The sequence below is a fragment of the Amphiura filiformis genome, chromosome 1 (genome assembly GCF_039555335.1).
Source record: "Amphiura filiformis chromosome 1, Afil_fr2py, whole genome shotgun sequence".
Taxonomy (NCBI): domain Eukaryota; kingdom Metazoa; phylum Echinodermata; class Ophiuroidea; order Amphilepidida; family Amphiuridae; genus Amphiura; species Amphiura filiformis.
The window spans coordinates 42,231,653-42,349,929 of NC_092628.1; the positions used below are offsets into that span (position 1 = coordinate 42,231,653).

Genomic DNA, 118,277 nt, shown 5'->3' on the forward strand with positions numbered 1-118,277 from the left:
AACAATTAAGAAATAAGAGAACGTGGTGAGATAAACAGACAAAATTCTCTGCAGTCACGAACCAATCCTTTATATTATTAGCGCCATATTTGTTATTAATATTGACGTTCCGCCCAATGGATCATCTAGATGGTGTGTTTTTTGTAATATTCTTAAATTCACTTATATATGCCAAGACGATGATGATGATCGACTGAGTAATATTATATTATAGTGTTATAGTATCAGTGATCATAGGGTTGTTGGTTCGAGGCAAGGATCTCTAGTGGAAATATGAAATTAAATTAAAAATGTACGATTCATGTCAGTTCCATCCAAACTTAGAGACTGTTGTCTGTTCAGAAGGTCAATGTTTTAACTGGATGCACCTTTTATGCCCAATCCCGTGTTTTTAAGTCCTTCCACCCGGTGGTGTGTAATACAAACATATCAAGCTTATAAGAAGATTGCCTGACCTTTCTCAAGAACCATTGAGTCAATTCCAGGCATGTCTGTAATCGTTTCGCCTAATGTTTTGCTAATCTCAAATATGGACGCGAAAATGTGAGATTCTTATCCTATGTTTCTTTTAAAATGTTTAATTAGGTGACTACGCATATCCTCTCGTGTAGATGGCTAAATATGCCATAGCTTGTGAGTATCCAAAGAGACCACTCAGCCCTCTCCGTGAATCAGCAAAGTGTGTTTATATTTTCTCTGACATGTTATTTTTGCATGCACAGGATAATGGATATAATTATCACTTGGAGAAACCCCGATTCATCTCATAAATATCTAGATGGTATTTTTATTTTTATTGCGCATATTAATGCGTATACAGAGTTTGTCTCGGTCCCAGCCGGTTTGTGTTCCTCCGCGGTTTGTTTAGTGACAAAGGATTACAAATCGGCAGTGACCGAGACTAATACAGAGTTCTATTACAAAAACTTCTACATGCAAATGTAAAAAAATTTCTTTACACATACTAATTCTCCTGTAGATTATTAAAAAAAATTCTAAAGAATCCCCGGGAAAGAATTAAAAATGATAAAGTTTAATGATTTCATAAATAGATGAGTTTTTATCTCTCTCGAAACACGCTTAGAAGAGACTTAGACGTGTAGTGAAGCACCCCTCTAACCAAATAACACGATAATTAGAATGGGCGACTAGCTGAGTGGCTAGCTAACGTGAAGGTGAAGAAATACAGTAGTATGCTTGAAGGGCTGAGTGGATCAAAAGCATAAAAGAATAATTATGTTATCTTATGAGGATGTTCACCTTATTATTATGGGGAAGGGCGAGTGTGTTCCTTATCCAAAGGAGGTCAAAATGAATGTCGATTTCTCAGTAGATATGAAACTTTCGTGCATTCCATACCCTACCTGGGAAATATATTTTTATGTTAACATTTGTGCTAAATGAATGCAATCAAGTAACATTTTACGAGGACAAAATTTTGAACATTTTAGGCACACTGGTCAAAACATAATAGAGAGATTGCGAAATTTACGTGAAACGTGATACGGGAACGCCAACCGCATACTACATTAGTCGAAAATCAGCTAGTATGCCCTCTAGAGGGTGAAATCTATTGTGAATTGGTCAATCGTGGAATTTCCGTAAGGCGGTTACGTTGCGGTTGGTAGCCAAAAAATGACGTTCCAAAATGACAAAAAAAAAGCCATTACAAAATGCAGAAAAATGTTATGTTTGTCTTGTTATGAAGCAAATCAAAGTATCCAAATTGAACAAGTAGAGTCCGACATGTAATAAAATCCATTTTAGGGGTTACAATTTGACCTAGTATAGATATTCGGACGGGCAGATTGCCTATTAATTTGTGTGTTTAGAATGCCGTCCAAAAATCATCTTTCGAAAAGGCGTAATACGGCATAATGCGGTATGAATTGTCTGTTTTGGACGGGCAACAGAAGTTCGTGCAACGTCATTTTTCGCCATTGCTATTTCGTTGCGTTAAAAAGTTGTAAACAGTTGTCAAAGTGTTTTTGCTTATGGATACTATTCAGCAAACACCAAACTGTTTTTAAACATGAGAATGCATGTGTTTTTGGTTTATATAAAAATCATGAAAACTCTTTATTTAAACGTGTTATACTGAAAACAAATAATACAACAAACTTTTATACCAAAATTCGAAATTCTATAGTAAAATATCATTTGGCAAACATTTTGCGTACTTAAGTCTATTATGTTTTGCACAAAATGTTTTTGAATGTTATTAAAACCTTTTATACCTCACATACCCTTTAACCCGACATTTAACGTTTTCTGTATTGTGTTTGCTGGGTAGTAATCGAACTAGGCATATTAAATTATCTATTTTCATTTTGCTTTAAAAAGTAAACAGGGTACTATTTATATGATACTGGGGTTTGTTTCTTGTTGTTCTAATAATATACAAAATGGCGACTTCCAAGACATCCAACACCAAACTCTGTTTAGGTTATTTAGACAAATATCATACACGTGTGAACAATAGGCTTACTCGTTGAAAATCTATTCTCATCTTCTCTGGTTCGATGCACCCGAGGTGAATCAATGGGCGCTTCCTATATCTTTAGATATATTTGTCTCAGCATAGCGCCAGCATGAGCTTATTGCAATTGCGTTTAGATGTAGTCTCGGGTCAGACTGTATGCGGCTATCACGAACATACTAGGAACGACGAGCGTTAGTCCCGACACGAACTGGCTGTGTAGGAGACTAGTTTGGATGTGAACGGCACTATAATGTTTTACCGCACAATGTCGTAATACGTAATCCGTATGGCGTTAACAGTGAACGCCTCTTCGCAATCTCTCTAATGTTCGTCCGATTCCCCGATTCGCAAGGCTCTTTCTTGATGACATTTTGAAACCATGGCCCGGAAGTGAAATTCAAAAAGAAATATCATCATATATATTCAGAAAAGTATATAGGTCTCCACACATATTAAAGTCTGAATCGGTTTACCTTTATTTTCCTTTGTATTCATGTTTCCCCCCTCAAACGTTGCAAGGTTGGTTTTTACAAGCTAGTGGTCAAAGTCATCTTCCATTTTTCTTAAATGAAAACCTACTCAAATGAGAAATATGACCAGTATTGCTTCAAAGTTGAGTCTTGTAATTGTTGCTAAAGTCTTCCAAGTTTGGCAAATTAAGTTCATCCTCGCATATTAAAGCCTGTTGGGTGTCATCTTAGAGAGAAAAGATACAGCACTATACCATATGTTACATGAGCATGATGAGACAGGATTCATCAAATTTCGGTATTCTATATACCCCTTAGGCTTAACGTAGATTAACGTGTGATGAAGAAAATCCCAAAATACCAACACCTGGTTTTCTTTTTGAATATTTTTTTGGTGCTAGCGGGAAACCAAAGATGGCCGACCAAATCCTGACCATGACTTGGCTCGTTGGATTCGTCTATAAAGCAATATTATGTGAGAGTTAATGAAAGATGACTGGATGTGGCTCACCTTTGGCTGCCTGTGATAACTTTAAGTATGATTACTTATATTCAGTTCACCAAGTTATCTTGTATACACTCTCGAGAAAAATTATTGAAAACACGGGGATGTACTTTTTGCCCCCCCCTATGATTTTCAAAAAAGAGGTAAAAGGAAGGAAAAAGAGAAAGAGAAGAAGGAGAGAAAAGGGAGGGGAGAAAAAGAGGAGAGAGAAGAAGAAAAGGAGCCATTCCCCTCCCTGGCCATGGTTAGAAGGAGGAAACTCCCCCTTCGGACATCTTGCCCCTTGTGAAATGCTGACCTACGCGGTTTTAAAGTTGTTGGTTTTTATATTTTAGGCCCATTTTCGGCAAATTTTTCCCCATAAAAGTCACATGGCTTCTCTTGCCTTTTCTCCCAACTCATAAAGAACCTATTTTTTTCGCTCGCTACACTCGCGAATGGGCAAATTTTGTTCTTTTCTAAACTGAAAAAGCATAAAAAACAGGGTTTTTTTCCCTCGCTACGCTCGCAAAGTGGAATTTTGGGCTTTTAGTGATCATAGGGGGGCGACTATACCTCCTGTCTACGCTCCTGATTACGGCTTTCAGTTTGAAATATTTCCAACCTTAAGACCCCCCCTTCATATATTTTATCGTGCCAATTTATAATAAAAAAACCGGCATATCACATACAATGCAACTGACTTAACATACACCGCGTTGCGACCAGAGGCGTAGAGATCCGACCCGGGTGTGGGGCATAAATCCCCCCAATATTTTGATAGGGTAGATGGTCCATACAATCATTCCCTAATGTTGATGCCTGTATGTGGGTTTCTGACCAAAGTAACCTCATATTTGGCCATTTTAGCCTAAAAAGTGCGACTTTGTTTAACATTTCCACCATATTTCACTTCGTGCACATTTGTACAATGAACTTATTTTGTTGCCAAAAGGTGCTGGATTTACTAATTGAGTAGGTCCATGCCTAAAACCAGCGGACTGAAAGTCGGGCCCGTGAATGAAATCCATAAAATATGCGGTTGGAAAAGAAATAAAAACCCGCAAAAGGTGCATCAAATGGCTTCATTTGTGCTTTCATTTTAAAATTTTCCAAATTCTGAGGGGGGCACATCCCCCCTCAGACACCCCCTGCGTCGCGCAAGCGCGACGGCCGGCGCTGTCGCGCCGCATAACAAATTTCTAAAAATGTTTTGCCCCCCCTATCAAAATACCCTGGCGCCGCCCCTGTGTGAAGTGTCTATGACCTGATGAATCCCCGCGATGAAATTTTACACATCTGAAAGATAGCATAGATTGAATCAGGTCTCTAAAATGAATAAGACTTTTTAACCCTAGCTGGTAATTGCACAGAGGATGTTTAAAGGCATTCCCATAACCCAATGGGGTTTCTGACCTTGATATGTCTGGCTTTTGTACACATTGGCACAGTTGACCATACCTTGCATTGGGATTGTGTGCAAATATCTGGCGTTTTCATCCTTTTATTTAACATTCAAATCATTGAGACTTGTGAATAAAATTAATGCAGTGGGACAATATGAATGTTTCCTGTAAGAAATTCAAATATGAGTTATAAGTCTCAACTATTAGCTTGTTGACTGCAGTTTTAAAAGTACCATTTTGTGTGTGTGGCAATGGGGACTTTGCCTTTAAAATTAAGTTATATTGATCAAATTTCCCAATCATAGTGCATTGTAGGAATGCCTTTAAGCCTCCTCTGGTAATTGCATTCAATCATTCATTTATTTTCTTTACTAAAGCTGGAGATAAATTTAATTGACTGGAAATGCGACAGTTTCTTAATAGTTTGAAATACAATCAAAACTAGCATAAGTGTGATAAAAAATACATACACTCACACACTCACACAATGAAATAACACTTTTAGCATAATTATAATGCAAGCTTGAGTTCCCTCGGTAACAACACCATAATAGTTCCTTTAGCTAAACATTCAAATAAATCTTCCCGTTTCAAGTATTCAGTAAGTAAGAGTTTGCTTTGAAGATGAACAATTCAGAAGTTTAAGATTAAAACACCACAATACATTGCCTCGCTGCCGTTTTCACTTTTCAATAACATAAAAACATTGAATCTAAATTTGGCAACACCTTCATTGAAATTGGTAGAGAAGAATCGTGAAGAGTTTCAGTAGCCACATGGATCTGTTAGGAAAGCCTCTCAGATTTTAATAAACATCCCGTTATGGAGATGGCTGTTCCACTCGAGCGTTTTGTATGATAGACAATAACCTGGGGGACAGAAAGAAAAAGAGGAGAGGAGAAGTAAAATTGAAATGCAATCTAATACAATACGATTGCTGGCACATACTTATGTTCTGTTAGAAACTCAATATATTTTGCTCTACGCTGATAAGAGGTCAAATATTACATGGAGACATCAATCGGCCTCTTGTTATATTTTTCACAATATTCTTACTATTGGTATTGTATGGATATGTGTAAAGCAATCTATCTTTCACTGAAAGCGCTTTACTATTGGTACCTTATGAATACCTACAACAGATATTCCTGAAAACATATTCAGGATAGAAACACAATTCGATAGAATGTAATGAAAAGGTTACGAAATTGTAGATGTAAAGGGAAAGTAGTGGCATCTTGTATCTATATAAGCTCTCATTACTTCTGTATTTTGTGTGATCATTCATCAGTCCTTTTTCTTTTTTATTTTCCTTAAATAGAATTACCGTAATTATTATTTGCAAAGAGAAACGGGTACAAATAGCATCCTGGGTCTAGTAGACAATTATTTACTGCATATATTATTATGAATATCTAGATTACTCAATTAGACTATTTCAATGCTTTAAAAATAAGCTGCAACTTTTTTGGAAAGAACAGAAAAATGAGGGAAGGGAACTGTAAACAGACTCAGACTTACTTGTTTTAAACATGCGATGATGTGATGTCTTGTATTTCATTTCCCCGCCATGCTTTTAAAAAGAGACGTGCGAATCGGACTGACGCATAATTAACAACACAAAATACGTCTTTAAACTTTGAAATAAACAGCGGGCTAGACTGAACAGGCGAGTAATGACAGGAGATACCGAAAAAGCAGTGCTCTTAAGCATCACACTGGCGATCCCATCAACGTCGGTGGCAGATTGAGATTGTAACCAAAATTTTCGATCACTGTGGCTACAATGGGGAAATTAACATAACATACCAAATAGCTGAATAAGTACATCCCCGTGTTTTCAATAATTTTTCTCGAGAGTGTATACAAGATAACTTGGTGAACTGAATATAAGTAATCATACTTAAAGTTATCACAGGCAGCCAAAGGTGAGCCACATCCAGTCATCTTTCATTAACTCTCACATAATATTGCTTTATAGACGAATCCAACGAGCCAAGTCATGGTCAGGATTTGGTCGGCCATCTTTGGTTTCCCGCTAGCACCAACCTGGGGTTTTGAGCACCCGATTGTGCAAATAAAAGCCGCCTAACACCTAGAGAAGATGCAAAGACGAGGAGGGTTAATATAATAATAATATACAATAGAGGTAATCCTGTCGCATCTATTCATATACATAGTCCTTTTGTTCATCCATTTGTACATCTATGAATAGATGTGACGGGATTACCTGCGGAATTATCTCTATTGTATTACCGTAAACGTTCGCCTAATGGCGCTTTTGGATTCTTAGAAATGTGAGAGCGCCATCCTTGTAAAATCTCAACAGCATTAAGGATACGTGTATGTTAAATTGAGCAACCTGGACATAATGCCTCAGAAAAAAATATCGTGACATGACCCAATACTTTAGGTCACTATAAGTTAGTTGCTAGAGCAGCAAATGTTTTGGGGTTTCTTCAGGTATTCTTTCTCAAAGTGCCATTGGACTTAATTTGTAAATCGATTAATACGTTATACCTAACTTATTTTGGTAAATCTTTTATAACATTGTAATTTCTTCATATTTTTTAATATTCTTCTGTCCAAAATTACACCCTTCTATTGTCTGACCCGTTAGCTCAGTCGGTAGAGGTGCGCCTTGAATGGTGAATGGTACTTGTTCGAATCTTGATTTCTGCCCCCACTTTTATGTGAAGAAGGGTCAAGAAATGTTTTTGGATTTTGTCCCCATTTTACGAACGAGTATTGTGAAATTTTTTTAATTTAATTTTTATTTTCTTATTTTTTTTAGATAAATAGGCACTGCGAACAAACAGCAACAAAAACCGCTGACAAAATTTGCTCCACCTGCTACCTGTCAATGCGTGATATATTCCACTACATTTAACAGTTAAATGACCTTTTAATTGTGTAACTACATTACTTTATTCATTTATGCATTATAAATGATCAGCTATTTTTTCTTTTCTTAAAAGGATCGAACCCAAGTAGATCAGACCATTGATCATATAACTATCAGACCACGAGGTAGTTACGTAACTCCGTGATGATATCGGAACCAAGCACTGTTTGTATGGCGATCATTACGATCACGCTATTTTGGTACGCCTTTTTTGTGTACTGATTCTTTCGATCGTGGTTCATTACTAAAGCGCGTGATCCCGTTGACATAGTAACATTACGTAACTTCGATACCGGGCTTCCATACTGAATAGTTGTTGAGTGCACATAATATGGAAAGCCATTAGGGTATTGTGTGCCTTCCAAAGCGCCTTATCGTGTTGTGGAATCCTAGCCAGTATTCAATGATAGCCTTGCGTTTATCGATTGGCTCCAAACAAAGGATTTGACCCGGTTTACAGGGATAGCCCCCATAGTGCAGTCCATTCAATCAAATGTTGTCATCAACCTATTTGATCGTAGTGCATTTTGTTATGTGTGTGAGACGAACTGTCGCGGTAGATGCAATCATGCTTTTGTTGAATGCATTTGAGTAGTCCGCCATATTTACGGGGTAATACGTCATATGCACAGCCTCTATCCAGTTGGTCGTTGTATGATTTTGTTCGTTCACTCATTCAAATTTTATTTATATCATTTGAAGACTGAGCCTATTATGATACATCCTCCGTAAAATAGTTTCAAACAAATATACCTAGGGATTATTGGGGCAGCGGTTATCTTTTGAATCCTCTTAGAGGGCTATCATTTTTTTTCGAAAGGGGGTCCCAAATTTACAAAAAGTCTGCGTCAATAAAATTGCGCACCCCTATTTCGGCAACAAAATTTTATGATCCCAAACCCCAAAATTGTATTGAAATCAGTCTTTTGAATAAAGTAACACACTTTCTGTGGTCATCATGTGACTCCCTACATTTTGGTCATAAAACATTTGATGACCCCATCCTATTATTCTTTCCAAGACTTTATGACCCCCGTATATTTGGGACCCCTCCCTTTCGAATAAAATGATATACCTCTTATGACCACTGATGCATAGGCAAGGACACTCGCGCGAATTGAAAGACTTGTTAATACCTACCATGGTCTCACACACATAACAAATGCCTATACAATCAGGGACCGTGTATAAAGGGACTGGAAACGGGATTATTGATAGCTATTGTCAAGCTATTGTTATCAGATTATCTTTCACGACCTTCGATTGTATGCGAGTTGCGCCGAGGGCGCGATGTTTGAATTTTATTATTTACTCATGTTGCTCTACAAATTATCAAAAAAAAACATCAAAGTATTCCAATATCTTTTTAAGTTATGACAAATTGTGTAAAATGTCTATCCTTTGTCGAAAATAATTTCTGTTTAGCATCGAGAATCATTTACATAGGATTTTGGAGACAAAATGTGATAATTTTGTGGAGATACAGAATGCTAGAACAAACAAAATTATATTATTTCTGGAATGTGTACACCGTACGCTTGGTATTCCTACTGATTTCGATACTGAAATAATTCTTAAGATGATGTTCTTTGAAGATTTATGTTGGCATTTCTAGAGTCTGTCATTATACTAGCAAACATGTAGGCTCATTTCGCAATGTACAAGACAAGCCAAGCGCAGTGTTGTAACTGTGCGTGGATTCGTACTAGGGTCTATTGATCAACGTATTATTCATGCTTGCTCAACTGAGGATAATTTGTAAACCAGCAACTCGCATGGTACAATGGATGGAAGACGTTTCCAGTCCCTCCATACAGGGTCCCTGATACAATCAAATAGGTTCATTACAACATTTGATTGAATGGATTGAGTTACTGTAAAATGAACCGATAAAAGCAAAGAATCATGAAAAAAGACACATACAAGATAAAATAATAAAATTATATAAACAATGTTAAAGATAAAATCAAGAAAATAGAGAATAAATTTTCCTCAAATCAGAAAAAAAAACATTGACAGACATCATAATCTGTCAGAAATTACTGCATGAGATTCGAACCATCAATCTTCTCCACAAGTTATCTTTATCCTCGCACTATTCAGTATCGAAGTTACGTAATGTTACTATGTCAACGGGATCACGCGCTAGAGTAATGAACCACGATCGAAATGATCACCACATAAAGTATATGGCACTCGAAGGCATACCAAAGTAGCGTGATCCGGTAACCAAGAGAATTACGTAACCACTTCGATGCTGAATAGTCTAATGCTCTGCTCGCTGGGCCACAACGTATCAGTTGAATGATTACCGCATTATCATGAACAAGTTTGTTCGATCTTGTTCATTATTGTATGTGTCGATAGGTTTCACCCTTATCTACACGTACCCTTAATGCTCAGTGATAATAGTCGGCTTTTACAGGGATGGCGCTCTCTCATTTCCATGAATTCCAGAGCGCCATTAGGCGAACGTTTACGGTATTCTATTAACCCTCCTCGACCTTCTCTAGGTGTAAGGCGGCTTTTATAGTGTTGTAAACTTCTTTTGTCTACCTGTGTTTTCGCGGAAGGTGTAAAACGGGTGATGGAATGCAGTTTAAAATTTCCGCCAAGGCCGAATCATTTCACATTTTGGATGCATTGTAGCCGACGGGGACCCAACTAAAGGCTGCTAGTCAGGTGTAGGGGTGCGTGTATTTGGATTCGTCTATAGCAGTACAAAGGTTGATTCATTTTAGACTTATACTGTTTTTTTAAATGAATATCGCTATTACCACAAAACTGAAGGCTATCGTTTACAAATTGTAAGAGACGGGCGACCACTATATAGTTTTACTAAAATTTGAATCGCGCGGGAAAATCTCAAATTGGATCAACTTCACAGCCCTGTCCTTAATTGTCACTAACACCTCTTTAACAATACTTACACACACCACTTAATACTGTAGGCCTACGTTTTTGCCGTTCATACTGCAGTTACTGTACACAATATGGCCCTGATTTGGTAAAACGATCTAACTTGAAATTTGGACATTTTGAGATAAATCCATATCATGGGTAATATAAGGGCTCTCTTTCCATTGGTGACATCCTGAAATCACCACCATGCCACCAAATAAGGAGATTTTTATATTTTCTAAGACATTAGATCTGTTTAATAATTTATTTTATTCAAAAAGAAAAACGTCAAGTGTTCAAACTTTAAAGCCCTTTTTCTCGAAACAGCGATTTTAATTTCAAGTTAGATCATTTTACCAAATCAGGGCCGAATACACAGTGCTCTTTCCCATTGACGCGTGACCTTTACAAATAGCCCTACGTTAACAGTATGGGGATATGACTAGTTAACGTCGCTGTGTGAAAAATAACCGGCCAATATTAAAAGTACTCTTCTAAAGTTCTAGAAAATATAGTTTTTAACATGTCCTAAATTTTAGCTAATTTAGATGTTTGGAAATATTCGTACTTTGGTGTTTTAGTTAATGTTATAGGTAATAGTACATTGCCTAGTTAACGTCGCTGTGTGAAAAATAACCGGCCAATATTAAAAGTACTCTTCTAAAATTCTAGACAATATAGTTTTGTAACATGTCCTAAATTTTAGCTAATTTAGGTGTTTGGAGAGGTCGTACTTTTGTGTTTTAGGAAGGACATGTAAACGACAGATAACACCAAAAATATGAAGAAATTATTTCCAAACCGTGTTAAGTCAAAAATCACTATGTTGCTCATTTTCAAGAATGCTGGTTTACAAAAAGCACGCCATTGTCTGATTTCGTGAACAAAGCCACACATAACATTGTTTCCTTTCGTTTCCTTTATAATCGGTTACCCAACTGAAGCTATGAATACCAGCTTTATAGCGATATCGCACATGAAAACAGTCACTTGTGCACAACCAGAGAAGATCCGATTTAATCAGTTGAGCTGTTTCAATGAGTGTTATCTTGGTTTAATAGCTTTTAAAGGTCGAGATGAATTCTACTGTAGACATGACTGCATCATGTGTAACTGCCGATTTCTTATCAGGACTTTGGCATTTTAACCAGCTGTAACTAATACTTTAAATACGGTAACATTTTATTTTACAACGATAAATGAATCTTGTAACCAAAGCATGCAAAAGGACGAAATATTCTCATTGAGTCCCGACCAAACGCCGCCCCTATGTATTTCAATTAAATGGACTCCGACTTCTGACAGAAATGTAAAACACTCTGACAAATTGATTTATGATTGAGAAGATTTTACAAGAGATACAACCCTTTAGCCAAATAGGATGACATTTGGTTGTTATCATGCACTGTTATATGACTGCGTGCGTGGAATATTTAGTTTGTCTTACAAATCGGGCGTAAGTTTTGCGCTGAGGGCATTGCATTGTCAAAAGTGCAATGAAATCACGAATGAGCGGCAAATCTGTTTGGAATGTTTTTGTTTTGGGCATTCATATATTTGACCGGTTGTACTCTTTTGCGATGAGCTCAATACGTCTTCTCATATTTTCTCACGAAGCTTTTCTGAAAAAATCACTTTCATAGTTTCTCGTTCTATAAACACCATTTTGTTTTGGACTATAATAGCTAAATATGTCGCCATGCATAGACCTATACAATTAATGGTATTTAATGGGATGGATGTATATTTAATTTATCAAAAGAATATCAATAACGTTTTCATTCGTGTCCTTATAATATAGTGACACTGATTAAATAGTTCATTACCATAACGACGAAGATAGTTAATTGACGTGGTTGATTTTATTCTTGTTTTTTAAAATGCACAAACATATGAAGAGCGTTCAATTTACTATTTTAATCATTCAATAGGCTATGATATAATGCTTTGGCATCCACTTTTTAATATGATATGTTATAGTTATTGGTATGACAAAATAAAATTATTCATTGATATTTGTTTTGAGGATTGATTCTAATAATTATCAAACTGATCATCTGGAGATACTGTTTTGAATTGGCTACATGTACAGTATCACGTCTCATCCGAGACGCATCGTCAGGCCTAATGGGCTGGCGCTAAAGTGTTGACCCGTGACTCGGTTGGAGTGACGTCACGGGAGAGTCGTCGAGGAACCCGTCTGATGGCTACATCGTAGGCCCTCTGGCGTAGTCCCCCTCCTCGGTTGAGTGTAGCCAACTCAAAACAGTAAGTCCAGATGACCAGTTTAATATTTAATTTTTAATTTATCTATCAACCTGGATGATCATCATGCAGTTATTGTTAACTACATGTATGCACACAACACAGGGGCACTCACATAGGTAATTGACCCGTACTAGAAGCGCTGTGCTGTGGGCATAGGAGATGAACTAGTTAGCGTCATATATCAAAAAAGTATAAAAGCTCTGATTTTAGTACTTGCTCTATGTTTCAATTATTTATTCTTTTCAAATTATATGAATTTTTAATCCGGTACAAGCTTTAATAACGGGGGAGCATGCATTTGTATGAGAAAGGAAATCTACCATCTTATTCAAACTCCCGTGTTACTCCAATGCACATTTTGCTTCACCGGGCCGCCCTGACTTGGTCGCGTTTGGAAGAGGAGTGTCACCAAACCGTAATAGGTACAAATTTAGTACTTTCTGTCAATCAAGTATGGTTGATTTTCTACATGTCAATCTTTAAATTATTAGCATAGTCCTTATAATACCGGAGCGCCTTGATGAGTAAATTATAGCAAACCAGTGAAAAATCCCAAAAATTCAGTCAGTGGAGCTGACATGTCAATAGCGTCATTATCGATTGGATTAGTCGACCGTAGCGGAGGGACAATTCGATCGCTCATTGGATTAATATTATCACGTGGTAAGAAATGTGCATTGGACAATCGATTACTATAATGGTTTAGTACTGCATATTTCGGTTTAATCTTCAATAAGCGGGTTTATGGCTGAAAAGGTCACGGTGAATTTGCCGTGGACAAAACTGCACTATGTTCAGAATATTCACAAATATATGAGCATTTTGCCATAAAATATTAATAATGTTGGAAAAAGGTTGGGTTGCGGTGTTATTGAGATATTGTTTATTTATCACGATACAGATTCATGCATTTCACGTTAATTTCTGCAAATCTTATCTAGCCGTACTATGGGTTACTTAAACATTTTGATAACAAGATATTAAAAACACGCCGTAAAACAATAGCGATCACACAAAAATATTGTTAGATTTGAATACCCACCAAACTTAAGGACTCGGATAGCGACGTTTTCACGTATTTTTTGTGGGACCTGAGAGCACATCACACATAACAAATTGCATTTTTAAAATGAGGAATGTCCTCCTGATATCAAATAATTTAGATTTTTTGAAATTCGCGATATAATACACATTTTATAGCAAATGATTCAAAATTGATGTTTTTGAAATTCAACAGTCCAATAGTAAATTGTATAAATGAGTAAATAAGTGATATATACTTTAAGTGTATGTAGCTGGGATGAAAAGCCGACGATCAATTAAAAATGTGATCTTTTATGTTGAAGATACAGATTTTTTTCTCAAAAACCTGACAAAAATTAGGTCTTTTTTTGGCTGATATCAGAAGGACATTCCTCGTTTTCAAAATGCATTTTCGTACATCTGATGTGCTCTTAGGTCACACAAAGAATACGTGAAAACGTCGCTATCCGAATCCTTAAACTATAAATAATTTTGGTTAGGATTTCTGCTTGACAAATCCAAAAAATTACTCACTGTTTTACACTTTCGCCATCTTGGTTGATGTCTGTTTCAGAATGACAATTGGGATCCACTTTTCCCGCGGGTTTGACCATTGCTTCCGGTGATTTTCGCATCCCTCGGTAGCTTAGTTCTTGCAAGTCGATCATATACATCAGTCTAAAACAATGAGTAATTTGTCAAGCAGAAAACCTAACCAATTTTAATCTACAATCCTACAATCTATTTCATCTATTTGTAGCCCCCGATAGACCACAGGGCCTGAAGAATGAGGGAAATTAAGGGGTAAATGTTAAAAGGTAAACTTTCTATGATAGTATGATATGGGTGACGGGCACCCAGCCCTAATGCAATTGTAAGGCTTAAAAACTAGGTTGACTTGTCCTTATCAAAAGTCTTAGTTTTACGTAAATAAGAATCGCATTAACCAGATATGGTAGTGACAGTTTGCTTTCTGGCCGTATGTGGCGAAGTTCTCCATTTGAAAACTTGCAGTACAGCGTGTCTGAATGACGCGTTACGAAAATAATAAATCAAAGAGTTTAGCAAAGCGTTTATCATTGAGCATGTGATTGAAAAGAAATACATCCATTCACTACTCTCTTGTCCCGTAACGGCAACCCACATGTAAGTAGCTACCACAGGACACGTTGAGAAGAAGAAAGCAAGAGTTATGATCATAAATGTTGTGGTTTTCCTTTCATCATGTCGTATTGATCGAAGTTCAGTCATTTCTCGTCTGCGAACATTTTGCTTACGAATAAGGCAAAATATACGAAGGTATATTACAGTAAATGCAACGCAAGGTCCAAAGATGAAAATCATTACAGATATTTGAATGAAGAAGTTAGTCAAGTCGCCATCAACCGATAAACTCCAACATTGGTCTGTTAGTGGGTGAAAATAGACATGGAACTTGTTAAGTCCACTGATTAGAAGTTCATAACTGTGAGAAGCTACCCAAATAGAAATTACAACACGTCTTGCTCGTGACAAGTTGAATATAACCGGGTATTTGAAAGGTCTCGAAACAGCAATATACCTTTCCACTGCCATGGCAAGCAAGGTCCAATTGCTGGTGTAATACGGTGCTCCTCCAATGACTACTGCAATGAAGCATCCCCAGTAGCCGAAGATCCAAGCATTTATAAAAGAAGACACCGCTGTCGGGAATATACGAAATATGCCATCACAAAGATCAGCGGCATTCAAGGAATACATGAGGACCCGTGTTGCAGGCTTTACCTGAGTGTGTCGAAGTGCAAGTAAGCATATGATGTTGATGGTTATCGCCAGAACTGTTATTATGGATGTCAGTGTTCCTTTGATGATATCATGAGTTGTCCACACATATGAATATCGTGTTGAATTAGATATTTCTTCCATATCTGGTGTGGAGGTGGAAGACCAATTGACTGTCATGTCGTCTGCCACACTAGACAGGGTAAATAAGTCTGTCCTGTTCATGATTTGTTTTGAATGGATTTCTATGCATTTATGAAAACAATTGTCTCCGTCAGAGCTCTTTATGGTAAGATATTAAATTGGAGTATATTTTAAGTGCACGGAGAAGAATAGTAATTAAGAGTGGCCAAGCATGTCTTGAGCACGGTAAATTTAAAAAGTAAGTACATGGTAATTGAACGAAAGAATAATAACGCTGCGAATCATTAGCAGTGATGAGGTACAAAGAGGAAAGTGAGTGGACTTGTTTCACTGCGGTATTCGTTAATGGGTATTGAATTTCTTCTTCATATTATCCTCTCCGAAGGACGGAGTGGTGTATGGGGGTGGGGGCGTGTGGGTGTGGATCTGGGTCTCGAGATGTATGGGTTAAACATGTTAAATGTAATATTAAATTGTATGAGTGCCTGGTGTAACGATTTATTTTATTGGACGACTAGCAATGGAAGTGGACCAAGTATGTGCAATGAGATATTGAATAGTTTGTATGTTTTGATACAGGATTAATGCATCATTTACTTTGTATTATTGAATTAGCATGGTCGACCGCGTCTATCGTGAGCCTATTAATGAAAACATTGCCCTTCTCAAAGTTGTTAGTGTGTAGCAAATTACCATTTATTTAGCATCATGATAATTTTATCATGACAAAGGATCATTATAGATGTTTTCAAATTAGCTTTACAGACTTTCATCCGGTAGCCATGGATATCAAACATACAATATTCATGTAAATGTGAACCTTGCCTGTAATGAATTTCAACAGTCTGTCGTCAAATGATGTCGGGCATTAGAAGCTTCTAGAAAAAGGGGGTCATTGGATATCTGAACTTTAAAAAAAGAGGTCTTTTTTTCTAATAAAACATATTGTTTACTGAGAGAAAAATTATACTAAATATCATTCTTACATAATATTATTTGCGACTCGATTTTACCTCGCGGAAGAATTTAATTTCCTGGTCATTTGAGTGTGTTGAAAATTAAACGGCATAGAAATATTTTAAGCACGGATTTTTAATTCTCACTGCACGGATTTTTAATCTCACTGCACAAACATACCACGAGGCACGTTAAAATAGCTCCTGCTTTGGAGACCAGATGCTCACCAAAATAACCATATCCTCAACCAAATATGTATTTCATCTGTATTGCCCAGCATAACACAACTGAACGATACATTACTAAATGAAGCTATTACATTATTATGTGTGAGTTATGTGCGATGTGTAATCAAATGTCGAAATGTCAAAAGTGAAATGTATGGCATTGTGCAAGTCAGTCCGAATCAGTTACGTCAATCACAGTCTAGAAATATGGTCGGAACTTAAAGAGACATTCACGGCTTTTTGGTCTAAATATTTGTTCACATTATCTTCAATTTTAGTGAGGATTGTAATTTAAATGAAATATATTTGTTTTGCGAAGAGTACACTTGGTATACTCTTCGACTATCCAAACTCGTTCTAAAAATACGCGAGGTCAGATGTGGTCCCCGGGCCGGTACTCGCTGAAAGGGACCTCAAAATCAAATCACAAAAGCATCTCCCCAAAGGGCTGATAATAAGGTATCAAATTCAATCAGTGAGACTCCGATCATTTTTCCACAATAGAAGTTATGTGTTTTTCTCAAAAGTGAAACGGAAATTGGGAGAAATAATCAAGGGATTAATGAGAAAAAGAATGTTATTGGTTTCGGTAGCGGTATCTTTGCACATGATTTTTTTTAAATAAAGGTGGTCACATATGCGGTATTTTTTACGCGTTTCTTCTGGTTTCGTATGAGATCACCCTCGGAACTCGGGATTGGTTAACCAGGCACTGTATAAGTCCCCCCACCCCGTGGTTCCAATAGGATGTACGTTATTAAGATTTTTTTTAAATGATGATATTCTAAGAAACTTTGCTAACCTTGCCCATAAATCTGAAAATGGGAGACCGGGTTGGCGCAGCGGTAGTTCCCTCGCCTTGAATCACTGAGGTCCCGGGTTCACAGCCCCGGCCGTGCCCAAGGGCTGTATGTGCACTTGGTTTTATCCTGATTCCATGCTCGCTCTCGCAGGTTTTCTCCGGGATTTCCGGTTTCCTCCTGCTTTACTTCCTTCACCCAATTGAATTTGGGGAGGTGCACAGAAAATGGATGTTACAATCCAAGTGCGGATAGGTTTGCGCTGCAACCGGCCGCGGATTAGTTGCTGCGAATGCTATCTGATTGTGATGATTCACCATAGCAGCGAAATTGCAGCGCTTTGAATCCTCTAAGATTTGGAAAAAACGCTATATAAATCCAAAATTTATTTATTAATTTAGTTATTAATAATGTCCCTTTAATTGCGGTACATTGCCTTTGCTTTTCAAAGTGTGATATTACATTACACTGTATTAAGGCTACATATAATGTAGGTCAGACGCGAACGTATGTATCATTATTTTGTCCCGAATTTAAATCCCAATGAGGTGTTACCTGAATGACGAAGTGTCAATTTTCGAACTCAAGTGTCTGATGCCCGATTTGTTAACAGTAATAAAAATAGGTTAAATGTGAATAATGTTTTAGTTGGACGGCTTCTTTAATATGGATAGGCCACTAACTGATATTTCGTGTAGCTCTACAGGAGTTATGTATAGTGGTATGCAAAGAAAGTCAGATGATTTGGCAACCCATTGTGTAAAGTGAGTGTGTGGAGGTTGGTGTGTGCTTGCCTTTGCTTGTAAATTGTGAAACGTTTTTGTTTTTGTTTTCTTCAAAAATTGGGCTCAATTGTTATCCTGAGAGCAATCGGCGGATTCCGATTAGAGAAGTCGTCCTAAGCAAAGGTATCCTGATTTACACATACGACGGCGTAGAGTAGCGTATGAAGTAAATATGTGGCCGTACACTACGAATGAGCTGTAAAATCGGCAAATTGTATTCTGAGTTACAGTGTAAAATGTGCGTGAAGGTCCTATTCATAGATACCTCAACTTGGTGCGACATGTTTCTCATTTGATAGCGGCATAGCGCCAGTCGAACACCGGTCTACACCAATCAATAGTCCTGTTTGCTGAAGAGGATAATAGTCACCCATAGTGGGTAGGAGAACATGAAAACTAATATGAGATACTGTATTAGGATCACATATTAAGTATCATGTGAGAGTATACCCTTGTACTCTGGGTTGTGAATGAGAAAAAGCGCCCTCTGTTGTTATTAATCGTATTTAATGCGTATTTACAACGTTGTGAATAAATATTTGACACCATAGAATATAAAAACTAGTAATTTGATAAGTTAAAATAAGATTTTTAACGGAATAAATCTAAATAATATGATTATGCAGTTTATTCCGTTAAATATTTACCCCATAATTTCCCTCATTCTTCAGGCCCTGCCCTCTATCGGGTGCTAATTTAAAGTTTAAGCTTGATTGCTATTGTTTCTTTGTAAGCCTGCGGCGCAACCTTGAACAATATTGTCTCTTTGTAAGCCTGCGGCGCAACCTTGAACAATATTGTCCTTGAGATAACTTGGGGATGATATAAAATTATTACTGTTTGATATTTATTACCAGCAACAGACACTTGAAGGAACAGAGTTCAACAAACCATAACCCCGCTTCTGGATTCGTGGTGTACTGTCACTTTTGTCCTTAGTATAATATAACGTCATAATAACGTTTGTCACAACGTCTTTTATATAACTCATACGCTAAGCAAGAACCTGGCTGAGTAGTTCTAAATCTTGCAACACTAGATAATGTAACAAGCTCACAGTATGTCAAGTAGGATCATTACTCGGTTGAACTAAGTAATCACATTAGGAAATGCCGACACAGAGAAATACTCAATGCAGATTAGTTTCAATGGACGACCTAAGAGAAAAACTTTGTTATGGGAAGTAGGTCGATGGTAATGCACCGATATATTAGCCTATCTATTAATATTATTAATGGTATGGCAGAGGTCGTTAACTGCCATGGTATCGAGAGAAAGGACTTCAGGGAAGACCTCCTTTTCTCGGGGTCAATAAAACGCTTTTATCAACATTACTTAATGTTATATATAAACTGAAGTGTGCACCAGAAACTATGTATCATTTTTTGACGGAGAACATCCCAGGTTCTCTGTTGATGTTCATTAATACATATAGAGCGTGACCTTCAACACGTAGAATTGGGAGGGCTATTTGTATAAGAAAAGGTTAGTTCTTGATAAATAGTTCTGCGTGGCATGTAAATTTGTTATTTGCATAGTAAACATGATATATAAACTATCATTTAAAAATCCTGACGCGTTTTGTGTTATAAATAACATGTCATGAGCTAATTATTTACACTTCAAGGGTCGTAGAGAAGGGGCGCATGGGGGCACATCCTCCTCCCTAAAATTTTCTAAGAGGGGACGATCCTCCCTTAAAATCCTAAGAAAACCAAATGCTCCATCTCATGAGAAGAATCGACCAGAATTGCCCTGTGTATGACTATCTGCCCTTTTAGACACATAAACACCAATTTTGGAGCCAAAAGTGTAACATTTTGCGCGCTTTACGCTGGCCCAGCAAATAACAATATTAACCTTCATTTGGGTGCTAACAAAGTCTGATATTGAAAGTCCCAGTAAATCCAGCCAAAATCTGCTCCCCATCTTTAATTCAAATGTTAATTATATGTATATTTCAGAATAGAAGGATAAAATTAGGAAATGTGGAGATATCTTACGTATGCTTAAAGTCATACTCGAAGATATTAGCATAATCCCTCCCGCGAATCTATTTATTGTACTTTGTGGTATGCTATGATGATACTATATCTTACTCGTAAAATGGTTTTAACGAGATGGCTCAGCTAATGTTGAACTTGTCTTGAGATTTCGGTAACTTCCAGCAGTCCTGTTTCGATGCAATATGGAACACTTTGGAATCCTATGAGTATCCCTTAATCATAAAATGACTTTTTGCTCGGTTAATTTATTTGCTGTATGATGTCTGCACGTCATCGGCAATACCCGACGGTATGCTTTGGCGATTCCTGCTATTGTTTTTCAAACTGTCAAACCAATATTCTTTTTGCCAAAGGTCTATTCAAGCTTATTACCTCATAAACAAGGTTTATTAAAAACTCAAGGCTTGCCATGCAATCTCCCCAAAGCTAACCGTGAAAAGACTTTTCAACATTGCTTTTCTTTCATTGTAGTTGGGGCAGATGTTATAGCATATTAATCCAATATTTTGCCTTTGTCTTCGTTTTCCGTTTGCCCAATGTGAATATTAGTGTTCTAGATAACTATGATCTACCAGATTGGTTATGCAATACACATGATGTAAAATATTCTGAGGGCAAGACGAACAACCCAAATATTTGTCTGGTCTTAACTATATGGCATGGTACTAGATATGTTAACTTCAGTTTGGTTTACTTTTAAACTTCGTATTACTTGCTCGATTTCGTATGCTTTGGTAAGAAGAGGATAGCAATGTTCCAAACCCGCTCGTACTTGCGCATCTGCTGACATTATCATTAGGAAACGAATTTGGAGAAAACCTTCTGTTAATAAAATACTATGCTGAGCCACCAGCCTGGGTGGCTCACGCTCCAGTAATTTCAGATGATTGAGCTCAGTAATACATCAAAGAATGTCTTCCAATTCATGAAAACAAATAGATAATCAGCTTATCGGATTAAAAGCTTAGAGGGAAGGTCTTGCTGCTCAGCGAGTGTTTGTAATTATCAGAAGGTTTTCTCCAAATTCATTCTCTAATGATCGTCGGACAGCATATGTGTAACACATGAAATTAATGGAATGGCGTAAAAAATGTTTATAATTTCTAAATGCTATGCGAATATTGCGGGATTATAAAACTTTAATCATACCTAAAAGGCACTCAATTAAACAAAACATTAATTGTAAAATAAAAATATCGGACCAATTGAAATGCTGGGGAAGTTGTCATGGTTGTGCCTCAAAGTAATTGGTCAAACTTAATCTCGACTAAATGAGCCCTGATCTACATACGCATTCACCAGCTCATTATGGTTGTCATTATTAAAAACATAATAATTTCTTTATAAGAGTAGCTATTTAAAATGTCAAAATGATTCTACTTTTCACCTTTGTAACGGCTTTACCAAGGTTGATACTGTAAGCAATACACATTCCACTTTACGAAGTCACTCAATGCTTAATCACTTAACGTAAATATCAACTTCATATTGCAAATTGTAGCTGAGAATATATGGCTATTGTGTAAATAGCTTTTAATCTGAGACAATCCCTATATTGGAGATCCATTAAGCATCATCTTGACAATAGAGACCAGTTTTAAGTGCGTGTATAGCATTATTGCAATATCAACTTAACCTTTGGATGAAGCAATGTTAATTAACCTGAATGAATATAGTACATTCCCTCATTTCAAATATATAGTTTTGGTTTCTCTATTGTTCAGAAACCAAAAATCAAGGGATTAAAATGTGGAGATGAACTGGTATGCAATCATAACACTATTGTGCTGAGAGGACACAAGAGGGTATATATAATCAAAAGTATAATGGCCTATAACCATACGTATATAATAGCCTATTGTGCTAACATTTTCATTATCGATATCTATCAACGCGGACGACTTTTGATGTTCTCTGCCGTAGCTGGCACACTTCCATGACACCATAAAATTACACCCGAGTTTGATAAGTTATGCATAGACATCATGTGCATATATTGAGGGGTGGGGGGGGGGTGTTTTGTTTATTTGTCTGAAATATAAACGATGCATGATGATGTAGATGATTTGATTATGAATTAGTATATTCCCGGAAAGCACAACCCATACATCTTACCTATGTTCCCTCCGCCACCTATATATAACCTCCTCCCTCCCCCCTCCCCACACTCGATATCGACTCTTCCCTATTATTCCACTCCACTCTTGAGCCCCCTCTCCCCCTCCTTCCCTTCCCACTTCCAATGCGCTCTCCCTCTGTTTCTCTTTCTCCCTTACCCTTACCCCCCCCCCCTCACACACACATACCATCTTTCCCTGGCGATCTCTTCTATCTCTCTCTCTCTCTCTCTATTCTCTAATAAATAAATTGAATAAAAGTTAGTTTAAACCAGCTTTCTATGATATTGATCTTCCGTCATGCGACATGCACATAAATAGAATTGTGTATAAAAGTGTTTATATCACTGAAGTCATAATCTGTCAAGTGCCTATTGTAATGTCTGTGGAAATATTTCGATGGTCTATATATTTTCACAGTGAAATCAGCTTAGGCTAATTCGTAGTCTCAAGTCAATGCTTTCAAACTAAATCAATGCTTTCAAATGTAGACTGCTTTGTTCGACTTCTCTGCTCGTGAATATTGCACTGCGAAATTTAAACATTTCTTTTGTATACTTAGAGTAGGTAACTTCAAATCAAATAATTTTACGATCCACACCACTTATAAGAAACTGAAACCAAAACCGAAACTGACTGACACAAATGTTCGGTTTTAAACAAAAGGTAGAAACAATGAGTTCGATATCTTATGATTCAAGTGGTTAGGCAGGACAATAGGAAACCACGTGACCAAAACCAAAACCAAAACTAAAACTATATATTTGAAATGAGGCATTGGGAACGATTGAGATCATGCAGAATGCATTGCACAATGATGTACTTTATAATAATTGCTTACTAAGATGCTTTTGATTATCGATTGACTAATTTGTTGAAGGATTGAATCAAGAGACTTCTTTAGCGTTCTTTTATTTTTTAATCTGATTCCAGTACTTAAGATTATGACTAATTGTTGCTTTTCATGTGACTTCAGAAAAGGGGATTACCTTTAGCGTCAGCCTTGTTTAAGTCATGGTCATTTCAAAGAATATCAGTTTTGTAAGGACTATAAGTTCATCAATACTAAGTCGCAATACAGACGACCGACAACGGCTTAATGGCGTATACGACGTACCGAGAACGAAACAATCTCACGGTTCTAAAACCCAATATCAAATGTAACCAATTACTTTGGCCTCTTTATAAATCAATACTCCAGCAAGTCTCCACCGTCAGGGATGTGCCTTATTAGTCTTTAGTTTATGTGTGATTTGACATAGATAAAATTGCAATAGATATCTGTTTTGCAAGTATTTATAAAATATTCCTGAACAAGAAAGAGAAAAAAGGAAGTTGGATAAATGTTGCTAATTTGCATAAAACAAAAATGGCCGCTTATGTGGAACTAAAATTTCACAGTTGGTCGAATCTGCTTTCAAAGAAACCATTGCACAATATGTCAAAGCTGACATGATTCAATGGGATTTGACATTTTAGCACTACAGTATTACATAGTTAACATAACATCTGAGATTGCGCTTTTTTTTTCTAAGTGGGACGATTTTAGGCAATTTTTGCCAAAATAATTTTAACCAATGTCGATACTATTCAAAATTTGACAAGTTGAAAGCTTAAGCGGCTATTCTTTTTTCATACAAATAGCAATTTCCTTCAACTTTCTTTTGTCTCCTTTTTTGATATATTGCTCAAGAGAAGTTTTAAAAATATTTACTCCAAGATATCTTCGTGTTGCAATTTTGTAAAATGCAGGTATAATATTCATTCATTGTTTTCTAAGATTGACTTGACGATACCGTGTGTGTATGCCAAAAGTGTCATCTCATGATAGCACAATACCAGTCAGTCCCTTAATTTTTGAATACCTACAATTATCACATTCTGCCTGACTGTCATCGTGATGACTTATTTTATATAAAGAATTGGAAATATAGTTCACACTTAATAATTTAATTACTATTTATAACATCACCATATAATATTAAAATGTCTCTGAATTGTGACACGAGATTACAATAATGAGCATGCAATCAAATAAAGCTTGACTCTAATTCAACAGTTTGTCAATTCCTTGTTAACTATTTATAAGACGTATCGTAGAGCAATAATGCAAGTTTAATGAACACTTATTAACTATACATCTTATCACGAAGTGCAGTTCAAGTGCTGGATAATTGACAGATACTGATCTAGTTTCGCGCCCGTGCGATTTCTTTCCGTGAAAACGACACTTAGAGAATAAGTGACATTTGTATATTTCCATATCTGTTGATATTTTTCAAATCTATACTACGATTCATTAAAACATTTAACAAGTAATATGCAACGTATTTTCTTGAAAGAGACATTTATTAAAATTATAGGGTGACGTTTGTGTCGTTCACTTTTGAATATGGCCTAGATACACGTAACACTATGCTAACCTTTAAAACCAAACATTAAATTGTTTCATTGAAAAATTAACGGTACAAATACGCGCTTATATTGCTATCAAAACATGTCATTGATGGTAAATTTGATGACATTTGGCAGAAGTCATATTCGAAACAAACCACGAAATGATTGATTACGTATTCCTAATGAAAATTCATATCTGTCTTATAAATTCAGAATTTGAAAACTAGCTAGGAGGTTGTTTTGACATGGTTTGTAACTGCGTGGCTATTATGGTAATGCACTTCATGTATGAATTTATCCTCTAGATATTTTTATTTCTTTCGGAGGAAAATTGAACGTGGCAATGATGGTTAGACATACTAGATGGTTGTGAAATAGTGGTGATGCGTCATAGCGCCACCATAGTTGATACAAACGTACTTTCTATGAATGTCGAGTACGGATGGAACACCAGGTAAAACAAATCTGGTGCAGTGTATTTTACGTTCTTTCTTTCTTACCTATACAAAAGAATATTGTAATTTATATAATTTGTCATTGACCCTGATTGTGCTTTAAATTGTTACGTCACTGTGATATGTATCATAACTTTTAAGACTTCGAAATTAGCACAATTATTGCCATATTAATAAAGAAATGAGCATATGATGTGTGAATAATTCAATTCAATCATAATTTATTAATCTTACCATGCTAACTAGAGAAGAACTGATATACTAACCCAGATTTAATCGATGAATAAGTAATAAGCCACATAGATTAATAACCTACCAGATTAAGTATGTTTAACCAGTTCGTTTAATAATTTCAGTGTTAGTGGATGAATTTAAATAGGTTGATTAAAGACGCGCTTTACATGTCTTTGGAAGAAACTATGATGTCTTTCCTGGAATAGCTCACAAAGGTCACTGTCACTCAAGCAGTTATAAAAATGTGGCAAGTCTCAGGATTGGCGCCAGCATAAATTTCCTGAAAATGTCTTTCCTCAAAAGATTCTTGTCATTTGATTGGCCAATTACTATTGATCATTTTTTTGCTATTTTAGCTTCAGCTGCAAAAAAAAGAAGAAACTATTGACTTCCGTGTGAGTGTAGCAGTGAATTTTCAATTGCACTGATGCGAGCTACCTTAAAGGATGACTCCGGCAATCACAACATTATGCCTTATATCTTATAAAAACAATTATCAAGTACGTGGTTTTATTTGAAACAAACTCATATCAACCATAAAAACAACCGGCTCTCAACACGCGATATTCAAAATTCCCGCGCCGAAATTGTCTAGTGCAATGACGTCATGGTTGCTTGTGCTCAGTTGTTGTCAGCCTTCATTGTATTACTAGGACGTCATTGCACTGGACAATTTTGGCACCCAGGAATTTTGAATATCGCGTGTTGAGAGACGACTGTATTAATTCGTTTTTATGGTCAATATGAGTTTGTTTCAAATAAAACCACGCGATTCGTGCTTGATAATTAATTTTATATCATATAAGGCATAATGTTGTGATTGCCGGAGACATCTTTTAAGCTTGGCAACGCTGACAAATGCGAGCGAATGGCGAGCTGTAATCAACGTCGACTCGCCATGCGACTCACCAATTATAGGTGTGGGTGTTGCTTGTAAAATAAATATAGTTTAGATATTTTTAAATCAATTTTTTGTTTTCCTGCTCCCAATAAAATATTTAGCGTCTGCTAAGAGTGAGACTTTACCAAACTGAAAGTGAAAGTAAAAATTTAAACCACATACCGCATTCACTGTTCAATTTTATAAGATCAACTAAGATTAACTTCAACACTACACTATTTTTCGCTCACCTGGAACGTTTTTACTAGTTCGACTAGCGTCTTCAGCAGATGCTGATGCTGTGATGATGACGTCATATGATTGACAGAATAACGTCATAGGATGTTACGATGTAGTGCCCCCAGGACATCAGCACGTTGTCCCAGATAGGGTCTATTTCGAACCCTTTGTCACGATTCAGTCTCGGCTTCTGAGTTCTTATGTGTATCATCAGTGGAGGATATCCCGATTGTAGGCAAGATATCATCACAACATCACCATCTGCTGAAGAGGCTAGTCGAAAAATAATGTAGTGTTGAATTTAAACTCTTTAATTATTTTATCTACCACTACGTATGAATTTCCACTCGTATAATCTGTTTGTTGCTTTTGCCTTATGTGCTATGTACACGTTTCTTTCCCACACCACAAAGAATGTTGTCAATTGTATACAGATGACAACAACAAGTCTTAAGGGGGTACTACACCCCTGGCCAATTTTGTGCCTGTTTTTGCATTTTTCACAAAAATTATAGTGCATTGGTGACAAGTAAGATATTATAGGGGCAAGGACTTCAACTACTGCACTGAAATTTCAGCAACTTAAGGCAAGCAGTTATTGATTTATTGATCTTCCTATCTTCTTATTGGTTTTCCCTCATTTTTGACTGTAACTCCACAACTATCGTCTGTGTTGAAATAAAATTTCCAGTGCAGTAGTTGTAGTCCTTGAAGAATATATTCATTACAATCAAGAAAAAGCAGTAATTCGTGAAAAATTCCGGGCATCGCTGTAAGTAAATCACTTTACTTTAATTGTTATTTTGTACCATTTTCTATATTTCTGCGTGACCACGACGTTTCTTCTTTTCTTCTTCTTGTTTCTTCTTCTTCTTGCCCTTCGCTTTCTTTTTCTTGTGTTCTTCAGAGTCAGACCCAACCTTTTTCTTGTGCTTCTTTTTCTTTTTGTTTACTTCTTTTTCTGCATCAGCTTCTGTTCTCTTAGTGGTCTTTGCTTGTGCCTTTTTACCGGTACCTTTTTTATGTTTCTTTTTGTGTACTTCTTTTTCTGCACCAGCTTCTGTTCTCTTAGTGGTCTTTGCTTGTGCCCTTTTACCGGTACCTTTTTTATGTTTCTTTTTGTGTACTTCTTTTTCTGCACCAGCTTCTGTTCTCTTAGTGGTCTTTGCTTGTGCCTTTTTACCGGTACCTTTTTTATGTTTCTTTTTGTGTACTTCTTTTTCTGCACCGGCTTCTGTTCTCTTAGTGGTCTTTGTTTGTGCCTTTTTACCGGTACCTTTTTTATGTTTCTTTTTGTGTACTTCTTTTCTGCACCAGCTTCTGTTCTCTTAGTGGTCTCATCGGCATTTGCTGATGACTCTTTATTGATATCTTGTTCTGGTGATGATTTCACATCGTCCTGACTTGTTGGTGGGGCCACCGGCTTCTTCTGTTTTTCAGTTTTCTTATGTTTCATGTGATGATGATGCTTCCTACATGGACATGAACCGTCACATTTTTTATGTAGTTTAGGTTTTAAACAAGCCTTTCTACAAAGGAAGCATTCATTGTGGTATGGTACTCCATCAGTGCCGCATACTCTATTTAGATGCGTAGGACATTCAAAATTACACTCATGAGCGTGAGGGATACCTGGAAAGGAAAATAAACAAAGAAGTAAATTTGAGTATGTAAAAAATAGACAATTACATTCCGACTGACCAGCAGTTTTAAAACATGTCATTCACACGTGTCAAAATTTATCATTATTACCAGGGGTGATTTCACTCAACTTCATAAGTCAAGTAACTAAAGCCTCCACAAGTTACAAATTACCTTTTTTACTATTCGCTCTTTTACGACGGGTCAATGTAGTAAATCCTTATTTACTTACAAAGGGTATTGATCGTAAACCATTTTAATGAAATGTGTTCTACGATACGTGGAATGTTACGATAAATTTGAGACTTACGAAGCGTTGTAAATGTTAGTGAAATGGACCTCAGAGTCGATTGTTGTTGGTTTCGACTCTTTATTGCAGATGATTCGCCTTTTGGCAGGGTTTCTACTTTATAGAACTAAATATTTGGGTTACATATTTTTACCCGTTTCATTAAAGAAAAAATAATTGAGCTCTCACAACTAAGTATGTAGTTTTTGTTTATCCAATTGCAATTTTCTATATAAACGCCAACGTTATAAGCTGTTATATCATATAATGATGTATATTCATACGTAGCGGTAAACGTAAATAGGAAGCAATTTTAGACTTCTACGCTACTCAATTTTAGTACACTCACCGGAGCGCTTTCACCGGGTCAACCGGCGTCTTCAGCGGATGTTATTGCTCTGAAGATCTGTTGTTGCTAGTGATGTTGTTGGAACACCTCCGATGACGTCATAGATGTAGATGACGTATGTGACATACCCAAATTTTATGGCTTGATCAAGGTTCATAAAGCCGGTGCTCCCTTGAGACCTATCGTTTCTAGCATAGGATCTTTGACATATGAATTAGCACGATTTGTCGCTGACATAATTTCACATCTTATCGGCCAAACAGTGCATCATATAAAGAACACTCAGACTTTTGTTGATCAGGTTAGGGATCTTGTTGTACATGCGGATGAGTCCCTGATATCCTTTGATGTCACTGCGCTGTTTACATCTATCCCAAGGATACCCTGAATGTGATCAAACATTTGCTGGAAAATGATAACAGTTGGCAAGTAGACAGTGCTGAAAACCTTAGTGTTGACAATATTATCCAATTGTTGAGATTCTGCCTTAATACAACATATTTTGTGTTTAGGGGCCAAAATTATCAGCAAAAAGATGGGTGTGCCATGGGCAGCCCTTGTAGCCCGTTGGCAGCGAACGCTTACATGGAACACTTTGAACGCATTGCTTTAGCGTCTGCTCCCCACCCACCGCGTACATGGTATCGTTATGTGGATGACACATTCTGCGTAATTAAATCGTCGCATGTGGAGGAGTTTACGAACCACATAAACAGTCAGGACACTAATATCAAATTCACGCGCGAGGAAGAGCGAGACGGGCAACTCGCTTTCCTCGATACGCTCATCTCTCGGAAACAAGACGGATCTGTGAAAATCCAAGTTTACCGCAAACCTACTCACACGGATCAGTATCTGAACTTTAGCTCACACCATCCGCTGGAGCATAAACTGAGCGTCGTGAGAACACTTTTATACAGAGCGGAGACGGTTGTCACTGATCCTGACGACAAATCGGAGGAGATAAGGCGTGTGAAGGAGGTGCTACACGAGAGTGGCTACAAAGCCTGGACATTGTTCAGGGCGCGTCCTAAACCAAAAGAACAAAATAAGGACAGCGACGACGATAGCTGCAAAAAGGGCATCTTTGTCACCTTGCCGTACGTGGAAGGCCTCTCGGAACGGTTACGCAGGGCTTTTAATTCTGCTGGTGTCAGCACATCCTTTAAACCGCAGAATACCCTACGTAGGTCCCTTGTCTCCCCAAAGGACAAAACTGAACAAGAGAAACAATCTGGTGTTGTGCATAGCATCCCTTGCAAAGACTGTGACTCCTTATACATTGGTGAATCTGGACGCAAGCTCGAAAAGAGGCTAACAGAACATAAATCCAAAGCGGCCAGTTCTAAGTCAGCAATCAAGGAACATATTGACAGGAGCAAAGGGCACCAGATTGACTGGGAAAACGTGAAAGTGTTAGAGAGGGAGTCTAAGGACTTCCCTCGTAGGGTCTTGGAAGCCATCCATATCAGAACCAAAAGACCCAGACTGAACCGTGACAAAGGGTTAGACATCGACCCTGTTTGGGAACCAAGGGGGCGCCACCACATCTTCAAGCTTGACGTCATAGATGTAGATGTTCGGAGGTGTTCCAACAACATCACTAGCAACAACAGATCTTCATAGCAATAACATCCGCTGAAGACGCCGGTTGACCCGGTGAAAGCGCTCCGGTGAGTGTCTAAAATCTAAAGTCTAAAATTGCTTCCTATCTGTTATATCATGTTTATCAATGTTCTACAAAGCAAGGATCAAGATCTACTAACAGTATACTTTGGTTATATTTATAAATACGCTTTTATAAATACGAACGTGACTACCTCCGCGCTGCCATAACAGCTTGTAGACAGTAAGTCTCGAAGTGACCTTCTACAAAGCGGGTGGTCTTCCTATATATTTGAATGTAAAGGCGGACAACATGACACTACTGTGCACCAAAATTGTAAATTTTGTTCAACTTTGTGATTATATTGTAAACGTTTCCGTCGTTGACTATTTTTTCCGTCGTCAAATACTTTAATAACATATTACAATTCGGAATCCTCCCATGTGTAACAATTTTGCTATTCAATTAATATTTAAATTTGATGATATTTATCTACAGAGTTCCTATCCTTTTCTGTAGTGGTCAATGCATGAGAATTTGGTCGCGCTTGCTGGTCTTGGCATGTCGTGCCCATGGGTCACGTGCGTATTTATAAAAGCGCATTTATAAATATAACCGAAGTACCAGAGCGGGAGATTTAATATCACTGTTGTGTACAATTCCCGGGTACAATTCTGTATAGCATACAATAAATAATGGATGGAACCCCCGACCTCCTCGGGACACCACAGTTTTACATCGGGGACACCGCAGTAATGGCGAGGTCGGCTAGGTGTATAGTATATCGGTTGTTATACCACTGATGAGGCATATAATAAAAAAATCGTCAGACGTTCGACAGAAATTTATTAGAACATAGACCATGCGTTACAATGAACAAAATGGCCATGGTGGTACCTCATCTCTTCCCACACACGTGACCTGAGTCCCCGACATTTTCATTATGAACTCTCACCCTCCTGAAAATACTTACGTCTACCACCAGTTTTCTCAAAACACGCAGGATAATGCGGGTCTTGTTTGGTCTTTCTTGCTTGCACGTAGGAAGCCAGTGACAAAAATGTGACTAGTGATAAAACAATGACTGGCCATATGAGTTTACTTCTTGGATCCATTGTCTACCTGGAAAAGTCATCAACATAACAATAACAATTTAACAAAGTATGTCTTATTTTAGTTGAACTTGTACTGCTCAGGAATATCGACTTGCTCAGTGCCAGCAGCGTGCAATAGCTGTCCTGTGAACATTTGGAAGTTTACACACAGTATATTGTGCTTATCTACACATAACAGCTACACATGGCAGCTATTGCACTACCCACTCCTGGCACTTAGCCGTCGATATGTGTTAGTACGGGCATTGTATTCCACAAGTAGGTAGCGGTAAAACTACAAGTCCTAACGTAAATGTAGAAACTAGCCTCTAGTATGAAATTTGCCCAGATCGTTCAATCTATGGTCTTAAGGGGTCGGTCACTCAGAATTTGCACAGTATTTTTCTTAGAGCCTGAGAGCACATCTGACACATCAAATTGCATTCTAAATACGAGGAATGTCCTTCTGATATCAAATAAATTGGACTTTTTGAAATTCGCAATATAATGTTATTAAAAATTGGTATATTTTATAATTTTGATATATTTAAAGCCATATTATAACATTTGCTGAGGAAGACGCCCTCACTGAATTTTTAAAATTTCTTTTTTTACACGATTAAATTGTACTTTATTAAACCAATATACCCTGCAAAAATCAAGACTCTAGGTGCTGTAGTTTTGTCAAAATTTTGAATAAAACACCGGAACCGGCGCTTTATTATTACGATGGAATTATTAGTCGAACGCATGCACGATGTTCATAACAGGCGGCGGATGACATGATCGAGCCGGCAACTCGTGAAACCGCCCGGCCGTATGGCATTTTCCATATACTCGGTTAGTTTTGTGGGGTTCATTATCGAACCCCAACGGTTTTAGCTTGTATTTATATTATTCATCAACATAGGCCTATTTGTTTGTGATATTTCAAGCGTTTTAAAATTTCAAAATAATCCCATTCAATTACACGGTTGACGATGAAAATTTACTAAATTTAGGGACTGCACGTCATACACCACCTGGTTCATAACACACAATACGTACACGGCGTGCGGGACGGTGATATACACAACAAAGGGTCGTACCACAACATGACTAAAGGACGGTACGTATTGGCGACATGTGTGCTGGTAATAAATTCCATTCAATTTTCTTTGCTTTGCCGTAGTTGTTCGGCTCAAAAATAAAAGGGGATATATCTGACAGTAAAAGCTAATATTTTATGGCAAAGAAATGCTAATCTATTTTGTTTGAAAATGTTATAATATGGCTTCAACACTCCTCGAAGGAAACTTATATAACTTCAGAAAAACATGCATGTATTATATTCTGTACGAAATGACATTTTTATATAATGGAAGCTACATAAGCTTTAAGAATATATGATTATTAGATTTATAAAATTTACTTCGAAGACTGTTAAATGTCAAAAATATAAATTTTTAATAATTTGTGTAATATATCGCGAATTTCAAAAAATTTCAATTATTTAACATCAGAAGTATATTCCCCGCATACACTTTGGTGTGTCTGCTGTGCTCTTAGATCGCTCAAAAATACTGTGCAAATGTCACTATCCGAGCCCCTAAGAAAGTCCCCTTTTAACTGCGAATTCTGGGCGTGATGATGTTATAAAAGGTCCCTTAGCATACCAACAGAAAATTATAAAATGCCCAATACAAGATCAAATGAATAAAGATTGCATCGAAGTCCGTCATTGGTTTTATCTGAATGCTAAAACTATTATAATCACTAATATAGAGTTACTTACCTTATTTCAGCCAGCCTGGTAGTCATGTCACGAATAGTTAGACACAGGGACACATCACAAATTTGCAAAAGCCTACTAAACTATTTACGATTATTCCAATCAGAGTTTGATATCCAATGGTACTATTGCACGTGTTAACACACTCCGACAAGGGTACAAAAGACGGATCGAAATATCATTGAATTGTGTGCTACCGACACATGTACAAGATTGATTTTTACTTCGTTTAAACACACGACTAATTAAACCACTGAATGGTAATTGATTTGTTCTTTTGTTTCAGGTAGATCAAGGTCAATTTCCCACGTTTTAATTGTGAATGAATTTGAACGTACTTAGATATGAACACATGGTATACGGAATTGTGTAAAAATTAATTTCTACCGCTATATTATTCATTTATATCAATTGGCGTAATTAATTAAGCAGATTATATGCTTACCGAATTTGCATGTTGTGAATATATTATTTCAGTTTTTCAGTTGAACAAAACTTTATTAATAATAAGAGCTTCATATAAGAAGATAATTATATTGGGTTATTGGTATCTTTCGCCCCCCACCCCCACTCAACACAAAAGTTGGTAACCATCAGAATTACCAATTCATTCAAAATAACCCTTTCAATGATTTTTCATCAAATTTACCCCCCTTTTTTTTTATGCAAAATATTGAGGACAAAATTTGGCCAAAAACAACCCTTTTTGTGGTTTTCAATGACCAGAATTTCAAACACCCCTTTCAATTACACTAAATATTGACATTATTATTATTATTATTATTATTATTATTATTATTATTATTATTATTATTATTATTATTATGCTTATTATTATTATTATTATTATTATTATTATTATTATTATTATTATACAACATAGAAAAATCCTAATCCTTAGTTATTTATAACTTGCAATAAAAGTAATATTTTAATATTTCTGCAATTTGAGGGAAAATTGGCCAGATATAAAAGTGTTTTCCAATGTTACAAGTATTTGGGCTTGACGTCAAAGTATACGTATATATATGTTTTTGGCCTTTTTTCCCAAAAATTTGTGAATATTTAAATTCAACTTTTATTGCCAGTTAGATTTAACTTAAAGATTTAGCTATGTTTCATAAATTATAGCAAAACAGGATAATATATTTTCAATCCCCGAATATAGTGTCATATTTTTCTGGAATAGGGAGTAGTGCAATGAATTTGGATTATTTTGCACCATGAGAATTTTTTACGCATAAAAAAATAACACATTTTATCTTATTGTTCCTTACAGCCTGCTTTTATTAACAACACTTTGAATGAGCTAAAAGATACAAAAGAGATGTTTTCATAATAATCAGGATGTTTATTTCCCCTTATGTTTAAGACAAGAAAGTCTAAAATGGATACTGAATTGACATATTCTGCCATTGATTTACACTGTGTTACAGCATTAATGTCCATGTATATTACCGAATAGTGTTTAACAGGCGATCAAACGTCAAATTGATAAGTACTCATGATATTTCACTCTGATAAAAAGAGGGTCACCAAAGTACAACCCTTATCCTGGAGCAGAAATCCATTAGACGCACCACTTCACCAAGCCCTTCAATCCCAACAGCAGATTATGCAAATCTCTGAACTAAACGTAATAGCCATATTCAGCACAAAGAAATCAAAAAACGAAATTCTCATTACGCTTGCGACAGTGACATGACACCAGCCATTAAGGAATTTGACCGAGTAGGTTGGGTATTCAGATGGTATCTTTTCAGTGTCAAAATGTGTAGGATATTTTGTTTGACTAATTGTTGGAATTGGACATTACTGATTGCTTTGTTAATTTTCAACGATATAAAGAGCCACTGAGCTAATGACAAGCATGTATTACCCGCATAAACAGTATGATTCGACTATATTTATAAATACGTTTTTATAAATACGCATGTGACCCATGGGCACGTCATACCAAGACCAGCAAGCGTGACCAAATCCTCATGCATTGACCACTATACAGAAAAGGATAGGAACTATGTAGATAAATATCATCAAATTTAAGTATTAATTAAATAGCAATATTATTACACATGTGGGGATTCCGAATTTGTAATATGTTATCAAATACCACGACGGTAAAAAAATATTCAATGACGGAAACGTTTGCAATATAATCACAAAGTTGAACAATTTTGCTGCACAGTAGTCTCATGTTGTTCTGCCTTTGCATTCAAATGTATAGGAAGACCTCCCGATATGTAGAAGAGGTCCCCTTCGAGACTTACTGTCTACAAGCTGTTGCGGTAGCGCGGAGGTGGTCACTTGCGTATTTATAAAAATATAGTCAAAGCATACTGATAAATGTAATTGATTTTGATAACTAGTTGCAACATTAATTAGTAACATTCTTTTGCCAGAAAACCACCTAATTTAAATTAAGGTAGTTTTTGTGTGTAATGTTCGGAACATACTTGTAATTATATCAGCAAAATGCATTATTGATCTTTCGCAAAGCATTCAGCCTTTGTCTCAGATGAGATATATAATGGAACTGTTCAGATCTAAGACTGTGCTATCAGACATGTCACCCTTGCCCATCAGCTGGCGAGCTGTTACCTTGAAACACGAACCTTTATTGAAATAAACAATGGGCTACCCAGTTGAAATCCATACACCCCCTATGGAAGACATTACCTTAATATTCCACGGACATGACAGAGAGAGTGTAACTTTCAAATGGGGGGGGTACCTGAATGAGTGACTCCATTTGAAATCTACACCCCCTTTGTGGGAGATTAAGGCCATGTCTTCTATAGGAGGTGTATGGACTTCAACTGGAATAGCCCTTTGCAATACTTGCAATACTAACATCTTTGCTGCTAAATGATGCATTATTATTTTATCAACGGTGCAATAGCATACAATGGGTAAAAATGAGTAACCCAGCAAACACAAAACGTTTTCGACATCATTCGCAAAAGGTTATAAAAGGTTGTCAGAAAACGTTTAAATGTCGGGTTATTTAAAGGGTACATTAAAGGTATAAAACGTTTTCATAACATTAAATAACATTTGTTGGTAATTTACTGCACAGCAAACATTTAAATGTCGGGTTATATAAAGGGTATAAAAACGTTTTAATAACATTCCAAAAATATTTTTGAAAACTTGGTACAAATCATTCTAAACAGAATGTTATTTTGGGGTTGAAAAATATTTTGAAAAAAGTTTGCCCAAAATATTTACAATAACGTTTTTAAAATGTTTTCACGACCTTTATATAACCCGACATTTAAATGTTATTAAAACGTTTTGTAAAAAACATTTTAAGAACATTTCTGTGTTTGCTGGGTGCAAATATTTTAACATAATGTTATTTAAGTGTTGACAAAATATTTGGCCAAAAATGTTTGCAAAAATAGTTTACAGTGACATTTCGAAAACATTTAAAAATGTTGTTGTAGTGTGTTTTCATACAAAATGTTTTAAACGCTTTCATGACCATTATATAACCCGACATTTTAATGTTATTAAAACGTTTTTACCGTAACCAAAACCCAAAATATAACTTATTTAAAACGTTTTAAAAACGTTTTGGTGTTTGCTGGGAATATATAGCAAGGAAATTTTCAAACTACTTTGTATCATGAAATGAAAGGAATAACTTATATTATATATCGGGCTAAATTAAATTTAAAATATATGTAAATAGCGCCCTCGATTTACACACAAATATACAGTTAAAATAAAAATGACCCCCAAAAGGCAGAAAATTTGACAAATTTGATTTTAAAAAAAAAAGAAAACCTAAGTTACAAATAGCTAAAAAAAATATATGTGTATGTTAGTGTGATAGATGTTGGTATTGTAAAGGTCTAGATTTAAATGACCACATCAAATAACCGTGCTTTACCTAGAGTTTTGAGGCGGATGAAAAGCTGTAAAATCAGTAAAGAACTACAAATAGATTAATACACTTTGAAATAAAAAATTGTAGGTCCTTTTGGAAACTTTATGTATAGCTTCAATACGAAAGGTCAAAATGTTCATATGATGGTCGGCTTTTCCTGCCAGATACATCCACTTTTTAAGTGCATTGCATTATATTTATAAAGTTTACCTAGTTAACTTCGAGGACTGTTAAATGTCAAAAATATCACTTTTTAATAATTTGCCGTAAAGTTTGTATTATATCGCGAATTTCAAAAAATCTAACTTATTTGATATCAGAAAGACATTCCTCGTATGCAGAATGCAATTTCTGATTTGCTCTCAGGTCCCACTAAAAAATACTGTGCAAAGGTGAGTGACCGAACCCTTAATACAAGATAATTTATTTTCAACAACAATAAGTTGTATAGTTTATTTTTTATCCTTTCCTTCCATCCCGATCTTTCCCACGCTCCCATCCGCTTTCCCATCCACCAACAAGAATCACACATAACAAACATACATATGCGCACACATACACACATATTGTACATCATAGTTCATCATGATCTTCATCTTCGTCCTCGTCCTCATCCTCCTCCTCATCCTCCTCCTCTTCCTCCTTCTCCTCCTCGTCATCATCAAATTGTTCCTGTTCATCTTCATCATGAATAAATTCATCTTCACCGTTGTCGTAAAGTTCTTCATCTAATTCATAATTAGGCGTACCGTCGCATGGACATCTACCATCACATCTGAAAACGAAATAACATAAATGTTTTGACATGTTTGTCAATGTAAAATTACTGAAGGAGATTACAAAAATAAAGATTTTGCGACTCTAATAACATTCAAATGAAACATTCACACATCCGATCTGAGGTCGTCCAAACTTTTTAGTAAGACGAGTCGGAGCCTTCAAGCCATACTTTTCCAGTTTGGTATAAATTTTCCTTAAATAATGCAGTTTATTTTTGCAGGGTAATACATTTATCTTAGTGGAAATGAGTCTTATTTTCTCACTTTTCCCAAAACGTGGCGACGTGAAACCATATTTTTATTATTATTATTTTATGTAGCCTAAAACAATTGGTAAAGTTAACAGTGTACTTCGGTTACATATATAAATGCGCTTTTATAAATACGCACGTGACCACCTCCACGCTGCCATAACAGCTTGTAAACAGTAAGTCTCGAAGTGACCTTCTACATAGCGGGTGGTCTTCCTACACATTTGAATGCAAATGCGGACAATATGAGACGACTGTGCAGCAAAATTGTCTATTTTGTTTAACTTTGTGATTATATTGTAAACTTTTCCGTCGTTGAATATTTTTTCCGTCGTCAAATACCTTCAAAATGTTGTTTTCAATAACATATTACAAAATCGGAATCCCACCATGTGTAATAATTTTGCTCTTCAATTAATACTTAAATTTGACGATATGTATCTACAGAGTTCCTATCCTTTTCTGTAGTGGTCAATGCGTAAGGATTTGCTCACGCTTGCTGGTCTTGGCATGTTGTACCCATGGGTCACGTGCGTATTTATAAAAGCGCATTTATAAAGACCATCACTTTACTTACTCTTTTAACAAAACAATTTTACTGTTTTGGCGTTTATGTAGACACGCAGCACGACAAAGATAACAAGCGTTTATATATTCATTACCGTCGCTTCCACACACAGGTTCGTTGTCATGTGGACATGAAATCGAGCAAGTGGTTAATCCTGAACGACCATAAATTACTGTAAACAAGATCAAAATTGAAAACAATTGACTTTAATTCAAATAATGATTATTTGATTGACGTAAGATGTACACAAATATAATTATTGAACAAGATAGTTGTGTGTATCGGTTTAAAATGCTACCAATAAATAAAATTACAGTTTACGGAGGAATTCTCAAACTGAGGGCGTAACCAGTTGGTCCCCATGAATAAATATTGTCGCGTGAGTTTGGGATGAAAAGAATGAACTAGTTAAATTTGCCCGCTTTTAGTGTTTCCCATCCAAATGGGTCCAACTAAAAGAATAGGCTTCCCCTTCGGAACGATCAAACTGGTTGCGCCTGGCAAATACCAACTGTACTGAACCAAGTTACAGATATTTACAAACGTTGGATATATACTGTTTATTGTTGCAGCTATACAGTATGAAGGTAAATCGTAAGCACCGTTTTTCCAATAAAAGATCGTATTGCATTTAACAATCCTTGACAAATATTAAGATTTTCTAAGTTGACTTACAGTCAGCTTGAATTTCTACATCGTCTACGCATTGTGGGAAGAATTCCATAACAGGCATGGATTCTGCGGTACTGCTACATAAGTTGAATAATGAGATAATGAACAAACAATGTACTGTCCAGATCTGTATTGAGTCCGGTCGAAGTTGCATTTTTAATTCTGGTGAGCTATGAAATGAAAACAATTATACTGATGAAATTAGTCCTTAATTTAGTATTTCAAATCTTCGATCTCAACACAATCAAACTTTGACATTCATCGGGAGACTGGCAACCCAAGTTAGGGATCAGTGACCTTTAGGAAAAAAACCCAAAACTGAATCATACATGTTTGGTTACTTTTTTGGTATCGTGACCACTGCGCTGTCACCATTGAGTGCCAATTGGTTGACTATGATACTGATATACAGCACATTAATATACCTGGTACCATCCCCACCCCATAATAAAAAAATAAAAAAACATCAACAACCACTATACTATCACCGCCATGACCATGAATGAATCATAATAATTAATATGGTTTTCATTATGATTGAATAGAAATTAATAGCTGAATTATTTTGTTGTCGTGATTTGCTTACCTGTAATTCAAAATTCAGACTGCAGTAATCACTGGTGTTAATTGACAACCAAATGGCAAACGTTTTCCGACTAACAAAAATTAAAACATCAGAGACAGTGTGATCATAAAACAGTCACAAATTTGGCCGGTTCGATTTATGAATATCAATGGAAATTGATATAACAACCAGCCGTCCGTCATCTGTTCAATTACTAAAATCAATATTTTTATTATTCATGTAAATGCGCATCATCATCGTCATTATTATCATTTTTGTCATCACAACCATCGTTATTATTATTATTATTATTATTATTATTATTATTATTATTATTATTATTATTATTATTATTATTATTATTATTATCATTTATTATTATTATTATTATTATTATTATTATTATTATTATTATTATTATTATTATTATTATTATTATTATTATTATGGCGCTATTGACATGTACGAGCGGAGCTCCACTGACCGAGTTTTGGGGTATTTTTCACTGGTTTGCTGTCATTTACTCATCCCCCGTTATTATAAGAACTATACTAATTATTAAACCCTACTTGATTGGCAGAAAGTACTAAATTTGTACCTATTACGGTTTCGTGACACCAATCTTCCAAATACGACCAAGCCAGGGCTGCCCGGTGAAGCAAAATGTTCATTGGAATAACCCCGGAGTTTGGATAGATGGTAGGATTTCTTTCTCATAAAAATGTATGGTCCCCCGTTATTAAAGCTTGTACCGGGTTGAAAATTCAGATATTTTGAAAAGAATAAGTAATTGAAACATAGAGCAAGTACTAAAATCATAGCTTTTATACTTTTTGATATATGACGCTAACTAGTTCATCTCCTATATCTACAACACAGCGCTACCAGTAGGGTTCAATTGCCTATTGTGAGTGCCCCTGTGTTGGTGCATACATGTAGTTAACAATAACTGCATGATGCGGCTTTTATGTAATTATTAGACCACCCTTTGTGGCCGGTCTTACAGTCATTTTCTTACGTAGCGCTAAAGGCTAAGCAAATGACCAACTTGTTTTATATATCATTGTTAGATCAGCCATTACGGACCTGCAGTCAATTTCCTCCGTAGCTAAACACTTACCAAGTGACCAACGACTTTTATGTAATTGTTAGACCACAATTTGCCGCCGCTCTTGCAGTAATTTTCTTACGTAGCGCTAAATGCTAATCAAGTGACCAACGGGTTTTATGTCATTGTTTGATCAGTTATTTTTCTCTGTGGTTAAACAGTTAACAAAGTGACAAACATTGCCAACGGGTCTAAGTTATTGTTAGATGGTCTTACAGTCATTTAAACAATAAATAGAGAAAATAGAGAACGCTTTCTACCTTAAGGGAGGTGCAATGAGCGTGAACCTGGTTTGGATGCAGAGGGAGTGTGCCTGTAACAGACACAGCCACCAGAAAAGGACCAGCTCAGATCGCGCGCCAAATAAGTTTGCAGTCCAGAAATTTCATTTTTTTCTCAGCCTTGCAAAAAGTAGGCAGAGGTGGGAATCGAACCCGGGACCTCCGTGTTGTAAAACCTACTGCGTTACCACTGAGCCAACTGACAATTAGCTATGAGAAGTTTGATAGTAATCCTTGATATTGCTGAATAGAATAAATCAATACTGATAGGTCTATTTATCTAATGTACGATGCTATTCAAATTGGCCTATAAACTAGGAATATAATGTGAAATGACTATCAATCGATCAATCAATCAAGTTGTCAAGTTATCAACAATCAATAATAAACCGACGTAGGCCTATCATGGAATATTACTAACTAGGCCTACTAACTAATATACCAAATAAATAAAATAAATAAATAAGTCAGTAAATAAATAAATAGGCATAGGCCTAAATAAATAAATAAATACATAATGCAGAATGCAGTTAGTATTTTAGTTGCAAAATTCCAAACATTCAATTCACACATTCTATTATAATTTTCTGCTATACACGCAAAGGACCTGTGCCTTTAATATGTCCGCGCCTAATCAATAATGAGTCTTTCACCATGCTCACACACCTTGTTAAACTATTGTATCCCTGGAGTATTATCTACTGACCAAGTCCTAACAAGTCAATGAAATGGATGCTATAACGTACCCAATCAAGCGAACATATCAAGGTCATATCAGGGCGTTATACAAAGAATGGTCAAAGGTCAACGTTTCCAAAGAAGTATAGTAATAGATGTAGACACAAGCTTTCGTGCGGGATTTGATACGGCGCTGAAGTCTAATGGCTGTCCCAAAATCAGTACCAGACCCGGTTTCCAGACGGCAATGTGTGTGTTGTTACAAGGAATGCAAACTCATGTTATCAATAAGTGAACCACATAGAGGAATACGACATCTATCGTGAGCCAATCTGCATTCTGTTGCCTGCAAAAGCCGACGATCAGGTAAAAATTCTAAAAGTAGCGTGACTAGATATTTGCGTTAATTTCATGATACGTGTAAAATGCATTGAAAACGCCAAATTGCAGTCATAAAATATATAATATTAGTAAATCACCCAATCGAATGTTAACGTAGGTATGTGGAAAAGAACTGCAATAACAATAATAAACTATGTGCCCAAAGAGTTGTCTTTGGCATGTCGCTTTTTTGAAATATCACCAAAAATATCAAATTTTGGAAAAACGCCCCAAAATTTAAAACAAACACGCACCTTCCAAAATAATTATATATTAACACTCGGCGGCCCAGTCACTACCTGCCGCTGTGATTTGGGGTAACTCATTGCTTCCCCTCTCCAGATACCGGTACTTCAATGTCGCTCATACCCCAGCCCTTAAATTATCTTACATTGCTAACAAAACCTGATCATGTCACTGATGGTATTTGATCACATTTGATAAATCGTATCTTCAAAATGATTAATTGCATATTCGTGATTTTTTATCTCCCTGATATTTCCTGTTAATTTTGTGCGGGAAATTTAAATTATTGATTATTCTAAATGTGGTGAAACAACAACAACCTTTCATAATAGCGCCATCACACAGAAATGTCGAGAGCTTTATATACCGGGTGTTATAAAAATCTGTTGTAATATCGAACTTTTCTTCCTTTCTTTTTCTTTCAATCGTTCGATCTCGTTCGTTCGTTGATTGATTCATTCCTTAATTCATTCAGTCATTCGTTCATTCATTCATTCATTCATTCATTCATTCATTCATTCATTCATTTATTTACTCTTTCTTTCATTCATTCTTTCAATCAGTCAGTCACTTTCTTTTCTTATTTCTTCCTCTCCTTTCTCTCTGTCTGTCTTTTTTTCTTGGAACCACAGTGTAAAACACAAGGACAGTGGCGTAGCTAGGGGTAAGGGAGGACACGTGTCCTGTGCGCTGTCTTAGGGGGTGCCGAATCTAGCCCCCCCCCCAGATCGGGTATATTAGGCATACACCTATATAGTTAATAGGGAACTCTCTTTTGGAGTCGTCTTGAGGACAAACTATTGACACCTAGGAGATCATTTACAGATCATGTGTCCCATTTAAAATACTCATTCTACTGGTACGAAATCAGCGTAACTTCAGAGTAAGTTATGTCTAGAAAGTAAACGGATCGTTCGTCATTTTCACATACGTACAAACCGTACCGTATCTTAACCCCCTCTGAAAATGGCGATAATGTTGAATAATCCCTTTACCTATTAGACTAGTGACTTACTCGGGAGTTACGTTGATTCTATGCACCTAGCGGCTACAATTTTACAAGTTTAGATGATTTCGTTACTTTTATTATTGTTTCCTTTTCCTACATTTCTGCAAGACCACCTTGTTCTGTTTTTCTTGTTTTCTGTTTTCTGCCTTTGTTCAATTTTGACTCTTCATGACATTTTTACTTCTTCAACTGTGTTTCGCCTCCACTTTTCATTTTCTTCTGTCTTTGATTTTTGTTATTTAATTTATGGCAGTTTGTTTTCGTCTTTTGTTATTCTATTATTTAGTTTGTTTTTCTCTTTGCTATTTGGTTTTCTTTTTTGAGTTTTGATTTTTTTTTCATAAGCTATTTTGGTTTTATTCTTTTATGGTGACGATTTTGTAGCGTTTCCTTTTGGCGCTGTCGTTTTGATGTCCTATTTTGGACATACTATTCTGCGCTTAATGCCTTGTTGTTGGTTGTCTTTGTTTGGAGATAATGGTGTCCTCTTTCAAAGATATATAGATTTTCAGGGTCCTGTTCTGGTGATTCTTTACTTAAGTGTATCATTTTGATGTCGATAATTAGTTCTTGGTGTCCTGCTTTATCGCCGATGCTGTTTTTTCTTGCTGACGTCACGTCTTACAGTTCATCCATATTTATTTCGGGTTGGTGAAGTTTGGTGTCCTTTTTATACACAAACAATAACCGTCACATGCTTTAGCTATAGTAGATGAAACCATCCGTACAACATACTGTGCTTATGACTTGTTATTGGGTGTCTTGGTTTGGAGATAGTGGTGTCCTCTTTCGAAGATAGAGTTTTAGTTGGTATTTCTTTACTATAGTGTATTATTTTAAAGGTAAAACAAAGGTAAAGGAGGCGAACCTGTATATAAACAGTGAACGGAGTGCCTGTCTCTCTTTCACTGGCGATTCCTCCATGTAATGTTGCTGTAAGCGGATCGGTAAACCTCCTCCAAAGCGAGTCTGCTACCTTCCCATCATTAAAGAATGCCGGTACACATTTATACACCTGGGTAGAGGGATAGTTGAAGTGAAGTAGCTTACTCAAGGGCACAACACGCATGGCCACGGCGGGGCTCGAACCCACAATCTCACGATCGTGAGGCCTATGCTCTACAGCTAGACCACACATGCCCTCAAATATTTTTAATATCGATAATAATTTCATCGTGTCCTGCTTTATCGCCAATGTTGTATTTTATTGCTGACGTCACGTCTTACATTTCATCCCTATTTATTTCGGATTGATGAAGTTTGGTGTCCTTCTTACCCGGACAAAAAACTGTAACGTGCTTTAGCTATATCAGGTACTAAACAAGCTTTTCTACAAAGAAAGCATTCGTTTTAGTAGATGAATGAAGCCATCCGTACCACATACTGTACTTATGCCTTGTTATTGGGTGTCTTGGTTTTAAGATTGTGGTGTCCTCTTGCCACGATATACAGAGTTTTAGTGTTCTGTTCTGGTGTTTCTTTACTATAGTGTATCATTTTGATATCGAAAATAAGTTCTTGGTGTCGTGCTTTATAGTAGTCTACTGTAGTAGACCAGTTTAATTTATCATTCCCTAAATTAATCTCTCTGACCTGACCATGGAAAACTCATCATTCCTGTTCTGATTCAACAGCTCAGATATCCATGAGAAAACTGGTCTACTGTATTTCGAATATACAATGAACTATGCACTCTATAGTGGGTATGATGTTACCTCATTAAAAATGCAGTCTTGGCTGTTTATGCACATTTCCTGTGGTTTTTACCAATTAAGCCGTTTGAATAGCCGTCCAGCGCGTATTATTTGCACAAGGTCCAATACAATGTATAGTACGCTTGACGTCGCGCACGTATACGCGTTGGTTAAGCTGTCAAATGAAATCTGAAGAGCTACCCCACGTGGGTTGGGTTCAGTGAACACAGTGGGTTGGGCTAATGCATAAACATGTATGCTTGCCTATCTGTTATTGGTTAAGATTTACCACCCACATTGATTTTTACTTCATTAACATTCATCTCAGATTCGAGATGAAAGAGGTTGAGTCTATGTGTTAAGATATGGTGGGTCACACAGGTCATATCCAACTACCGCAGTCCTTTTTTCTCTGGGCAGGGCAGTCACTGGAGATGTGATGTGTTTCGTCATAGATTTTAAATGGTTTCATGCATGGGAACGTATGAATTGTTTATCAAAAAAAAAAAAAAAAAAGGAATGCAGCGCAGTCTAGCTTTAGAGTCGATGCAGTTTTTCTTGCTGACGTCACGTCTTATAGTTCATCATGTTCATCCCTATTTGTTTCGGGTTGGTCACGTTTGATGTCCTTCTTACACGGACAATAACCGTCACATGCTTTAGCTATTTGAGGTACTACACAAGCTTTTCTACAAAGAAAGCATTCATTATAGTAGATATAGCCATCTGTACCGCATACTGTCTTCTCGGCGTCAGGACAACGGAAAATGCATTCAGGGGTGCCCTCAATAGCTGCGAAAGAAAATAATATTTACATTATATTGAGTATTAATAGTATGTCCATTGTTATTCACTATTAGTCCTGCTGTGACAATGTTGACTGCGAGAACAAAATGTATAAACATTTCACAGCTGTTGTAGGCCTATACACTGGCGAAGTTATTACTACCATAGCAATAGGTGAAAACAATTTTCGAATATGCCGCGCTGAGCTGGTACGTTCAGACGGTACCGCTGCATTGAACCATATCATGCTGCTCACTCGCACCTGCAAGATTAGTATCTTTGAAAAGACCGGTATTGTATTCAATCTATGATTGCAGACATACACAAATGATGAGTGCAACCTGCTTGTAGTGCAGCGCGATATATTCAAAATTGTTTCACCTATTGCTATGGTAGTTAATCCGATTTATTATGTCACTTCGCCAGCGTATTACAAGTTAATCCACGAGAAGATCCCAATAAGCTCGCAATCCAGAGTAACTATTTAAATTTTAGACATTCTTAATGAAGATTTATTACGACATTCTACATAGGATGTTATGTGGTAGTCATTTTGATTCTTGAATATACTTACATGAAGCTTCTGCCACAGCCAAACATGCAGGGTAATACGGATCTCCTTGTATGTAGGGAACCAATAACAGAAGTGTGGATACAGATATGAAAATGACAGGCCATAGGTATTTCCTGCTAGGATCCATTGTCTGCCTGGAAAAGCCATCAATATGTAAATATTTAAAAAGTGTGTCTTCACATGGGTGGATTGGGTTTGGATTATGTTGGGGTATGCGTATGCGCTTGTATAGGTGTTATTAATACAGAGTGTATCAAAATAAAGTATACTGTTTGAAAAATGCCACTAGATTAAAAAATGTGAAGCATTTGGTCAAAATGCTGAATCAGCATCTTGTCCTTCTTCAACTGTAAAATCACCATTATAAAGGACTCGGTGGCTATTTTTGTGAGCCGAGTAAAAAATGCAGTTGCGCGAATTCAATTAAAATCAAAGCAACATGGAATTCACATGTCTGACCACTTTGGCAGTGTCTATTGATTTGAAACATAATGTGGTTTGAAAGGTTTGAAAGGTATATTCTTTATGTGATCATAAAGAAATATCATCAAAATATTTTAATATATGCGGTCAAAGGTCAACTTTCATTACATGCTGACCGACCTTCGTAGTGAACCTAGTGAGGCCGGTCGAGCGCAGATCCATCGGAACACGCTTTTCAATACGCGGATTTCTCTACCGGAAGTCAATTTGTGCCGAAATTCCTTCCCACATTGCAATATGCGTATTGCATAACAAAGAATATTGATTAACCTCCAAACTGTATCTCTTGTTATGCACAACGGTTATTGCATTGTGGGAAGGAATTTCGGCACAAATTGACTTCCGGTAGAGAAACCCTAGATCCGCGTATACGGAATAAATGCTAACCTCATCGTCACATCATCCAAGCAGCAAAGTTCATTTCCCATCGAAAAAGCGTTATCCGACGGATCTGCAGTCGACCATTCTGTAGTATAGATGTAGGATTAAGAGTCCCATAGTACGTTCAATTTTGCAAAAGTTATCTAGCCCGAAAATTGCTCAGACTGCTCACTCAAAAAACTTTGAACAAACAAATGATGAAGCCAACAGACGAGAACACAAAAACATCAAGGATCAATAATTGATATAAATTAGTACCTTAAATGCATCTTGAACTGAGAGCAGGGTGCACCAACTTGATGTGAGGAAACAAGTAAAACACACAACAGTATGAAGAGTAGGGTGGAGTGAAAAAACAAAAAATCAAGATAATTTTTTTGGATAGTTATAAAAACTTGCTTACATATGAAATAAGTAACCTGGCAAAAAATTGGAAAATTTGAAGCATATCTTGAGGTTCCACAAAGCACCTGAAAAACGTGGAAAAATGACCGAAATTACCCAAATTTACGCATCCCGGCACGAAAGCGCATGTTGAGATGTTAATATATTCGTAAGTACACCCCCTAGAACTATGAAATTTGGTATATATGGCTACCTTTAACTGCTTAATCCATTGCTGTAATCAGAGGCACTGTAGCATGTACCAATTGTAACTGATAAGTGTCCAAAAATGGATGAAAACCCTGCCTGAACCATTATGTGGGTGGTTCGCGGCACGAAAGTGCATGTTGAGATGCTATTATATTCATAAGTACATCCCCTAGAACTTTGAAATTTGGTATATATGGCCACCTTGCACTGCTATTCTAAAGATGTAATCACAGGCAGTTGACCATGTACCAATTATAAGGGAGTAGTGTCCGAAAATGGATAAAAACGCAGTAACACTGCCTGGACCATTCTTTGGAAGGGTGATATGGGTTGTACCGCAAATAGTAATATATACTTTTTGATTTGTTATTGCAGATGAAATTGAGCAATCATATTTTTCTTTTGTTGTATCTAGTGCAAATAAACTAATAATGATGGAAACAGACATGCTATGTTAGTGTGTCTGCTTCAATGTGCATTAAGCATGTTAAGTTGATTGTCAGGAGTGTAACACCATTTTAAAGTTACGCCTACATTCCTGACAACATAACAACACCAATGGGTTGTACAACAAATAGTAATATATACTTTTTGACATTAAAAAATAATTAAACTAAATGTTTACAACATTAAATAGTCTATAGTAGTAACATGTATGACAAAAAGAAGCATGCCTTAAAAACTATGATGTTGGGATTTAGTGTCACATTCCAGGCATTTTCGATCTTGATTCCAAGCGTGCTCAAATGAATTCATCGCGACTTTCGGGACCGCACACCGATGCTGAAGCTTCTGTAACTGGTTTGATATGTCTCTCAACCGCCTGGGTGTAGCATGGATAATGAGCAAATTCCAGTATCTGTGTCTAATCTTCCAGGATCATAGTTAACAGAGTCTTGTCATCAATATCGAATGTTACAGGAGGAGGTTCTGTGATTGGTATGTTCTACCACTCGATCATCTCTATATGGTAGCTTCAAAGTTGAGCAATGGCACACTGAATGATCTCACTGTGTTGGTACTTGGCTGCTTTCTTGTTTTAATGATGCGTCGCATAGCTAACCTGCGTATAACTGCTCTTTTTCTGGATGGCTAAAGAAATTAGTGTTGCGTTGAATTACAGGATCCACAACTTTCTTCAGCTCGTCTGTGAGGTAGTGTGAATTCTGAATTACACTGTAGATATGTCGAGAACCATCCTTACACAACGGAGCATTCTTTCGCAACATACAAACGTAAGATACGAATTTGGTCATTATCTATGCCACACCCAGGTGGTTGAGAGACATACATGTATCAAACTAGTTACAGAAGTTTCAGCATCGAGCACTTTTGGAATAGAAAATGCCGAAATTTGACAATAAATCCCAACATTATCTGTGGTTTTTAAGGCATGCTTCTTTTAGTCATACATGTTACTACTATAGACTATTTAATGTTATAAACATTTAGTTTTATTATTTTCTAATGTCAAAAAGTATATATTACTATTTGTTGTACAACCCATTGGTGTTGTTATGTTGTCAGGAATTTAGGCTTAACTTTAACACTCCTGACAATCAACTTAATGCACACTGAATCAGACACATGTAACATAGCATGTCTGTTTACATCATTATTAGTTTATTTGCACTAGATACAACAAAAGAAAAATATGATTGCTCAATTTCATCTGCAATAACAAATCAAAAAGTATATATTACTATTTGCGGTACAACCCATATCACCCTTCCAAAGAATGGTCCAGGCAGTGTTACTGCGTTTTATCCATTTTCGGACACTACTCCCTTATAATTGGTACATGGTCAACTGCCTGTGATTACATCTTTAGAATTGGCAGTGCAAGGTGGCCATATATACCAAATTTCAAAGTTCTAGGGGATGTACTTATGAATATAATAGCATCTCAACATGCACTTTCGTGCCGCGAACCACCCACATAATGGTTCAGGCAGGGTTTTCATCCATTTTTGGGCACTTATCAGTTACAATTGGTACACGCTACAGTGCCTCTGATTACAACAATGGATTAAGCAGTTAAAGGTAGCCATATATACCAAATATCATAGTTCTAGGGGGTGTACTTACGAATATATTAACATCTCAACATGCGATTTCGTGCCGGGATGTGTAAATTTGGGTAATTTCGGTCATTTTCCCACATTTTTCAGGTGCTTTGTGGAACGTCAAGATATGCTTCAAATTTTCCAATTTTTTGGCAGGTTACTTATTTCATATGTAAGCAAGTTTTTATAACTATCCAAAAAAATTATCTCAATTTTTTGTTTTTTCACTCCACCCTAATGAAGAGGGGAAGAGCGAACAAAAAACAACAAACATGACCAATTTAGGCACAGATTTATGCATATAGGCAGACAAACTTAGCCAAAAATGGCAAGGAATAACAAATGTAGGTACAGAAGTTCGATGGCCAAAAATGACCAATTCCAGAGCCCACAGAGGTATAAACAAAACAGACAAAAAAATACTTAAATCCCAATATTTCAAAATTAACTTTACTATTACTGAAATTATATATCTTACATAACTACAAAATAATCGAATTACTTTGCTTACCTTGTATTACATAGGCAACTTTGAAGTGACGTCATGATACTAATGATTAAACAAATTACGCATGTTTGTTACTAAACTTAGAAAACTACTCACGGCAAATTCAATTTATATTTCAAATCCAATACTACTATTACACGTGTAAATACAATCTTTGTTCGAGTACAGAGATGGTTTGCAATACCGTTAATTGTGTACAGTTAACGCATGCATTTCATTGATTTTTGCTGTTTCAACGCGTGTTAATTAAACAAAAGATTGGCAATAGATTTGTTCTCTGTTTCGGGTCGATCAAGGGCAATTTAACACTTGTATACTGTGAGTGAAAATACGATATGAATATGTATTTTCAGATATGAACACGTGCCGGTATATAGGGAATTCCATATTTCGATTTCTGATAAAATCATGGGAAACGATATACTCAATCAAAGCAGACTGTTTTTGTACTGTAGTTGTATTTTATCGCGTTACTTTCTAAAACCAGCTTGTATTATGAGTTTCCATTTTAATCATTATATAGTTAACACATCCAGCCTGAAAATAATGTGTCAAGATAAATTTATAATTTTAATCTAACACTTGAGTCACTAATATTATTACTCAATATGAGAACGGAATAGCAAAGGAAAACTGATTTGATATTACAATCTATAAGTTCCCGTCTCTCTTCATGTTACACTTGACTGTAACGTTTGCATTAACCATAATTACATTAAGGTTATTAATTATTTTAAACTGTTGTGATTTGGTAGTTCACAGCATCTTACGAATGGTAGTGAGCTTTGGCAAAGAGTGTATTGCTCAATTCATAGCGATTGTGTAGAAGAATGAAAATATCACAGATATACTTTTATAGGTGCTGCGGTTCTTTCGTTACGTTGTAAAGAGGGCTAAAACAACAACACTTTTGTAAAACGTACATAACTCATTAACAATAATAAATTAAGCAAGTTTGCAAAGTATACGATTTGTAGAATGAACTTTTGCAAAACATCAAGGTGTTGTTTTTCAATAATATATTTGTCTAGATAATGAAAATCAATTTTTAGGTTGCTTCGACCAACAATACCTCGTCTACCCTTAAGCATATAATTACATTAACCGTAATTATATCAACCATAATTACAAATCAGAACCTTATCTATATCATGACGATGTCATTTGTTTGTAGGTACATCTTCTATTGGTTGCAAATGGGTAAAAACAATGAAGATATCATCGACTGCTCAGTGCCAGAAGTGGGTAAGTGCAATTGCTGCCCTGAGAACAATTGACAATTTACACACAGTTTATTATGCTCATCTACACATGGCAGATACACATGGCCGCTATTGCACTTGCCCACCTCTGGCACTGATAAATTGTTGAATTTTTAAGGTCTTTTGAGTTTTCTAGTAAAATAATATTCTTTTTGTATCGTTTCAAGTGTTGACCTACCAATCTTGTTTGGCTCTGAGGTCAACAAAAAGTTGAAAAGGATCAAATCAAACACTGGTCAACCTTCATTCATTTTGAGGGTAACACTCCGATGTAGTTATAAGTTTCACGAGGCTATGATTACAGAATAGAAGTTATTAGGGTTAGGGAAAACAGTTTGACAGACCCTTTCAGAACGGTAGTATGGAAAGGTTGTACGCAAGCATATCCAGGGCCGTGACTCCAGAACGTGGTAAACTTTGTTTATAATTGTACTCTGGGATGTGGAAACCTATGGATGTCTTTAATCTTAATAATTATCGATTTCGCTAAGTACTTTTAATGCCACATTTACTGGTTTATAGAATAATAACATATGAAATGCGCAACTTTTGCTGTAAAAGACGCATAGCAGAAATATTTACTTGAAGAGGTGTGGTCAGATTTTTCATGTTCTCTTTTCTATCTTAGATTGAGGACTACCATTAAAGTAATAAGTTTCCCAATTTTGAGTTGTATTGGTAATATGGTTGTGAGAAGCAAAAAACGTGGATAACTATGCCCCATAGGATAGTACATACACTTTAGGTTCTTGGTTGTGGTATTCTTTCATGCGCAGCATGAAAATCAGAGATAGCAAATTGTGTTTTACTAGAAGCTATTTTGCTATAAATTATGTTTAAAGGGGGTAACCCTATCGGTTTAGGCAATGATTTGTCTTCAAACTTACATAATTACAATTTCAAATATCGTCCCCTTTATTCATCTATGTGAGAAAACGAGAACATTTTCAGCGTAAACTGGATAATTAGCTCAATTAGCAAGCCAATACGTTGATACACGTGAACTGCATTGTGGTCCGGCATCCAGAAACAACACTCCCGTCGAGTGCTTCGCCATACCACTACTTAACTACGCCCATCATTCTTGTGACAAAATATCTCATTCTTTTTATTTTAACTAGACCCTGATATAGGCCCTATTTCCATTTAATTTTTCTTTAATTTTATGATTTGTTTCAATGAAAAAAATGTTGTTGTTGTTTTTTCTAATTAATTAATTAATTAATTAATTAATTTATTTATTTATTTATTTATTTATTTATTTATTTATTTATTTATTTATTTATTTATTTATTTATTTATTTATTTATTTATTAGTGGAGTATGCTCTCTTTTATTTTTTCCATGTTCCTCGTATCATGCTTGACAAGATAAGTTCTTGCTTTTTATTTATTTCGCCCCTTGTGTATTTCTTTATTTTTTCTTTTAAGAGTATATTATTATAGCGCCTTCATTATTTTGGACCTATTTCAGTTCGCGCGAAATGGGAGTAAAACGGCTCTTATTCACGGATTCATTCTTTCTTATCCAGAATGTCGAAGGTGGTTTTTCATGATTTCTCTGGAAATACATCGAATTGGATCGTCAAATTATAGGAAATCTATTAAATGATACCAAAAACTCTTCAACAACGAGAAAAATTGGGGGGTGATGCTATCGATCGGGTTTCGGACATTTAATGGACCCAAATAAATCAAACATCTAAGGAGAATTTCGAGCTTCTGTTCATTAAAAAGTTCAACAAATTCGCTAACAAAAAAGGGTGACCATATACAAGATGACACCATTTTATTTTTTACAAATAACATGTATGTAAGTCTATGTCTAACAATATACATAAACACACACTAGAATATAATATCATAATCATGCTTTATAAAACTTCACAAATAGAATAATTCCACTTTCGTGTGTTTAAAAAAAAGTAGATAGTAAAGTTCAAATTACATAACTACAAAGTCCCATTGATATTATTATAGCTTATTATATTGTATTTTCTCATCTTCTCTTCATACCATGAAACCCCGTCTACAAGTATAGATGAGGTGACATGTGTTTACATTTGATACGCCCTCTGTTGGTCTGTGATCAAAATTGTTAGGCAAAAAACACTATAGTTTACATGGAAGAAGTTGATTTTTATTCATTAACTTTGGTTTCAAAGCAAATAATACAAAAAATGGTATCAATCTTGTTTATAAATGCATCAAGCTATAAACATAATATCACACAAAACTTCAAAGGTTTTTAAAAGTTGAGTTTTAAGGAGATTTATGTAGTCTATCATAGACACTTCTGTGTTATTTTGCCTGCTTTGAAACAACAGAGGGCGGTCTGAATGTAAACATGTGACATCATAGGTCACCTCATCTATAGAGAGTGCTTCTGATGAAAGCTAAATTAATCCAGGCGCCATTGTGGAGTTGAGCAAATAAATAACAGATCCAAGAATATACAAACAAGTATTATTGTAAGACCAATCTATTGTATTGGCATCTTTACGCTTGTTTCGTATTAATTTAGCTTTCATCAAAAACACTATATATGCTTGTAAACGAGGTCTTACGGTATTTGACGTCGTAGTGCGACGTCAACATCGATTGTTGCCAGGTCAATTCGTTGCCATAGTGTACGTTAGTAACCATTGGTTACTGGTTCAAGCCTGGGCTCATACACCTGTCCCGAATTTTGATATGCAATATACTTTGTGGTGTGATCATTTTGATCCAGAGGATGATTTAAGGAAGCCCCATCATGCACTGTAAAAGTGTTATCACTAGAGTTTCAACTGCCACTTTACTTTTCAAATCCCATTGAACTCTGTGCAAAAGATGTTGTTTTAGAATTGCCCGTGTGTCATTATTACTTGGTCGATTTCAGATCTAAAGTGATGTATGCATGAAGGATAATTCACACCTTCTGTAGATAACATAAAATGTGAAATCGACCAATTGAAGGTGTTTTTATTGTAAATATATCTGTCCAAATTCAAATTAACCATGCACGTGTGTATGCAGTGGGCGGGCAATGGTGTCATGTTCACTCACACAGCTGTGCTAACCGCAAGACGTGCTGGGAAGTGCTTAAATCATCCTCTGATTTTGATTAGTGGTAACAAAGAAAGCGTGAGCCAGTTGACCTAGAAAAAGGTCATATTCTAACATGCACTACGACAGCGAATTAGTTCACGCTCTCTGTGTCTGGAACCACGATCATAATGATCACAATATAAAGTCAATTGCTTCCTAACAGGTATGCAAACCAAGTGTGAACCAGTTACTAAGGTATGACGTATGACGTGTTAACTATTACGGTGGTGAAGATGGCAATAGATACCATTGATATACTGTAGTTAACGTATACAGTGATTAATTATCCTGACAAGTTACACGCAACCTTGCATTCAAAATAGACTAGTTGTCTGAGAGTGTTTTAATTTGTTTTAAGTATTTTTCCTAAATGTTCGATCTAAAATAATGAATGAATGTTTTAATATAACTGATATTTCCGAAGTATATAACGTATAATGTACTCGTGCAAATGCATTCGTCAAGATAACCGTTCATTATCCGTTCATTATCCTTATCATGCCTACTTACTATATCGCTATGGAAAAGTAGGAAAAATAGATTTATGTAATTTAGTGGAGGAAAATAGCATGCATTGGTTTGATAATAGTGAGGCAGCGATTTGTTACATGTTGCTTTCGCCCGTTGAACTACATGTATTCAAAATCACTCTCTGACACGTTATTTTGAATAATTAGACGAGCGTTGGCGTAAGCACCGAGACGTACGAAATCGCACCCTCTGATTATCTATGTAGCCCTAGTCACTCATTAGCTGATTTTAAAGTATGATGTATTTACATTACGAAAAGTAAACGATATATTCTACAGCTCGCCGTGTCTTTTATTTGTTGCCTTTGTCCTGTTCTTAAAGTCCTTAAATGCCTTATATGCCTTTGCTGATTTCTCAGGGAGTTCTTTTGAAGACTTCTTACAAGGGCAGTGACCGTCACATGCTTTGCTTAGTTTAGGATTAAAACAAGAAGCTCTACACAGGAAACATGCATTATGGTAGGGTGCTCCATCTGTACCACAAACAGGTTCAACACCGCCGGGACATTGAAAAATACACTTCGGAAAACGTTCTCCCAGAGCTGCAAAAAAAATCAAAACAAAGTGAACAGAATTATAGTGTATTAGCTCTACTGTAAGAACATTTTTAATTCCAAACGGTATATGCGAATTGTATACAGAAAAAATCTATAAAATAAAGTTCAGCTCCCGGTCTGTTGTACAAAAAATTTCTGAATGTTACGATTGGGCAACGGAGTTAGTTCGGGCTCTTTTGCTTACATGCAAGGATAATTGAAACTTAGAAACTCATTGGGTTAAATAAGTTTTAACGATAGTTTTTTTAAAATATAATTATTGACTTTCTTCATGAAAAAAATTGTCCCTCGATTATTAACTGTGTATAACACCCCGTGGCGTTAGTCGTGTATGTGTTTTCGAGTTTTAATTTCGATATTTATCCTTGCAAATTACGCAAAGGAACCCAAATTATCTCCGGTACTATTCTTTAAGAAACACCCTGTATTATCAATATTTTTCAAAATTGTAGCAGATATGAAGGTATCATTGTGTACACAAAAGGTTACATGTAGATGTTTGAAAATCAATGTTAATGTTAATGTAAAATTTAATGTTAACATAAATGTTCTTTTCATGGCATAATCTATGTATCCTCTACTACATGTAGTAACCATGTGAATATTAATTTGTCAATGTTTCTTTTGTGTAATAAATTCAACCATGAAAAAATGAAAAGTAACGAAGAAAATATATTAAAACCAAGATGTGCTTTTGTTCAACTTTCATTGTGCGATATTTTGATGGTTAGTCACGCTTGACAACCCTGTTATGTGTTGCTTTTAAAATTAATTTTTTTTTAATATAAACTTGTTATCGGTAAATGTTTATAAATTAATACATGTACTTACATGTTCCACCCGTTTTACGAACGCATGTAGGGTAAAAGTTTTCTGCTTGAGCATATACTGATGAAAACGTGAGAAGTAGACACATTAGCGTAACCCTGCATAGCAACACTACCAAACGCTCACGGATGATCGCCATATTGCACCTATGGAAAGTGACATAAGACAACAGAAATAGTCATATCTTGACTGTAACATACATTTCTCCAGAAAATAATGTCTGATTTCGTTACCGATCTTTTCAAAAGATCACTAACATCAGTCTTCGTTTCTTACCGACGACCTGTTGTTTTAAGGTTTGTTTGTATACGTTTACTGTTGTGCGTCCACAAGATTACTAGATACAAGATAATTTTACTTCCATAATTCACACAAATCACACATGTATAGATTTAAAAACAAATAAAGAAAAAGCAATATCAAATAAACGAATCATGGAAGAGATGATCAGAAGGCCAGTAAGGCCAGAGGAAGTCACCCCATTTAACAAAAGAAACAAAACCAAGGCAAACAAACGAGAAACACAATGCAACGCGTTCTTGTTAAACGTATACAATATTAATAGATACAAGATCATTTTATTTTCATAATTCGCACAAATCACAAATTGTGACGTCTCATGTCAAAAGGAGACACTTTTGCACAGGTTATCAATGTTGAGGTTTTTACATATCTCAAATATAAAGATATTTTGCTCCACAATGCCGTTTTCCCCAATGAAATCGGATATTCCTAAGCGAAGATATTGAGTTCGTAAGTTATGGTATTATAAAATTGGAAATTGAGATATCGGCCTTAAAAAATATTATTGACAATGTTGAGAGTAGGAATTACCTAGAAAAATGTCTCAAAAGATACAAGATGTCAATTATATTTCGGTCTGAAACTATCGGACAATATTTTAAACATTAAGAACATCACTTCTCCATTTACGATCCTGCCCAAAAGTGTCTCCTTTTGACATGACACGTCACAATTTATCAAGTATAAATTTAAAAGCAAAGAAAACACAATATCAAACAAATGAATCATGGAGGAGACGGCCAGAAGGCCAGTAAGGCCGGAGGAAGTCACTCCATAAAAATGTTACCACCAATAGAAACGAAAACAGGACGGCCAAACAAACGAGAAACATAATGCAACTGTTTTCCGAAAAATTACAGTAATTAAAAAATATATTATATATTACCAAAAATACCATTTTAGATAATGACATAAATACCTACCTTTGGTGTTAATACTTTGATGTATTCTTTGACTACCAAGTCCAGATATTTCAGTTTTAGTTCTGTAAGTCCACGTAGTTAGTTTGTAAATCTGCCGTACGTCCCACGTATACAAAATGAATGTTGATGAATTATTGTTATGCAAACGAATAAATAGACCCTGAACTCTATTGATTGATTTCGATTGTTTATCGCATTTTTAGTTTTATTCACACATAATTATTTTTTATGAACGATAATAGTTGAGAGAAAAAAGGCGACTGAAGGATGGGGAGAGAGAGGGGGTGAGAGTGAGAGAGAAGAGGTAAGAGAAAGAGGAAATGGGTACGATATTTTCTATTAAGATTATTCGTCACATAATGAACTATTTTAGCCAAAAAGCATTACGGTTGTTTTTCTCAAATAATGCGTGCAAAAATTGCAAGTTTGAATTTATTGCTTGCATTTTGGTGTAATTGATTGTTCAGTGCTACATGCCGTGAACGACTCTTTTCAAATTACTCCATAGGCGGAATTCATGCTACATGCTACTGTCGCGTGCCTCGGGTTTCGTGGGAATACGATGACAAAAGATCCGGGACCGAAATGGTACAAATTGGTATACGACGGAGTTTATTTCAGGAAAAATTTATTCATTTATCACTAACCCAGATAATCCCTAACCCATGCGTGATTCCATCGTTCTTTTCTCCTCTTTTAGATTCCTCCTAATCAAGGAGAACCCCTCTATGAACGGGGCGTAAGACTAAAGCCTCCATCATACTTTCCTGCCGCTTGCCGCTGCGGCAAGCGGCAGGGTGTTTCAACCAATGACAAGCCTTGATTGTGTCCATTTGTCTGCAATACGCGTGCGCCACGCCGCTCAGCGGCAAGCGGCAGGGTAGTATGAAACCAGCATAAGATCTCCACACTACGGATTGAAATATTCAACGGTTCGCCGTTGGACAGTATCGTCCGGATTAGTTCTGACCTCTTTAGCACAAAACTATTAGCAGTCGTACATGTTGACTGTCCCTTTTCTATAAAGTATCATAGTGGGCTATCCTTGCCCAATAACAATTCAAGTCACCAACCTTTCAATTGTCAAGGGCCATTTCGCTTGAACGGCTCTTTTCAGAGCCACCATTTAAAAATTCAGTAGGAAAGGAGTAACCTGTAAAAGACTCTTCCCAGAGCCAGTATATCTTAATCTGTTTGGTGGCAGTTTCACGGTATCGGAACAGTGAAGTTTATTTGGCTATAAGGAATTATTAACATCATCAAGATACAGAGCTTTTCTTTGAATTTTGACATGGTAGCCCATAATCATTTGTGTGGTTTCAGATTCAAGTTGATAATCTATTTTTAACTTGAATGATCAATTTTGGATTTCTTGGATTTTCGATGATATTACGTTATGTGACAAAACTGGAATCAAGGAATCATCACACAACACACATGCCACACAATTAGAAATAATCAGCGTTAATTTATGTTGACCTAGGTTAACATCTCCATAATAAGGAGTAATTTGTTTTATCAGCAATCCAGGAAAGCAGGAAAAAAAGCAAAACATAGTCAACTGGATCCATGGGGATTCCTTAGCGAACTAGCTCGGTTTAAAATGAGAACCCTATGGACCGGTTTCTCGAAGCATGGCTTCATAAGCCATCAACCTTAAGCCCAAACCTATACCAGTGCTTATAATTTCATATCGTACATCACCTAAAAAGATGAATCAATAAAATAGATCCATATTGGTAGGGCTATCCTGCTGGCTTAGGTAACCTGACCACTAGCCAAGCTTCGAGAAATTGGACCTATGAGGCTCTGATTTACAGAAGTGATTTGGGTTGGCAAAACAGTTTTACCATTGACAGACCCATTTAGAACAGAAGCATAGAAAAGTAGTACTCAGGCATATCCAGGGCCTGCACTCAGGGATGTAGTAACAATACATTGTACGGAATCATACTCTGGAATGTCGTGAACCTACTTGTTTGCAGTTATTTATTTCTTGACGGGTGTGGTGTCAATCACCAATGATCAATTTAGTGATATTTTGTATTTAGAGCACTTTTGCAAACAATTCTAAATTTGAATTCTTATACAGACTCACACATTTAAAGGAATTAACACATAACACATTAATGCTATTCCACTGGATCATAGAGTAAGAACATTTTAAATGCACCACTTTTATTGTAAAAGAAACACAGCAGAAATATTTTCTTAAATCAGTTCATGAAACCATTTGACCCAATGTCACGTATCAAAATGTTAATACTTATTTACGCTGGTTTGATTGGATTTACAGTTTAAATACCACTATTATCTATTACAAGGTTTTCAATTATGTAATATGAAAATGGCTAATTTCGGGCGGAATTTTGTCACATTCAGAACTCTCATAGTTAAACGCCACCAATAGCAGGTAAAACTAGATGATTTTGATGCCCAATGATCAAAAACTCGGTTGACAAGAGACTTTTCTTGTTTTAACGCACTGAATCGTAGATACCTTAAAATGGCAGTGCGCCCTCGAACATGTCGAAGCTGAAAGTTACAGTTAGGTGGGGCGAATATTTACTCAAAACCGATGCCGTGCGGATGAAATTTGATATAACTACAAAAATGGGAGAAAATATACCATTTCGAAGCATCAAAACCCAAAATGTATAACTTGGTCAATTTCAGTGATTTCGATTTTCAGATGCCACACAAACAAATAGTTCGTCGTATTTCCATGCATCGCCCAGGCTTAGTGGTATTAACCAACACGGGGTTGTGGTATATCTCATCAGCCAATGCCAAATGTCCATTTATATCAACGTCCATATCAACGTCTGTAATTGATAACTACACAATAATAGAAAATGGAAACTACAGTTTGATCAGCTCTTAATCGACGGGCCTTATAACATCGCGGATTAATATCAATATATTCTGTTTCAAGAATTGTCTTGTGACAACTCGTCAGAAAAATCAAAAATTATTAATTCAAGTTCTATACTTTGCCTACTTATTTAACACACATAATAAAGACCAGATGGGTCAACTGTATCACTCTTAATGTGGGTCTATTTTTCGGCGTAGTGGTAAAAGCCTAACATTTTCCGCCGATTACAAGCTGATCAAACGAAAAGCTATTTGCGCTAATACAATAACTATTGATTGACTAACTGTAGAAGCAATTTCTCCCAGAACTTATTTCCCACCCAATTAGACAGACACTGTAGGTTACTTTTATCCTATCGGATACAACAATCTTGTTATAAGCAATAACAGAGAGTCAAAGAGCGTGTTTATAGTGAGCCAGATTATCCGTTATTTACCGTATAAGTACATATTATACGGAATTGGTCACCACTATAAACAGATCAATACCGGTTCTTGCCGCACATATTATGCAGAATGAATATTCTTCGAAATCGATGGATATTGCAGTATAATATTTCCGTATACGCGACAATAACCGGTATTGGTCTGTTTATAGTGGCGACCAATACCGTATAATATGTACTTATACGCTAAATAATATGTACGCCTAATACCGGAAAATCTGGCTCATTATAAACACGCTCAACGTGATATTCGCATGCCCCTCACAACAGTATATCAATTTGAAAAAGGCCGAAAAATGACTTTGTGTAATTTAGGAGAGAAAATATCCTGAGAGGCATTGATCTGTTGCTTTCGCCCGTCAAACTATTCACAATCACTCTCACGTTATTTTGAATATAATTTAAAAAGACTAGTTTTCGTCTGACGTCATGTCAACCAGACCAAATATGCCGTACTGTGCAGGTCGGTAACCAATCATGCCTCGCCTTTGCCATGACGTCAGACGCAAGCTTGTCTTTTTAATTCGGTCTTTGATTATAGTTAGACGGACGCATACGTAATCATCGAGGCGTAAGGAATCATAACCACTCAATTATCTATTTAGCACTCGTCACCCACTACATGAATTTAAACCTGTATTTACTTAAAGGATGACTCCGGCAATCACAACATCATTATATGAAAAACAATTATCAAGCACGAATCGCGTGGTTTTATTTGAAACCAACTCATATTGACCATAAAAATGAATAAAAACAGCCGGCTCTCAACACGCGATATTCAAAATTCCCGCGCCAAAATTGTCTAGTGCAATGACGTCATAGTTACTTGTGCTCAATAGTTGTCAGCCTTCATTGTATTACTTGGACGTCATTGCGCGTCCTTGGCTGTAAATTCGTTTTTATGGTCAATATGAGTTTGTTTCAAATAAAACCACGTGATGCGTGCTTGATAATTAATTTTCCATCATATAAGGCATCATGTTGTGATTGCCGGATACATCTTTAAACTACGAGAAGAAAACATTATATTCTACAGCTCTGCATGTCTTTCATTTGTAGTCTTCTTCTTTTTATCCTTTGGTCCTTTTGTCTTTTTCTTTTTATCCTTTGGTCCTTTTGTCTTTTTCTTTCTATCCTTTGGTCCTTTGGTCCTTTGGGTCTCTTTCTTAGCTTCTTCTTTCGCTTTATCTGCACCAGTTTTTGTCTCCACTTTATCTTTGCCAGTTTTTGTCAGTGTATCTTTGTCAGTTTTTGTCTTTGAAGAATCCTTAAGTTCCTCAGTTACAACTTCTTCTGTCCCGTCCTCGTACTTCTTAAATGTTGTTTTTGTTCCTGTTACAGAGGGGTCTTTTGAAGACGGAAGTGCTTGCTTATTACAAGGGCAATTGCCTTCACATGCTATGCCTAGATCAGGATTAGTGCAAGCAGCTCTACATAGGAAACATGCATTATGGTAAGGCACTCCATCTGTACCACAAACATACTTAATATAGCCGGGACATTGAAAAATACACTCTGGAATACGTCCACCATGTCCACCAAGAGCTGTAACAACAAAGTGAACAAAATAGTATTTAGCTCTACAGTAAGAATATTTTGAATTCCAAAGACAAGAGCCACAAAATAGGGGGTGGCTTCTGATTTTGATGATCTCTGCATGCCATTTTACCCCAATCATTAGAAATAATGTATTACTCTCAATTATGTGTTTGTCCTGATCTATTATGATCAAGTTTTAAGCCAAAATAGGGAGATTTTAACATTTGACCCATAACTAACCTTCGATCTCAAATGACCTCAATTCCATTTTTTATTTTCCACTCATATCGAGGATTATCTTTACAAAGTTTCAGCCCATTTGGGCAAGCGTCAACACTTGACCTCGGTATGACCTTCGACCTCGATTGAACTCAGATTGGTATTATACATATTCCCCTATATCTCGAATCATTTGCACCAAATGACCTTGGATTAATGTATGTATTATCATGAATGCAACTAATCTGGCAAAGTGATTTTGGTAGTCTAAGTGTGGTTTGGTTATATTGTTGCTACTGACCCTTGTGTAACCTTTGACCCCAAGCTGGGCACAACTTATATTAAGTTTCGGCCAGTGGATCTTCTGACCAAGTTTGGTGGTCATAGCATGTCATGTAATTGAGAGCAGTTTACAAATGAATTATATTATTACATGTACTTACTTTTTCCACCTGTTTTACTAACGCACCCAGGGTAATAGCGCTCTGCGTGAGCATACAGTGATGACAACGTGTGAAGTAGACACATTAACGTAACCCTGCATAGCAGCACTACAAAACGCTCACAGATGATCGCCATATTGCACCTATGGAAAGTAACATATGATAACATAAATAGTCATCTCTGGACTGAAATACATACATTATGCTAAATTTCACCAGACAATAACATGTCACTTCGTTACCTATCTTTTCAAAAGACTCCTAACACCATGAATACCTAGGTCTTAGTTAAATCTTAGTTTCTTAGTGAGGACCTGGTGTTTTAAGGTATTTTATACTTTTCCTGTGGCACGCAAAAGCAACTGTTTTCCAACCAAATTTGTTGTAATTCGATGAGAGATTATAATATATTACCAAACAACAACATTTAGAGAATAATATTAATTACAAGCAACATCTGCACAACTTTCGCCGTCCTTGTCATGCTTATGTTAAATAATAATATACAATACATTAGAAAACGTACTCGTCATTATTCCCTAATTTTATTCTTAAACTAAGATATACAAAATAAAGAATAGCTACCTTTGGTGTTAGTGCATGTATTCTGTGACTACCAAGTCCAGATATTTCAGTTTTAGCTCTACAAATCCACGTAGTAACTAGTAAATCTGCTGTACGTCCCACGTGTACAAATGCTGATGAATGGTCGTTCAAACGAATAAATAGACCATGAACTCTATCGATTAATTTCGATTGTTTAACCCGTTATTTGTTTTATTCATATATAATATTTTACGACTGACAGATGGGACAAAGAGATAGGGGGAATGGAGAGAGGATATCAGTGAGGAAAGGGATGGATGACACAGTAGCATCTTATTTCTTGGTTCCCTCATGGAACAGGTTTTCGCGTTTGTTTTATTATTATTATTATTATTATTATTATTATTATTATTATTATTATTATTATTATTATTATTATTAATAATATTATTATTATTATTATTATTATTATTATTATTATTATTATTATTATTATTATTATTATTATTATTATTATTATTATTTTGGTCAATTTTTAAAGTATTTCTCCCTATCTCCTTCAATCTCTTTTCAATACTTTATATCTCTTTCCCTCCCTTTTAGAATAACAGCTAACAACCACACATAACAAACAATATACAATACGAGTACAATAACACCCCACCCGCCCTCACCCCATTCCACTCCACTCCACGTGATACAACACTGTATACGTAAATACGGTACAATCGCGAGTCGCGATGTCACCTGATGCCCATCCAATCACTATCTAGTGTTGTCTATTGCATATAGGTTAGAGTTCAAAATTATCATTATCAGTTTTTTCTTTATAGTAAACTTCAATAACTGCGTCTATTTCATCTTTCTGTCTACTTAAGACTTTCCTCCTATCTTCGATTTGTTTTAGGTAAGCTTCAAGCTCGTTTATCTTTTTCTGCACGGCTAAAATCTCAGCTTCCATCTCGGTGTCTTTACATGGACATCGGCCGTCACATCTGGAAAAAAAACCCAAATAATGTGTTGGCATGTGTGACATTAATAGACGATCTGAGTGGGAGATTATCGGAGAAGTAATTTTGACGTTCACAGGTGCCAGGGTTTACTGAAGGTGAGCTTCGGTGAAGGTGATTTCCTCTTATCTTTCTTCGAGTGGGGGGGGGGTTACTTTCCTGTATAATGCACTGAAACGCCTCATGTTGTAGCATCATATTAGTATATCTAAAGCGTATTGGAACTCAGTATCAGTGTGGTCTTTGTAAAAATACTTTAGTGGAGTCCAATTAACTTACATTACATATACGGTGGTAACTGGCGTATCAAAGTCAAAATTTACATATAAAGAGATGGGCTAGTTGAATTTATGAAAGCAACAATGACACCCATGCACTGAACTGAACTGAACTGATGCAAAAGAAACCAAATACCACAGAGTCCAAAAACCACAGAACTGAGCCTGATTCCGTATGCATCAACAATCAATCTGCGAATGCTTACCCAGACGGTGGAAGCCCGAAGAAGCCTAAAATAATGTCTAAAGCCTAAAATAAAACCTAAAGACTTTATTAGGAAAACTCAGTTTGGCTTTTAGGAAAGGTCGTGGCACCAGGGAAGCCATTGGAGTGATGAGGATGCTCAGCGAGAGAAACTGCAACATGACAATGAAGTAAAACTTTGGGTTTGCTTTGCAGATTTTGAGAAAGCTTTTGACATAGCGAGCTAGGTGAAGATGTACATTCTGAAGAGGATGGAGGTTGTCTGGAGAGACAAAGGATTGATAAGTGGCAGAGGTGATAATGGCAAATGGAGTTTTAGCAAAATTTGTGTTTGGAAGAGGAGTGCGCCAAGGACGTCTACTGTCACTGGTGCTATTCTCAATACGTGTAGAGATGATGGTGACGATAGACGCAATATAGGATAATGGAAAGAATAGAAGCGGGTGTGTTTGTTGGTAGGGCGTTACTGGAATATGTGCGTTTTGCAGATAACCAACCAATGGTAGCACTTCGAAGCAGGTCTACAAAGATTGATGTACGGCTGGAATGGACTGAGCCCAAGAATATTATATGAAAATTCACGCAGTGGCCCACATTTGGGGCTAAAATGGCCAAATATGAGGTTAATTTTGTCACAAACCCACATACAGGCGTCACATTGAGACATTGATGGGATGATTGTATGGACCATCCCCTGCCAAAATATTGGGGGAATTTACAACCCCCTCTCCGTTCTACGCCCCTGAATCCACGTTAAGAAGACCAAGGTAATGAAGATATCAAGAAAGGAGGGCCAGGGCATGTTTTCTGTTTTGTGCTGTCTATGTGTAGAATAATAAGATACTAGAGTGTGTCGTCAACTTAAATGGAGTGTATAAAACATCTGGAAACACATCCATCTGCTTAGAGTTACATCAGGGTATTTTGTTTCGTTCAATTATTTTTTTCGTATGTCTGTTTAAACTAAGATGAAATTGCTAATTACTTAATACATATATTGACCAACTTAAAAGATGATGATCTGTATATACTTACTTCTTATACAAAATGACAGGAGGGCCTCGGTCTATATTTCGCTCACAGGCTATTTTACACAGATTACAGAGATTAATATACGAATTACCGTCGTTTGCACACACCCATTCCACCTTTGAGGGACAGCTTATGGAACATGAGTCTGTTGCTGCTCTGTACTTGTCCCTATACTTGTTAGACAGTTCTGGTACTATAAAAGAGATAATAAAGAAGTAAAACGAGATTAACATTGACTGAAATCATTATTTGATTGAAGTACTGATGTAGTCTTTTCCCACATAAAAGACCGGGAACATGGTAAAAGTTTGCCTTTCGAGATTTTGACACCAAACCTGTTTTTGTACCATACTTAGTGTACTGTTGGAAATACCCAGCAAATGCAAAATGTGTAAATGTCTGGTTAGGCCTATATAAAGGGTGTATAAAGGGTACAAAATGTTTTGATGATTAACACCCATTATTCAAGTGTTGATCAAATGTATTATACAAATGTTTATACAAAAAACATTTTGCAATCTTATCCTTGTTGTTGATTGATAAAGTTCTAAATGTTTTGGACGATTCTCTGAAATAAAGTTTCAACTTTGCAATTCAATAGCAATATACATCCTTTGACTAAGACGACACTCAAAATGACGTCACTTTTACTATTTATTCCACTTGACAGACTTATTGAATCAACATGACGACGAAGACCAAAATAAATCCGTCTTTTTCGGGATGACTCCCCATATCTCCTTCGTTCAGTTGCTAAATATATATACAATCAGTCTACTCTGAAGGCACGCATACACGCAGCAGAGACGCATAACTGCGCACTGTTTACGCGCTGTATACGCGCGCGTTGTCACTTTGTACTTCAGAGTGGACAAACTCTAGCATCTTCCCGGTAATTCCAAGCTTGCTGATTCCACGTGTTCAAGTTCGTGAACACATTGCTGTACTAAAGTCATAGATCACAGCTCACTTCACATTTATCAAAGATCTGCCCCGAAAACATGTTACATTATTTTGTTTATATAGTAACATTTTACAAAGGCCCATACATTCACCTTCCACATTTATACCCATGTAGCAACAGGGATTGAGCCATATATGGGGATTTCCAAGATAATTGACTAAATTTGTTATTCTGATCAAAAGGATTTCCCCAGAAATGTCATTACATACAAACTATTGCATGATTACTTGAAAGGGGGTTCCAATCTCTCATGAAAGGAAAATACAGCTAAACGATTAAACTAAATTAGATTAGAGGGCACATCACAATATTTATAGTCAAAAGGCAATTGAAATTCTTTTGGCCTTTGATAAGCATAATAAGCGCTATTACCAAATCTAAAATCACTCCGAACTCAATTTCAAAATTGACCAACTTTCATGGCAGGCTTATTTATATTTAAAGCTTGAATTACTAAATTATAGTGTGTTTACGTGTTCCGGATTTGGTGGACACGGGTACACACGGTGATAATTATGATAGTCTGCAAGGAAATCCACACAAAAAAAACCCGTAAAACCGTTATTCACGTGTCGTAATACTTAGGTACAAAAATACATTTGTTAATATTTTTACAATTTTAAATTGTATGTTGATTATACCATGTAAATCGATGAAATACGACGGTGATGCTTGATAGAATTAGCAAATACATGAAATATGAGGAGGACTACTAATTATCGGACACTTAAGAGTAGACGAGGTATTGTTGGTCGAAGCAACCTAAAAATCGATTTTCATTATCTAGATCAATATATTATTGAAAAATAGCACCTTGATGTTTTGTAAAAGTTCATTCTACAAATTGTATACTTTGCAAACTTGCTTAATTTATTGTTGTTAATGAGTTATGTACGTTTTACAAAAGTGTTGTTGTTTCAGCCCTCTTTACAACGTAACTCAATAACCGCAGCACCTATAAATTTTAATTCTTCTATACACTCGCTATGAATTGAGCAATGCAGTTTTTGCCAAAGCTCACTACCATTCGTAAGATGCTGTGAACTACCAACTCACAACAGTTTAAAATAATTAATAACCTTAAGCAATTGGCTCAATATTTAAAAAAACTGAAGAATATTTTCCCAACTTTAGAACATCCGCGTAATGACCAAAGGCAGCCCTAAATGTAACATAACATTTGAATTGATGAGACAAGCCATTATAGATATATGGATTGAAAACCACATTGAGGCATCTTGCCAGTTATCGGACGCCTATGCCAGTTATCGGACGCCTATGCCAGTTATCGGACGCCTATGCCAGTTATCGGACGCCTATGCCAGTTATCGGACACTACGCCGGACACCCGCAAAAATAGTGGGATATTCCGTTTAAAATACACACTACCTCGGTAGAAGATTTTGGGTAACATGCTCTTCCACAGGTGGAGTATGAATTTCAAATGAAATTAGCACATAAACCAACTTTATTTGAAACTTACCCTCCTTCTGTAGAAAATTCGGGTTGAATCTTTCTCAGAGGGTGTATGAAATTAAAACTGAGCTGCCTAATGTGTCATTCCATTTGAAATTCATACTCCCTCTGTTACTTCTAATATATTCTACAGGGGCAGAGCAGAAATGGAACAGCCAAAATACTTATACACCAAAGTTAAAGCTTCTTTTACCTGTTGCTTGAATGTTTGCCCGAAATCCATCATCCCATATGCAGTCTGGGAAGATACTCCTTGGGTTTGTATAAAGCAGGTAGTAGTATTCCTGTTGCAGCTTGGTCAGTGCGTTGCTATTCCTTAAGTTGAATAATGAGACAATGACGAAACAATTAATTGTCCAGATTGGGAAAGAGGCTAGTCGACATAGCATTCTGTTTGGTAATAGTAATTCGTAGTAATACTGTGACAAAGAAAAACATGCGCACAAAAATATTAATAAATTAAATCGCTTTACGGCAGATGCAAATAGATTGAGAACTGTAACATGGTGTTGTCGAAATCATACCATATGATTAAGTATATATAGGTTCAGTTGTTCTGAGTGGTCTTATTTAACTTCTTATTTGTATTTACAAATGGTAACAATTATGCTGCGTTAGTTATATTCCTTCCACATAGATAAATCAGTTTTTGAAATAGCAATATACTATAATGTCAGTGGTCATTTGGATCCAAATGCGTTATCACAGTACGGTGTAAACAATGTATTTCCGCACGGTAAGACCCCCCCCCCACACACACACACACACCCCACACCCCCCCACCCCCACCACCACCACCACATCACCCAATACGCACACACCCCGGTTAACGTTCTGGTTGTATTTGAATATGACAAAGAAGTTGAATTATTTATCAACTAATACTTACTTGTTGAGACAATAGACTATAGAGATACACAGATGTTAATTTCATAAACAATTATTTCAAGATATTTCATTATCTACCCAGAGTTGCGACGTTAGAGACCATAAATAAATATAGTATATGCCTACTATAGTATGATTATTAAAACGCTTACAACTGGTAAAGCGGTTCACCTGTGATTTTATTAATTATTACACATTATCAATATATCAATATCATAAATTCGGTTTGATACCGGAAAAAAAATTAAAACGGCGTTGCAGTAAGTGGTTAACGCACATCATTGTTGAAATTATTGTCATTTTGTTATTGATGTTTCATTCAATTCTATGTAAGGGACAGTTCAAACTTCACTTTTACCAAAACATGCCCCCCCACCCGGCCTCCCATGGATTGACGCCACAGACATACATTGGTATAAATCCATAAACTCTGTTATGATGAAAAAGTGTTTGAATAGTTTAAGCATTGCATTACCTTTTTGTAGCATCTATATTGTTGTAATTTCATGCGGGGATTTTTGGAAACCGGATTAGTACATGACATCATACGAAATCCGGTTACGTATAAGTGTAATGTACACCCACAATTTGAATAAAAAATATTGCTCTATAATTTGCTCAAAAATACAAAATTATGTGAGGTTTAAATTTAAGCTGCATCAACTTTAATGTTAGAATTGTCGCAGAAAACGACATCAGCGCGTCTTAAAATTGGCGCGCCACAAATGAATATACAAATTATTTGATAATGGAGACTATAATCTTTTGGAAGCCATTACGATATTGAAATAGAGTGTATTTATAGAAAACCTAAAAGCATTTTTAGGCACGTTTGAACATGAGTTTGGTTCAATTTATCCATATTCAGATATCTATATCAATATTTGAGTAAAGATCGTAAAAGAAAGAAGACGCCTTTGCAGCTTTAAAAAGGTCTCGCAAACTTTGCCAATTTATATATACAATATCTTTATCAAACATTGGAATAATGGATTCTTTTCTCATAGGAACGATTTACACTTTTTCTTGTTGTTGTTGTTGTTGTTGTTGCTGTTGTTGTTGTTGTTGTTGTTGTTGTTGTTGTTGTTGTTGTTGTTGCTGCTGCTGCTGTTGTTGTTGTTTTAAATACTTTATTACTGACCGACACTTATCTTCCTACATCATGTACATGCACTAAATACAATACCTTTCAGTCTATAGTTTTAGTTAACGATAATAATTAGAGGCGAATATGAAATCGTGTGCAATGTGCTGTAAACAACTTCCATTATTGTTAAATGTGTTTAACTCATGATTAAACAAAGTTCAAATGAATTCAGACGTGTTAGTATCTATTATTTACACGTATACTTTTGTTTAAAACACGTGGATATCCCTATCTCGTAATTTCCACCGTGATTTCAGCTGTTATTCCATCGATCGGGACTCTAATATTGACCGGCATTAGCTCCTACACGTGGCGTACATTATAAAACTTTACCAGACATTATAATTTTAACTTAAAAACAAATTCACAGTCTCTAGAGAATCACTGAAAAATACTAGGCCTAGGCTTGTTAGTTCTAGTTCCCATTTGGCTGTATTCGCCACGCTGATTACAAATATCATTAAAATATAACATTCTGACATTTCTTTACAACTTATTTTCAGTTAGCCCTTCACTCAGACAACAGAGAGCTACAGAGGGGTAAAAGTAAAATACTCCCAACAGAGCGAGAGAAAATCAAAGCTGGGTTTTACTAGCTTTAGGTTGTAAACTGTGTAATGCATTTTGTATCGACAAATATGATTTTATATAGACCTATTTGGAGGATTTTGTTCCCAATACATATGCCCTACATTATGTCTAATCGATGAGAATAGTATAATAGTTGCCTCTCTGGAGATGTATCTTTCCTCTTTTAATGCTCTGCATGCTAGACAGATAGGCTTCAACATAAAAATTTCAATTTTTGAAAATATTTTCTCAAAATATCAAGAGCTATCTCAAGAACCACTGAACCAATACTGTGCTTGTTTGAACTCATTTTAATGCATTTTTCATGCTGATTCCAAATATGGTCATGCAAAAGGACAATTCTTAAATTCTTAAATTTTTGAAGAAAATTTGTAACATAAAGCCCGACATACCGAGTATTGCGCATTGGTTTTTAAAGTTGCTCGGATATTGTGAGGAAATAATAAAAATCATTAGCTATCTACGTATATTTTTGTAAACCACATCACATAATTACAGCATGTGGGACATTAATTGATCTTTACTTATCATACAAATTGTGCCTAATGTGATTTCAGGTCCCCTAAAATAGCATGAAGTGTAAAGCATCGACTCAAGAGAGTGAATATTTTGACATACATGAACTTTTGCGTCACCTGCTCATTCCCACAAAGAGTGTAACAATCTGTTCTATTTCTACCTGAAAATTACCCCATTTTGTGAAACTTGAGATATTTCCAAATTACTTTTATGGATCATCATATTTATGCCGAGTTTCTTTCAATGGACGTTAATAATTGTAGTGTGTAAAACCAGGGATATCTCAAGAATGAATATGCAATGGTATTTCACGAAGCTGTAAAATAACATTATTGAGTCATTTGCTTCGAGTTCAGTAATATTTATAATATCAAAGCTAGAGTTTCTTAGGGTATGTCGGAGGGGGTGCGTAGTTGCGTGTATACTGGGGGTGTGCCCATTTGTATGTTTAGGCCTACGTAATATTTGCGGGTGTATTCGCGCATCAAAAGATGACTAATTGTATACGCCAAACCTTGGACATAAAAATGCGTAACGTTTAAGATGCAGTCTTGGATGTCATCATTTCGCGATAGACTTAAGTTGACGAATCACGGAGCTAGAAATCACGATCAGCCAATCATCTTAAGCAATTGACCAATGAGATTTAGACGTCTAAGATTTCATGGACGTCCAAGATTGACCATTTACCGTCTGTGCATTTACCATGACTTAGTGATGGACGGTATCTACATTTTCTATCAAAACATATAATGTGGTGAACGAAAAAAATATGGCATTGAAAATCAAATTTGGCGCTTTTCTCAAAAACTACTCATTTTATCATACATCTGCCGTGCTAGTTGGATTCTTTGTATCAATTCCTTTCTAAAAATGTATCCTTTTACTTATCATTATCCTTTGAAATTAGATACAATACACAACTATGCCTAAAAAGTGCCATTTAGAGTGATCCTTCGTGCCGCCTTAATATGCTATCTACAGAAGATAGCTGGTATGCTATCTACATTAGATATTTGCTATGCTTTATACTAAGATAGCTGTATGCTCTGTTTACAGAAGATAGCTGGTATATTCTCTCATAAAATAGCTGGAAATGCTATCAAATGAGATAGCTGGTAGGGTCCAAGCAGCTATGGTAGCCTTATCGTGGCACTGCCATTACTTTATATTCTTGAGGATTAAGATTCGCGCCCATTACTGGTTCCCGGTTTGGTTTAGCTCCTTCTGGTAGACGAAATGAGAATTTGTGAAGAAGATGTGTAAAGATGAGAAAGAGTTCCATCGAAGCCAACTGCTCACCCAAACACTTACGTTTTCCTGAAAACAAAGAAAGAATCTTAACAAAATTAATATTATGGGAACATCAATAATGAGAATATCAAAAGAACATACTGAATTTATACAAATTAATAATTTCCTATACCTTTAAAGATGGTACCTGAAAGAAAGGATCCCTTCTAAAGAGCCATTCTTTGACTTCACAGTTATTGCGTCGAATGAAAGCCGTGGAGCGCAGAGTTGTACGTGTGTATACACTCACGTATCCTTACTTGTAAATACCTCCAAACGAGGACCTCATTCTGCATATGATTTAATACTAGAGACATTGCGATTTACCAAACGCAGCACGTGGAACGTACGTTTTCGCGTGCGTTTTTACGTACGTTAATACGGTGTTAAATATTGCTAGTCTCGGTTCCAGACTGGATTGTGCTCATTCGTCACGAAGGAGAACAAGACAGCTAGAGGAGGTATGTCCTCGTTTGTTATGTGTGTATCCATAGGTCCTCGTTTGGAGGTATTTACAAACGCAGGAGGATTCTAAGTGGCTCTCCTGACTCTGATCTCCACCAGGTGTTATAACTCTCATCATGTAAATTTATATTGAATAATGTATTCATACTTACCAATCGAAAAAGGTATCAACCTTTCCATGCGATTCAATTTTCCACCAGAATCCAGAAACCTGTCTGGTTTGAAAGACTCCGCTTCCTTCCAGATTCTTTCGTCGTGGTGAATGGCCCACAGATTTGGCAAAACCATCGTTCCTTGCTCTATATCATGGCCATACAGCTTTGTATCAATGGTGGCTGCCCTTGGCACTCCAAGAGGGAATATGCTCCCTATGCGTTGTATTTCAAGCAGTGTTGCTTCAGTATACAGCAGTCGAGGTCTGTCTTTCAAAGTAGGCATTCTGTTACGCCCGACTTCCGAATCCAATTCGGCATGGATCTTTTCTTGGATATCAGGTTGTAGTACCATGTAGAGCAAACCCCATTTTAGTGCTGTCGATGACGTTTCCGTTCCAGCAGCGTAAAGATCACCAATACTCGAATTCAGATCATCTTCGTCAAACCATTCAGCAATATCAGGATTTTCTTCATGGATTTTCTCCTGATTATCTAAGTACATATCGATAAAAGTACGCGGATCTCCACGTGTGTAATTATCACGAGCTGTTTTGATCATTTCTTCATTAAACGCGGTCGTGTGCAAAATGATTCGCTTGGCCTTTTGAAATCCCGAGAACGGCAAGTATCGCATCCAGGGGACAAAGTTTGTAAGACCCGTAAATGAGGCTTCTATGAAGATTTGCTCCAGAAAGTTGAGAATGTGCATTAGATTTAGATCGTCATAATCAAAGCCATGTCCAAAAACAAGACAGCACACGACATTGCAAGTAACCATATCCAGAAGGCGAAATGGTGAAAACTCTTTTCCCTCATGTGTAGATATAACATCGCATAAACGTTGGATTTCATCAGTGATTTGTTCTTCCAGCCTAGACTTTCCCATGCCAAGATCACGGAACGCAGATAAGGAGAATCGCCGTCGTACTCGTTGTGCCAGATTACTGTGTGCGCGTATCAAACCTGAATCAAAAGGGTAAGAATCGAACTGAATGGTTGAATTTATGAACATGTATTAATTTATTTGAAAAAAAAAACCCTTTCTTCCGGACGTTGTATTAAATAATGTATATAGGTCATCAGATGACCTCGATCTCGTTATCAAATCCATTTACAAAAATTTCATAAATATTGTGTTTATGACCCCTGGATATCTTTTGACTACATTGTCCTTGACATCCCACTTCGCCCTACCCATAAGAGGTATTTTCAACCTTGGTAATGATTGATATTCAGTATTTATACATATTGACATCATTTGACCCCTGAAGTCACGTTAAGTCACCTACCCAATGATCATTGCTACTAGTGTATGCAATAAACCAAGTGGAATGGTATAACAATTGAAATGGCACCCACGTTGGAGGACAGTTCTAAGATAGCCATGATGCAGTCATGTCTACAGTAGAATTCACCACGACCTTTGCAGGACTTAAACCCCATTAAAATCAAATTAAACCAAGATAACACTCATTGAAAACAGCTCAACTATGTTACATCAGATCTTCTCTGGTTAAATCCACACTACACATGTTTCTGTTTTACCTGTGCGGTTTTGCAATGAGCTGGTATTATAGTTTCAGTTGGGTAACCGATTATAAAGCAAATGCAAGGTAACAATACTGTTTGGGCGCTTTGTTTACGAAATGAGACATAGTGTGCATATTGTTAACCAGCATTCTTGAAAATGAGAAACATAATGGTTGTAGACTGAACACGGTTTTGAAATAATTTCTTCATATTTTTTGGTGTTATCTGTCGTTTACATATCCTTCCTAAAACACCAAAGTGCGAATATTTCCAAACACCTAAATTAGCTCAATATTTAGGACATGTTACAAAACTATATTTTCTAGAATTTCAGAAGAGTACTTTAAATATATGAGTGACGTCGTATTGAACACCCTCTACATTTCATATGTTTTAATGGCATCTACTTTACAAAACTTAATTACCTCATACGTCATATACGTAAATTTACGGTGCACGCACATACATAGACATAAATAATGACCATGGTGACGTCATGGTCTCATTCTGAATAAGTTCAGGCGAGACAAAAATGTTTTTTCTTTCAAAGATGGCTTCCACCCTGGTTCGCCACCTTAAAACAACAACATAGAAATAGTAAAGTACGGAATTACAACGGCATTGCCATTGGCAGATAGGCTAAGTTCTGTACTACCAGAATATGTCAGAAATCAAGAAAACCCACATGCAGCACCTACCTCTATCAGGGTTCACTATTTCAAAGAGAAGAAGTCTAGGTCTGTCGTCAAATTCTTCGGCTTGTATAAGAAACGCCTGACGTACTGACTCATAATCGTTGAGAACAACCACAGGAAAAGATCCAAATTGAAGTCTGTAAACCGGTCCGTATTTGACCGCCAACTTATTAAATGTTTTAAACGGAGCTTTTGGGTCTAAACTGGGTAGGTTCCCTAATATGGGCCAACTGAAACGGGGTCCCGGAGGAAATTTCTTGGACGGTTTCCGATTACTTCTGATGGTGAGGAATAGTAACGTAAAAGCTACTAGAGCGAGGAGAACCGTTGTCGAGTCCTCGGTAAGAATCTTTGAGAATTGACTCATTGCATTCGTCATATTTGTTAAGTGAAATATCCTATCTTCTGCGTTACTGACACGGCGTATTATTATGTTCGATTTAGTGCACTCGTGAACAGGTCATAGTCCAAACGTAATGTTGTATTTTGCCAACAAAGCAGGGCCAGCAAAGTCAGTATATGTCTCGTAGACATCTAATCGAAGTTCACAGTGCAAAGGGGTCAAAATCGTTCAATCGGCAGCACATATAATTTGAACTGAGAAATCGGCAAAAATAAAGTATCTCTTAACTACTTCTTTTTATTCATAAATCAAAGGCAGTCCTTTTAAGTTTCATTCTGGAAAATATGTAGATCAAATCTTGTGAACTTTTATTTTTACATCAATTTCAATAATGCCCATGTGTTTTCTTTGTGTAACTTACGTTACTAAGGATTATTAAACAAATCAATTTGTAAGCGCTCGTTTTTAAAAGTCATATTCATTGAATTTACAACCGTATGATAATACAGGCGAAAATAGTAACTTTTTGCTCAAGATTTGCAATTTAAAGAGAATTGACCATTGCTCATTCTAGTGACTCTAGTATATGGACAATATAAGTGTGCTTTTTCATTTAATGACATAAAATTTGAGGTATCGACTTTTCAAACCTACTTTTTGGTCAAAAAATGTGCTTGGATAGGTAGTTTTCAACAGATTTTCCATATTCGCCTTGCTATATAACATTGAATTGTGTTATCTGTTGACCTAGTGACTAAATGAGTTTTTAAGGGGAAGTGTTAGCTTTCGTTTGATTAAAAAAAATTCTGATTGGATGAAGGGAACATTTGAGGTTTCGACAAAAACCAATCAAAGAGGCCCAATTTTAGTTAGAAGCTTCACAGCTCCTACTTTGCTATGCACTCAACCGTATAGTGTAATCAAAGACTGTGGTGGAGACATTCACTGCTTGTTGTTCTCTGCATGCTTGGAAGCTCTTGGGACGAAAATGTGTGCTCAGGTGTATCGAGGTGGAAACTGTGCGCATGATGGTTTATAAGAGAATCGTTTTTGTATAGAAACCTTTCGATATGCATGCTACTGTTTACAAACAGTAAAACAATAATTAAATATAAGGCAATTCTTGCTGTCATATTGTAAGATACATGTCATATTTTCCAAATCACTCGTTTGTCAATTCTTGATGCCTTTATTTAATATGTAAAATTCAAACAAACTTCAAATAAAGTAAGTCACGAAACAAATGCTACCATTAGATTGAAAGGAGTACTGTAAGCTCTTTTGTTGACAATGCATAAACTAATTAATTCAAGCATTTTTGCTTGTTAAATCCATTAAAAAGGTACTCACTACTTTAGCTTTCGCCATCGGAGCTGATGACTTATAATGCATGGTGGCGTTATAAGAAAACAATACACGGATAATCGGGCGCGGTTTTAGTCAATTTTAATAGGGTGTTAAAATACATGGTAACGTATGTTTCGGTCACGTTGGTTACATTTTAAATTCAAAATGCTCAACAAGACATGTTGGAAATGTGTTAATGAAATAATATTAACAAAGTTGGTCAGGTACATTTGCTCAACAGTTTGTAGTCACTCTTTTGTTTTAATTCCGCACTTTATGGTAACGTATGTTACATTAACCATACGGTGTTTGGTGCAATCTATCCATATTCAGAACTGTACATCAATATTTGAGTAAAGATAGTAAGAGAAAAGAGACGCTTTTGCAGCTTTTAAAAGGTCTCACAAACTTTGCCAATTTATACAATATCTTTATCAAACATTAGAATAACGGATTCTTTTCTCATAAAGGAGCTTATATGGCACCTATTACGATTTGCATTTTACTAGTTTTGTTGTTGTAGTAGTAGATATTGTTGTTGTTTTTGTTGTTGTTGTAGTTTGTAATTCTTTATTACTGACCGATACTATTTTTCCTACATGCACTAAATACATTATTTTTCAATATAGGCCTATACAAAAATGAAGCTTTTATCTAACAATAATTAGAGGCAAATAAGAAATCGTGTGTAATGTGTTGTAAACAACTTCCATTATTGTTAAATGTCTAGTATGCTAATTTAACTCATGATTAAACAAAGTTCAAATGAATTCAGACGTGTTCGTATCTATTATTAACACGTATACTTTTGTTTAAAACACGTGGATATTCCCATCTCGTAATTTCCACCGTGATTTCAGATGTTATTCCATTGAATGGGACTCTAATATTGACCGGCATTAGCTCCTACACGTGGCGTACATTATAAATTTACCAGACATTATAATTTTAACGTAAAAACAAATTCACAGTCTCTAAAAAAAATACTTGTTAGCTGTAGTTCCCATTTGGCTGTATTCGCCACGCTGATTACAAGTATCATTAAAATATAACATTCTGACATTTCTTTACAACTTATTTTCAGTTAGCCCTTCACTCAGACAACAGAGAGCTACTGAGGGGTAAAAGTAATACTCCCAACAGAACGAGAGAATTGGGTTTTACTAGCTTTAGGTTGTACACTGTGTAATGCATTTTGTATCGACAAATATGATTTTATATATACCTATTTGGAGGATTTTGTTCCCAATACATATGCCCTACATTATGTCTAATCGATGAGAATAGTATAATAGTTGCCTCTCTGGAGATGTATCTTTCCTCTTTTAATGCTCTGCATGCTGGACAGATAGGCTTCAATTTTTGAAAATATTTTCTCAAAATATCAAGAGCTATCTCAAGAACCACTGAACCAATACTGTGCTTGTTTATACTCATTTTAATGCATTTTTCATGCTGATTCCGAATATGGTCATGCAAAAGTACATTTCTGACATTTTTGAATTTTTGAAGAAAATTTGTAACATAAAGCCCGACATACCGAGTCTTGGGCATTGGTTTTTAAAATTTCTTGGATATTGTGAGGAAATAATAAACATTATTAACTAGCTAAGTATATCTTGTAAAACACATCACATAGCATATGGGACATTAATTGATCTTACGTTATTATACAAACTGTGCCTAATGGGATTTCAGTTCCCCTAATATAGCATAAAGTGTAAAGCATCGACTCAAGAGAGTGAATATTTTGACATACATGAACTTTTGAGGCCTCACCTGCTCATTCCCACAAAGAGTGTAACAATCTGTTCTATTTTCACCTGAAAATTACTCCATTTTGTGAAACTTGAGATATTTCCAAATTACCTAAGTAATGGATCATCATATTTATGCCGAGTTTCTTTAATAATTGTAGTGTGTAAAACCAGGGATATCTCAAAAATGAATATGTAAGGGTATTTCACGAAGCGGTAAAATAACATTATCGAGTCATTTGCTTCGAGTTCAGTAATATTTATAATATCAAAGCTAGAGTTTCTTAGGGTATGTCGGAGGGGGTGCGTAGTTGCGTGTATACCCAGTGTGCCCATTTGTATGTTTAGGCCTACGTAATATTTGCAGTCTTGGATGTCATCATTTCGCGATAGACTTAAGTTGACGAATCACGGAGCTAGAAATCACGATCAGCCAATCATCTTAAGCAATTGATCAATGAGATTTAGACGTCCAAGATCGACCATTTACCATGACTTAGTGATGGACGTAGTAACTAGTAAATCTACTGTACGTCCCACGTGTACAAATGCTGATGAATTGTCGTTCAAACGAATAAATAGACCATGAACTCTATCGATTAATTTCGATTGTTTAACCCGTTATTTGTTTTATTCATATATAATATTTTACGACTGACAGATGGGACAAAGAGAATGGAGAGAGGATATCATTGAGGAAAGGGATGGATGACACAGTAGCATCTTATTTCTTGGTTCCCTCATGGAACAGGTTTTATTATTATTATTATTACTATTATTATTATTATTATTATTATTATTATTATTATTATTATTATTATTATTATTATTATTATTATTATTATTATTATTATTATTATTATTATTATTATATCCCACAGTGTTTTGGTTATATCTTTAAAGTATTTCTCCTTCAAACTCTTTTCCATGCTTTATATCTCTTTCTCTCCCTTCTAGAATAACAGCTACCAACCACACATAACAAACAATATACAATACGAGTACAATAACACCCCACCCGCCCTCACCCCATTCCACTCCACCCTACGTGATACAACACTGTATACGTAAATACGGTACAATCGCGAGTCGCGATGTCACCTGATGCCCATCCAATCACTATCTAGTGTTGTCTATTGCATATAGGTTAGAGTTCAAAATTATCATTATCAGTTTTTTCTTTATAGTAAACTTCAATAACTGCGTCTATTTCATCTTTCTGTCTACTTAAGACTTTCCTCCTATCTTCGATTTGTTTTAGGTAAGCTTCAAGCTCGTTTATCTTTTTCTGCACGGCTAAAATCTCAGCTTCCATCTCGGTGTCTTTACATGGACATCGGCCGTCACATCTGGAAAAAAAACACCAAATAATGTGTTGGCATGTGTGACATTAATAGACGATCTGAGTGGGAGATTATCGGAGAAGTAATTTTGACGTTCACAGGTGCCAGGGTTTACTGAAGGTGAGCTTCGGTGAAGGTGATTTCCTCTTATCTTTCTTCGAGTGGGGGGGTACTTTCCTGTATAATGCACTGAAACGCCTCATGTTGTAGCATCATATTAGTATATCTAAAGCGTATTGGAACTCAGTATCAGTGTGGTCTTTTTAAAAATACTTTAGTGGAGTCCAATTAACTTACATTACATATACGGTGGTAACTGGCGTATCAGAGTCAAAATTTACATATAAAGAGATGGGCTAGTTGAATTTATGAAAGCAACAATGACACCCATGCACTGAACTGAACTGAACTGATGCAAAAGAAACCAAATACCACAGAGTCCAAAAACCACAGAACTGAGCCTGATTCCGTATACATCAACAATCAATCTGCGAATGCTTACCCAGACGGTGGAAGCCCGAAGAAGCCTAAAATAATGCCTAAAGCCTAAAATAAAACCTAAAGACTTTATTAGGAAAACTCAGTTTGGCTTTTAGGAAAGGTCGTGGCACCAGGGAAGCCATTGGAGTGATGAGGATGCTCAGCAAGAGAAACTGCAACATGACAATGAAGTAAAACTTTGGGTTTGCTTTGCAGATTTTGAGAAAGCTTTTGACATAGTGAGCTAGGTGAAGATGTACATTCTGAAGAGGATGGCGGTTGACTGGAGAGACAAAGGATTGATAAGTGGCAGAGGTGATAATGGCAAATGGAGTTTTAGCAAAATTTGTGTTTGGAAGAGGAGTGCGCCAAGGACGTCTACTGTCACTGGTGCTATTCTCAATACGTGTAGAGATGATGGTAGGGCGTTACTGGAATATGTGCGTTTTGCAGATAACCAACCAATGGTAGCACTTCGAAGCAGGTCTACAAAGATTGATGTACGGCTTGAATGGACTGAGCCCAAGAATATTATATGAAAATTCACGCAGTGGCCCACATTTGGGGCTAAAATGGCCAAATATGAGGTTAATTTTGTCACAAACCCACATACAGGCGTCACATTGAGACATTGATGGGATGATTGTATGGACCATCCCCTGCCAAAATATTTGGGCAATGTACACCCCCCCCGATCTACGCCCCTGAATTCACGTTAAGAAGACTAAGGTAATGAAGATATCAAGAAAGGAGGGCCAGGGCATGTTTTCTGTTTTGTACTGTCTATATGTAGAATAATAAGATACTAGAGTGTGACGTCAACTTAAATGGAGTGTATAAACATCTGGAAACACATCCATCTGCTTAGAGTTACATCAGGGTATTTTGTTTCGTTCAGTTATCTTATTTTTTTCGTATGTCTGTTTAAACTAAGATGAAATTGCTAATTACTTAATACATATATTGGCTAACTTAAAAGATGATGATCTGTATACTTACTTCTTATACAAAATGACAGGAGGGCCTCGGTCTATATTTCGCTCACAGGCTATTTTACACAGATTACAGAGATTAGAATACGAATTACCGTCGTTTGCACACACCCATTCCACCTTTGAGGGACAGCTTATGGAACATGAGTCTACTGCTGCTTTGTGCTTGTTCCTGTACTTGTCAGACAGTTCTGGTACTATAAAAGAGATAATAAAGAAGTAAAACGAGATTAACATTGACTGAAATCATTATTCGATTGAAGTACTGATGTAGTCTTTTCCCACATAAATGACCGGGAACATGGTAAAAGTTTGCCTTTCGAGATTTTGACACCAAACCTGTTTTTGTACCATACTTAGTGTACTGTTGGAAATACCCAGCAAATGCAAAATGTGTAAATGTCTGGTTATATAAAGGGCATATAAAGGGTACAAAATGTTTTACTCAAGTGTTGATAAAATATATCATACAATTAATGTTTAACAAAAACATTTTGCAATCTTCTCCTTGTTGTTGATTGATAAAGTTCTCAATATTTGGACGATTCTCTGAAATAAAGTTTCAACTTTGTAATTCCATAACAATATACATCCTTTGACTATGACGACACTCAAAATGACGTCATTTTCACTATTTATCGCACTTGACAGACTTTTAGAACCTTGTTGAATCAACATGACGACGAAGACCAAAATAAATCCCTCTTTTCGGGATGACTCCCCATATATCCTTCGTTCAGTGGTGGCTAAATATATATAGCATCTTCGCGATAATTCCAAGCTTGCTGATTCCACGTGTTCAAGTTCGTGAACACATTGCTGTACTAAAGTCATAGATCACAGCTCACTTCATATTTATCAAAGATCTGCCCCGAAAACATGTTTACATTATTTTGTTTATATAGTAACATTTTACAAAGGCCCATACATTCACCTTCCACATTTATACCCATGTAGCAGCAGGGATTGAGCCATATATGGGGATTTCCAAGATAATTGACTAAATTTGTTATTCTGATCAAAAGGGATTTCCCCAGAAATGTCATTACATACAAACTATTGCATGATTACTTGAAAGGGGGTTCCAATCTCTCATGAAAGGAAAATACAGCTAAACGATTAAACTAAATTAGATTAGAGGGAATTAGCACATAAACCAACTTTATTTGAAACGTACCCTCCTTCTGTGGAAGATTCCGGTTGAATCTTTCTCAGAGGGTGTATGAAATTAAAACTGAGCTGCCTAATGTGTCATTCCATTTGAAATTCATACTCCCCCTGTTATTTCTAATATCTTCTACAGGGGCAGAGCAGAAATGGAACAGCCAAAATACTTAAACACTAAAGTTAAAGCTTCTTTTACCTGTTGCTTGAATGTTTGCCCGAAATCCATCATCGTATATGCAGTCTGGGAAGATACTCCTTGGGTTTGAATAAAGCAGGTAGTAGTATTCCTGTTGCAGCTTGGTCAGTGCGTTGCTATTCCTTAATTTGAATAATGAGACAATGACGAAACAATTAATTGCCCAGATTGGTAAAGAGGCTAGTCGACATAGCATTCTGTTTGGTAATAGTAATTCGTAGTAATACTGTGACAAAGAAAAACATGCGCACAAAAATATTAATAAATTAAATCGCTTTACGGCAGATGCAATTAGATTGAGAACTGTAACATGGTTTTGTCTTGATCATACCGTATGATATAAGAATATAATGGTTCAGTTGTTCTGAGTGGTCTTATTTAACTTCTTATTTGTATTACAAATGGTAACACTTATGCTGCGTTAGTTATATTCCTTCCACATAGGTAAATCAGTTTTTGAAATAGCAATATACTATTATAATGTCAGTGGTCAATTGGATCCAAATGCGTTATCACGGTACGGTGTAAACACCCCCCCCCCCATACCCCACCACCACCACCACCACCACCACCACCACCCAATACGCAAACACCCCGGGTTAACGTTCTGGTTGTATTTGAATATGACAAAGAAGTTGAATTATTTATCAACTAATACTTACTTGTTGAGACAATAGACTATAGAGATACACAGATGTTAATTTCATAAACAATTTCAAGATATTTCATTATCTACCCAGAGTTGCGACGTTAGAGACCATAAATAAATATAGTATATGCCTACTATAGTATGATTATTAAAACGCTTACAACTGGTAAAGCGGTTCACCTGTGATTTTATTAATTATTACACATTATCAATATATCAATATCATAAATTCGGTTTGATACCGGAAAAAAAATTAAAACGGCGTTGCAGTAAGTGGTTAACGCACATCATTGTTGAAAATTATTGTCATTTTGTTATTGATGTTTCATTCAATTCTATGTAAGGAACAGTTCAAACTTTACTTTTACCAAAACATGTGCCCCCCCCCGGCCTCCCATGGATTGACGCCACAGGCATACATTGGTATAAATCCAGGAACTCTTTTATGATGAAAAAGTGCTTTAAGAATTTAAGCATTGCATTACCTTTTTGAAGCATCTATATTGTTGTAATTTCATGCGGGGATTTTTGGAAACCGGATTAGTACATGACATCATACGAAATCCTGTTACGTATAAGTGTAATGTACACCCACAATTTGAATAAAAAATATTGCTCTATAATTTGCTCAAAAATATGAAATTATGTGAGCTTTATATGTAAGCTGCATCAACTTTAATGTTAGAATTGTCGCAGAAAACGAATTCAGCGCGTCTTAAAATTGGCGCGCCACAAATGAATATACAAATTATTTGATAATGGAGAAGAGGATTTTTTTTCGAAACGGACTATGAAAAGTCCATATTGTTTCATAAAAAAAAAAAAAAAAAAAATTTGCAATTTATTTTGATGCTTTAATTGAATGAGAAATTGTTGCTTAAAAAGGACAGACTTGTAATCAGGCTAAAAAGTTAGCCCATTGAGAAATGCATACTTGTTGTGAGTATGTGGTGAGTAGACTTGAACCAATCTTGATTTTACACACCACCAAATCGGGTTCTAATCAAACTCCAAACTCAGTGTTTTATTCTGAGAACCACACCAGGTTGATTTAATGGGGAAGAAAATGGGGGTGGGGTGGGGAGGGGGTTGTAAGGTTGATGGTTAAAAGAAGTTGATGATTAGCATGGTATACAGATAATATAATAACATTATCACTTATGAATAGCTTTATTTTGATACCAAATTTCATTTGTAGTTCCCATCAGCATTGACAAAATCATCAATATGAACATGTCGTTCAATGAGGATTTTTGCATGTATAGTGGTGTGCAACAAGAAAAACAAATCAAATAAGAATGGCGACATCCTATCTATTGCGAAGTGGCGGTTTTATCAATAATAAGAGTTGAAACTTGAAAGTGAACAGTGTCATGTGCTTGAAAGGCTAGGTCTATATATTTAACTATAAGGCCTGATTCAATTACATGTTTTCGTCGAAGTCAAGTTATAATGGATTTATAGTGAATTCAATTTTGATGAAGTGAGTACACAAAATTTGTTTAAGCTTACTTACACAGTACACATACATACATGACATACATGTACGTGCATGCATGTTGAACCACACTCAGTTTCAGAGAAGAACGGCAGTCCCTTACTCAGATTGACGCAAGCGCCCTGTTAATGAGCGACATTTTGACGCTTAATCGGCCAATCAGATTACCGCGTATGTTGTTATGATTGTCAGACGATTGAATCACCGATCAGAAACACACGTCCGTGTTTACACTGTGCACGCTCTCAATGTAAACAAGTGCCGTTCTTCTTTGACCGAAACTGCATGTAGCTGAGCGCATGCATGCCATTGCCATATCTGTAATCGCCATAGGGTAGCAACAACATATACAAGATTAAGCCTTTTAAAATGAAATTTTATGCATACCGAATTTTATCGGCTAAATACGCATGCCGTTTGAAATGACGCGTCAATTATTTGTAATTTGCGACGCATCGTGAGATGGCGAACACATCCAACGAACCATTGATTAGCAAAAAGCCTGCATTTAATTTAAAAAAATATAATTTAACTTTTCCCAGATGTTCATTTAATTTTTGTGCATTTTAGCATTCTATTCAGTAGGCAAATTTCCCAATGCTACAATGTACTACAGTACACACATAACCTATGATTCTGCATGGCCATATAGATGCTTGTTATGTAACACCTTTTGTAATTTACACCCTTAATCCAAGGTTATGAATATGAAATGAGGGCTAGCTGTTTACATTGTCTGTTTGCATTGCAATGGACCTGTGATTTTGCACAATGGATCTTGTTATTGCATGCTAAAAATATCCCATGTTGTCTAAATGGAAAAATGTTTTATAAATGGGGGGGGGGGGTGCCCTAAAATTACACCCACAATCATACCCCTAATCTAACCATCGCAATAACCCTAAATCCTATATGTACTTCTAACGTATAGCCGTCCCTAATTCTAAACCCTAACCTAATTTTGAAGTCGACGCCCGACGTCGCGAAATGACAAAAGTGTACGTCTAGAATAACGTCGAAAGCAAGACGACAGAGACGCGTCCAGCAAAAATCACGAAACGCGTATAACTCCCATCGTTCCGCTTCCGCGCCGCCGTGCGCGCGTCGGTAGACGACGACATCGTCGTCGTCGATAAACTCTAACTCTATGTCCGAACCCCAACACAAATATTATACAGCACCCATGCATAGCATGTGTGCATGCACTGATGCTGGTATAATATTATACAGCAATACAGCATATACTGTGATGTAGTGCACTGATCCATGGTATAATATTATACAGCACCCATGCATATAGCATGTGTGCACTGATTCCTATTTTTTTTTTTTTTTTTTTTTAACTTTTAACTTAAAAAATGAACTTTTTCTGGTCCACTTCGAGAAAAAATCATGTTGGAGACGATAATCTTTTGGAAGCCATTACGATATTGAAATACAGTGTATTTATAGAAAACCTAAAAGCATTTTTAGGCACGTTTGAACATGAATTTGGTTCAATTTATCCATATTCAGACATCTATATCAATATTTGAGTAAAGATCGTAAAAGAAAGACGACGCCTTTGCAGTTTTAAAAAGGTCTCGCAAACTTTGCCAATTTATATATACAATATCTTTATCAAACATTGGAATAATGGATTCTTTTCTCATAGGAACGATTTACACTTTACTAGTTTTGTTGTTGTTGTTGTTGTTGTTGTTGCTGCTGTTGTTGTTGTTTTAAATTCTTTACTACTGACCGACACTTATTTTCCTACCTGCACTAAATACAATACTTTTCAGTCTACAGTTTTAGTTAACAATAATAATTAGAGGCGAATATGAAATCGTGTTTAGTGTGCTTTAAACAACTTCCATTATTATTAAATGTCTAATATGCTAATTTAACTCATGATTAAACAAAGTTCAAATGAATTCAGACGTGTTAGTATCTATTATTTACACGTATACTTTTGTTTAAAACACGTGGATATCCCCATCTCGTAATTTCCACCGTGATTTCAGCTGTTATTCCATCGATCGGGACTCTAATATTGACCGGCATTAGCTCCTACACGTGGCGTACATTATAAAACTTTACCAGACATTATAATTTTAACGTAAAAACAAATTCACAGTCTCTAGAGAATCACTGAAAAATACTAGGCTTGTTAGTTCTAGTTCCCATTTGGCTGTATTCGCCACGCTGATTACAAATATCATTAAAATATAACATTCTGACATTTCTTTACAACTTATTTTCAGTTAGCCCTTCACTCAGACAACAGAGAGCTACAGAGGGTAAAAGTAAAATACTCCCAACAGAGCGAGAGAAAATCAAAGCTGGGTTTTACTAGCTTTAGGTTGTAAACTGTGTAATGCATTTTGTATCGACAAATATGATTTTATATAGACCTATTTGGAGGATTTTGTTCCCAATACATATGCCCTACATTATGTCTAATCGATGAGAATAGTATAATAGTTGCCTCTCTGGAGATGTATCTTTCCTCTTTTAATGCTCTGCTTGCTAGACAGATAGGCTTCAACATAAAAATTTCAATTTTTGAAAATATTTTCTCAAAATATCAAGAGCTATCTCAAGAACCACTGAACCAATACTGTGCTTGTTTGTACTCATTTTAATGCATTTTTCATGCTGATTCCAAATATGGTCATGCAAAAGGACAATTCTGAAATTCTTAAATTTTTGAAGAAAATTTGTAACATAAAGCCCGACATACCGAGTATTGCGCATTGGTTTTTAAAGTTGCTCGGATATTGTGAGGAAATAATAAAAATCATTAGCTATCTACGTATATTTTTGTAAACCACATCACATAATTACAGCATGTGGGACATTAATTGATCTTTACTTATCATACAAATTGTGCCTAATGTGATTTCAGGTCCCCTAAAATAGCATGAAGTGTAAAGCATCGACTCAAGAGAGTGAATATTTTGACATACATGAACTTTTGCGTCACCTGCTCATTCCCACAAAGAGTGTAACAATCTGTTCTATTTCTACCTGAAAATTACCCCATTTTGTGAAACTTGAGACATTTCCAAATTACTTTTATGGATCATCATATTTATGCCGAGTTTCTTACAATGGACGTTAATAATTGTAGTGTGTAAAACCGGGAAATCTCAAGAATGAATATGCAAGGGTATTTCACGAAGCGGTAAAATAACATTATCGAGTCATTTGCTTCGAGTTCAGTAATATTTATAATATCAAAGCTAGAGTTTCTTAGGGTATGTCGGAGGAGGTGCGTAGGTTCGTGTATACTGGGGGTGTGCCCATTTGTATGTTTAGGCCTACGTAATATTTGCGGGTGTATTGGCGCGCGTGTATGAAAAGCCGATAGCATCAAAGACGACTAAGTGTATACGCCTAACCTTCGACATAAAAATGCGTAACGTTTAAGATGCAGTCTTGGATGTCATCATTTCGCGATAGACTTAAGTTGACGGAGCTAGAAATCACGATCAGCCAATCATCTTAAGCAATTGACCAATGAGATTTAGACGTCTAAGATTTCTTGGACGTCAAAGATTGACCATTTACCATGACTTAGTGATGGACGGTATCTACATATTCTATCAAAACGTAGCCTATATATATAATTGGTGAACGAAAAAAATATGGCATTGAAAATCGAATTGGGCGCTTTTCTCAAAAACTACTCATTTTATTATAAATCTGCCGTGTTTGTTGGATTCTTTGTATCATTTCCTTTCTAAAAAATGTGTCCTTTTACTTATCATTATCCTTTGAAATTAGATACAATACACAACTATGTCTAAAATTTGCCATTTAGAGTGATCCTTCGTACCGCCTTAATATGCTATCTACAGAAGATAGCTGGTATGCTATCTACACTAGATATTTGGTATGCTTTTAATATACTAAAGATAGGTGTATGCTCTGTTTACAGAAGATAGCTGGTATTATTCTCTACATAAAATAGCTGGAAATGCTATCAAATAAGATAGCTGGTAGGGTCCAAGCAGCTATGGTAGCCTCATCGTGGCACTGCCATTACTTTATATTCTTGAGGATTAAGATTCGCGCCCATTACTGGTTCCAGGTTTGGTTTAGCTCCTTCTGGTAGACGAAATGAGAATTTGTGAAGAAGATGTGTAAAGATGAGAAAGAGTTCCATCAAAGCCAACTGCTCACCCAAACACTTACGTTTTCCTGAAAACAAAGAAAGAATTATAACAAAATTAATATTATGGGAACATCAATACTGAGAATATCAAAAAAACATACTGAATTTATACACATTAACAATTTCCTATATCTTTGAAGATGGTACCTGAAAGTAAGGATCCCTTCTAAAGAGCCATTCTTTGACTATAGTTATTGCGTCGAATGAAAGCCGTGGAGCGCAGAGTTGTACGTGTGTATTACACGGACATCGTTCTGCATATGATTTAATACTATCTAACCGAGGACTCATACCCGTTCTTAATCGACACACCGTGGACCTCACACACACACACTAATACACACACCAGACCACTTACTATTCAACCGTGGCCCGGTATATATCCAGCAGATCGAGGACGTTCACAGTTGTAGGTATGTCCTCGTTTGTTATGTGTGTATCCATAGGTCCTCGTTTGGAGGTATTTACAAAGACAGGAGGGTTCTAAGTGGCTCTCCTGACTCTGATCTCCACCAGGTGTTCTAACTCTCATCATGTAAATCTATATTGAATAATGTATTCATACATACCAATCGAAAAAGGTATCAACCTTTCCCTGCGATTCAATTTTCCACCAGAATCCAAAAACCTGTCTGGTTTGAAAGACTCCGCTTCCTTCCAGATTCTTTCGTCGTGGTGAATGGCCCACAGATTCGGCAAAACCATCGTTCCTTGCTCTATATCATAGCCATACAGCTTTGTATCAATGGTGGCTGCCCTTGGCACTCCAAGAGGGAATATGCTCCCTATGCGTTGTATTTCAAGCAGTGTTGCTTCAGTATACAGCAGTCGAGGTCTGTCTTTCAAAGTAGGCATTCTGTTACGCCCGACTTTCGAATCCAATTCGGCATGGATCTTTTCTTGGATGTCAGGTTGTAGTACCATGTAGAGCAAACCCCATTTTAGTGCTGTCGATGACGTTTCCGTTCCAGCAGCGTAAAGATCACCAATACTCGAATTCAGATCATCTTCGTCAAACCATTCAGCAATATCAGGATTTTCTTCATGGATTTTCTCCTGATTATCTAAGTACATATCGATAAAAGTACGCGGATCTCCACGTGTGTAATTACCACGAGCTCTTTTGATCATTTCTTCATTAAACGCGGTCGTGTGCAAAATGATTCGCTTGGCCTTTTGAAATCCCGAAAACGGCAAGTATCGCATCCAGGGGACAAAGTTTGTAAGACCCGTAAATGAGGCTTCTATGAAGATTTGCTCCAGAAAGTTGAGAATGCGCATTAGATTTGGATCGTCATAATCAAAGCCATGTCCAAAAACAAGACAGCACACGACATTGCAAGTAACCATATCCAGAAGGCGAAATGGTGAAAACTCTTTTCCCTCATGTGTAGATATAACATCGCATAAACGTTTGATTTCATCAGTGATTTGTTCTTCCAGTCTAGACTTTCCCATGCCAAGATCACGGAACGCAGATAAGGAGAATCGCCGTCGTACTCGTTGTGCCAGATTACTATGTGCGCGTATCAAACCTGAATCAAAAAGGTAAGAATCGAACTGAATGTTTGAATTTATGAACATACATTAATTTATTTGAAAAAAACCCTTTCTTCCGGACGTTGTATTAAATAATGTATATAGGTCATCAGATGACCTCGATCTGGTTATCAAATCCATTTACAAAAATTTCATAAATATTGTGTTTATGACCCCTGGATATCTTTTGACTACATTTTCCTTGACATCCCACTTCGCCCTACCCATAAGCGGTATTTTCAACCTTGGTAATGATTGATATTCAGTATTTATACATATTGACATCATTTGACCCCTGACCCCAATATCTTTCAAGTCACGTTAAGTCACCTACCCAATGATCATTGCTACTAGTGTATGCAATAAACCAACTGGAATGGTATAACAATTGAAATGGCACCCACGTTGGAGGACAGTTCTAAGATAGCCATGATGCAGTCATGTCTACAGTAGAATTCACCACGACCTTTGCAGGACTTAAGCCCCATTAAAAGCAAATTAAACCAAGATAACACTCATTGAAAACAGCTCAACTATGTTACATCAGATCTTCTCTGGTTAAATCCACACTACACATGTTTCTGTTTTACCTGTGCGGTTTTGCAATGAGCTGGTATTATAGTTTCAGTTGGGTAACCGATTATAAAGCAAACGCAAGGTAACAATACTGTTTGGGCGCTTTGTTTACGAAATGAGACATAGTGTGCATATTGTTAACCAGCATTCTTGAAAATGAGAAACATAATGGTTGTAGACTTAACACGGTTTGGAAATAATTTCTTCATAATTTTTGGTGTTATCTGTCGTTTACATATCCTTCCTAAAACACCAAAGTGCGAATATTTCCAAACACCTAAATTAGCTCAATATTTAGGACATGTTACAAAACTATATTTTCTAGAATTTCAGAAGAGTACTTTAAATATATGAGAGACGTCGTATTGAACACCCTCTACATTTCATATGTTTTAATGGCATCTACTTTGCAAAACTTAATTACCTCATACGTCATATACGTAAATTTACGGTGCACGCACATACATAGACATAAATAATGACCATGGTGACGTCATGGTCTCATTCTGAATAAGTTCAGGTGAGACAAAAATGTTTTTTCTTTCAAAGATGGCTTCCACCCTGGTTCGCCACCTTAAAACAACAACCCAGCAAACACAAAAACGTTTTAAAAACGTTTTAAATAAGTTATATTTAGGTAAAAACGTTTTAATAACATTAAAATGTCGGGTTATATAAAAGTCATGATAACGTTGTAAAACGTTTTGTATGAAAACACACTACAGCAATATTTTTAAATGTTTTCAAAAAATGTTATTGTAAAGTATTTTTGCAACCATTTTTGCCAAATATTGTGTCAATACTTAAATAACATTATGTTAAAATATTTGAAACCAGCAAACACAGAAATGTTCTTAAAATGTTTTTTTCAAAACCTTTTAATAACATTTAAATGTCGGGTTATATAAAGGTCATGAAAACGTTTTTAAAACGTTATTGAAAATATTTTGGGCAAATATACCCTTTATATAACCCGACATTTAAACGTTTTCTGACAACCTTTTATAACCTTTTGCGAATTATGTCGAAAACGTTTTGTGTTTGCTGGGAACATAGAAATAGTAAAGTACGGAATTACAACGGCATTGCCATTGGCAGATAGGCTAAGTTCTGTACTACCAGAATATGTCAGAAATCAAGAATACCCACATGCAGCACCTACCTCTATCAGGGTTCACTATTTCAAAGAGAAGAAGTCTAGGTCTGTCGTCAAATTCTTCGGCTTGTATTAGAAACGCCTGACGCACTGACTCATAATCGTTGAGAACAACCACAGGAAAAGATCCAAATTGAAGTCTGTAAACCGGTCCGTATTTGACCGCCAACTTATTAAATGTTTTAAACGGAGCTTTTGGGTCTAAACTGGGTAGGTTCCCTAATATGGGCCAACTGAAACGGGGTCCCGGAGGAAATTTCTTGGACGGTTTCCGATTACTTTCGATGGTGAGGAATAGTAACGTAAAAGCTACTAGAGCGAGGAGAACCGTTGTCGAGTCCTCGGTAAGAATCTTTGAGAATTGACTCATTGCATTCGTCATATTTGTTAAGTGAAATATCCAATCTTCTGCGTTACTGACACGGCGTATATGTTCGATTTAGTGCACTCGTGAACAGGTCATAGTCCAAACGTAATGTTGTATTTTGCCAACAAGGCAGGGCCAGCACAGTCAGTATGTCTCGTAGACATCTAATCGAAGTTCACAGTGCAAAGGGGTCAAAATCGTTCAATCGGCAGCACATATAATTTGAACTGAGAAATCGGCAAAAATAAAGTATCTCTTAACTACTTCTTTTTATTCATAAATCAAAGACAGTCCTTTTAAGTTTCATTCTGGAAAATATGTAGATCAAATCTTGTTAACTTTTATTTTTACATCAATTTCAATAATGCCCATGTGTTTTCTTTGTGTAACTTACGTTACTAAGGATTATTAAACAAATCAATTTGTAAGCGCTCGTTTTTAAAAGTCATAGTTCATTGAATTTACAACCTTATGACAATACAGGGGAAAATAGGAACTTTTTGCACAAGATTTGCAATTTAAAGAGAATTGACCATTGCTCATTCTAGTGACTCTAGTATATGGACAATATAAGTGTGCTTTTTCATTTAATGACATAAAATTTGAGGTATTGACTTTTCAAACCTACTTTTTGGTCAAAAAATGTGCTTGGATAGGTAGTTTTCAACAGATTTTCCATATTCGCCTTGCTATATAACATTGAATTGTGTTATCTGTTGACCCAGTGACTAAAAGAGTTTTTAAGGGGAAGTGTTAGCTTTCGTTTGATTAAAACAATTCTGATTGGATGAAGGGAACATTTGAGGTTTCGACAAAAACCAATCAAAGAGGCCCATTTTTAGTTAGAAGCTTCACAGCTCCTACATTGCTATGCACTCAACCGTGTAGTGTAATCAAAGACTGTGGTGGAGACATTCACTGCTTGTTGTTGTTCTATGCTTGGAAGCTCTTGGGACGAAATGTGTGCTCAGGTGTATCGAGGTGGAAACTGTGCACATGATGTTTTATAAGAGAATCGTTTTTGTATAGAAACCTTTCCATGTGCATGTTACTTTTTAAAAACAGTAAAACAATAATTAAATATAAGGCAATTCTTGCTGTCATATTGTAAGATATGTGTCACATTTTCAAAATCACTCGTTTGTCAATTCTTGATGCTTTTATTTAATATGTAAAATTCAAACAAACTTCAAATAAAGTAAGTCATGAAACAAACGCTACCATTAGATTGAAAGGAGTACTATAAGCTCTTTTTTTGACAATGTATAAACTAATTAATTCAAGCATTTTTGCTTGTTAAATCCATTAAAAAGGTACTCACTACTTTAGCTTTCACCATCGGGGCTGATGGCTTGATCACAAGTGACTTGGTCCATTGCTTTTCCCGCATAAACTAGTTGCTGTGGCATTAAACAATGCAATGTCGCCTTTTAGTTTAAAAGAAATATTTGTTAAAGGGGAATTGTTTTCCTCAAAAAAGAGTTGAAAAAGAATTGAAAATTTAGATGAAACTTACTTTACAACCAGGATACTTCTTTATAAGTACTTATAATGCATGGTGGCGTTATAAGAAAACAATACACGGGTAATAGGGCGAGGTTTTAGTCAATTTTAATAGGGTGTTAAAATTAATGGTAACGTATGTTTCGGTCACGTTGGTTACATTTTAACTTCAAAATGCCTAACAAGACATGTTGGAAATGTGTTAACGAAATAATATTAACAAAGTTGGTCAAGTACATTTGCTCAACAGTTTGTGGTCACTTTTTTGTTTTAATTCTGCAGGTAACGTATGTTACATTAACCATACGGTATTTGGTTCAATCTATCCATATTCAGAACTGTACATTTGATTAAAGATAGTAGAGAAAGGAGACGCTTTTGCAGTTTTTAAAAGGCCTCACAAACTTTGCCAATTTATACCATATCTTTATCAAACATTAGAATAACGGATTCTTTTCTCATAAAGGAGTTTATAGGGTACATATAACGATTTGCACTTTACTAGTTTGGTTGTTGTTGTAGTAGATATTGTTGTTGTTGTTGTTGTTGTTTACGTTTGTAATTCTTTATTACTGACCGATTCTACTTTTCCTACATGCACTAAATACAATATTTTTCAATCTATACAAAAATGAAGCTTTTAGCTAACAATAATTAGAGGCAAATATGAAATCGTGTGTAATGTGCTGTAAACAACTTCCTTAATTGTTAAATATCTAATATGCTAATTTAACTGATGATTAAGGGAGCTGGAATGAGCGTTTTGAGCATTTTGAGCGTTTTGAGCGTGTCGACAGTATTTTTTGTGGGACATATCGAATTGCATTCTGAATACGAAGAATGTCTTTCTGATATCAAATAATTTTCATTTTTTGAAATTTACGATATAATACAAATTTTATGACAAATTATTAAAATTTGATATTTTACACATTTTTGATATATAACAGTCCTCGAAGTAAATTTTATAAATCTAATGATATATTTTTAAAGTGTATGTAACTGGGAGGAAAAGCCGACGATCAATTGAAAATTTTGACCTTTCATATTGAAGATATGGATTTTTTTCCCAAAAAGACCTAAAATTTTGTGGTGTTTTGGGGAAAAAATCCATATCTTCAATACGAAAGGTCAAAATTTTCAATTGATCGTCGGCTTTTCATCCCACCTACATACACTTTAATTATAAATCATCAGATGTATAAAGTTTACTTCGAGTACTGTTAAATATCAAAAATATCAATTTTTAATCATTTGCCATAAAAGACCTAATTTTTTGTGGTGTTTTGGGGAAAAAAATCCATATCTTCAATATGAAAGACCATAAAAGACCTAATCTTTTGTGGTGTTTTGGGCAAAAAAATATAACAGTCCTCGAAGTAAATTTTATAAATCTAATGATATATTTTTAAAGTGTATGTAACTGGGAGGAAAAGCCGACCGTATCAATTGAAAATTTTGACCTTTCATATTGAAGATATGGATTTTTTTCCCAAAAAGACCTAAAATTTTGTGGTGTTTTGGGGAAAAATCCATATCTTCAATACGAAAGGTCAAAATTCTCAATTGATCGTCGGCTTTCTCATCCCACCTACATACACTTTAAATATAAATCATCATATTTATAAAGTTTACTTCGATTACTGTTCAATATCAAAAATATCAATTTTTAATCATTTGCCATAAAATGTGTATTACATTGCGAATTTCATAAAATCAAAATTATTTGATATCAGAAGGATATTCTTTGTATTCAGAATGCGATTCGATATGTCTGATGTGCTCTAATGTCCCACAATAAATACTGTCCAAACGTTCATACCCCACCCCTTAAACAAAGTTCAAATGAATTCAGACGTGTTCGTATCTATTATTTACACGTATACTTTTGGTTAAAACACGTGGATATCCCCATCTCGTAATTTCCACCGTGATTTCAGCTGTTATTCCATCGATCGGGACTCTAATATTGACCGGCATTAGCTCCTACACGTGGCGTACATTATAAAACTTTACCAGACATTATAATTTTAACGTAAAAACAAATTCACAGTCTCTAGATAATCACTGAAAAAAATACTAGGCTTGTTAGCTCTAGTTCCCATTTGGCTGTATTCGCCACGCTGATTACAAATATCATTAAAATGTAACATTCTTACATTTCTTTACAACTTATTTTCAGTTAGCCCTTCACTCAGACAACAGAGAGCTACAGAGGGGTAAAAGTAAAATACTCCCAACAGAGCGAGAGAAAATCAAAGCTGGATTTTACCAGCTTTAGGTTGTAAACTGTGTAATGCATTTTGTATCGACAAATATGATTTTATATATACCTATTTGGAGGATTTTGTTCCCAATACATATGCCCTACATTATGTCTAATCGATGAGAATAGTATAATAGTTGCCTCTCTGGAGATGTATCTTTCCTCTTTTAATGCTCTGCATGCTAGACAGATAGGCTTCAACATAAAAATTTCAATTTTTGAAAATATTTTCTCAAAATATCAAGAGCTATCTCAAGAACCACTGAACCAATACTGTGCTTGTTTGTACTCATTTTAATGCATTTTTCATGCTGATTCCAAATATGGTCATGCAAAAGTACATTTCTGAATTTTCGAATTTTTGAAGAAAATTTGTAACATAAAGCCCGACATATCGAGTCTTGGGTATTGGTTTTTAAAATTGCTTGGATATTGTGAGGAAATAATAAACATTATTAAGGGCTGGGGTATGAACGTTTGGACAGTATATATTCTGGGACATCAGAGCACATCAGACATATCGAATTGCATTCTGAATACGAAGAATGTCATTCTGATATCAAATAATTTTGATTTTTGAAATTCGCAATTTAATACACATTTTATGGCAAATCATTAAAATTGATATTTTTGATATTTAACAGTACTTGAAGTAAACTTTATAAATCTGATGATTTATACTTAAAGTGTATGTAGGTGGGATGAAAAGCCGACGATCAATTGAAATTTTGACCTTTCGTATTGAAGATATGGATTTTTTTTCCCAAAACACCAAAAAAAAATTAGGTCTTTTTGGGAAAAAAATCCATATCTTCAATATGAAAGGTCAAAATTTTCAACTGACCGTCGGCTTTTCCTCCCTGCTACATACACTTTAAGAATATATCATTAGATTTATATAATTTACTTCGAGGACTGTTATATATCAAAAATTTGAAAAATATTACATTTTTATAATTTGTCATAAAATTTGTATTATATTGTGATTTTCAAAAAATGAAAATTATTTGATACCAGAAAGACATGCTTCGTATTCAGAATGCAATTCGATAGGTCCGAGGTGCTCTCATGTCACACAAAAAATACTGTCGAAACGCAATAAACGCTCATTTTAGATCCCTTAACTAGCTAAGTATATTTTGTAAAACACATCACATATATATAGCATGTGGGACATTAATTGATCTTACTTAATCATACAAATTGTGCCTAATAGGATTTCAGTTCCCCTAAAATAGCATAAAGTGTAAAGCATCGACTCAAGAGAGTGAATATTTGGACATTCATGAACTTTTGCGTCAGCTGCTCATTCCCACAAAGAGTGTAATAATCTGTCCTATTTTTACCTGAAAATTATCCCATTTTGTGAAACTTGAGATATTTTCAAATTACTTTTATTGATCATCATATTTATGCTGAGTTTCTTTCAGTAGATGTTGATAATTATCGTGTGTAAAACCAGAGATATTCCAAGAATGAATATGCAAGGGTATTTCACGAAGAAGTAAAATAACATTATTGAGTCATTTTTTCGAGTTAATAATAATAATAATAATAAATAATAATATTTATAATATCAAAGCTAAAGTTTCTTATAGGGTATGTCGGAGGCGGGTGGGTGGTTGTCCGGGGTGGTTGCGTGTGCACTGGGGGTGTGGATATTTGTATGTTTATGTAATATTTGTGGGTATATTCGCGCGCGTGTATTGATAGCCGATACCATCGAAAGACGCCTAAGTTTATACGCCTAACCAGCCAAACATCTTCTATTGTTGGGTCGAAGTAGCCAAACAATCGATTTCATTATCTAAATCAATAGCATTATTGAAAAACAACACTGATGTTTTGCAAAAGTTCATTCTACAAATCATATACTTTGAAAACTTGCTTGATTTATTGTTGTTAATGAGTTATGTACGTTTTACAAAAGTGTTGTTGTTTTAGCACTCTAGACAACATAACTCAAGAACCACGACTCATAATGCCCGACTCATAATGCATAAGTTGTGAGTTCGAGCCCCGCTCGTGCCAACGTGTTGTGTCCTTGGGCAAGGCACTTTATCCTCATTGCCTACTGGGGATGTGGTTGGGTTGGATTGGATGTTTGTATAGTTGTTTGTTTCAATGTTGCAATATTGGCGCTGATTAAGCTGCTGCCTGCAAATTGCATTGTGTCTGTTTAGGTGTGTTTAATGTACAATTCTAGCAATTTGACCTGCGGGTCACCATTAGAGTTTGAAATAAAACCTTCCTTTTTTTTACCTACAAAAGTATATCTGTGATATTTGAATTCTTCTACACACTCGCTATGAAATGATCAATGCATTTTTTGCCAAAGCTCACTACCATTCGCAAGATGCTGTGAACTACCAAAGACGTTTAAGAGTTAAGACGTCTACGATTTCTTGGACGTCCACGATTGACCATTTACCATGACATTTTCTATGGGCGAAAATATGGACAAAAAATTTGGGTGAAAAAAGATTAGCATGGAAAATCAAATTTTACGCTTTTCTCAAAAACTACTCATTTTATCATAAATCTGCCGTGCTAGTGGATTCCTTGTATCATTTCCTGTCTGAAAATGTATCCTTTTACTTATCATTATCCTTTGAAATTAGATACAATACACAACTATGTCTAAAATTTGCCATTTAGAGTGATCCTTCGTACCGCCTTAATATGCTATCTACAGAAGATAGCTGGTATATGCTATCTACACTAGATATCTGGTCCCGGGGGGGGGGGGGGTCTTCGAAAAAAAATTTACGGGGATGTGCCACGCAGACTTTCGGATGCTGACTTTCTCTATACCTACTTTTTGCTGATTTTGCCACCCATCAGTATACCAATTTTCCACAAAATAAACACCCAAAAAGCACCAAAATTTGCCCTAATTGGGCGCTTTTAGGGGCACTTTTGCCCAAATGCGCCCAATTGGGCGCATTGGTCTCCACTGAAAACCCACCCATTGATATACCAAAATTGCTGAAAAGGTACCCCAAAACCGTGGCACATCCCCGTATACCTTCAACCAGGGAGAACCCCCTCCGGGTATCTGGTATGCTTTATACAAAAGATAGCTGTATGCTCTGTTTACAGAAGATAGCTGGTATATTTTCTACATAAAATAGCTGGAAAATGCTATCAAAGGAGATAGTTGGTAGGCTCCAAGCAGCTATGGTAGCCTTATCGTGGCACTGCCATTACTTTATATTCTTGAGGAGTAAGAGTCGCGCCCATTACTGGTTCCAGGTTTGGTTTAGCTCCTTCTGGTAGACGAAATGAGAATTTGTGAAGAAGATGTGTAAAGATGAGAAAGAGTTCCATCAAAGCCAACTGCTCACCCAAACACTTACGTTTTCCTGAAAACAAAGAAAGAATTATAACAATATTAATATTATGGGAACATCAATAATGAGAATATCAAAAGAATAATTTCCTATACCTTTAAAGATGGTACATGAAAGAAAGGATCCCTTCTAAAGAGCCATTCTTTGACTATAGTTATTGCGTCGAATGAAAGCCATGGAGCGCAGAGTTGTACGTGTGTATTACACGCACGTACAATGTATCCCTACTTGTAAATACCTCCAAACGAGGACCTCATTCTGCAGATGATTTCATACTATCTAACCGAGGACTCGTACACCCGTTCTTAATCGACACACCGTGGACGTCACACCCCCACCCACCCCCACAAACACAAACACACACACCAGACCACTTACCATCCAAACGTGGTCCGGTATATATCCAGCAGATCGAGGACGTCCACAGTCGGAGGTATGTCCTTGTTTGTCATGTGTGTATCCATATGTAGGTCCTCGTTTGGAGGTACTGACTCTGATCTCCAACAGGTGTTATAACTCTCGTCATATAAATTTATATTGAATAATGTATTCATACATACCAATCGCAAAAGGTATCAACCCTTCCCTACGATTCAATTTTCCACTAGAATCCAAAAACCTGTCTGGTTTGAAAGACTCCGCTTCCTTCCAGATTCCTTCGTCGTGGTGAATGGCCCACAGATTCGGCAAAACCATCGTTCCTTGTTCTATATCATAGCCATACAGCTTTGTATCAATGGTGGCTGCTCTTGGCACTCCAAGAGGGGATATGCTCCCTATACGTTGTATTTCAAGTAGTGTTGCTTCAGTATACATCAGTCGAGGTCTGTCTTTTAAAGTAGGCATTCTGTTACGCCCAACTTCCGAATCCAATTCGGCATGGATCTTTTCTTGGATGTCAGGTTGTAGTACCATGTAGAGCAAACCCCATTTTAGTGTTGTGGACGACGTCTCTGTTCCGGCAGCAAAAGATCACCGATACACGATATCAGATCATCTTCGTCAAACCATTCAGCAATATCAGGATTTTCTTGATGGATTTTCTCCTGATTATCAAAGTACATATCGATAAAAGTACGGGGATCTCCACGTGTGTAATTATCACGAGCTATTTTGATCATTTCTTTATGAAACATCATCGTCTGCAAAATGAATCGCTTGACCTTTTGAAATCCCGAGAATGGCAAGTATCGCATCCAGGGGACAAAGTTTGCAAGACCAGTAAATGAAGCTTCTATGAAGATTTGCTCCAGAAAATTGAGAATGCGCATTAGTTTTGGATCGTCATAATCAAAACCGTGTCCGAAAACAATGCAGCACACGACATTGCAAGCAACCATATCCAGAAGGCGAAATGGTGAAAACTCTTTTCCCTCATGTGCAGATATAACATCACATAAACGTTGGATTTCATCAGCGATTTGTTCTTCCAGCCTAGACTTTCCCATGCCAAGATCACGGAACGCAGATAAGGAGAATCGCCGTCGTACTCGTTGTGCCAGATTACTGTGTGCGCGTATCAAACCTGAATTTAAAAAAAGGTAGGAATCAACTGAATATCTGAATTAATAAACATACATTATTATTATTATTTTAAAAAACCCTTCTTCCGGACGTTTTAACCTTAACACTACGCCATGGCAATGGTAAGGTCAAAAACTACAACGACATTTTCCAATTGCCAGGCTAAATTTTTTACTATTAGAAAATGACAGAAATCAAGAAAACCCACATGCAGCACCTACCTCTATCAGGCATCAACATTTCTAAAACAAGAAGTCTAGGTCTGTCGTCAAATTCTTCGGCTTGTATAAGAAACGCCTGACGCACTGACTCATAATCGTTGAGAACAACCACAGGAAAAGATCCAAATTGAAGTCGGTAAACCGATCCGTATTTGACCGCCAACTTATTAAATGTTTTGAACGGAGCTTTTGGGTCTAAACTGGGTAGGTTTCCTAATATTGGCCAACTGAAACGGGGTCCCGGAGGAACCTTCTTGGACGGTTTCCGATTGCTTCTGATGGTGAGGAATAATAACGTAAAAGCTACTAAAGCGAGGAGAACCGTTGTCGAGTCCTCGGTAAGAATCTTTGAGAATTGATTCATTGTATTCGTCATGAAATAACCAATCTTCGGAGTTAAGTTACTGGCAAGGCGTATGTTCGATTTAGTGCACTCGTGAACAGGTCATAGTCTAAATTATTGTAATGTTGCATTATGTCAACAAAATAGGCCCAGCACAGCACACTCGGCACGTATCTCATATAATAGACGTTAAAGTTCACAAGTACCAACGCAATGGCAACTCGAATTCACCTATCTGTTATTTATGGATGGCCAGTAGCATCAAAAGACGCCTTAGATTAACGTCCAATATTGGACATCCAATATGCAATCTTGGACGTCCAAGAATTTTGCGGTAGACTTAAATCGACGAATCACAGAGCCAGAAATCAAACAGCCAATCATCTTAAGCGTATTCAATAATTGGCAATGTAAATCTTAGAAGCCTCAGATTTTACACGCCTAAGATTTATTGGACGTTCAATATTGACCATTTACCGTGACTTAGTGAGAGACGATATCACAATTCGATCTACGACGGGCGCTTTATAGTCTTGCTGTGTTATTTGAAGACACACCATCGAATAACATCCCATTGAAATACATGTAGGAAAAATACAAGAAAGTAAGGTGGGTTTTTTTTTCCCGATGTGACAAGTTGAAAAGTTTTGGATGCGAACTATTATATTTAATGAAACACGGTGATGTGATTAATTGTGCGACAGACACGCTTACTCTAAACAAAAACAGCTAAATTAGTGTTCCTGAAAAACAAGAAATTCCTCCGAATTTTCCAATAAAGTGCTAGTAAATTTTATAGGTCTTTGTCAAGGCGGAAAACGCATTCAGTGCTTGGTATTCTAGTTGCCAACACTATATCAAATCAAGTATTATCGACAACCATCATGCAGTTATTGTTGCCTACATGTATGCACACAACACAGGGGCACTCACAATAGGCAATTGACCCCTACTGGTAGCGATGTGTTGTAGATATAGGAGATGAACTAGTTAGCGTCATATATCAAAAAGTATAAAAGCTATGATTTTAGAACTTGCTTTATGTTTCAATTACTTATTTTTTTCAAAATATCTGAATTTTCAACCCGGTACAAGCTTTAATAACGGGGGACCATACATTTGTATGAGAAAGAAATCCTACCATCTATATCCAAACTCCCGTGTTATTCCAATGCACATTTTGCTTCACCAGGCCGCCCTGGCTTGGTCGCATTTGGAAGAGGGGTGTCACGAAACCGTAATAGGTACAAATTTAGTACTTTCTGTCAATCAAGTATGGTTTATTCTCTACATGTCAATCTTTAAATCATTAGCATAGTCCTTATAATAACGGGGACCGCCTTGATGAGTAAATGACAGCAAACCATTAAAAAATACCCCAAAACCCGGTCAGTGGAGCTTCGCCCGTACATGATTTTATTTTATTTTATTTTATTTTATTCGGTTTTAATTAACAATAATATAAGATGCGCACATTTTTCAAAACAACACATTAAGATGATAAAACATTATAAAAACATTATAAAACAGCAGAGTACCAAGGATAGCCCAAAAAGCTTTTCAAAAGAAAAGCTTATTTCCATTGGGGTCCTTAAACATATGAGGGGAGGGGAATGCAAAGAACACTGAAGACAAAAAAATATGAAAAACCAACACAAAATATTGCACATGAAGTGAGACCAGCTCACATTAATTAGCTTGACCAGCAAGGTGTTTTTTGACAGAAATTTTGAAAGTGTTGATTTTATTAACTTGCTTGATTCCCTTGGCAAAGCGTTCCAGTGATGAATAGTGGTGTTGTAGAATGTGTGACTAGCTTGACCTTTACAAAGAGGAACAACAAAGTTGTATGGGCTACCCCTGGTACTGTGCCTATGAGCTGATAGCGTCAATATCGATTGGCGTCATTATCGATTGGATTAGTCGACCGTAACGGACAATTCGATCGCTAATTGGATTAATATTATCACGTGGTAATAAATTTGCATTCGACAATCGATTACTATAATGGTTTAGTTCTGCATATCTCGGTTTAATCTTCACTAAGCGGGTTTATGGCTGGAAAGGTCACGGTGAATTTGCCGTGGACATAACTGCACTATGCTGTGCGCATTAACTAGTTATGCTACTAATGATCCAATTACGTTGTATCCCCCGCACCAAGTTGTGTACGTTTTCTCGTGCTTTCCAAAACTTGTAACTCAGTTCTCATCGGTAGCATGTGAAAAGGTCAACAATGTAAATATGCCTTCCAAAGAAAGTAGTAAAATTGATCAAATGAAAAATTATATGGAGTCTAAAAATACTATTAATCCACAAAAGTCCACTAAATGAAAATCATTTATGAAAAAATGAAATGTCTGATTATGTTGATATTTTCGAAGTATAGGGTGGGCCACTTGGCAATTATTCTGGAATCCAACATGAAATCCATACCAATAGTCCACCAGCTCGTTAACGGCCTTATCATGCACCTCATATTCAAGCAGAAGTTAGAAGGCAAGTTGATTTAATGTTAGATCAGGGAATTATTCGATAATCAACTAGCCCTTGGAGTTTAAAACCGCGTCAAAACTGGCCCTTAGCTCATATACATGACGGTCTAAACAGTTTGGGTCTAACGAACCAAAATACTTTGCAACTTTGGAATTAGCCTCTGGCTACTAGCAAATAGGCCTCGATTAGCAATCTAAGACTAAAACCGCATTTATCACCCAAGACGGTCTGTATGAATTCAATGTTCTTCCCTTTGGTCTTCATAATGCTCCAGCAACTTCCAGAGAGCAATGCAAGAAGTACTGCGTGGGTTAAATTAAATTGTAGAAGTTTTGAAGAGCATTTGGATCATCTAAAACAATTATTTGATGGATTAAGAGAAGCAGGATTAAAGTTACAGCCAAAGAAAATGCACTTTTGGACAAACTGAAGTCAAGTATTTAGGGCACATCGTTCTTTTGTAGGTTTGTGGGGTATTATCGCAGATACATCAAAGATTTCTGTAAAATTGCTGATCATCTCACAAATTTAACCAGAGAGAATATTCCTTTTCATTGTAGCATTTGAACATTTGAAGCAAAAACTGCCGGAGCCTCCAATTCTGGCATATTCAAAATTTGATGATACTGAATTCATTCTTCAAATTGAAGCCTGTTGTTACAGGGCTAGGTTATATATTGACCAAGAAACAAGACGACAAAGAAAGAGTTATTTCATACGGCGGTCGAGCATTACATGATTCAGAGCGCAATTATACCACAACCGAATTAGAGGCTTTAGCAGTAGTCAATGGAGTGAAGAAATATGCGCCATATCTTCAGCATACTGTCCATTTCGTCGTGGTCACGAACCATTGCACCCTAAAATGGCTGTTTTCGAATAAAAAATCTGCATGGGAGACGCCTAGCTCGATGGACCCTTAAACTCAGTTTTACAATTTCGAAGTTGTGCATATTCGGGGACGTAACAATACTAATGCAGATGCTTGTAGCAGACTTAATTATGCAAATTTAGACAATTGTGCTTGCTGTTCTTATAGTCTGGTCATTCCCTGAATCCCTACAGTGGGAAAAGTCTGCTTTTGATGACATGGCAGATGACGTTTTGCAAGAACCAAGATATACTATTTTATAAGCCTCTGAACATTTATCAATTTAATATCTTTCAATATTACTTAATCATAACAGTCATGGCTCACCTGTGGATATCAACTTGCTTGCAATATAATGTTTTACCAGAACTATGATTTACCTGTATTTTTACATGTTTTTTCTTCTTTTTTTTTCCTTTTTTTTTTCTTTTTTTTTTTTTTCAATGGGAGATTTATTTAGTGGTGTGCCGCTGCTAACACATGATACAAATTGGGTCCGCGATTTGACGCAATTATCCAGTCGGATTATGATTATGAATCTCTGGGTAATATAAACCCCGGGAAAGAAAAAAACAGAAAGGTCTGAACAGGAAAGTGGTCCATGGGAAGTGGTCTGATTGGTATTTTTTGCCCGCTGTTCTCGATTATCACAGCACAAAGTCATTTTCTTACAGGTGTTTCAACAGCCCTCTTTTGGTATGCCATATACATATCATGATGCACTGTAGCCTTTTCTTTTGTTTCATTATCCATTGTATTGTTATATTCGTTTTTGAAAGATCGACGAACTGTCCATTATTTTCTGGTAATGTGGGCAGGACCCAGTATCTAGATATTCTGGACATAAGTGGCGTGCCTAACTTGATTTGGATATAAAATAGTGTAAAATTGCACATTACATTTGATTATCACGCGCTTCGCGCAAAATGAACCACGTGTATCAACTTCCACTTCACTTAACATGAAACCAGGCCCGTACGCAGGATTTCATTTTGGGGGTGCTGATTTTGAAAAGGTGGACTTCTTTCAAAGGGTGGTGGGGATTTTCAAATCCACTGTGAAAAGTGGACAAAATTTGGACCTTTTTGTCCAAAAAAGCGTAAAAACTGATTTGTTTTTGGCCATCACTTATGGCTAGATCAAACTGTAAAGAGTTTTAAATGAACATCATTTATTTGAATATTGAATTTACTTTGTAGTACATTTTAGACTATTTATAAATACGTGCGTGCTTTGTAAAAAAAAGGGAACAAATATAGTTTTGCTCAAATGTGCAAGGTGTAGTATGCACACAAAGCCATGGGGTATCGTGTTTGCTCAGGATGCTCTGTTGGGAATTCAATACTTTGCTACCGGTTTCACCTGCCACCTCGTCTCATATTATACCTTTCCTCTCATGGATATCACATGAGTAGACGTAACATGAACTCATGATTATGCATTACATGTGTGTCCTATGGCATAGTCGTTTGTCCCCAAGTAATTCTATTTCATGTGGTCCTATGTTAGGGAGTATTGCACATGGTGGTTTTCAGAGCGTGACACAAAAGTTCAAAATCTTGTAACTTAGTTTCTAAAGTTTCGTTTACGAAAATAGTTTTAAGTATTGGGGCATATTCACAAAATGGCAGTTCTTGTTTAAAATGACAGTTCTTGACGCATACGGTATTTTGTATCTATCATAATCCATTCCCGGGGAATCTATTTTGCTTCAAAAATTGAGACCCTGGATGGTGAAAGGTTTGCAAGGGTATGGTATCAATGCACAACAATCAACAAAGTTCTTGGGGCATGTTTATTGAAGCCCTTTTTATTTGTTTTTCACGTATACATGTAATATGCTTAAAAGAATTTACTGGCAAATATACCTCGAGGAACAATTTAAGCCTAAAACCGCATTTATCATCCAAGACGGTCTGTGCGAATTCAATGTTCTTCCCTTTGGTCTTCATAATGCTCCAGCAACTTTCCAGAGAGCAGTGCAGAAAGTATTGCGTCTACTGCGTCAGCAGTGCAAGAAGAATTGCGTCTACTGCGTCAGTACAAATGACACTACTGGGCATGCTATATAAAGTTTTCAACAACTTTGCAGTCTTGTTTTGCAGTTATTAATAAAGTATAAAGCGACGATAATTTGATCGATATATAGATTTGAATGAAATTACCATAAGAATAAAACAATTGTATATTAAAATACACGCGAAATGGTATCTTTTTATGTGTACTCATCAACGCTCAATAATTCCCGCCTATTTGATGCTGATCAAACTAATATGTTAATGGCATAAAATCTTTTGAATCGGGCGATAGAAGAGTGTTTGTAGAGTTTGCTCCAAATACGATAGACGACTGTATTAATTTTTCAGCATTTCGTGTGAATAATCAGATGTTGGCAAAATGCAAACATTAAATGCGACGATGGATTGATTTATAAAACATGTTGAAATCAAAAACAAACATAGAAATACCGTCATTTGGTCAATTTTCAACAATTCTATATTTAACTTGTTGCAAGGTACACGTAATCATTAGAAATATATAAATGAATACGATTTATAATTATACAGCATACGATAGCAATTCACGCCTTTACTGGATATTATAAGAATTGTTGAAACTTTTCTGAGTTGAACATTTGATTTTAGACTCCATTCACAAAAAGGGCGCTAATCATGGTAAGTGTTTTTCAAATCATTAAGGTTTTTAACTATTTAAAACTGTTGCGATTGGGTAGTTCACAGCATCTTGCGAATTGTAGTGAGCTTTGGCAAAAACTGCATTGCTCATTTCATAGCGAGAGTGTAGAAGAATTCAAATATCACAGATATACTTTTGTAGGTCTTGTGGTTCTTGAGTTATGTTGTAAAGAGGGATGAAACAATAGCACTTTTGTAAAACGTACATAAATCATTAACAACTATAAATTAAGCAAGTTTGCAAAGTATAGAATGAACATTTGCAAAATATTAAGGTATTATTTGTCAATAACATATTGATCTAGATAATGAAACATTTTTTTTTGGTTGCTTCGACCAATAACACCTCGTCTACCGTTAAGGCTAAGTACTAGGTATCAAGTTTCTCTTGTGATTACGATTTGTAATTTCGGTGATGTTATTGGCTTTCAATTTGTACTTATGTGCTGGTAATGTACAGGAATAGCAACATGTATTATACTCTTCTATATGTGAAATATTTAGGTAAAAGTAATAATGTGCTGGTAGTGTATTTTACTCTTTGGAATGCCAGCGTGTATTACTCTTTTTTAAAAGGGCATTCAGAGATGTTGTAAATTTTTTCTGGGATTATACCGTCGCTGTTTTGGCATACTGTCGTATGACGAAAAATGCCGTTTTGAGAAAATCGCATTTAAAGTTTTCCCAATTTTTGAAGACCCACTGGAGAGCACCAAAGTAAAATATGTTTATTATTATCAAAGAATATAATCAATAATATATTTGTCTTTGTTCTCAACATAATAGAAACTTTTTATTAATTCACTAATTAGAAGTAATTAATCTGCAAACTCATACGGCAGTATGCCAAAATATGCACAATTTGACAACCTATGTAAAAATATATGATACGTCATGTGATACGACAGTATGCCAAAACAATAGGAAACTGCAGATACACGGTGGCCTATGGCGACGTATCATGATACGACTATGATACGACTGTATGCCAAAACACAGAATGAAGATGGGGGGGTTACATAATAACCATGCCGTATCATACTAATTAAGGCCATATCTCATTAACTAATTACATTTAGGTCTCAAAACTTTGTGAATATATAGAGTTTCATTCATAGATTTTGAAAGTTTATATAACTTATTTTGCCCAAAAATCGTCATACGACACTATGCCAAAACAGCGACGAACCATCGAAAATCTCTCTTTATCATATCTGAACTGATAATCCATATCTACATTACCATGTGTAACCGTTGTGTTTGAAAGGTCGTATTTCATGAGAAATGTTCATGTACCATTACAAATGTGCTAATTAAGTAGTTTTACCACTTTTTGGAACAGCAGCGTCTCTGAATATTTAGTTTAAAGTACAAAGTCATGTACTTTTATCACTTGGAATATCGTACCACTCTTCTTTTAATGAAATATTTTGGGTAAAGTGCAAATATAAGTTGCTTTTTTGGCCTACGTAGTTTTACCAGTTCCTGGAATAGCAGCGTGTACTATGCTTCTTTGCATGGGTGAAATATTTAGATTAAAGTGCAAATGTGCTAGTAATGTAGTTTCACCACTTCTTGGATTAGCAGCGTTTACTATGCTTCATTGGGTGAAATATTTAGATTAAAGTGCAAATGTGCTAGTAATGTAGCTTTATCACTACCTGGAATAACAGTGTTTACTAATCTTCTTTGTGTGAAATATTTAGGTTCAAGTACAAATGTGCTAGTAATGTAGTTTTACCATTTTTTGGAATTGCAGCGTGTATTGTTCTTCTTTGTGTGAAATATTTATATTAAAGTACAAATGTGCTAGTAATGTAGTTTTACCACTTCTTGGAATTGCAGTGTGTACTGTTCTTCTTTGTGTGAAATATTTATATTAAAGTACAAATGTGCTAGTAATGTAGTTTTACCACTTCTTGGAATTGCAGCGTGTACTGTTCTTCTTTGGTGTAAAATATTTATGTTAAAGTACAAATTTGCTTGTAATGTAGTTTTACCACTTCATGGAATTGCAGCGTGTACTTTTCTTCTTTGTGCGAAATATTTATATTAATGTACAAATGTGCAAGTAATGTAGTTTTACCACTTCTTGGAATTGCAGCGTGTACTGTTCTTCTTTGTGTGAAATATTTATATTAAAGTACAAATGTGCTAGTAATATAGTTTTATCACTTCTTGGAATTGCAGTGTGTACTATTCTTTGTGTGAAATATTTAAGTTCACCATGTTCAGGTACAAATGTGCTAGTAATGTAGTTTTACCACTTCTTGGAATTGCAGTGTGTACTATTCTTCTCTGTGTGAAATATTTAAGTTAAGGTACAAATGTGCTAGTAATGTAGTTTTACCACTTCTTGGAATTGCAGTGTGTACTACTCTTCTTTGTGTGAAATATTTAGGTTAGAGTATATACAAATTTGCTACTAAATGTAGTTTTACTACTTCTTGGCATATCGACATAATATATGGAATCTCAGAGATCGGTAAATTTGCGGACGACACCAAGATGACAAGCAAGGTTGGCTCAGATGAAAAGATCCAGAAACTGCAAGAAGACTTAGACAAGCTCATGGACTGGTCTATAAGTGGAAAATGAGCTTTAATGTAGACAAAATGCTCAGTCATGCACATTGGACACAACAATCCACAACACCAGTACCAAATGAAGAATAAAGCGCTAGCAAGTACAGCAGAAGACTTGGGCGTCTGGACGGAAAATACACTCAAAGTAGGGAAACAGGTAGCGGAAGCAACCAAGAAGGCTAACAGAACACTAGGGATGGTAAAAAAACAGGAGCAAGAGGATTGTTTTACAACTTTACAAGTCCCTCATCAGACCACATTTAGACTACAGTATACAAGCCTGGTGACCATACCAACAGAAAGATATCAAGCTGCTTGAAGGTGTACAGTGAAGAGCGACAAAGATAATACCAGAACTGAAATCCAAACCATATCACGAAAGACTAAAGGAACTGAATCTTATGACACTGGAAGATAGAAAGAGAGCAGACTTGATCCAAACGTACAGAATATTCACAGGAAATGACAACATAAATCCAACCGACATGTTCCAACTAGCAGAATACCAAGGTACAAGAGGCCACCCAATGAAACTTCAAAAACAGCACATGAGAGTAGATACAAGACGCTACTTCTTCAGCCAACGAGTTATAACAGACTGGAATAGACTACCCAATTCTACAGTGTTAATAGCTCTAACCATCAACGAACTCAAAAGCAAACTCCAAACCTTTTTGGGTTACTAAGGGTGAAAAGTCCACTCGCCCAAGCCACATTATGGCCCTCCCCTCCCCTAAAAAGGATCTTGCGACCAAGTGAGAAGCGGGAGGAATGGTGTGGCACTTCATGTAAGTTCATATGTAATACTCTTCTTTATATGAAATATTTATTGGTGCAATAGGCTTAAATAGCCCCTAATCTTAACTTCTTCTTTTTTTTTCTTATAAATTGAAGACGGTTCTTTTCCTTTCTTTGTTTACACAGGTCTCCTACACCAGTATCCGGATGTATATGATTTCAATTGTGATTTTCATTGAAACTTTTCCTACACACTCCTCGAAGAATGCATATCCTGCTTGCTTGAAGAAACCAGAGATCGGTGTAAAAGGTAAGAAGATAATACAGTTATATATCTTTCCACCTTAAATTATCTGAGACTGTGTGTGAAACAGTGAAATGGAGAAACCCTGACTGTTATTTCAGATTTAATAACTTTTATTATTAAGTCCAAGAGGGGGATATCACTTAAAACCGTAGTGTATCCAGACTTGAGCCCCTTTATATGCTTGATTATGAATCAGGTCAGGTCCCAGTGGCGTAACTTTGGGTCAGGGTGCCCGGGGGCGAAAGTAGTTCGGGTGCCCCTGACCAACAATAATCAATTTTAGTATTGAAAGCCATAGACCTACCGAATAACTTACGAAGTGTTTCAGATTAAATTTATGGCGCCCAGGGGCAAGAATACAAAATATCCCCTCTTCCTAAAGCAATTGCGTGCGGGCGCGCGAAAATGTGCATAAATACCACTAATTTGGTATTTAATCAAGTTGAATTTAGGTCTTTAAAATGACAATTTATATGTTGTAATGCGCGCGAAGCGCGCGAAAAATTTTGTGTTGAAGGGGCACCCAAATGAAGAGTAATTCAATGCATGGTGGGTAAAGGCTTCCACTTCTTTCCTATAACAAAGTACTATCGTGTCAAAGGCTATCCAGGCTTGGGTGCCCCTTAGCCCGGGTGCCCGGGGGCACGCCCCCCCAGAGCCCATAGGAGTTACGCCACTGTCAGGTCCAGGGTCTTCTTCAGATTCTATAGAAGGATCCAGTGTCAGTGTCTTCTTATGTATGTTCAGGGAGCAAACCCTACCCACCCACCCCCTCAAAAATACACCTCTTGTGGTTTAAGGCAATATATTAGTAGTTCTTTTTGAAATAATTTTGGTGAGATTAGGCAAAAAAAATCTAGTTTGTTTCCTGTAGCGCACGCATTTCGTTTTTGACGGCTTATTTTGCGCATTTGAATTTTTTTAATTATAAAGAAAAAGAGAAAAAAAACCCATAAAATCACAAAAAAATAATATAAAACACTACTGGAGAAAACATCCACACATTACACAAACGCGTGTAGTGAAAAACTACCGGAGATTTTTTTTAATACCTTTTATAATTTGCAGGTTGAAAGGGGATCATAAAATTATTCTTGAATATGAAGAAATGTGATTTTTTTGTGGGAGTCGGAGAAACCCACTGTAAATTCCCATTAAAAAAAGGTTTTATTGTTTATTTCAAGACATGGATTAAAAAAAAAAAAAAAATTTTAATAAAAAAACGCACTTCGCATTTGACTTTTTAGACCTGCTACAGGAAACAAACATGTTTTTTTTTTTGCCTTACAGGCAATAATATCTATCACCGCTGAACAGAACAATTTCATCCAACACATGATGCAAATAAAATCTTTTAAGTTTAACATAAAGAAGCCCATTGTTTACACTTTTTTAAAAATCGCAATAAATCCTATATTTATTATTCTTATTTTCTAGTAATTGAAGAATTCGAAAACGAAGAATGTTCCTTCGTATGTCCTAACACCATAAAGTACGTATGCGGTACCGACCTCCACTCCTACCTCAACGAATGCTTCTTATGCCGTACTGCGTGTATTACCCCTGAAAGGGAGCTCTATAAACAGTGTGATGGAAGATGTCCTTGTAAGGATGATGATGAATGGCAGAAATGGGCAGATGCACATAAAAAGGCTCAAGAAGAATCGCTCAAATATAAAGAGGAAGGATGGAAGAAACATCAAGAAAATTTCCCAGATATTGAGTTTAAAGCAGCTAAACAAGCTAAAAAAGAACTTTAAAATGTACTTTTTTCAGATAAAACAGTTAGGTAATTAGTAATTAGTAATTTTTACCATATTTGTTCCATTAACTCAATAAATCATTGATGTTTAATTGTTTATATGTTTTGGGACAAAGGTAAATGATAGGAGTATCAAACATTTTTTCCTCCCTCTTATACACGTCACAAGTCAGTCATGATTCTAATATCATACGTTCATACCAAGTACAAGCCCCAAAGTATTGACCTTCATATGATAATTATTAAATACTGTGTACAAGAGAGAGGGGAAACGTGTGCATTATACGGATTCGGATAGCAACGTTTGCACCTGGGACCTGAGAGCACATCAGACACACCAAATTGCATTCTGAATACGGGAATGTCCTTCTTATATCAAATATTTTTGATTTTCTGAAATTCCGAGGGTAGACAAACAGAAGGCCTTAACTCAAAAAGTGCCTTTTTGAGAAAAATGAGTAAAATAATATTTTGCATTGAGATGTGACCAAGTATTATTGTGCTATAGATGCAATAGGAAGTTGAATTGAGTTAAGGCTTTATGATTTTAAGAATCTGTGGTATTACAGATTATTTTGGTACCAAAATCTCAATGGCCAAAAGTGAGTTAAGGCCTTCTGTTTGTCAACCCTCGATTTGTGATATAAGCTTAATACAAATTTTATGTCAAATTATTGAAAATTGATATTTTTGACATTTAACAGTCCTCGAAGTAAACTTTATAGATCTAATGATATGTACTTAACCTGTTTGTAGCTGGGAGGAAAAGCATCATTCGAAAATTTTGACCTTTCGTATCGAAGATATACATTTTTCCCATTAAGACCTGCCAATTTTAAAAGGACATTCCTCTTATTCAGAATGCAATTTGGCGTGTCTGTTGTGCTCTCAGCTTCCATAAAAAATACTGTGCAAATGTTGCTATCCGATTCCTTAACGATATTTCCATTTTCCACCGGTCATAAAAAACGAAACACCATCAAATATGACATATTGTTACTATTCTACATAGAAACAGTATAACAGAGAAAATGCACATACAAGGTTTTTCCTGCCCTACATCGTCATGCTACTAAACTTTATCCCAAAAATGAATGATCAATCACGTGAATTGTGTTAATCTCTTACCAAAACTGTGTTGGCATTGTATATATTATACACAAGGAATCATTATTGTTGCCCTTGTTTTGCTCATGCTGCATAATGTTCCCTTTTGTTAGTTAAAACACTGTGGTAGGACCAACTGTTTTGCAGATTTGTAGAGTAGTTTTGATGTAGAGTTTCTTGGAGGACCAAACTTAAGTATATTATTAATTTCAAAAACTTTTTTAATTTTTAAACATTTCAAAAGAGTATTCTTTTAATCACCTTGCGTTCCTAAGAAAAACAAACGATACTTTATCACACTTCAAATTGGCTGAACAAACTTTCACTTTGAAATGGCTAAATCAATTTTTCAACAATATCCATATTTCTTGGCACCATGTTTTAGCTACTAAAAATCATGTTTTCAATATTTTTTCTAAATTCTTCCCTAGAGAGTGTCCCCTGCTTTGTAAAGTAATGTAACTGAACTTAGCGTAATGTAATGCAAACTTATCAAGCACATAACTCTGCCTAAAAAGATGCTCATTCTGAAAAAATCAAGATACAATATACCCTTTATTGAATTCTACTCATGATATTTATGTATGTAAAAGTTATATAGCTTTGTATCAATGATTTGGCAAGTACCATCAAACTGTAACTAACACCCACCCACATGCATGTGCCACAAAATTACAGTATACTTTTTTACCTCCCACAATTGGTACAATGGGTATTTATTTCATGTTTGCACAATGTCTGTTAAAACATGTCTGACTAAGATCCAATACAAAGTACATATCACAAAAAAATTGTACTAATATCCAACAGCTAAGTTCAACCACACTCCACCGTGCAACAGTCTAATAAAATATATTATAATATCAAATGTTCAACACAATGGAGCAGCAATGATTGTTTCACCTTATCATTCTTCTACTGATTATTTGCAATATAGGCTAGTCAAATTAAGAAAAATAAGGGGTTAACCCACCACTAATTGCAACAGAATCCAATTAATCACCATTCATTTCAGAAAAGCGTATTCAATTCTTAATCCGTATGACAAGAACAATACATTGCTATGGTTTTTAGTAAGATTTGAACAAATTTGAAATTTCACTCCCTGCATAAGCTTTTGATATGTTTTTATGTGAGATGGACGCATGCTAAATGGATTCTGTTGCAATTAGTGATGAGTGATTTTTTAATTTCACTAGCCTAATACCGTTTTTCAGCATCACAGATATTTTTGAGCCATGCCTTCTAGTAAAGTTGTGAATGTTCAAAATGTCAGAAGGCCTAAAAAAATTGTTTGATTGGCGTAACAAAAAAAAATTAGGGATTGTTTTTTTTTACTTTTAAAGCTGTAAATTATTGTGTTTGATAAAGACCTTGGAACTTTTTTCTTCTTTTTTTTAAATTTAATTTAATGTAATTTTTATTTTATTATTATTTTTTTTTACAAAAAAAAATCAGGGCCGGACCTACTTTTAGGGTTGGTCGGGTTACGCCAATCAAACAATTTTTTAGGGCCACATGTCTTCCATGAAGAAGGAAGTTAAATACCTGAAGTCTAAAAAAAACCTATAGTGTGTGTCTCGTCTCAAGTAGAGAGTAATGCCATGTTGGATCTCGCAGTGGAAGATACACATGTGTAGACGGGCGATTTGTCCGTACACTGGCGACACAATCGTGTAAACGCACTGATAGTGCTTTGAGCCACTCTCAACAGCTCTCAACTTGAAACAAGGGCACAAGGCACAGAATAACAAAATGCTTTTCATGGTAAGATCATACCAACTTGAATATAATGTATTCAACTGCCAAGTGGCAAAAATTATTCAGTTTTTGTTACTGCATGTGTCAATCAAGTCTCAACAGCTCTCAACTTGAGACAAGGCAGAGAATAACAAAATCTTTTTCATGT

General features: G+C 36.0%; 10 protein-coding genes and 1 long non-coding RNA gene across 13 annotated transcripts; all 11 read right to left on the minus strand.

Moving 5' to 3' along the window:
- Nucleotides 1–27,712: 27,712 nt before the first annotated feature.
- LOC140166257 (uncharacterized) lies at nucleotides 27,713–33,796 on the minus strand. Its single transcript, XM_072189664.1, has 3 exons — nucleotides 33,696–33,796; nucleotides 31,801–31,949; nucleotides 27,713–28,574 (listed from the first exon to the last, which is right to left on the minus strand). Exons 2-3 carry the CDS (start codon nucleotides 31,940–31,942, stop codon nucleotides 27,892–27,894), a joined length of 825 nt encoding a protein of 274 aa, XP_072045765.1. The 5' UTR covers nucleotides 31,943–31,949; nucleotides 33,696–33,796; the 3' UTR covers nucleotides 27,713–27,891.
- Nucleotides 33,797–37,584: 3,788 nt separating this feature from the next.
- On the minus strand, nucleotides 37,585–40,023 carry LOC140166264 (uncharacterized). The gene is made up of 3 exons (XM_072189675.1): nucleotides 39,861–40,023; nucleotides 39,195–39,357; nucleotides 37,585–38,362 (listed from the first exon to the last, which is right to left on the minus strand). Exons 1-3 carry the CDS (start codon nucleotides 40,009–40,011, stop codon nucleotides 38,161–38,163), a joined length of 516 nt encoding a protein of 171 aa, XP_072045776.1. The 5' UTR covers nucleotides 40,012–40,023; the 3' UTR covers nucleotides 37,585–38,160.
- Nucleotides 40,024–46,354: 6,331 nt separating this feature from the next.
- On the minus strand, nucleotides 46,355–51,336 carry LOC140147234 (uncharacterized). The gene is made up of 3 exons (XM_072169017.1): nucleotides 51,215–51,336; nucleotides 47,180–47,313; nucleotides 46,355–46,611 (listed from the first exon to the last, which is right to left on the minus strand). Exons 1-3 carry the CDS (start codon nucleotides 51,247–51,249, stop codon nucleotides 46,394–46,396), a joined length of 387 nt encoding a protein of 128 aa, XP_072025118.1. The 5' UTR covers nucleotides 51,250–51,336; the 3' UTR covers nucleotides 46,355–46,393.
- Nucleotides 51,337–54,231: 2,895 nt separating this feature from the next.
- On the minus strand, nucleotides 54,232–58,837 carry LOC140147245 (uncharacterized). Its single transcript, XR_011858350.1, has 3 exons — nucleotides 58,704–58,837; nucleotides 57,481–57,623; nucleotides 54,232–56,634 (listed from the first exon to the last, which is right to left on the minus strand). It is a non-coding gene; the product is annotated as an uncharacterized lncRNA (long non-coding RNA).
- A 2,015-nt stretch (nucleotides 58,838–60,852) lies between these two features.
- On the minus strand, nucleotides 60,853–64,948 carry LOC140147249 (uncharacterized). The gene is made up of 3 exons (XM_072169031.1): nucleotides 64,816–64,948; nucleotides 64,231–64,373; nucleotides 60,853–63,574 (listed from the first exon to the last, which is right to left on the minus strand). Exons 2-3 carry the CDS (start codon nucleotides 64,364–64,366, stop codon nucleotides 63,060–63,062), a joined length of 651 nt encoding a protein of 216 aa, XP_072025132.1. The 5' UTR covers nucleotides 64,367–64,373; nucleotides 64,816–64,948; the 3' UTR covers nucleotides 60,853–63,059.
- A 514-nt stretch (nucleotides 64,949–65,462) lies between these two features.
- On the minus strand, nucleotides 65,463–70,720 carry LOC140166274 (uncharacterized). Of its 2 annotated transcripts, none has more exons than XM_072189694.1 (4): nucleotides 70,631–70,720; nucleotides 69,935–70,160; nucleotides 67,393–67,494; nucleotides 65,463–65,771 (listed from the first exon to the last, which is right to left on the minus strand). In XM_072189694.1, exons 1-4 carry the CDS (start codon nucleotides 70,673–70,675, stop codon nucleotides 65,719–65,721), a joined length of 426 nt encoding a protein of 141 aa, XP_072045795.1. In that variant the 5' UTR covers nucleotides 70,676–70,720; the 3' UTR covers nucleotides 65,463–65,718. The 2 variants fall into 2 exon arrangements, with proteins under 2 accessions (XP_072045795.1, XP_072045788.1); XM_072189687.1 differs by having other exon boundaries at nucleotides 67,305–67,494.
- Nucleotides 70,721–73,993: 3,273 nt separating this feature from the next.
- LOC140160456 (cytochrome P450 2U1-like) lies at nucleotides 73,994–75,508 on the minus strand. Its single transcript, XM_072183695.1, has 2 exons — nucleotides 74,797–75,508; nucleotides 73,994–74,206 (listed from the first exon to the last, which is right to left on the minus strand). The coding sequence occupies exons 1-2, from the start codon at nucleotides 75,506–75,508 to the stop codon at nucleotides 74,031–74,033; spliced, it is 888 nt and encodes a 295-aa protein (XP_072039796.1). The 3' UTR covers nucleotides 73,994–74,030.
- Nucleotides 75,509–81,524: 6,016 nt separating this feature from the next.
- Nucleotides 81,525–85,413, minus strand: LOC140166290 (uncharacterized). Of its 2 annotated transcripts, none has more exons than XM_072189714.1 (4): nucleotides 85,312–85,413; nucleotides 84,650–84,875; nucleotides 83,382–83,483; nucleotides 81,525–81,820 (listed from the first exon to the last, which is right to left on the minus strand). In XM_072189714.1, the coding sequence occupies exons 1-4, from the start codon at nucleotides 85,354–85,356 to the stop codon at nucleotides 81,768–81,770; spliced, it is 426 nt and encodes a 141-aa protein (XP_072045815.1). In that variant the 5' UTR covers nucleotides 85,357–85,413; the 3' UTR covers nucleotides 81,525–81,767. The 2 variants fall into 2 exon arrangements, with proteins under 2 accessions (XP_072045815.1, XP_072045806.1); XM_072189705.1 differs by having other exon boundaries at nucleotides 83,294–83,483.
- Nucleotides 85,414–90,808: 5,395 nt separating this feature from the next.
- LOC140160465 (cytochrome P450 2U1-like) lies at nucleotides 90,809–94,611 on the minus strand. Its single transcript, XM_072183701.1, has 3 exons — nucleotides 94,219–94,611; nucleotides 91,528–92,518; nucleotides 90,809–90,984 (listed from the first exon to the last, which is right to left on the minus strand). The coding sequence occupies exons 1-3, from the start codon at nucleotides 94,609–94,611 to the stop codon at nucleotides 90,809–90,811; spliced, it is 1,560 nt and encodes a 519-aa protein (XP_072039802.1).
- A 6,943-nt stretch (nucleotides 94,612–101,554) lies between these two features.
- Nucleotides 101,555–102,633, minus strand: LOC140160470 (cytochrome P450 2U1-like). The gene is made up of 2 exons (XM_072183709.1): nucleotides 102,279–102,633; nucleotides 101,555–101,730 (listed from the first exon to the last, which is right to left on the minus strand). Exons 1-2 carry the CDS (start codon nucleotides 102,631–102,633, stop codon nucleotides 101,555–101,557), a joined length of 531 nt encoding a protein of 176 aa, XP_072039810.1.
- A 17-nt stretch (nucleotides 102,634–102,650) lies between these two features.
- LOC140160484 (cytochrome P450 2U1-like) lies at nucleotides 102,651–103,827 on the minus strand. Its single transcript, XM_072183723.1, has 2 exons — nucleotides 103,464–103,827; nucleotides 102,651–103,243 (listed from the first exon to the last, which is right to left on the minus strand). The coding sequence occupies exons 1-2, from the start codon at nucleotides 103,825–103,827 to the stop codon at nucleotides 102,651–102,653; spliced, it is 957 nt and encodes a 318-aa protein (XP_072039824.1).
- Between the last annotated feature and the right edge of the window lie 14,450 nt (nucleotides 103,828–118,277).

What these genes read in the sequence shown, in the direction of transcription:
- LOC140160456 (XM_072183695.1), bottom strand. Translation starts at nt 75,508, where the DNA reads ATGCACATTCTCAACTTTCTGGAGCAAATCTTCATAGAAGCCTCATTT. An exon ending in GTTGATACCTTTTTCGATTG is followed by an intron (nt 74,207 to 74,796) that starts GTAAGTATGAAT and finishes CTTTGTTTTCAG; the next exon opens with GAAAACGTAAGTGTTTGGGT.
- LOC140160470 (XM_072183709.1), bottom strand. Translation starts at nt 102,633, where the DNA reads ATGGTACTACAACCTGACATCCAAGAAAAGATCCATGCCGAATTGGAT. An exon ending in GTTGATACCTTTTGCGATTG is followed by an intron (nt 101,731 to 102,278) that starts GTATGTATGAAT and finishes CTTTGTTTTCAG; the next exon opens with GAAAACGTAAGTGTTTGGGT.
- LOC140166264 (XM_072189675.1), bottom strand. Translation starts at nt 40,011, where the DNA reads ATGCAACTTCGACCGGACTCAATACAGATCTGGACAGTACATTGTTTG. An exon ending in TGTAGAAATTCAAGCTGACT is followed by an intron (nt 39,358 to 39,860) that starts GTAAGTCAACTT and finishes TCTTGTTTACAG; the next exon opens with TAATTTATGGTCGTTCAGGA. An exon ending in AAAATTGTTTTGTTAAAAGA is followed by an intron (nt 38,363 to 39,194) that starts GTAAGTAAAGTG and finishes TTTCGTTTTCAG; the next exon opens with ATGTGATGGTAGATGTCCAT.
- LOC140160465 (XM_072183701.1), bottom strand. Translation starts at nt 94,611, where the DNA reads ATGACGAATGCAATGAGTCAATTCTCAAAGATTCTTACCGAGGACTCG. An exon ending in GAGGTAGGTGCTGCATGTGG is followed by an intron (nt 92,519 to 94,218) that starts GTATTCTTGATT and finishes TCAAACATTCAG; the next exon opens with TTCGATTCTTACCTTTTTGA. An exon ending in GTTGATACCTTTTTCGATTG is followed by an intron (nt 90,985 to 91,527) that starts GTATGTATGAAT and finishes CTTTGTTTTCAG; the next exon opens with GAAAACGTAAGTGTTTGGGT.
- LOC140147249 (XM_072169031.1), bottom strand. Translation starts at nt 64,366, where the DNA reads ATGGCGATCATCTGTGAGCGTTTTGTAGTGCTGCTATGCAGGGTTACG. An exon ending in TAGTAAAACAGGTGGAAAAA is followed by an intron (nt 63,575 to 64,230) that starts GTAAGTACATGT and finishes TTGTTGTTACAG; the next exon opens with CTCTTGGTGGACATGGTGGA.
- LOC140147234 (XM_072169017.1), bottom strand. Translation starts at nt 51,249, where the DNA reads ATGACGTCACTTCAAAGTTGCCTATGTAATACAAG. An exon ending in AGTTGCCTATGTAATACAAG is followed by an intron (nt 47,314 to 51,214) that starts GTAAGCAAAGTA and finishes TGGCTTTTCCAG; the next exon opens with GCAGACAATGGATCCTAGCA. An exon ending in GGCTGTGGCAGAAGCTTCAT is followed by an intron (nt 46,612 to 47,179) that starts GTAAGTATATTC and finishes TTTCTTTCGCAG; the next exon opens with CTATTGAGGGCACCCCTGAA.
- LOC140166274 (XM_072189687.1), bottom strand. Translation starts at nt 70,675, where the DNA reads ATGAAATTAACATCTGTGTATCTCTATAGTCTATTGTCTCAACAA. An exon ending in GGCAAACATTCAAGCAACAG is followed by an intron (nt 67,495 to 69,934) that starts GTAAAAGAAGCT and finishes TCTCTTTTATAG; the next exon opens with TACCAGAACTGTCTAACAAG. An exon ending in CCTGTCATTTTGTATAAGAA is followed by an intron (nt 65,772 to 67,304) that starts GTAAGTATATAC and finishes TTTTTTTTCCAG; the next exon opens with ATGTGACGGCCGATGTCCAT.
- LOC140166257 (XM_072189664.1), bottom strand. Translation starts at nt 31,942, where the DNA reads ATGGATCCAAGAAGTAAACTCATATGGCCAGTCATTGTTTTATCACTA. An exon ending in TGAGAAAACTGGTGGTAGAC is followed by an intron (nt 28,575 to 31,800) that starts GTAAGTATTTTC and finishes TTTCCTTTCCAG; the next exon opens with GTATCCCTCACGCTCATGAG.
- LOC140166290 (XM_072189705.1), bottom strand. Translation starts at nt 85,356, where the DNA reads ATGAAATTAACATCTGTGTATCTCTATAGTCTATTGTCTCAACAA. An exon ending in ATAGTCTATTGTCTCAACAA is followed by an intron (nt 84,876 to 85,311) that starts GTAAGTATTAGT and finishes TCTTTGTCACAG; the next exon opens with TATTACTACGAATTACTATT. An exon ending in CCTGTCATTTTGTATAAGAA is followed by an intron (nt 81,821 to 83,293) that starts GTAAGTATACAG and finishes TTTTTTTTCCAG; the next exon opens with ATGTGACGGCCGATGTCCAT.
- LOC140160484 (XM_072183723.1), bottom strand. Translation starts at nt 103,827, where the DNA reads ATGAATCAATTCTCAAAGATTCTTACCGAGGACTCGACAACGGTTCTC. An exon ending in AATGTTGATGCCTGATAGAG is followed by an intron (nt 103,244 to 103,463) that starts GTAGGTGCTGCA and finishes TTTTAAATTCAG; the next exon opens with GTTTGATACGCGCACACAGT.